General features: G+C 50.4%; 7 protein-coding genes across 9 annotated transcripts in view; 3 read left to right on the plus strand and 4 right to left on the minus strand.

Moving 5' to 3' along the window:
• Window positions 1-10,139: 10,139 nt before the first annotated feature.
• ZNF683 (zinc finger protein 683) lies at window positions 10,140-17,319 on the plus strand (the record flags this gene model as incomplete). Its single annotated transcript, XM_082672724.1, is given in 9 exon segments — window positions 10,140-10,253; window positions 10,894-11,098; window positions 12,488-13,182; window positions 14,287-14,415; window positions 15,432-15,466; window positions 15,468-15,724; window positions 15,727-15,759; window positions 17,005-17,105; window positions 17,197-17,319. Coding segments are annotated over 9 exon segments (1,692 nt in total).
• A 10,980-nt stretch (window positions 17,320-28,299) lies between these two features.
• CRYBG2 (crystallin beta-gamma domain containing 2) lies at window positions 28,300-45,400 on the plus strand (the record flags this gene model as incomplete). The annotated part of the gene is made up of 19 exons (XM_082668554.1): window positions 28,300-31,032; window positions 31,444-31,491; window positions 31,577-31,689; window positions 31,860-31,989; window positions 33,872-34,011; window positions 34,836-34,962; window positions 35,203-35,238; window positions 35,592-35,728; window positions 35,889-36,015; window positions 36,295-36,434; window positions 36,532-36,658; window positions 36,907-36,939; window positions 37,068-37,180; window positions 40,263-40,392; window positions 41,665-41,804; window positions 42,160-42,283; window positions 43,815-43,973; window positions 44,973-45,132; window positions 45,227-45,400. 19 exons carry the CDS (start codon window positions 28,300-28,302, stop codon window positions 45,313-45,315), a joined length of 4,806 nt encoding a protein of 1,601 aa, XP_082524680.1. The 3' UTR covers window positions 45,316-45,400.
• Window positions 45,401-46,794: 1,394 nt separating this feature from the next.
• On the minus strand, window positions 46,795-48,436 carry CD52 (CD52 molecule). The gene is made up of 2 exons (XM_082665540.1): window positions 48,301-48,436; window positions 46,795-47,164 (listed from the first exon to the last, which is right to left on the minus strand). Exons 1-2 carry the CDS (start codon window positions 48,352-48,354, stop codon window positions 47,027-47,029), a joined length of 192 nt encoding a protein of 63 aa, XP_082521666.1. The 5' UTR covers window positions 48,355-48,436; the 3' UTR covers window positions 46,795-47,026.
• Window positions 48,437-61,160: 12,724 nt separating this feature from the next.
• Window positions 61,161-79,046, plus strand: UBXN11 (UBX domain protein 11; the record flags this gene model as incomplete). The annotated part of the gene is made up of 14 exons (XM_082672798.1): window positions 61,161-61,231; window positions 61,977-62,005; window positions 62,579-62,677; window positions 65,120-65,220; window positions 65,663-65,717; window positions 66,184-66,260; window positions 68,150-68,258; window positions 75,431-75,645; window positions 75,941-76,018; window positions 76,951-77,068; window positions 77,193-77,296; window positions 78,521-78,594; window positions 78,669-78,809; window positions 78,890-79,046. The coding sequence occupies 14 exons, from the start codon at window positions 61,161-61,163 to the stop codon at window positions 79,044-79,046; spliced, it is 1,428 nt and encodes a 475-aa protein (XP_082528924.1).
• Window positions 79,047-79,723: 677 nt separating this feature from the next.
• Window positions 79,724-81,220, minus strand: SH3BGRL3 (SH3 domain binding glutamate rich protein like 3). The gene is made up of 3 exons (XM_082674257.1): window positions 81,049-81,220; window positions 80,297-80,464; window positions 79,724-80,183 (listed from the first exon to the last, which is right to left on the minus strand). The coding sequence occupies exons 1-3, from the start codon at window positions 81,214-81,216 to the stop codon at window positions 80,118-80,120; spliced, it is 402 nt and encodes a 133-aa protein (XP_082530383.1). The 5' UTR covers window positions 81,217-81,220; the 3' UTR covers window positions 79,724-80,117.
• Window positions 81,221-82,477: 1,257 nt separating this feature from the next.
• On the minus strand, window positions 82,478-115,238 carry CEP85 (centrosomal protein 85). 3 transcript variants are annotated; one of them, XM_082680969.1, is made up of 14 exons: window positions 115,119-115,238; window positions 108,446-108,519; window positions 104,692-104,844; window positions 98,378-99,069; window positions 97,422-97,555; window positions 96,892-97,009; window positions 95,647-95,832; window positions 91,278-91,430; window positions 90,900-91,054; window positions 89,647-89,761; window positions 88,666-88,716; window positions 85,916-86,023; window positions 84,536-84,761; window positions 82,478-84,144 (listed from the first exon to the last, which is right to left on the minus strand). In XM_082680969.1, the coding sequence occupies exons 2-14, from the start codon at window positions 108,498-108,500 to the stop codon at window positions 83,984-83,986; spliced, it is 2,307 nt and encodes a 768-aa protein (XP_082537095.1). In that variant the 5' UTR covers window positions 108,501-108,519; window positions 115,119-115,238; the 3' UTR covers window positions 82,478-83,983. The 3 variants fall into 3 exon arrangements, with proteins under 3 accessions (XP_082537095.1, XP_082537096.1, XP_082537097.1); XM_082680970.1 differs by lacking the exons at window positions 104,692-104,844; window positions 108,446-108,519; window positions 115,119-115,238 and adding an exon at window positions 100,182-100,627; XM_082680971.1 differs by lacking the exons at window positions 104,692-104,844; window positions 108,446-108,519; window positions 115,119-115,238 and adding an exon at window positions 99,383-99,603.
• Window positions 115,239-135,026: 19,788 nt separating this feature from the next.
• CATSPER4 (cation channel sperm associated 4) overlaps window positions 135,027-140,317 on the minus strand; it is a gene marked incomplete at both ends in the record, with an annotated part of 14,621 nt that continues 9,330 nt past the window's right edge. The window contains 7 exons of the mRNA XM_082662811.1: window positions 135,027-135,080; window positions 135,702-135,867; window positions 136,413-136,624; window positions 137,385-137,559; window positions 138,839-138,972; window positions 139,166-139,286; window positions 139,456-139,553. Of these exons, the coding sequence (XP_082518937.1) occupies window positions 135,027-135,080; window positions 135,702-135,867; window positions 136,413-136,624; window positions 137,385-137,559; window positions 138,839-138,972; window positions 139,166-139,286; window positions 139,456-139,553 (960 nt within the window). The remainder of the gene's footprint in view (window positions 135,081-135,701; window positions 135,868-136,412; window positions 136,625-137,384; window positions 137,560-138,838; window positions 138,973-139,165; window positions 139,287-139,455; window positions 139,554-140,317) is intronic.

Below are 140,317 nucleotides of genomic sequence, written 5' to 3' on the forward strand. Positions count from 1 at the left end.
ACTATCCCATTGTATGAATATACCACATTTTGTTTATCCATTCATCAACTGATGGACATTTGGGTTGTTTCTTTTTTTTTTTAATTGAAGTATATTAGATTTATGTGTTGTTTCCACTTTTCAGCTATCGCAACTAAAGCTGTTATGAACATTCATATAAAAGTTTTTATATGAGCATATGTTTTCAATTCTCTGGAGTATATATTATCTAAGAATAGAATTGCTGAGTCATACGGTAACTGTTCAAATTTTTGAAGAACCACCAAATTATTTTCCACAGTGGCTGCAGCATTTTGCTTTCCTGCCCACAACGTATAAGGGTTCCAATTTCTCCATATTGTTACCAACACTTGTCTTTTATCATATTTTTAAAAAAATTATAACCATCCTAGTGGGTGTGAAATAGTAATTCATTGTGGTTTTGATTTGCATTTCTCTAATGACTTCTAATGTTGAGCTTTTTTTGCTTTTGTTGAGAATTTTTATGTTTATTGTCCATTTATATGTCTTCTTTGGAGAAATGTCTGTTCATACCCTTTGCCAATTTTTTGATTTGGTTATTTGTTCTTTATTATTGAGTTGTAAGAGTTGTTTATATATTCTGGATACAAGTTCCTTATCAGATAAATGCTTTGAAAATATTTTCTCCCATTCTGCGAGTTGTTTTTTCACTTTCTTCTTTAAAAAATAATTTATTAAGGTAAAATTCACGTAACATAAAATTAACCTTTTTTTTTTTTTTTGCCGTATGCGGGCCTCTCACTGCTGTGGCCTCTCCTGTTGCGGAGCACAGGCTCCAGACACGCAGGCCCAGCGGCCATGGCTCACAGGCTTAGCCGCTCCGCGGCATGTGGGATATTCCCGGACCGGGGCACGAACCCGTGTCCCCTGCATCAGCAGGCAGACTCTCAACCACTGCACCACCAGGGAAGCCCAAAATTAACCATTTTAAAGTGAACAATTCACTGTCACCAGAACGCTGTACAACCACCACCTGTATCTAGTTCCAAAAGACTTCCATAACTCCCAAGTAAAATCCCTTACCCTTTAAGCAATTTCTCTTCATTCCCTCTTCCCCTCAGCCCCTGGCAATGACCAATCTGCTATCTCTATGAATTTATCTATTCTAGACATTCATATAAATGGAATCATATAATATGTGACCTTTTGTGTCTGATTTCTTTCACTTAGCATAGTGGTTTGGAGGTTCATCCACATTGTATAATATTCCATTGCATATATATATATAATATATATATATATATAATTTATTTATCCATTCATCTGTTGATGGACATTTGGACTATTTCTACCTTTTAGCTACCATTAACAGTGCTACTATGAACATGCGTGTACATGTACTTGCTTGAATACCTGTTTTCAATTCTTTTGGTATATGGCTAGGAGTGAGATTCCCGGCTCATATGGTAATTCTGTAACTTTTTGAGGAATTACGAAACTGTTTTCCACAGCAGCTGAACCATTTTGTATCCCTATCAACAATGGATGAGTGTTCCAATTTCTCTACAACTTTGCCAACACTTCTTTTTTTAAATTACAGCCATCCTAGCCTTTTCATTTCTTGATGGAATCCTTTAAAGCACACAAGTTTTAAAGTCTAATTTACCTTTCTTTCCCATTTTTTGGCCTATGTTTTTGATGTTGTATCTAAGAAGGCTTTGACTAACCAAGGTCGCGAAGATTTGTTCCTAGATTTTCTTCCAAGAATTTTATGGTTTTAGCTCTTATCTTTAGGTCTATAACTCATTCTGAGTCAGTTTTGTACACAGTGTGAGAATTTTGTGTGCACACAGATATCCAGTTTTCTCAGCACCATTGGTTGATCTTGTGTCCTGCAACCTTGCTGAACTCATTTACTAATTCCAATACGTTTTTGTGGATTCCTTAGGATTTTCTATATATAAGATCATGTCATGTGTGTATAGAAATAGTTTTACTTTTTCTTTCTAATCTGGATGACTTTTACTTCTTTTTCTTGCCTAAAATTGCCCTGGCTAGGGCCTCCAGGACAATGTTGAATAGAAGTCGTGAGAGTAGACATCCTTGTCTTGTTCCTGATCTGAGAGGGAAAGCAACAAGACTTTCACCATTAAGTGTAATGTCGGTCACTTGCTTTTTGTAGGCGTTCTTTGTTGGGATGGGGAAGTCCCTTATTCCTAGTTGAGTGAGTGTTTTTATCATGAAAGAGTGTTGGATTTTGTCAAGTGCTTTCTTTGCGTCTACTGAGATGATTGTGTGGTTTTTATCCTTTATTTTATCGATATAGTGTGTTACATTAATCAATTTTTGGATGTCAAACCACTTCTGGTATAAATCTTACTTGGTCATGGTGTACAATCATTCTCTTGTGGTGCTGGATTCTGTTTGCTTATATTTTGTTGTGATGTTTGCATATATATCCATAAGAGATATTTCTCTGTAGTTGCGATGTCTTTGGTTTTGGTATCAGGGTAATATTAGCCTCATACAACGAGTTGGGAAGTGTTCCCTCCTTTTCTATTTTTTAGGAGATTTTGTCAAGAATTGATATTCTTTGAATGTTTGATGGAATGTGGGTCATATCCTTTGGAGACAGGAAAGAGCTAGGGCTCTGGGACCTTGGACAGAGGCAGCTGAATCTGACACACAGATCTGTTCTGATTGGTGGGCCCATTATTTTAAAACACTTGAACCAACTTTTAAAAAAAAATCTAGAGATTTCACATAAGAATCCTGATTTTCAGATTCTCTAGAGAAGTCAGAGCCTTTGGCAGCACTGGCCTCTAATATGCTGAGTCATGATGAATGGCCTAAGCTCTCTGGTTTACCTCAGTCTCCACCTTTCCTTGTTAATCCTGACACCAAGGCTGTGTGTCAGGTACCATTTGCATCATACTTATTCCTGGACCACTCTTTGTTAACTGCATGGCCACTGTAGGTATTTGAGTGGATGCTACCTGGTTTACCCTTGTTGAATCTTTGTTTGCTTGTCTATAAAATGGAGACATTAGAGTTCTTACCTTGGAAGATTTCAAGGAGGATTAAATGAGATGACTATAAAGAGGTTTACCACACAGGAGGCACTTAGTAGATTTACCCTTTGCTTTTTGCTGGCTGCATAGTATTCCATTGAATGTATGTACATAATAGGTACAATTCTTCTAATGGTGGGCATATAGGTAGACTTCAATTTTTCTCTGTTTCACACAAGGCTGGATAGGACATCCGTGTATATGGTAGGCAGTGCTATATGGTGGTTAAGAGTATATTAGCGCTACTGGATTTGAATCTCAGCTGTGTGACCTCTTTTTGTCTCCTATCCTCTTGAAATGGTTGAGATAAGGGGATGGGTGGGATGATCTCAGATGTCATTTGAAGATATATCTACAGTTTTGTCCACAGAAGGACTGAAAGTTTACGGGTGGGTGCAGGGGAAGATGCAAGAATCTCGAGGCCCTTTCTGCAAATGTGAGAGCTGACGAGCCCTATCTCAGGATCTCCCCGCCCTGGGGTGTGAAGCCAAAGGCCAACTCGTTGCATCTGACTGACAGCTGGGCTGTCTCGGGAGATGAGATAAGTGGGTGTCAGGCAGAGGGAGGGAGGTGTCAACAACAGAGCGGGGGCAGGTGAGTGCACTGTGGACTGGGCTGAGCTCTCCACCCTCAACCCTGTCAGAGTCACAGAGCTGCTTAACCCTCTGAAGCAATGATGGTCCCACACCCCCCTCCTGACCTGGCTGATCTGGTGCCCCCTCAAAATTATGCATGCAACAGAGTTCCAGGACCCTGGCACTGAGCCAGCCAGGAGCTCAGCTGACTGACCTCAAGGTGGGAGGTGGCAGTGGTTATGGACTGAAGAAGTTTTTGAGGATTTTGAAGAGGAAGTGGGGCTTTTGCTTGTGGTTCCACTGTGTTTCTCTTTGTACTGCACAAGCTAGCCCAACACTCCTGGCTCTACTTTGCTTCCCAAACTGTTTAATGATAATAAGCTTTGACAGTTGCATACAACTTTTTATTTCAGCAACATCCTGCAAGCCTTCTGATAAGTGGGCTGTAAATTGCAAGGTCTGTGTCATGTTCCTATGGGCTTTATTCCCAGCAACTAGTCCAATGCCTGATACATAGTTCACAGTTAATAAATATGTGAATGAATATGTGAGTGAATGAATGAATGACAGGTTCTTGGGGAACTTGCACAGTGCCAGATGCTAATTCTGCAGCACACTTCCCCAGTCCTTTACTTGGGTCTCTATCCATCTTTACTTTTCCGAGGGTCCTTTGGCCTCTGGAGGGAATCCAGACTCTACTGCACCACATTTGTGGCCCTTTTTGTCTGTTCACAGGTGCCCCTGAATTGCCCCAGGAATTCTTCCCTGAGGTCTCCTTCTCTTCTGGGACATCGCAGCCCCAACTTGGGTCACGTGATCTTGGGCCAGTCACTTTCCTTCTCTGAGTTTCAGTTTTCTTGTCTGTAAAACAGAAATAATAGCATGCATCTTACCATTGTGTTGATGGAGTTAGATAAAGCTGGTCAAAGTGCTCTGCAGGGTTCCTGGCACATGGGGAGGGCTCGAATGCCAGGAGCTACTGTTGCTGTGGTATGTGGACTGGTGTGAGGGCAAGACTGCATTGGAGGAGAGCAATGGTCTCCAACCAGGGCTTAATGAATAAAGCAATAAAACTGAATGTAGTTCATGTCTCCAAGTGTGCTGCCCAAATTCTGGTCTTCCGAAGTGAGCCAGGAACATTCATCATCAGCTTTTAGGAAGCTGACTTGCAGATACTTGCCTAACTAGGCAAAGATTGATATACAATATTAACAGTAACCCACATTTGTCAAGTGCTTGCATTGGGCCCGGCACTGTCCTCAGGACTTTACATAAATTATCTTGAGGAATCATTGAAAGAACGCTGTGAGGCAAGTGCTATTATTATCCCCATTTGACAGATGAGGAAAGAGGGACAGAGGTTAAGTGACTTGCCCTAACGTCACAGAGCTGGGATTAAATCCAGCAGAGTTAACATTCTTTAAAAAAAAAAAATATATATATATATATATATATATTCCAATTCTTTTCCATTGTAGGTTATTACAAGATACTGAATACAGTTCCCTGTGCTATATGGTAAATCCTTGTTTATCTATTTGATATATAGTGGTGTGTATCTTTTAATCCTATACTCCTAATTTATCCCTCCCCCTCCTCTTTCACGTTTCCTAACCGTAAGTTTGTTTTCTATGTCTGTGAGTCTGTTTCTGTTTTGTAAATAAGTTCGTTTGTATTATTTTTAGATTCCACATATAAGTGATATCATATAATATTTGTTTTTCTGTGTCTGAGAGCTAATATTCTTAAACACTCTGCATATTACCTCTGCATGGAGATCCTTTCCAGCCTTGTGTGGAACAGGGAAAAATTGGAGTGCACCAACAGAGAAATGCTACATATTATGTCCATCAGAGGACATATAGGTGGTCCTCTGCAATGGAACACTATACGGTCAGGAAAAAAACAGGAGGCAAATGATGTGTACATTCTGGCATGAAATGATGGCCACAGTAGGTTGTTGATAGACAGAGCTTCAGAACAGTACTATCATATAATTCATTTGTGTATAAAAACAAAATTTTAAAGTCCATTTACTTATTTGTAGGTTCATGGATAAATGTCTGGAAGGATGAACACCAAACAATTCACACTCACCACTGGGAAACCATGAAGGAGGGGAGCTTCCATTTTTTGTCTTTATATTCTATGTTGCTTGAATCGTTGACCACTCATCTGTATTATTTTGTAATTAACAGAAAGAAGAAGAAAGCAACTGCACAGTGAGCCAGGAGCCTGAAGACCCCTGTCCACCCCTCCCGCCTTTCTGCTCCAGACGCTGATTCTTTTCTGAGGCCTCCCTGGTGTTTTCCGCTCAGCACTGAAGGCTCCTCAACCCTGCTTCCCCTCCACGATCATTTCTCAAGCCCCCTCTGGTCTCCAAGGACTTGCCTTGGCCTGGGTCTCTCATCTGGGTCCAGGCATTGGTCCAGGTTTCCCAGGAGGCCATGGTCCTACCCCTTGTGCTACCCCTCAGGGAGATGTGGGACATGGTGACATCACAGTTAAGCTGGTGACATCACAGTGGACCTGGAGGCTCACAAGACAGAGGACCTGGCAAGGCCCAAGAGAAAGGAGCAAGGAAGGGATTGGCAGGTAGAGGCTGTTTCCAGTGGGAACTTGAGGGATTGTGTCCCCAGCCCTCCTCCTGGGACACTCCTAACCAGGTCTTTCAGGGATTGGAGATCTGGAAATCTCCAAGGCCATTTTCCTTTTTGTTCCTAACCAAGAGGTTGTACACTTTTCTGTGAGCTGGAAGCAGAGTGTGATGCCAGGAGGGGGCGGAGTTGGCAGATGGAAGCCAAAGGTGTGTGTGAATCCGCCTTCGAGATGTGGGTGGGGCCTTCCACAGGTACCCAGTGAGGCTTTTGCACCCTTAGATTCCAGGCAAGGCTGGAGGGGAGGCAGGCTGTGTCCTGGGAGGCTGGGAGGGCTCCAGCTTTGGGGAGTGGAGTTCTGGTTGACCAAGATGGCAAGGAGTGCCATGGGAAGGGCTGCCCGCTAATCTGAAGGATGCTGAGAGGGCAACTGGTATGTGCAGGGTTGGTTGGGGGAGAGGATGGGGAGGGTGGTCTGGGCCTTGGGAATGGCACTTCGGAAGAGAGTATGGGGGGCACAAATGAAGCAGTGGGGGTGGCACTGGGGGTGGGCTGACATTGCCAAGAGACAGTGGAATCTGAGGGTTGGCACTAGAGAGCTCTTGGCTATTTGCTGTGTGACTCTGAGTGAGTTGCTTACTCTCTCTGAGCTTCTGTTCCGTCATCATGGGGATAATAAAACCAACTGCACAGGCTTATTGTGAAGATTAAATAAGATAATGTTTACGAAGCCCCTAGCACAGTGCCAGGCACATAGTAACCGTAAAGGTAGCTATCTACTCTAACCCTCGGAGTATTCCAACCTGAGCCTGGTGCTTCATCTATTCTGGACATGTATAGTGCAGGATTCTTGGTTGTAACCTACAGAAACCATTTCAGGAGGATTTAAGGAGAGAAGGAGGGAATTCCCTGTTGGTCCAGTAGTTAGGATTCTGTGCTCTCACTGCTGAGAGCCCAGGTTCAATCCCTGGTCAAGGAACACAAACCACGCAGTGTGGGCAAAGGAAAAAAAAAAGAAGAAGAGAGAGTGAAAGGAAGAATTCACTTAAAAGATGCTGGGGGGGCTTCCCTGGTGGTGCAGTGGTTGAGAGTCCGCCTGTCGATGCAGGGGACACGGGTTCGTGCCCCGGTATGGGATGATCCCACATGCTGCGGAGCGGCTGGGCCCATGAGCCATGGCCGCTGAGCCTGCGCGTGCGGAGCCTGTGCTCCGCAACGGGAGAGGCCACAGCAGTGAGAGGCCCGCGTACCGCAAAAGAAAAAAAGATGCTGGGGAAGCTCAGAGAAGGTTTGGGAAGGCTGCAGAGCCAGGCTTGGAAAGCAGGGCCAGGACCACACCCCCAGTACCAGCCCTGAGAGGACTGGTGACACCCTCTGAACCCCTTTCTTCCCTCTGCTGTCCTGGAGGCTGGGGCATCACCATCTACGTACAGAGTGGGCTCCACCGACCTGCCACCTCAAGGCCACTGGCTTCTTTTCCTTTTTCTTTAATTAAAACAAATTTTTTTATTTATTTAGTTTATTTTTGGCTGCACTGGGTCTTTGTTGCTGCGCGCGGGCTTTCTCTAGTTGCGGCGAGTGGGGGCTACTCTTCGTTGCGGTGCGCGGGCTTCCCATTGCAGTGGCTTCTCTTGTTGCAGAGCACGGGCTCTAGGCGGGCGGGCTTCAGTAGTTGTGGCACACAGGCTCAGTAGTCGTGGCTTGCAGGCTCTAGAGCGTAGGCTCAGTAGTTGTGGTGCTCGGGCTTAGTTGCTCCACGGCATGTGGGATCTTCTCTGACCAGGGCTCGAACTCATGTCCCCTGCATTGGCAGGCGGATTCTTAACCACTGCACCAGCAGGGAAGCCCCAGGGCCACTGGCTTCTGATCACAGTCTGGATGGGCACATCTGGTCGGTCTGGTCCATGCCATGTGCCCGCACCACGCGCTGGAGCAAGGAGGTAGGAATTCAGCATGCGGCCATTTTGGCTTTTATAGTGGAATGTGCCTTCTGCCTCCCTCCAGACTCATGTGGGAGAAAGTTCCAGATGCTGGGCATCCAAAAAACCTGGCAAATATCTACATGGGAAACAAGAATGAGTAAAGAGTGGTCCCTGACCTTGAGATACACACAGACACGTAGGGGTCAGTTTTATGGGCAAATGATTATGACAGGAAGCGACGGGGGCCAGAGTGGAAGTGAATACTGACCAGGGGCTGAGCTGGCAGAGTAATATGTCCCTTGCCTACAATGGAGAGTTCCAGATGTCCCTGTGCATTCCATGCCACCTGGGTGGCATGGCCAGGTGGAGTTTGAGGCCTGGATGGGGCTGCCACACTGGGCCAGACACTGCGGACACACCAACCGGGCAGAATTTGTGTGAGGCCGGGGGGTGATGCACCTTCTGCTCACAGGAACGATGAAATTGCTCAGCCTAAAGCTGTTTCTGGCCTAAAGGGTCTCCCTTTTGATATCTAGTCATGCCTTACAAGCATTTTGCTGTGTCTTTGAATTATCTCTTGCCGGTGGGGGCGGGGCCCTCAGCATTCTATCTAAATTAGAGAAAGGATTCCCCAGAACCGAGAAATCAGAGATGGGACAAAGAGGAGGAAGATGTACTCGTTGCCTCCTAGGCGCCTGCTGTGTGAGATCGGATTCCTGCTTTCTCCCCTGCCTCACCCTACGTTGCCTGCTCTTGTCTCTGCCTGTTTCTGTCCCTGCCACCACCGTCACTGTCTTCCCTCTCAACATCATTGCCCGTCTCTGTCCCCGTTGGGCCTGCATCCCTGGAAGGACCCCAGCTCCAGCCTCTGAGCCCTGCTCTGTCCCCCTCCTGCTCAGCCATCTGAGTTCTCTGAGAACCAGAGTTAACCACACCCCACTCCATCCCAGCCCGCACACTGAAATCCCAGTAGCTCCAGTTTACTGTGGCCCCAAGCTCTGGCAGTGTTGTCTCAGGTAGGTAAAGGCAGGTGGGCGGCTCGCCCTTGTCAGGTCCCATAGGGCCCCCGCCTGCCTGCCTGCCCCCCCTTCCTATTTGTGGCAACTTCAAATGTAGCGCCTTCCTGTCACCTCTCACACCCACGGGGGCTGCAAACACAGACAGAGGCTGGCGGCCCACCTGCCCACCTGCTTCCTTCCCCAGCCAGAGGGGACTTCTGCCGAGCCAGGTGAAGAGCCTCACCCAGGCCGCCTCTCCTTCTAGGGTGTTCTGAGACCCGGGGCAGGTTGGGAGGAGTCAGGGAAGAGGGAGAGGAGACCGGGTTTTGGAGGAATGAGACACCCGCGTGAGGGTGCCAGGCTCCGAGGGGCACTGGGGGTTAAGGAGGGTTACGGGGGGGGGAAGGGAAGGGCCTCGGGACACTTGCCGAGCTGCATGGTCCCTGGGCTGCGCGGGCCTCAGTGAAAGCAGCAGAGAAGTGAGGCGCTAGCCGAGTGACAGGACATTGGGGCTTCCTCAGAGGCCCAGAAAAGTTGTGTGGATGAGCTGGGGGACAGGGGCGCCCCTCAGTGAGGAGCCTGTGTTTGGTAGAGTCTTGGAATAGCTTCTCAATTCCCTGTGGCCCTGAGGAGGTCTGGAATGTTTCCTCAGATCTCTGAGCTTACCTGGAAGTACCTCCATGAGGACCTTCCTCTCTCCTCTCTTCCCCAGGGATGGGATTCAGGCCAGCTGTGCTCTTTGCCTCTGATTGGCCAGTCTCCATTCAATCCTCTTCTTGCCCCTACCAGGAAAGCATCATTGGCTTTCATGTCATCGCTGAGACAGTCCTTTCACATCAGCCAGTCCAACCCTCCCAGTTTGCAGATGGGGAAACTGAGGCCAGGAGGGGCAGTGACTGACTCAAGGTCACACAGTGGTTTCCTGGGAGAGCCAGTCCTCGAAGACAGGCTCTTATTTGGAGGACCTTCACTGCTCACCTGTGACTGACCTGTCTTCCCAGCAGGTAGTGGGGGCATGAAGGGGGAACCCGCTCCAGAGTTGGGTTGTTGCCACAAGACTAAGCCCCTGGGGAGCACAGGAGACTCCCTGTCCCCCCACTCGGACTCCCAGCTCTGCCAAGGCGATCAGGTAAGATGCGGTCCCATCCCCAATTTTGAGGCCAGGCTGCTTCTGGAAGGAGGGGATGTTAGGAAGAAGTAGGGGGAAAATCTGAAGGGACCTAGATTCCCCTGGTCCTGAGCACCCGCACCCCGGCACATCATGGGAATGTGCCTTTGGAAGCGCCAGAGACCCTCTCCCGTGCCCCAGGGGCCCAACTCTCCTGTGAGGCATGAGAAGGGACAGGGCCATGCAGGAAGCTTGGCTGTGTGACCGTGGCCTGGGCCTTAGAGGGAGGAAGCTCAGGGCCCTCCTGCGGGGTACACAGTCTTTGATGAGGATTTTCTCTAAGTTCACCTTGGCTCCATCCAGGTAGTTAGTCTGAGGGTGGTCAGGAAGGAAGGGGAGGAGGAAGAGCAGGGCTGAGTGAGAGGTTCTGGGGCAGGGGGAGGGTAACCCTGGGGGTGGACATGTGAGTCCCTTGGGAACGCGGATGAGGGAAGGGGAAGCCATTTGAGTGACAGACAGGGTGGAGGCAGGTGTAGGTTGGGGGTTGGTCTTAGCTTCTCCTCCCCCTTTGGAACCCAAACTAGGGGTGGAACCATCCCAAGGGACTACCCCAGGGGGCTCCCAGTCCCTGGCCCCCAAGCCCCTTCCCCCTGCCTTCCAGGTCTTGCCAGGCTCCAGGCCACTTCCAGACACAGTGGATGCCCATGGCCCGTCCTGTGCCAGCTGGCTGTACCCCTTGCCACTGGCACTGGCCAGGTCTTCCCTGCTGGCCTGCCCTCAGGGCCCGGACGTATACCTGTGCACCCTGAAGTCGGCACCCCCGGGCACAGCCCCGCAGGGTCTCAGAGAGGATGCCTCGAGCACAAGTAAGCCCAGGGCACGGGGCTGCACCTTGGTGGAGGCTGGAGGTGGGAAGCACTGTTAGGTTTGGGGATGAGAGACATTGCGGACCCAGTGTCACTCGTGAGGACAGTGCCTCAAGCACGTGTTACTGCCACATTCTGAGCTGGAGCTCTGCCTGGGGGTGCGAGGGGCTCTCAGGTGGTGACACGTGAGCAGAGGTGAGCAGAGGAAGTGGCCAGTGGTTCTCTCAGGCGTGGGTATGGGATCTGGTGTAGGCGTAGCTATTCCCGGCGGTTGAGAGTGGCGCTTTGTCTGCCTAGAGTGTTTGAGCTAGAGGGGCCTATTTTATAAGACAGGAGCCCTGACTGGGAGTCAGGGAGTCGTGGGTGGAGTCCTGGTTCTGCCCTTTCTGGCTCTATGACATCATGGAGGCCAGTTTCTTCTTCCACAAAAGTACAATCTCACTAACCTATGTTCTACGTTTATTGCTTACGATACCCCATTTCCTTATGCAACTCGACCTGGAGGGCAGGGACCATGCTGCTGTGTCCTTTATTTCCCCAGCACAGAGTAAAGCAGCTCAGTAAAGCTGGTTGAGTGAATAAATGAGGATCCAAGCAGACAATCTACTTTTTAATCTTTATACATATTTAATAGTTTACTTTCTATCACTCCCAGTTTAACTCCTACCTCACTGGCTGTTGCACCTCAGTCTCCCTTGCTTGCTCTCCATCACGTACCTCCTAAGTCTCCCCCTGCTCAGGAACTCAGTCCAGAGCCGCCGCCTCATCCCTCCCCTCCCCTCTCCTCCCATGTTCCCATCTCCTCTCTTCTCCTCTCCTCTCTCTTCTTTCCCCCCTTCTCTCCTGTTCTCTTTATCTAGAGTAGCAGTTTGATAGAACTTCCTGCAGTAATGGAAATGTTCTGTACTTGTGCTGTCTGATACCATACCTACTGAGCCTTTTAAGTGTGGCTAGTGCAAGTGAGGAACTGAAGTTTTTACTGTACTTACTTTAATCAATTTAAATGTGCCTGGTGGCTACCACTTTGGACACAGCAGATCTAGGACCACCTTTTATGGGATCTCATTTGGGCCCATGGCACCCAGATTTATGTCTCCAGCTCGGGCTGCTCTGTTAATCTCCAAACCAATGCACCCAACTGCCCACTTGACTTCTCCACCTGTACGTCTAATAGGTTTCTTGAATCGCTTTCACTCTCTGAAATTATTATGCGCTGCACAAATTCTAGCCTCTTTTATTGGCAAGGGCAATTGCAGACCAGGAAAGCCCAGAGAGGGGAGGCGCCGCGCAGGCTAGAGCCCTCTCTCAGCTCTGAGCCAGGCAGGTTGATGAAGAGCAGAACTTTACCCAAGTCTGTGCGGCCCTGACCGTCTTCCCTTTCCTGCTCAGGGCACCAGCCACCAAGGCGGCCCGCCGGCTCCTCCAATGGCGAGAAACTCACAGCCAAGTACCCTCTGAGCAGGGACAAGATGGGAAGCCAGCGGGAAAGAGCTGGCGAGGGGTCCCCCAGCCCATCCTTCTCTCCTCACAACAGCTCTTTCCCAAACCCGTGGCAAGACAAAAAGAGCCCCAGCCCCTTGGCTTTCTGCTCCTGGCCCCCACCCACCCCCATTTCCAAAGAACTCCCATCCCACCTCTGCCCGTTCTATCCTGTGTACCCACTTCTCCTGCCCTCACCTTACCTGGTCACATGTGGGGGCCTACCTTCTGTGCAGTGTCCCCCCCTCTTCCTGCTGCACCAGAACACCTCCTGCACCACCATGGCTGTGCCCACCTTGCTGATGAATGTCTATGAGGCCGGGCACTCCAGCACTCAGGGGGAGACCCTGCACCCCTACGCAGGGGCCTCTCAAGCCTCTGGCCAAACCCAACCCTCCCAGGCCCGGAATCCAGGCTCTGCAGCTGCCAGGACCGACTCCACAGGGCTGGAGCATGCTGGCCGGGTGGTTCCAGCAAAGTCGGCCCCACCGGGCTCCCAGGCGGGCTCTTCGGCGCTGCCTTATCCGCTGAAGAAAAAGAATGGCAAAATCCTGTACGAGTGCAACGTGTGCAGCAAGAGCTTTGGGCAGCTCTCCAACCTCAAGGTATCTGCCTCTGGGCTCCGTGGCTCCCCTCGGCATCCTTCAATGACCCCCCTCCCATCCTGCTTCTAGAATCAAGGACCTTACAGCCAGAAGGAACTCCTGGGCAACCTCTAGGGCCTATGACCTTGGCTGGTTCATTTGGCCCCTCAGTTTCACATCCGTAGAGAGGAGTCCTCTCCACACTAAAAGACTGTCTATGAGATCGTCTCATTTAAGTTAAAAATAGGGAAACTGAGAAAAGATTTGCCCAAGGTTGCCTTGATTTCATGGTGCAGTCAGGTCTTGATCTCAGTCTCTCAACATCTAGGGCAAAGCCCTTTCTGGAACAACCATCCTCTCTGATTCCCAGTTAAGCCTCCTCTTGTTTACTTATTTGAAGTTCAGGTGGGGGAACAGGTAGATTTTAGTGAGTCTAGACCACAGACCTGACAACCAGCCTTTTTCATGTGGGATCCTGCACATCAGCGCCGTGCTGTAAGCATCATTATAGGCATCGTCCAGCAGGGGGCAACCATGGGCACATCTCTGTGTATCAGCAAAGACCGGAAGCTAGGCGCCAGTTGGCACCTGCTGAAGTTGAGGAAAAGTTACGGTTATTGGAGAACAGCCCTTCTGCATCCTCTAGGGCATGAATTCTTAAACTTTAACGAGCCTCAAACCATCTGGAGAGCTAGTAAACATGCATATTCCTAGGCTCAGCCCCAGAGATTTTAATTCAGCTGGTCTGGGGTGGGGCCTGAGAATCTGCATTTCTAACACCCTCCCAGGTGATGCTGATGCTGCGGGACAATACTTCGAGAAGCACTGCACAAGATACACACACACACACACACACACACACACACACACACACACACACGGGGTACCCCTCACCTGGCCAGCTAACCACAGCCATCTCCCCTCTTGCAGGGCAGCAGAGAGAGAGAGGGGATCCTGGGGAATGGTAGATTGGCCTTCAGGGAGGTGATACAGATGCAGGGGGATTGAGAGGCCTTGATGCCAAAAGGGGGCCCTATGGGGATGTGGGTAGAGATTTGAAGAGGATCCCCGGCTCTGCTGGAGGGCTCTGGGCAGTTGGCAGCATTTCTCCCACACCTGGCTCAGGTCCATCTGCGTGTGCACAGCGGGGAGCGCCCGTTCCAGTGTGCCCTGTGCCAGAAGAGCTTCACCCAGCTCGCCCACCTGCAGAAGCACCACCTGGTGCATACTGGGAAGCGGCCCCACAAGTGCCCGGTGAGACCATCCTCCCCCTCCCCTGTACTCCTGCAGGCTGCGGAAGAATTCTAGGCCCCTGGGGGATGGCACCCGTGGCCTCCATTCCCCAACCATCCTGAGCAAGTGGAGACAGGACAGGAGGCAAGGGTTGGGGGAAAGAGGGAGGTGGAAGGGAAGGGCCAGGACGTGATATTGGAGGTCACCTCCTGGGCCTGGAGGGGAGAAAAGAGATGTATGTCTGTGGGGGGAGAAGAATGAAGTTAGGAGTCCTGGGGATACCCATTGCCTACTTCCCAGTATAGTTGGAGGAGTTAATGCTATAGTGTGTGCAAAGTATATAAACACTACTTATAACATCAGCTCAATGTTAGCTCCCTCCCTCTTTGAGCCTCACCATGTCCCTTGGGAGGTCAGAAGGGCCCAGACTCTTTCCCTGTTTTAAAGAGGCAGAAATAAAAGCAGCATAGTGGTTATAGTCCGGGCTACCTGGGTTCAAATCCTAGCTCTGCCTCCAACTTGCTTTGTGAGCTTTGGCTAGTGGCTTCACTTCTCTGAGCCTCTGCGTTTTCACTGTAATATAGGAGTAGTACTTAGTCCTGCTTCTCCAGAGTCCTGGAGAAGACTAGTACACGAGACCAGTTCCTGGCATGTAGCAGCTCCCAGTAAATGTTAATTACGCCCACTGAAGCTGCAGCCCCACGCATAAGGGTTCTATGTGATTATCTCATTCAGTCCACCATACCTATGAGGTTAGGTATTAATACTCTCATGTTACCAATAAGGAGAGCAAGGATCAGAGAGGGGAAGTCACCTATACAAGGTCATGCAGGGAGTAAAAGAACCAAGATACCAACCCAGTCTGACTGGCTACAATCTGCCAGACACTGTGGGTCCCAGGGAGGAATCATGGGGGGAAAGCTTCCAGGCTTGCATTACAGGGAGGTGGTAGGGGGTATTTTCAAGATGGGGAGAGGGAGCAGAGATCCTGGGTCAACCAGGTGGGCAGAGCTGACGCCAGTGCCCATTCCCATCAGATGTGCCACAAACGCTTCAGCAGCTCCAGCAACCTCGACTCACCTGCGCCTGCACTCAGGGGCCCGGCCCTTCCAGTGCAGTGTCTGCCCAAGTCGCTTCACGCAGCACGTTCACCTGAAGCTGCACCATCGGCTGCACGCACCACGGCCCTGCAGCCTTGCTCACACCCACCTGCCCCTGGCGTCTCTTGCCTGCCTTGCCCGATGGCTCCAGGGGGCACTAGATCTTGTGGTGGCCCCATCAGAGAGGCAGATAGACTGGGACGTGGACAAGGTCAAGGTGTCCTCAGCATCCCGGGGAAAGCAAGGGCAGCCAGCCTGAGCAGTGGTGCCAGGACTGCCCTGGGGAGGGGGCAGGGGCAGAGCAATTAAAGGATTTTCTCTATGATGAGTTGAGGCCTCCTGAGCTTCAATAGTGGAGGGGGAGGTCACCATGTATTTGCCAGACTTCACACCCCACTCCACCTGGCAGTTCAGGGAACACAGCCAGGAAGAGACTATGCTGCCCACCGCGTGGGGTGGGTGCCTGCGGCCATCTACTCTGGCTGGGTTTGAGTTCCACTCTGTTTGGGACCTATCTGGGACCAGCCCCACCATCTCAGCTCGCCGATGGACAGTCCAGCCTTCCAGGTCGCTGCAAGGTGCAGACCGTGCTGCCAAGCACAGGACACACTGCCCTCTTTTCTGAACAGATGTTTCAGCACCTGCCCAGATGCCTGTCTGCTGCTTGCCGCAACATTCTTGTCTCACAGTTCCTACGTGCTCCCTCAGCTGGTACTCCCTGCCGTGGTCAGGTGCAGCGTACTCCTCCCTCTGTACATGCCAGGATCTGAGCTCCCTGTGGGAGAGGCAGGAACACAAGGATATCAGTGTCCACTCATGACCCACAAGCAAGATGTCCCCCTGTGTGTCAGGACCAGTCATCACAGAGGACAAATGGCTAAGGAGGCACCAAGCTCGGTGAAGGGGTGGAGGTCCTACAAGGACTGCCGGCAGGGAAGAACTGGCAGAGAGCCTGGGGAACTGGGACCCTCTGATGGTCTTTCTTCCTGCAGTCCCAGAGGATCCCCCAATGTGCAAGGTACCCCCCCCCGAGAGTTAAGAGAGGTAGCATCAGGTGGGAAAGGGTACTGCCCTTTGGGGGTACAGGAGGCCCAGGTTATAGTCACAACAGTAGTAGTATTAGTAAATCATAATAGTTGGCCAACTTCCAGCAGGAGTCGCCGTTCCCATCCCTGTGGATTTCGGATAGGCTTCCCCACCAGGGGAAGATTCCCCCACAGGCGAGATTCCCGCTGTGTCATAGGGTCTCCAGGACCGAGAGAGAGAACTCTCATAAGGGCCCACCATGGCAGGGTAAGGGCAGGGTCGGCGTCGGTCCCCACCAGTATCGAAGTCTAGGTTCCAAGCCCACCCTGTCACCCTTTTGGCTCCGCCCAACATGCCAACCAATCAGGCTAGCCCCCAATCACGCCCATTCCCGCCCCTGGCTCCGCCCCTGCGTTCTAGCCCCTCCTTCTCCGGGGGGGCGGGAAAGACGCTTGGCTCAGTCCAGCCTCTCGGCCCCTTCTAGCCCCAGGACCCTCCTCTCCGCCCTACTTTGTGCAGGCCCAGCTTGAAGGCTTCCAGCACCGGGACCCGGTGGGCCCCTGGCGCTTCCGGGGGCCTAAAGAAGTAGCGCAGACAGGGCCGAGAGCTGGACCGGGGCGGGGGTGGGGTGGGGGAAGCGGGGAGGGTGTGGCCCGGGTGGGGACGACCCCTGCAGAGCGCACCCCCTGCCCTGGGGCTTGGGCAGCATCTGGATCGGTCCTCACCCCGCGCCCGCACTGCGGGCCGGGCGCTGTTTGCTCAGGGGGGCGGGCCGGAGGAGGCGTTTCTCTGCAAATGAGCTGGATCCGGGAGGTCCCCGCGGCCCGGGACCGGTCAGGTGTTCTGACGCCCCGAGCCTGGAATCTTGCCCTTGCCATCGCCGAGCGGCGCGGGGTCCTGGGGGCCCGCCTGGCTCGCCGCCTGGCCGGGCTAGGGGTCCGGAGGGAGTGCAAGGGGAAGCCGATCCCGGAGGAGGCCAGATCCCGGGATAGGTGAGGGGTTTGGAGGAGGGCCGCTTGGGGCGCCCCTGGGCCCAAGGGTGTGGGTGTGCGTCTTGGAGTGTACCTGATGTTCAAATAAGCCTGTATGAGTGTCTGGGAGCATAAAAATATACCTGTCGGTGTACCACGATTTTGGTTATGTGGACTTTATATTATAAAGTTCCTGTGCTTTTATAAAACTTTACAACAAATTTGCAATTTCCTAAGCCTGGCAGGTGGCATGCCAGGGATCTCCTGATTTTTCTCTCCAGAGATAGTTGAAAGGCAAATATGGGGATAGGCAGTCCTCCTGCCCCTGTGGACTTTGATTCTCTCATCACAGGACAGTTTAGCTCTGGTCTTCACGTCCCTTTGTCATGAGTATGACAGGTTCCTGAGTCGGCTTAGACTGCACTGCATTCGCCCTTAAATGCCATGGAGAGGTTTCCCCCTGTCATCTCAGATTGTAATAACATTAAACTTTTATTTGTCACTTGCTTGGTGCTGTACCTGGATTATCTCATTTAATCCTCACAGCAGCCAGACAAGGTGGGTATTTTGTGTGAGTCAGATAAGGAAATGGAGGTCCAGAGAGGTGAAGTCACCGCCCCAGTCACACAGCTGGGAAGTGGTGGGGCTGGGACACAGGCTTAAGCAGTCTGACTCCAGGGCCCGCGTCCTGAAGCACTGGGCTGCTCTGTTTCTGGAGAGATTTCGGGACTGCAAGCCAGGGGGCCGGAGCTCTGTCCTAACCCTAGATGCCTCTGGCCACGTGACCCTGAACAAATTGCTACATGTCTCCCAGCTGGTTCACTCTTACCTGATGTCTGAGAGAAAGGGAAAAGGCTCTGTGGGTGGCCAGGCTGAATGGCTGGGACGGGCATAGCGAAGAGGACCCCAGTAGCTCACAGGCCCTATATCTGCAAAGAACATGGCGTGTGCTCTCAGGCACGGGGTGTTTGTGTCTCTGTGCAGTGACTGGGCACTTTGTTCTGATCTTATCATGACAGGGCTGTCTCCAGCCTACCCTGGGAGGAGTGGAGGCGGTCGTGGTGGGGCCAGAGTGAGGGGAGGAGTTTGTGCTGCTCTCTCACACCAAAGAGAGAAGGGAGGGGAGGGCCTAGTCACCCTATACCTGGAAGCCTGGGTGGCCGCCGGGGGTGCCCACACCCTGCCAGTGCCCTCTCTGGAAGTCACATCCCCTCCCTTTACCCTGTCTGGCAGGAACCTGCCCTATAGGCCCAGATGGAACTGCTCCTCCCTTTCTTTCCCCACTTGAGAGGAGGCAGGGCTGCGGGTGAGTCAGGGACAGGAAGGGCAGGGTAGGGACTTCACATGCTCCTGGGCCAGCGTGATGATATATCCCATGTGTGCACTTGGACTTGGTTCTCACTGGCTGTGGGAATGGGACTCTGGCCCTGAGGCACAGGCCTCCGCTCCCTGCTGATTGCCTGGGTGGGGGGCAGAGTGTACGGAGAGGGCAGCCAAGGCACTTCCTCATCTTGCCCCCATTAGCGTGGTGATGCCCAACCAACCTTTGGAGTGATACCATCCTAGTGTCTTAACTCCAAGGCTCACTAGCTGTGTGACTCCAGGCAAGTCACTTTACCACTCTGGACCTCAGTTCCTTACCTGAAAAATGAGGACAATAATATCTACCTTTTAGGATTATTTGTGAGGCTTAAAGGAGATTATGTAGGCCTGATACCTAGTGCTAAACCTGGCATAGGGTGGGCCTCAGCAAATGGCAAGCTTTTGAATTATTAGGGTACTGTCCTTTTTCTGTATTCTGGCCCTGATACAGGCCTAGTCCCCATTTTGGTCCCAGGCCCATCCCATCCCTGTCTCTCTGTCTCTGGAGGTGGAGTGGACAGCTGGGGGAGGGAGCAGAGAGGAGTCTGCTGCATAGACCTCCCCTGCCCCGGCCCCCCGCCCCCCAAGATTTCAGGTGCTCATCCTGCCTGTGTGGGCCCTGAGAGAAGAGGGGGGAGAGCCACCAGGTCCAGTCTGGGGGTGGGAGAGGAGGAGGCTACTTCATTCCTTTCCCTGTGCTTCCTTCCCAGGCCCTGGGGTGGCCAGAGCTGCCCTGACCTGGCCCAGGGCCAGGGCAGCACCAGCAGAGTCAGCCTCAAGGTAGGAGAGAATACAAGGGTGGGGGAGTGTAGGGGAGCAGAAGCTCTGGGAGGGGCTGGGCCGGCCCTGAGAACCCTGACTTACAAGTTAGGCAACTGGAGTTCTCTCATCCCTCCTCTGCCACGGATTCACTGTGTGACCCTGAGCAGATCACTTCCCACTTCTGAACCTCAGCTTCCCCATCTGCAAAATGGGAACAGTAATGCCTCTTAGGGCTGTTGTGAGAAATAACGTCACAGACGTAGAACCTCCAGTGCAGGGCCTAGATGCTCAGAAAACAGCTTCCTAATGTCGGGGCCCCTGGGGGAGGCATGTAGGGGCAGTACCTGTTCTCAGGACCCCTTTCCACACTCCCTCCTTTAGCTTGACCTTCCCCATCTTTGACCCCTTTTCCCCACTTCCTGGCATTGCCCCCAGGGGTGACGCTGGGCCAGTGCCTTAACCTTCTGCCTGCAGTTTCCCCATCATCAGTGGGGACCTGAGCCATGGATTGGACAGAGACAAGGTCCCCCACTCCCCACCCCCTGGAGGAGCAGACGGCTTCCTCTGGAGGTGGCTCAAGCAGCCATGTGTCTCTCTGTGATCCTGAATGCTATCGATCGTTACTAGCATTTAACTGAGCACTGCTGGTACTCTGCATGGATTATCTCATACAATCTTCACAGCACTCCCAGGAAGCAATAGTTTTATTATCACGCCCATTTACACATGGGGAAACTAAGATGCAAGAGGTATTGCAGCTAGAAAGTAACAGAGCTGAGAATCAAGCCCAGCTTGCCTTGCTCCGGGCCCCCAGATGAATCATCCAACCCTCCTGTTTCTTGAGATGTTCAGCCTCTGGGGAGTGAGAGGCTGCATCGATTTCATAGATGAGTAAATGAAGGCATTTGGGATCAAGGGCCCCTGCTAGGAGGAATTTGACCCCAGACTTGCCTCCTCTGTTGCCAGGGACACAAACCCATCCCTGAAAACTGGTGTTTTGGATGGCAGTGTCCATTTGGGTCTGTGGTCCTGAACCCTCTCCCCTCACACACACAGCTAGGCTGGGCCCCAGGGGAAGACAGTGGACAGAAGTCAGTGTTGCCCCACTTAGGCAAAACCTCTTTCCAGGCTCGCTCTTGTCCCAAGAACATCTCTATGCCCAAGTACCTCCTCCCAAGTGTGTTTGGGAATCTTGGGCTGGGAGGGTACTGGGGAGTTGGCTGCAGGCTCTCTGGAAGCCAGGAGCGGGCAGAGGCCACAGGCATTTGTGGCAGGCATGCCCACAATGCCCTTAAGGCCCAGGGCAGCTGGTGCCAAAGGGCTGGAGGCCAGAGGATTCCTGGGAAATCAGCAGTTGGCCTGAGAATCAGGAGCCCTCACTGTGTGACTTAAGTCATGTCAGTGTCCACTCTGGGCCTCACTTTCCTCGTGTGTAGAATGGGAAGGGGTGAGTTAAATGCTGAAGGGCCTTTCCAGAGCTCTGCCTCTTGGTCCAGATCTTGTGGCTTAAGAGGCAGTCTCTCCTTAAGGCAGCTCTGCTTGGTGTCAGAGCTCTGCTCAGCTTCTTCTGTGACCAGGAGGGCAGCCGGGGTGTCAGGGGTACCCAGAAGGCAGGGGAGTGATGCTGTCACCCGGTCTCTGCCTCTGCTTTCCCTCAGGCCCAAGCCCAGAGCCTCTCAGAGTTGGACCTTTGGGCAGGGAGCCGTGGCTCCTGGCTTTGGAAGCGACGACACAGCTCAGGGCGGTCTGCTGAGCCACCGGGGCGCCTACAGAGGCCAGCAGTGGGCAGCGCCTCTGACCTGGCCAACTCTGCCTCTGTGGGGCCAGAGAGCCTGGCACTGGCGGTGACCTCAGCAGAGCCTGCTGGGACCAGGTGTCCCTCATGCCCACCACCAGCTCCTGGATGTTTGGAACAAGGATCTCCAGGCTGCACCTGCCTGCAACCCCCGTACACAGCCCAGGAGATTCCTCTGAGGCCTGAGCCACCCAGCAACCCGGAAGACGTGCGGCCCCGCCCAGCATCCTCCCCCAGGGCAGAGGGGGCAAAAGGGTGAGCCTACCAGCGCAGGGCCAGCCCTGCCCGAGCCAGCCCAGACTCTACGTGAGTGTCCCTCTGCTACCACATCACCAGCACCCTGCAGGGGCGTGGGCAAGCACCTGGGGAGGAGACTCAGGAGCCCAAACTGGCCCAACCAGCTCCCCACGCCTGCAGCCCTGAGGAATCCAGGGGCTGGCAGGAGCCTCCCCAGGGCCCCCGCCCCATCACAGGGTGCCTGGTGGACCTGCCTCAGGAGCCCCGGCTGAGAGCCCCACCACATCAGGGGAGCACGGCCCAGCGGCAGGAGCTCCAGGCTGGCCAGATGCCTGGGTCTCCGCATAGATGGTGAGTCCGACTTCGCCCCACGTGAGGCAACGCGGGGAGGGGAAACCGGCCTGGCTGACCCCTCTTGGGTCTCTATCTTGTCTCCGGGCTTCTCCAACTCAAGGCCCATTCATTCAGTTCCCTGGGGGTGAGCTGACTCTGCCATCCCCTCCCCCTCCCAATTCTGCCCTCCTTTCCCTCCCCTCATCCAAAGGCTACATCCTGGGGCCCAGTGCTTCCCTATTCCTCTGTCCGACTGAGGAGGGGGATATCCTGTCATGGAGAGGATGGGGGAGGGGTCACCTTATCCTCAGCAACACACCCTCATTCCCTCGTTCTGTTCCGGAGACCACATTCCCGGCCTGAGAAGAGGCTCTCAGCCAAAGTGCTGTATGTCCTGGGGCAAGTTGCTTAACTTCTCTGGGCCTTGAGTTGTCAGGTAGATTTGGTAGCTGGAGATGAGGAAGGAGGAGGTGGTTACAGGAAAATACTTTGAACTCTAGAGAGTTGGGCTGCTGAAATAGCACGGATGATTTTTTTTTATAAATTTATTTACTTATTTATTTTTGGTTGCTTTGGGTCTTTGTTGCTGCACGCGGACTTTCTCTAGTTGTGGCGAGCGGGGGCTACTCTTCATTGCGGTGCGCGGGCTTCTCACTGTCGTGGCTTCTCTTGTTGCGGAGCACGGGCTCTAGGAGCGCAGGCTTCAGTAATTGTGGCATGTGGGCTCAGTAGTTGTGGCTTGCAGGCTCTAGAGCTCAGGCTCAGTAGTTGTGGCGCACGGGCTTAGTTGCTCCGCGGCATGTGGGATCTTCCCGGGCCAGGGCTCGAACCTGTGTCCCTTGCATTGGCAGGCAGATTCTTAACCACTTCGCCACCAGGGAAGCTCAGGGCTGCTTATTAATAAAGCTTCAGTCGCAGCAATAATTACCCCACATGGTTCTGTGTTGGCAGCCACGGAAACAGGCACTGAGTTTCCCAAGCCTCCGTTTTTAATTTGTGTTGAAATTACTCTCCTGAATCTGCCTGGTGGGCTCAGAGGTGGAAGGATGTGTCCCCTAAAACTCACTGAAGAGGGGATGAACATGGGATCTCTCTAGAACCACCAGGAAGGGCACTGGGCCTCAAACAGGGCTCTGAAAATTTCCTAACGATGATGGTGGCGGCTGTCACTTATGGTTCGTTTTCTAAGCATAATTCTGTTTAATCCTCACAACAGCCCCATGAAGTTGGACTAATCCTGCTCTCCACCTTTCCGCCCCAATTACAATAGGGAAACTAAGGCTCAGAGAGGTTTCATCACCTGCTCAAAGTCAACTAGAAAGTGAAGGGGCCAGAATTTGAACCCGGGTACCTGTGTTCTAACTACTTCTCTCTCCTGCCTCTAACGGAGGCCTCAGTGGCCCTGTGCAAGCAGTGGAGTGTTGAGTGTGGACTGCAGAGCTTTCTGTAACCTCGTGGAGCAGATTTGGCAGTACTGTGTCAGCAGAGGCAGCATCAGGGATGACCAGGCCTCTGGGCAGGAGTCAGGGTAATGATTCTGTGACAAGGAAGAGGGACATGTGCGACCCAGGCTGGCTCAGAGACCTGCTGCCGGGGGAGGTTGTGCTCCAGCTGGGGGAGAAGGGCTGCAGAGAGAGGGAGGGTGAGTGGGAGGGGCAGTCCTTGGAGAGGGGAAAGGAAGGAGCAGGCGGTTCATCTGGGGGACTTGGGCTCCATCTTCTACTCCGACTATTTTGGGCACAGGTGGATAATGACAGACTCGCAGGAGGCAAGCGCTCACTTAGAAAGGAAGGAAGAGGACCTCCAGGGCTGTCATCCTTCTCTGTTCCCTTTCTGGGGGAGGGTTCTCTGGGCCAGGATTGGCAAATGTGGGGGGTGGGGAGGCACAACGCAGTTGGGTCTGGAAATGTAAGATGTGTATGCATCCAAGTGTGTGCATCTGTTCAAATAAGGGTGAATTTCAAGGGGAGGAGGGCTGGGGGCTGTGAATAGACTCTGTGTGTGTGTGTGTGTGTGTGTGTGTGTGTACTGTTAATGTGTGTGCATGTGTCACTGTGTTTGTGTGTTTCTGTGTATGTCTTGTGTGTCTGCTGTGTCCCTGTGTGTGTATCCCCGAGTGTCTGTGACTGACTCTGTTTGTGTGTCTGACTGCGTACGTTGGGGTAAGCATCTATGTGCGTTTTTGTGCCTGTGTGACTCTGTGCGTCTGTGCCGTGTGTGTCTGTGTGTGACGCAGCACGAGCTTGTACGCCTGTGGGCTGGTTTGACCTAGTTTGTGGGTGACTCACAGGTAAGCAGGGAGAATCCAGGACGTGTCGGGTTAGATGAGGCTCTTTCCCACACTCCCCTCGCCCCCTCCTCAGCCTCTCCCTTTCCCAGCCCCACACACCTGATTTGGAAGGCACAGGTTAACCTGTGACAAATCCACCTATGGTCCTGGGCCCTGAAGAAGAGAGGGCTCTGGAAATGGGCATCTCTGCTGGCCTGGGAGAGGCATCCTGGGTCATTGGGGTGTGTCTTCAGAGGAAGGACAATATGGGGGAGGGCTATAGGCAGGCAGATTCCTGCATAGTTTGAAGAACATTCTAGCCATCACAACTATTCAGGGATGGGACAGGTCAGCTGTCAAATTGCGACCTCCCTGTCACTGGCTAGAGGTATGCAAGCAGAAACAAATGATCACATGCTTGTGGAATGAATGACTATCGGGGGTGTTGTCCAGGGGTTGGGTTGAGAGAAGCATAGAATCATAGGTCACTGATATATCTGATCTGATTACCAGTGGCTTCCTCTGAAGCTGCTCTCCTGTTGCTTTGCCAAAGCCTATGGAGGCTTTCCAAATGTGGTTCCTGTTTTTATGTCTAATTCTTTGACTTCTGGACTCCTAGGATACCACCTCCAAGAGAAAATTGGCTTTGGATGAACCTAACCAGGGCCTAGCGCATCACGTGTCACGATTAGTGCTGAATGAATGAATGAATAAATGACTTAGAACCCAGGCTTTGACCCTTACTATCTGCCGTCACGGACAGGGAATCTCAGCGAATGGTAGTTGTTATTGTTCTTCAGAAATGGAGATTAGACTTGGGACAGGGGCTCGTCAAGGGGTGAAGCTCCATGTGCGGGGGAGTCTCAGCAAGGAGGACAGGGGAGAGGGTCAGGCCTCAGGGAAGGGCTGCAATTCAGGGCCTCAGGTGTCTGAGTGTGTCGCTCTCAGGAATTCTGGCCCGGGGAAAGGATTGGGCATCCATCTCAGCCCCTCACCTCCCCCATACACAAGGCTTTTCTGGGGCCACTCAGACCCCGTCCTGGGCCAGGCCACATGTTGTCACGGCCACCAGTGGTCCCCAAGTCAGGTCAGGCTTCCCTGGGCCTCATCCCCATTCATCTCTGCCCATCATAAAACCTGAGTCACTGCTGGGGCCACAAGACAGGGCCAAAGTTCTGGGTTCTACCAGCCTCTCAGGAGGGAGGAAAATAGAGAGAGAGGAGGGAAGTTGGGGGCATGGGTCCATTTCTGGCCTTAACTGCCCTTATAATGGTCTGGGGGCTGCCTCACAGAAAGGAGGAGCTGAAGACAGGCTGGTACTGAGGCTGATGTGGAACAAGCTGACCTTTTGGGTCCTTGAGGCCTGAGAATAGGATTGCCCTGCTCAGTGCAGCCTGGAAGTCTTAGTAGCTGACTGGCCCCTCCAGTCACTGTATGGCCTCCTTTAAAAGTAAACCCCCAGCGGCTTCCCTGTGGCGCAGTGGTTGAGAGTCCGCCTGCCGATGCAGGGGACACGGGTTTGTGCCCCGATCCGGGAGGATCCCACATGCCACGGAGCAGCTGGGCCCGTGGGTCATGGTCGCTGAGCCTGGGCATCCGGAGCCTATGCTCCGCAACAGGAGAGGCCACAACAGTGAGAGGCCTGTGTACTGCAAAAAAAAAAAAAACAGGTGAAATAAAAGTAAACCCCCAAACCACAGAGTCTAAGTTTACCAGATACATCAGGGAATTTGATTTGGTGGTTAAGCACTTAGGATTGGGTTTAACTCTTGCCTCTGCTACTGTGTGACTCTGGGCAAGTTTCCTAACCTCTCTGAGCCTTCCCCCCTTCATGTGCAAAGTGGGAATGTTTGTTTATAACTTTTTAAATTATTTATTTATTTGGCTGCGCTGGGTCTTAGTTGTGGCACGTGGGATCTTTTAGTTGCAGCATGCACATGGGATCTTGTTCCCTGACCAGGGATCAAATCCAGGCCCCTGGAATTGGGAGCACAGAGTCTTAACCACCAGACCACCAGGGAAGTCCCTTGTTTATAATTTATAAATAATTTATTCTGTTTTTTTAAATTGAAGTGTAGTTAATTAATAACAATTTATAATTGTTAGTTTCAGGTGTACAGCAAAGTGATTCAGTTATATGTATCTTCAGATTATTTTCCACTATAGGTTATTACAAGATATTGAATATAGTTCCCTTTGCTATACAGTAAATCTTTGTTGCTTATCTATTTTTTTTTTTTTTTTGCTTATCTATTTTATATATAGTAGTTTGTATCTGTTAATACCATACTCCTAATTTATCCCCTCCCCTTCCCCTTTGGTAACCATAAGTTTGTTTTCGATGTATGTGAGTCTGTTTTGCATATAGAGTCATTTGTATTATTTATTTATTTATGTATTTATTTATGGCTGCATTGGACCTTCGTTGCTGTGCGCGGGCTTTCTCTAGTGGCGAGCAGGGGCTACTCTCCATTGCGGTGTGTGGGCTTCTCATTGCGGTGGCTTCTCTTGTTGCGGAGCACAGGCTCTAGGCGCGTGGGCTTCAGTAGTTGTGGCTCATGGGCTCAGTAGTTGTGGCACACGGGCTTAGTTGCTCCGCGGCATGTGGGATCTTCCCCGGCCAGGGCTTGAACCTGTGTCCCCTGCATTGGCAGGCGGATTCTTAACCCCTGTGCCACCAGGGAAGCCCCTGTATTATTTTTTAGATTTCATATTCAAGTGATATCATATAATGTTTGTCTTTCTCTGTCTGACTTACTTCACTAAGTATAATACTCCATGTTGCTGCAAATGGCAATATTTCATTCTTTTTTACGGTTGAGTAATATTCCATTGTATTTACATACCACATCTTCTTAAGCCAGTCATCTGTTGCTAGGCAATTGGGTTGCTTCCATGTCTTGGCTATCGTTAAGAGTGCTGCTATGAACATTGGGATGCATGTATCTTTTTGAATTAGAGTTTTCGTCTTTTCTGAGTGGGATTGCTGGATCATATGGTAGCTCTATTTTTAGTTTTTTAAGAAACCTCCATACTGTTTTCCATAGTGAATAATTTGTTCTTTATGAGGAAACTTATGAGCCAGTGTTTTAGTTTATAAAGTGAGTTTTTTTCTTTTAACATCCATTTCTTTTTTTAAAATTTTAATTGGGGTATAGTTGCTTTACAATGTTGTGACAGTTTCTGCTGTACAACAAAGTGAATCAGCTATATGTATACATATATCCCCTCCTTCTTAGACCTCCGTCCCTGCCATCCCACCCATCTAGGTCACCACAGAGCACTGAGCTGAGCTCCCTGTGCTATATAGCAGTTTCCCACTAGCTATCTATTTTACACTCGGCAGTGTATATATGTCAATCCCAATCTCCCAATTCATCCCACTTCCCCTTCCCCCCTCCACCGTGTCCACACGTCCGTTCTCTACGTCTGTGTCTCTATTCTTGCCCTGCAAATAGGTTCATCTGTACCATTTTTCTAGATTCCACATATATGCGTTAATATACGATATCTGTTTTTCTCATAGAGTGAGTTTTTATTCTTTCTCTCTTACTGGATGCTGACAATAACCCTGTGAACCCAGCACATACTCTTGTTATTCCAGTTTTGTGGCTGGGGGCCCTGAAGCTTGCCGGAGAGAAGTGGCTGCCCAAGGTCATCCTGCTAGTGAGTGACAGGGCCAGGGGGAACCCAACTTTGCTGGAGGCCAAAGCTGTCTTTCCTTACCTTCCTTCCTTTCCTTCCTTACCTTTCCTTACCTACCTTCCTTTATAGTGATCAGAAACACGGTCAGACGTCACTTGCCTAATTCTCAGTTTTTCGGTTTTCTAGTTTTCAGCTCCTGGAGGACTAGCCCCAGGGCTCCTTGGGCAGAGTCCCAGCCCCATCCACAGACCAGTGGGTCAGACCCATATGCCTTTCTGCTCTCTCCCTTCTCTCTCCTTCTAGGCTTAGCCCTTAGCTTCACCCCTTGAAGGACCCTGGCAAAGGAGAACACCTGAAAGTAGGGAGAGGGGTGGGAGATCTGAGAGTATCGTGCCCGGTTTACAGATGAAGAAACAAAGGCTCCAAAGCTCACATGATTTGCCTGCGGTTACTCAGCCTGACCTTGGCAGGGGGAGTGATTCTGCACTGCAGACAGCCACCCTGACCACGCCCGACCCTGTCTCTCCTCTTCCCGGCACCCTCTGCAGTGAGCTGGACCACAGTGAGCCAAGGACACCTCAGGATCCGTTGCTGGGGCCCAACAAGGAGGAGGCCAGTGGGCCCCCAGCTCGGGCCAAGGCCCGAGTGGTGAGTACCACACTGACATGGCGGCAGCGGCCCCCTGCCCAGGAAGAGAGCAAACACCGTTTTCACAAGGTGTCCCTGGTATCAGGGCCCCAGCTGGAAGTCCGCCAGGAGGAGATGTCTGAGTATGGCCACCGTCGGGAGGAAGTCAATGGCTTTGCTGCGCTGGAAGAAGAGACTATGAATCACCGGGGTCCCGGGGACGGGGTTGGCTCCAAAAGCCTCCAGAGCCATGGGCCCATCTTTTCCAAAAAGTACACGCTGCCCCCCAAGGAGAAAAGGCCAGTGGGAAGGCCAAAGGAGGCTGTGGACCAGGGTGATGGCAGTCCCCAGGACCCCAGGACTGAGCCACTGAGCCCAGGAGCCACGGCCAAGACTGAGTTTTTGGCGCCGGTGCATGGGCCCCATGAGCCCAGGCCCAGCCCGGGTGTGAGTCTCACCGGCGGGAGCTCCCGGAGCCTCGAGGAACGGCAGGTGACACGCACTGTGCGGGCTACCATGGTGGTGGGAGGACACGTGCACCGACAGGTGAACAGCTCTGTGACGAACTCTGTGGGGCCAACGCTCCCGAGCAAGGCCCTGCCCAGGGGCCGCAATGCTGCCCGCGTGGTGCAGGCAGCGGTGGTGAGCCCCCGAGCCGAGGACTCACCCAGCCGCAGCCAGGCCCTGGAGCTGCTAAGTAGCCTTGTGCCTGCTGGGTGGAGCCCACCCGCCAGCCGGCTTCCCAGGCCCCTGGCTGCTGTGACAAGGAGTCCAGGTCTGGGCAGCACAGAGGGTGCAGCCCCGGGGCAGCCGCCTGAGACGGGGACAGCAGAGCCAGAGGACGGATCTGTCCTGGCTCCCGCAGGCTTCCCGGACTACGCCCACCCGCCTCAGAACCAGGATGTCCCTGCAACCCACCCGGACCGAGACCAGGACAAAGCCCCAGATGCCAGGGTCCATGAGGTCCCAAGCGTGCAGAGAGCGTCCAGCCCCACCCAGCTCCCTCTCCAGACCTCTCAGGGTCACACACCAGTACCCTCTTCTCCCAGACTCCAGACCCAAACCCCCTCCCTGGGCCTAGGTCACCCCCCAGAGCAGCCAGAAGTACCTACTCATGCTAGGGCCCAGCTGACTCTCGAGCCCAGGGGACCCCAGGCCTGGCCCTCCGTCGAAAGGGAAGGGCATCCAGATCCCCCTGCTGCCACCAGCCTGCCCACGGTGAAGCCTGAGGTTCTTATAGTCCCTGGACAATCTCTTGCTCCATCCTCTACAAGAAGGAAGGCTGTCACCAGCCCAGGAGGTCTTTCTGCTCCATCCTCCCCAAGGAATAATGTTGTTCAGGACTCTGAAAATGTCCCTGTCTTCTCCCTTACCCAGAAAGAGGTAGTGCAGAGCCCTGGGGTTCCTGCTGACTCATCCCCTAAAGCAACCAAGGTTGCCCAGGCCCCAGAAGGCAGCCCTAGCACCCAAAGAGAGGTTGTCCAGAGTACTGAAGGCAGCCTTGCCCTTCCTCTCACCAAGGAGGAGGCTGGTCAAGGCCTGACAGCTCCTGCTGTCCCACCCCCGAAAGAGGAAGGGGAGGTTCAGGAATCTGAGGAGAGCCCCATCTCATCTCCTACCCAAAAAGAGGTTGTCCAGGGCCCTGGTGCTTCTACTGTCCCATATTCCACCCAGAAAGCAGTTGTCCAGGGCCCTACTGCTTTCATTGCCCCCTCCTCCTCAGGGGGCAAGGTATCCCTCAGCCCAGGAGGCCCCCCTGCCCCAAGGCTGATAGGAGCAGAGGCCAGCCTGGAGTCCCAGCTTGTCCCTGACTCCACCGAGGGCAAGACGTTCCCGGAGCCATCAAGGGAGGAGGAGGAGGTGGCCCTGACCGCTGACCTGGAGATTTTCCTGGACACCCTGCGGAGTATGGAGCCCCCCGAGATCCTCCGCACTCACCGGCTGCCACGATCCCCCCGCTCCTCCTCCCTGGCCATATACGCCACGCTGCCTGCCATCGAGGAGGACCAGCCTGGGCCGTGGGTGCTGGGACCCAGCCCCCAGGGGGTGCCCGCACTGGAAGCAAATGAAGAGGAAAAGGGAGAGGAGGAGGAGGAGGAACCACAGAACCCCTACCTGAGCGACAGTGAAAATCTCCAGCGCAGGCAGGAGAAAGCCAGGTCCGGCCCCTCCTGGGACTCCCACCCTGCCCGACCCCCCCAGGTCTCTTGCTCTCTTCTGGAGATGATGAAGAAGCACACAGCAAGTGCCAAGGACGCCCACCCAGAAGTCGGGCCAGAGTGGCAGGCAGGCAGCCGGCCCACTTCCCGTCTTGGAGGCAGCCTTCTCTTTGGGGGCCTGGTGCCTGCCCTCAAGGAGGCCCCCACTTTGGAACCACTGGACACAAAACCACCTGCTCTACCATCCCACAGGGCACCAGGGCTCAAGAAGGTGCCAGGACAGCTGCCCCTGCTCTACAGGGAAAGGCCACCTCCAGAGAAGCCCGCATGTGCCCAGTCCCCGGAGGGGTGGGTAAGTGAGGCCTTGGGTGGGCAATGGAGGGGGCCTGGCCTCATCTGGGCCAGGGTTTGGATGGTGTGAAGACCATGATACTGGGGGCAGAGTCTCCAGGGGCCAGGGGCATGGGTCTGAGGTCTAGTTCAGTGTGACCACATTTCTCTGGGCCTCCGTCTCCCTATCCAAACAGCAGATTTGCACTGTAGATTCCAAAGGGCTTGATATCTTGGAAGCTGGGGAAGGGGACAGCTTCCAGGGACAGAGTGATGAAGGCACCTGGGGGTTGGGAGCAAGTGTAGCATCCTTTGTGGGCCAGCTCTTTGGGGGTGGAGGGCCATAGAGAGGATGTGGGGTTCCTGGAATGGCAGGTTGGGGGAGACAGTAAGGAGGCAACCCCATAAGATCTATCACCGCTCTCCATTCCAGAGCTCAGCATTGAAGACCCAGGGCAAACTGAACACCAGGCCTGGAAAGGTAGGGAGTGGGGGGCAAATGGGTGGGGCAGCAGGAGGTGGGGGATCTGTGGACAGGGCCTGAGGACCCCCTCTGTGCCTTCCAGATGACGCTCTTCTCGGAGCCTGGCTGCCAAGGCAGCAGCAGGGAGGTTTGGGAAGACACTGCTGATGCTTCCGGCTGGGCCCGCGTGGCTTCCATACGGGTGGTACGAGGCTGGTGAGTCCGGAGTTCCTGGCGGGGTCCTGCGTGTGAACCTGGGGGATGTGAGGGCAGTGGGAAGTGCCCAGTGAGAAGTGCCTGGCAGAAACCCCCTCAGCTACCCAGAGACCCTGTCTCGTGGGTACATCGTCTCCCCACTCAGTGACCCTAGGTCTTTGTGCCCGCAGCTGGGTGCTATACGAAGAGCCGGCATTCCGGGGCCAGAAGCTGGTCCTGCCTGAAGGAGATGTGGAACTTGGAGCTCTGGGGCCAGCATGGAGTACCCAAGGCATTGGCTCCCTGAGGAGGGTTGTCCGGGTGAGTGGCTGGGTGTGGGGGACCAGGTTTTGCCCATCTACCCTAAGCCCCAGGCCCTGAGGAGGGAGACAGCCTCAGGTACCTAGAGTTGGAATTTCTGGGAGAGATCATATGGGATCGGTGCCTGGACAGGGTTTATCATGTTCTCCCCTGTAAAGTCCCGACCTCGGAGCCAGTGGGGAAGAAAAGGATTCTGGGTGTGCTCAGCCTGGCTTGGGGAGGCAGGGGCCAGGCAGAGGCCAAGCTCCAGTAGCTCCAGCTAGTGCTGGAGAAGGATTCAGTTAGAGCAACAGAAATGGGTAGGGGTGAGCACTCACCTCCCCACCCCGGGCCCAAGCTTTCAAGCCCATGGCCAGAACCAAGGTGCCATGGATGTATGTTGATTCATGTGCTCACAGATGCTCTTTCATGTCAGCTGTGTGCCCGGCACCGCGCCAGGCAATGAGTAGGTTGGGAGATCTGCTCTCTGCCCTGTAGGACTCACGGTCAAGCTAGGGTATGAGGGCTGGGTTTGAAGCAGAAAAGCCATATAAACAGATTAGAGATTTAGAAACATCCCTCTGGTTGCCAGGAGGAGAAAAGACAGGGATTCTGGAGACAGGAAGACCAGGAAGGGCTGTGATTTCCAGCCAAGGGGAGCCTCTGAATTTTGAGGGAGGGGTATGTGGTTTGAAAAGACATAGTCTTATTATAGTTACACATCTGTAAAGTGGGGAAAAATAATATTGTTTTCATAACACAAATTTACAAACTGCTAAAATTAAGCTTGACAAAGCCGTCCTGGCCACTAGGGAGACCCAGATGAGAACACAAAGATCTAAAAGCAGGGCCTAGCCGACGTTTTGGTTTTTTTTTTTTAATTTGTTTTTTTTGTTGTTGTTTTTAATGGAAGGACAAATAACCCTGAGTTCAGAGCTGTTGAAATCCTCCCGGTAAGAGAGGATGAGAATCTTAACTAGGGCAGTGGCCCAGCCACACAAAGGAGGGGACAAGAATTTTCAGAGCCTCTCCAGAAACACACAAATATTTGTGGACAATTTACTGTGGGCTTCTCACAATAAAGTCATCTTCACGTGGGAGGTAATGAGGTACAAGAGAAAAACAAGGGCTTTGAAGTCCAGTGGACCTGGGTTCCTTTGATTCATTCAGCACTGATTGGGTGCCTAGTGTGTATCAGGCACCTGGGACGTGCTGGGTTGCAACGGTGAAGAAAAACTGCAGTGCTCTGTTTTTGGTCTTGCTACTTACAGGCTGTGTGCCCTGGGGCGGCCCACTTAACTTCACTGAGCCTCACTTTCCTAGCCTGCGAATGGCGCGTAATAACTCTCGTTGGGAAGACCAAATGAGAAGGAGTAGGACAGCCCCTTATATATATGCCTTGCACCCAGTAGGTGCTTCATAAACATTTGATGGAGTGAGTGAATGAAAATGGCCCTAGTGAGGAAGAAACACCCAGAATGCTGAGAGGACCTGCAGCTTCCTGGGATGAGGTGCAGCTTCCTGGGTTAAGGAGGCCAGTCTGGACAGGCATAGAGATTTGTATGCAGTCTGGAATTGTATACAAAAGAAGGGTCAAAGTGAGACCTCAGGAAGTGGCTGTCTATCCCGCCCCTCCCGCCACCATTGCCTTTCAAGGCAAAGGGCATGGCACTTGGCAGGCTCCTACTGGGAATTTTGGCCTCAGGTCCCAAAGGGCCAATGCGGGACCAGTGAGGGCTTTGGTCCCAGGCTTGTCTGGCTGACCTTCAGAGAACACTCTAGTCATTTCTGGCTTCTGGGGAGAAGTCCCCAGCTGGACAGACTTGGGAAGAAGGTGTGGGTGTGGCTGGTCTCTGAGGACTGTTGTTTTATACTTCACTTTTGCACCCCTTTCCTTCCGTAGGACTACATTACCCCAGAGATCAGCCTGTACTCTGAGGAGGGCCTCAAGGGGGAGCAAGTGAAGCTAAGCAAGGCCTTGGAGGACCCCCAGGGCCTGGAGAGGCCTCTGCAGGTGGCATCTGTCACTGTCTCCGCAGGACTGTGAGTCTGGGCTGTTCTGGGAACCCTACATTTAACATTCACTGTGTTGGATGCTGGGGACACAGAGGTGATAGGACATGGTTCCTGCCCTCAAGAAGTGCTCAGTCTACTGGTGGGGCCAGGCAAGCAAGCAGACAGTGGCAATCCAGAGTTCCAGGATGGAGAGACACGGGGCTGTGGGAGTACAGAACAGCACCAAACCGGCCTGAGGTCAGAGAAGCCTTCCTGGAGGAGGAGACTCCTCAGCTGGGACGAGTCAGCCCCAGAAGAATCTAAGCTCCATGAGGGCAGGGACTTTGTATGTTTTGTTCACTACTGTATCTCTGATGCCTGAAACAGGGCCTGGCATGGGGTAGATGCCCCTAAATATTTGTTAATTGAATGAATGGGGAAAAGAGTATACTAGCACCTGCAAAGGCCCAGAAGTGAGAGACTGACTTTGAAAGTTCACTCTGGCCAAAGAAAGCAGCAAGTGGGGAGACGTGAGGTCCAGGAGGAAGGCAGGGGGACAGGACAAAAGGCCTCTTTGTGTAGCTGGACTGTATTGTGAGGCTAATGGGGAATTACCAGGAGTTTTTAAGCAGGTCCGGCTGCTGGAAAGAACTCTCAGCCGCTGTGTGCAATTAGAGAGGGCCAGGTCGGAGGAGGGGAGATCAATGGAGTGGCTGCTGCAGGAAATTATGGGGGCCTGAAATGTCCTCCAGAGTCCCCTTGATGGGGGCCTCTCCCCCAAAACTTCTTTCCCCCCTCTACCCCTTCCACCCCATCCACTAATCTGTGTTCCCAGGAGTCTGGGGTGCAGCTGCCTCTCTGCCTCCCCTCAGGTGGCTTCTATACCCCAAGCCCTTCTTTGAAGACACTCCCTGCATCCTGGAGCCTGGAGAGTACCCCACCCCAGAGGCCTGGGGTGCATCAGATCCCAGTGTGGGCTCCCTGAAGCCCATGAGATTGGTAAGGAGCAGGTGGTCCCAAACAGGCTTGTCCTGTAGTCTGGGTGAAGAGGCTGGGCCTGGGAGCTCCTATTGGGAATGGGATTGGAGGAGAGGGAGGATTCGTCCAAGGGTTGGGGGAGAGGGAGGACATGGGGTTGGCCATTTTTAGGGGCTCCAGGAACAAGTAAACCCTAGGTCACCAGCCCCATCTGTCTTCCCGCACCTCTGGGCTGGTGTCTCAGCTCTGTCTCCTCTGCAGGGATGCCCAAGTGTGGAGAAGCCAGGGGAGCCCAAGGTAGGCATCTGGGCCTCAGGGTCAAAGAGGACCTTTGGGTGGGGTGTTTGTATGTGTGTGGCTATCACGGCCTGGACTAGAAGGTGGGAGAGGTGGGAGCTGGGGGCTAGAGGCTGGGCTGGGGAGGGGCGGGGTGGAAACCCGATGGGCTAACTGGGAACTGGCTTTTGATGTGTAAGGACCAGGTCAGAGGTCAGAGAAGAGACAGGAGTTAGGTAAGGGCTTGGGGCTCAGTGAGGGAGTGGGAGGGCTTAGCTCTGGGTTGATGCTGGGTAGAGTCATCCTGGGGTGGCTGGGTGGGTCTGGGTCCAGATCACTCCCCACCAACCTCACACAGCCCCTCTCCCCCGCAGGCTGTAGTGTATGAGGCCCCAGGCTTTCAGGGCCAGAGCTGGGAAGTGAGCCGAGACATCTACAACCTGCAGCAGCCAGAGGACGGCCAGAGCCCCAGCTTGGCCTCTGTGGGGTCCCTGCAAGTTCTTGGGGGCTGGTGAGGACTCAGGACCCTTCCTTCTACCTCATCCTCCCCACTAGCCTCTACCCTCCGGGATGGGAAGTGACCTGGTCTGCCTAGGGGTGGGGTCAGCTCTCTTACACATCCATGGGCTTCCTGTAACTGAGTCTGTTTGTCTGCCTCCCCCTTCCCCCAGCTGGGTGGGCTACGAGAAGGAGGGTTTCCGGGGTCACCAGTATCTGCTGGAGGAGGGAAAATACGCTGATTGGTCACATTGGGGAGGCTATAACAAGGCGCTGACCTCCCTGCGAGTCATCCGGACGGTAAGCAAGAGCAACTGGGACATCCCTCTGCCTCTGGCCGCAGCCATACTTACCCCAGCACAATCTGTTGAGGGAAGAATTTGCGCCTCCTCTCCCTGTTCTCGAGAGCACCTGGAAGTGTTCCCTGAGGTCTAGCCTCTCTCCCTCCTAATGCCTTTCCCGAGCCCACACTGATCACCTCACCGCAAAGTCCCTTGGTGGACTGCGTCCTTGGGGTCTGGGCACTCCCAGGGGTTTCCGTCGGTGGGCGGGAGCAACCTGACTGTCCCTGGGGCCCAGGACTTCGGGGACCCGGAGGTGGTGCTGTTTGAGGCCATGGACTTTGAGGGGCATGGCGTGGAGGTGAGCGAGGCATTGCCGGATGTGCAGCTGGCGGGACACGGCCCCAGAACGCAGGCCATCCACGTGCTCAGCGGCGTGTGAGTGACGGAAGCTCCGGGAGCTGGGCCGGCCGGGGGCGGTTCCAGCAGAGGTACTGGCTCCTCCACGCTGACCCGCGCCCCGCCCTTCCTGCAGGTGGGTGGCCTATGAGGAAGTGGGTTTCTCCGGGGAGCAGTACGTGCTGGAGAAAGGCGTGTACCGCAACTGCGACGACTGGGGCGCAAGCAACAGCGCCCTCGCCTCTCTGCAGCCGGTCCTGCAGGTGTGTGCCCGCCGCAGGAGCGGGGCCTCTTAGAGGGGAGGGGCTTGGCGTTCCCCAGCAGCGGTGGGCGGGACTGGAACAACAGGGCTTGGAGCTCCTGGGGGCGGGGCCTCCTGGAAGGGGCGGGGCTAATACGGACCTGGAGGGTGAGGGACCTGCGGAAAGGGTCGGGAATACTGAAACCAGAGGAATTGAGGCTGGGGGCTAGCACACCCCTTAAATCTCGAAACTTCGGTCCCTCCTTTCAGGTCGGGGAGCACAGTCTGCACTTTGTCTCAAAGGTAAGGAGCTGGTGGGGGGGCCTATGTCTCCTCTTCCCTCATTTCAAATCTCTCCCCCACTTCTCCATTCTCTCTGTCCCACTCCATCACCCTCCTTCACTCTCATCTCTTTCCGTGTCTGCCGCCAGATTCAGCTTTTCTCCGGTCCGGACTTCCTGGGCGACCACATCTCCTTTGAGGATGACCAGACCTCTCTTCCCCCTTCCTTCCAGCCCCAATCTTGCCGGGTCCACGGCGGCAGGTGAGAAAGTGGGGAAGGGGAGACGGGGGCGGGAGGGGGGCGGGGGGCACCTGCACAGAAGCACTTAGCTCAGCTTGGAAATCGAGGCTGTAATTAGAGGTCTTTGTTGCAAATGATTTCCTTCCTTTGGCTTTCTTGAGATTAGCTATTCTATCCCAAATCATTCAATCTTAAAGCAAACAAAGCAAAATAAAGTTTTAGTAGAAAATGTAAAAACTGTAGACAGTATAGTGTAAATTAACAATAATTTATTATTACCTAATACCCAGTCCATGTTCGAATTCCTCCCGTTATCTCAAAAAATGCCTTTGTGAAATTGGTTTGTTTTTCTCAGGATCTAGACAAGGTCCACACATTGCATGTGGTCCATTTGATCTATAATGTGTAACAGTACCTTTCCCTTCTTTTTATTTTATACCATTTACTCGTTTAAAGAACCCAATAATTTGCCCTGTAAGTTTCCCATCTTCTGTATTTACCTGATTGCTTCCTGGTGGTGTTTTAATTTTGTTCCTCTGTGCCCCATACTTCCTGTAAACTGGTAGTTAGATCTAGAGGCTTGATGAGATCCAGGGTTTTTTGTTTTGTTTTGCTGGCAAGAAGACTATGAGAGGTGGTATGTATACTTCCCACTGCATCACATCAGGAGGCGCATGTCTAGCTGTCCCATTTTTAATGATATGAAGATCCCTACATTATAAGATTCCTCTCTGACCTTTCACCTAAAGATTTTTAGCATCCATTGATGATAATTGCCTAGACCCATTATTTCTTTAGAGGTTACAAAATGATTTTCTAAGTTTTGTTATTCCCTATACATATATTGGCTGGAATACTTCTATAAAGAAGAACTTTCCCTTTTCAACTATTTGTTTACCTGAAATAGTTTATACAAAAAAGGCCGTTTGATCTTTTCCCAAGAATCAGTGTTTGCCCCTTTCTATCAATTTTCAGAATAATTTCTGAATTGGTGCCCTAGCAACCTCCAGAGCTGACCAATGAAGATTTTTTAAAGTATTGTTATGAACTCACGGGTTTTTTATGTATATGAAATGCTCCAGGCCCTTGGAGTCACTTGTTCTTTTGTGTACTCAAATTGTTTCATCTTTGGCAAATGGGAGCACCTCCAAATTGCTTCCTGGGTATTTTTTATATGACCCCAATAGTTTTTTTTATAACTTCCTTGTTTTTCTGGTGCAGTAAGATGTTCCAGGATCATTTTGTACATTTTTTGCCTCAAACCGGGAATCATTTCCCAAAGAATCCTGGTTGCTTTTAATGCATAATGCTCTTTGGAGACCAAAATCTGCACGCTAGGTGTTTCAAAATTATAATACTGATATTACTACTAACAGTAAAAACCAGTGAAAGCTGTTTGAGGTCTCTCTGTTGTTCTTTTTGTCCTCAGAACATTCACCTACATCCCATTAGGTATGTACAGTTCAAACTATTGTGTTTTTAAGACATTTGAAATAATACTTTTTTTCTGTGCAGTTATGCCACCAACCTGATACACAGTTAGGTTCATTTATTTTGTTTATTTTAATTTTTATGAATACTTCTCATTTTTACTTAATTCTGTTTTCTAATTACATAAAATATTTGTAGTGTTCCTGTCTTAGTCAGCTTGAGCTACTGTAACAAAATATCATACATTGGGTGGCTTAAACAACAGGAATTTATTTTCTCACAGATCTGGAGGCTGGAAGTCCAAGATCAAGGTGTTGGTTGATTTGGTTCCCTGGTGAGGGCTCTCTTCCTGGCTGGCAGATGGCCGCCTCCTTGCTGTGTCCTCACATGGCTAAGAAAGAAAGCTCCTATCTCTTCCTCTTCCTATAAGGACACTAATCCCATCATGGGGTCTCTAACCTTTTGATCTCATCTAAACCTAATTACCTCCCAAAGACCATCACATTGGAGGTTAGGACTTCAACATTGGAATTCTGGGGAGATAAAAACATTCAGTCCATAATATTTCCAAAGTCAAGACTTAAAAAAACAATAGCTTTCATCTCTGTCCCTGCTACCTTTTCCACTCCCTTCCCCTATAGGTAATCTTTTGTGCGTGTGTGTGTGTGTATGTGTGTGTGTGTGTGTGTGTTTAGTTTATTCATCCATTGTTTCTTTTTGAAGATATGAGCGAATATGCACTCATAAATTTACATATAATTATAGAAACCAAATATGTTTGGTTTTCCTCCTCCTCCATTTTCTTACACAAAAAGAAGCATACTACAACCTGGTAAATATACTAAAGACCACTGAATTGTACACTTTAAAAGAGTGAATTTTATGGTTTGTGAATTATATCTCAATTTTTTTAAAAGGAAGCATACTGTAAACACTGTTATGCACCTTGATTTTTTTTTTTTTTTTGCGGTATGTGGGCCTCTCACCACTGTGGCCTCTCCCGCTGCAGAGCACAGGCTCCGGATGCACAAGCTCAGTGGCCACGACCCACGGGCCCAGCCACTCCGCGGCACGTGGGATCCTCCCGGACCGGGGCACGAACCCGCGTCCCCCACACTGGCAGGCGGACCCTCACCCACTGCACCACCAGGGAAGCCCCACCTTGATTTTTTTACTTAACAGTTTGGATATCACTTTATATCCCTTTAAGAACTCTTCCTCATTCTTTTTGACTGCTGTGGTACACTCCAGATTCTTAGTTTATTCAACTAATCCCCAATTGATGGACATGTGGCTGCTCCCACTCTGCCACTGCAAACAGTGTGTAATCAATAGCCTTATGTATGTGTCATTTCATGTTTTTGAAGGGTTAGATTCTGACCCTTGGGATAGATTCTGAGAAATGGGATTGCTGAGTAATTGTGCATGGAGTTTTGCTTGATGTTGCCAAATTTCCCCCGAAGGGCGGGATGATTTCATTCAGTCCTTTTTTAAGTCTGACCTTAGTCCCTGCTGCTGCAATGCCCATTTATCCTTGGCCTCCCCTGGACCGGGGGATCCCCGTCAAGTCTGCATCCACTCTGCTGTATCTCAGGGGGGCCTGGGCAGGCCAAGGAGAGGGTGGGCTCAAATATCTACTCACATCCCCCCACTCTTCCCCTTCCTTCCCCAGCTGGATCCTGTTTGATGAGAAAAACTTTGAGGGTGAGCAGCACATTCTCTCTGAGGGCGAGTTCCCCACTCTCACAGCCATGGGCTGCCTGGCCTCCACGGTCCTGGGCTCTCTCCAGAAGGTGCCCCTGGTAAGTGCCCTGCTCCAGTTCCAGGCACCCCTGAGGCAGGGGTTGCTGCTGGGGGAGCCCACACACAGAGCCTCTTCTCCCTGCTGAGTGGGCTTTGGGGCTTAAACCCAGTCTTCAGAACCACCCCAGGTCCCCTTGACCCCAGGGCTTCAAAGCCAGGTCAGCTTACTAGGGATTTATTGAGCCCTTGCTGAGATAGGTCCTGGAGCCCTGCAATATATCAGACATAGCCCTGCCTTCAAGGAACCCAGAAAGATTACAGCTCAGAGTGCTGTGTCCTGAAACTGAGGTGGGACAGGGCCAGGAAGGACTAGCACTCAGGGGTGGGCTGGGAGCAGGGGCGACCGATGAGGTGGTGATTCTGGGCAGGGAGGAGTGGAACAGCAAGGTGGCTTTGCTGCGTGGGGGGAACGGTGGGCGGGAGGAAGGCAGTGGGGCTGCTGCTACAGTGATCCAGGACAAATGATGATGTGCTGGACTAGGAAGATGTGGAGAGAAGTGACATGGGCTGATGAAGGACCTGGAGTCTGTAGGACTTGGTTATGGACTGGGTGGCCAGTGGGAGTGACACAAGCAGAACAGCTGGTGTTTGCTGTACCATGCTCCGGGCAGTGTGTAAAAGGCTTCCCATGCACTAAGGCATTTAATCCTCACCACAGCCCTATGAGCCATATAACTATTATCTTCTCCCTTTTTCTGACGTGAAAACTGAGGCACAGAGAGGTCACGTGACTTGCTTCAGGTCACGCAGCTGATAATAGACAGAGCCAGGTTCTGTACAACTACATGCTGGGCTCTGAAGACAAACAGACCTGGTTCTGAAGCCTGGCCTTAGGGCCTTGAGCAAGTGATTTACCTTCTCTAGCCTCAGTTTCCCTCTAAGTGGGGATAATAATATCACCTGTTTATAGGGCAGTTGAGAAGTTATAATAAGATCAGGTAAAGCACTTGGCACAGAACCTAGCGTGTAGTAAGCCCTGAATACATGAGAACTGCTATAATGACCAGTATTATTCTTGGCACTCATCTTAGAAGCGCCATTTGCTGGGGAGGAGGTTTGAGGGGCAATGAGGTTTCTATCTGGCACATGCTACATCTGAGAACCCGGGGGCCACCCAGCTGGAGGCATCCAGGAGTCAGGGGCCCTGTGGGGTGGAGCTCAGGAGGGAAGAGAACCTGAAAGACCATTCTGGGAGTTGGGGTGTCTGGAACTAGAGGGACTGAGTCGGGGACTCTCGTGGCCTCACCCCTTCTCTGTGCCCCCGGCCGCAGCACTTTTCAGAGCCATCCATTTTCCTGTATGGCCTGGAGTGCTTCGAGGGGAAGGAGATCGAGCTCAGTGGGGAGCTGCGGAGCCTGCAAGCCGAGGGCTTCAACAACCACGTGCTGTCTGTACGGATCAAGGGGGGCTTGTGAGTGTGCCGCGGGGATGCAGGGGCTGCGAGGGAGGGAGGGAGGTCGGGGGCCTCCAGGTCTTCCCCCACTTCTACTGCACTCCCCTCCACGCCAGGAGGGAGAGGGGGGAAGGGTCACAGGGCTTGGACCCCAGCCCGAGGTGCTCTCCAGGACCCTCCTCTGCCCTGCAAACCCCAGAGTTCCCTCCCAGCCTCCCTCTCTACCCCCTTCCGGGACCTGAACCCCAGGCAGAGGAGTCCGGGCATGAGAGAGGAGGAGGTGGAGAATGTTCTGACGGCTGCTACTCCTCTTCTGCCTGCCTGTCTGCCTGTCTGTCTTCCTCGCTGTGTCTGCGGCACTTGCGGGGCCCAGCTGGGTGCTGTGCCAGCACAGTGACTTCCGGGGCCGCCAGTGGCTGGTGGGCAGCTGCGAGATCACCAACTGGCTGACGTACAGTGGGACCCAGAGGGTGGGCTCCCTCTACCCCATCAAGCAGGTAGGTAGCATGTCGGGTTGAGCACGTCTGGGCCAGTCTGTCTGGCTGTTTGTCTGTCTGTGCGTTTCTCATGTTTCCCAGACTCAGCCTTTGTGTACTTTTGTCACAATTTTTGTCACACCATCATTCCTTCTGAACCATTGTCTCCTTAATATTTTCCTCTAAACCAACTCACTTTTTTTTTTTACTTTATCCTACCCTAAGGAGTCATGTCTATAAGATCATGGGTTTGATGTGTATGTATGATTTTTCCTTAATAGACATTGTGATAAATTCATTACCGTTAAATTTTTAACAATAAGGCTTATCCACATAAGCCTGAAAATTATCTCCTGTACCACCCACCAGTGGTAAGCACACTTCACTTTGAAACACTGTGTCTGTACTTGTGTTTCCGTATGTCTGTGAGTGCATGTCTGGACATGTGTCTCATTTATGTGCATGTGCATTTATGTGGAGGCATGGCCACAGAGGGGGGTGTGTGTGTGTGCGCGCGCACACGCGTGCCCATCTGAGGGCGTTTCTGCGTCTGTGATATCACTTGTATGCATGTGTCCTCTGGAGGTGATCTGTGGGGGGATGTTTGTCATCCCCTCACCCTGTACATCTGTGAGAGTATATTTATGACTGCACGTGCCTGTACTTGTGACACCGTTGAAAGTGTGTGTCTTTGTGTGAGGAAACTTGTGTGGTCCCTATTTCAGACTCTTATAACATCATTGCTAGAAGGAATCTTGGAGATTATCTCCAACCTTCACAGTTTACAGATGGGGAAATAAAGGCCCAGAGAAGTGGACAAGAATTTGCTCTGCAATCTTCACAAGTATTTTACCTCCATGGGCCTCAGTTTCCTCATCTTTAAAATGCGGGTGCTGTGTATGATAGAGGTGTTTAGAGGATTGAAGATAATAATGATGTAAAGCCCTTAGAACAGTGCTTGAATGGTTAGGCACTCAACAAACGTTAGCCGTGATTATTATTATTACTATTATTACTGTCACCACCATCCGAGACCCCCAGGTGATTTGGGGCCGAGCCAGGTCTGATGTCTGACAGCCCAGTGTCCGCCCTGCTGTGGTACCTCTTCAGCACGGGTAGTGCGTGCATTTCTCTCTGTAAGTGTGTGTGCACATCTGTATTCCTATACACATCCAAACTTTTGGCAAACATAAGCGCCTGGCATGGAGTCGGCTGGGGGAGCAAATAGTGTGAGCGTACATTTCGATGTGTATCCATGTGTTTGTATCTGCGGCACTCTTGTACAACCATGCGGATCTTGGGTGTATCTGCCAGTGTTTCTGTGTGTCTCTCTACAGATGTGGAACTGTGTGCATGTGCACTGTGCATGTGCCCCCGGCATATGTGTGAGAAAGAAGGGGTGACTTAGAAGCAGGGTCGAGGATGGTTTGGGGCAGGAGGGAGAGCTTGGGAGCTTGGGATACTGGAGGGTCCAGAGTTGAGGGCATTGGGGGCCCAAGTGGGAGCATCCCTGCCCAGAGACCCCTGACTCTCAGCTCCCCCCACTCACCAGCGCCGGGCTTATTTCCACCTCTGGAATGCGGCCCTGGGGGGATTCCTGGCAGTGCCGGACCACGTGGAGGACATGAAGGCGGGCCGCGTGGTGGTCTCTGAGCCCCAAGCTGGAGACAGCTGTATCTGGTACTACGAGGATGGGCTGCTGAAGAACCAGGTACCAGTTTAGGGACTGGGACGGGGTCACCAGGGCCCCAGACCCTCACAAGCTTACCTTTGGGACTCCCAGCCTGTTCCCAGTCAGGAACAGGCCCCAGCCTTTGGCCAGAGAGACAGAGAGATACACAAACACCAGGACCCTGGTGGAGGTGGAGAATGCAGGCTGTGTACCCCTGGGCACTTTGGGCTCTTCTCTGGGCCTGTCTCCCGTCTGCAAAACAAGAGCGTTGAACCAGATGCTTCTAAGGGACCACTCAGCTCTGATATCCTGTGACAGATTTGGATCCTATTAATAATGATAGATCTACTCCACAAGCATTTCCTGAGCACCTGCTACGTGCCAGGCCCTGTTCTAGGTGCTGGGAATATAACAGTGAGAAGACAGAAACAACTCCTGCCCTCCTGAAGCTTGCATCCTAGTGGGGAGAGAAAGAAACACATGAGTAAAATATCTTAGTACCTTAGGTGTTAAAAAATGCAATAGAGGAAAAATACAATAAGAAAGGAGAATAGGAAGTATCAGTAGCTCTGACAAGGGGAGCCCTTCCCGAGAAGGTGGCATTGGAGGGAGGCACCTTGCAGGTTTCTTCATGTGAATGCCTCATGTAATCCCTAGAGGGCACTAGGGAGCAAGTTCTATTATACTTCCCATTTTATAGGTGAGGAAACGAGCACAGAGAAGTTAAGTAACTGGCTGAAAGTCACATAGCCAGTAAGTATGTGGAAGCTTGTCTGCTGCTAAAGCCTGTGCTTCAGGAGTCAGTCATGGAAGACTTCCTGGAGGAGCTCATATTTTTCCAGCCCCTTTATGGTTTCTCACATTAAACCCTCACAACAGCCGTCCCCAAGGAAACCAGTGCTCAGAAGGATTAGGAGATTTGCCCAGAGTCACAGTCCATACAAGCCAGGGTTCAAAGCTGGGTGTGTCAATGGTGTCTTGGGTTTGGTGGAGTCTCTGTGGGGAAGGCCAGTGCCTGACGACCTCCTGGGGCCTCAGGTGGCCCCCACCATGAGCCTGCAGGTGATTGGCACCCCCAGCACCGGCTCCAAGGTAGTGCTGTGGGCTGAGAGCCGCCTTCCCCGCCAGACGTGGAGCATCAGTGAATCAGGCCATATCTGCAGCCAGATGTTTGAAGGCCGGATCCTAGATGTGAAGGGTAAGTTGGGCATGTGTGTGGGAGAAGGCCCCTGCAGGCAGCAGAGTCCCCAGCTCTCTCTGACCATCTCCCCATCTCTTACCCCCTCCCCCAGGTGGCAAGGGCTACGACCGGGACCACGCAGTGCTGTGGGAGCTGGCCAAGGACAGGGCGTCCCAGATCTGGACTGTCCGTGTGCTTTGAACCTCCCCCCAACCCCCAGCCCTGGAGGCTCTCCCTGGGATGAAATGTTTTTATAGGGTTTTTTGTTGTAACATAAACTTTTATAATATGCTCCCAGGTGTCCTCATCTCTGTGCGCCTTGGTATTTGGGGGTGGGAGTGAGGATTTGTTCACCTGCCTTCTTACTTGCCTGCACTCAGGTGGGCTTCTTCCCTCCCAGCTCCAGTTCTGGGGCCCAGGTAAGGCCCCCGTCTGCCACAGAGGGAACAGTGGGACCAGGCTAACCGCTGAGTGTGGTCTTGTATGCAGTCACCCCAAATGATGTGTTCTCAGGTCCTGCTCTGAGCCAGGTTTGGCACTGGGCTGTGGGGACACAAATATGAACCAAGCCCCTTGGTCCCCACCCTCAAGCCACTCAGAGTCCAGTGGAGGATCCCGATGGGAACAGTGATACACTCAGTGACTGGGTGAGAATGGAAGTGGAGGGATGCACAGGGGAGGAACCTAAACCTTTTAGGGGCACAGGGCAGGGAACACTGCTCGAAGGAGGGAACCCTCAGCTAAGATGTGGAGGATGAGAAGGAGTCAGCCAGGCTAGAGGGTGGCAGAGGGATGCAGACAAGTCCAGGGGTGGAAACTGGGAAGTGCAGTGCGGTGGGGACTCAGTGGGCGGGGTGGGAAAGGCAAGTGGGAGCCACAGCTCAAAGGGCCTTGCCCACCCGGGCTCCTCTCAATTTCCCCAACTCTGGTCTCAAGTCCTAAAGGTTTGGCCCCCAAGAAGCCAGAACAGGGGGTCTTGGTCCCTAACCCAGCTCAGAGAGGGCAGGACATAGTCTTTCAATCTGGTAGACACTTGTCCCCTTGGCCAACGCCCTCCAGGAAGAGGCAGATGGTCGAGGCCCTTGGGGGCTTCTCCAGAGTTCCCTTCCTACTCTTCAGCTCCCAGTTCCACTAGCCCGCACCCAGGAGGGTTGTCCTTCCTGCCTTCCCAGCCCATGGGTAGGCAGGGAAGAAATGGACAGTGGCCTCTTCGTCTTTTTCAGTCCCCAGTGGTTGGGGACTTGAAGACAGGAGGATGGCTGTGAGGCTGGGAACCCCTATAGGCTGGTGGTGGTGGGGGGGCTTCTCTCTGAATCTGTCATTCTGAGGACACCGAGGCAGTGGAGTGGGGGGCTCTCTGAGCCTCCGCAACTGGGGATGTCCAGGGTCTGGGAGGGGGTGGGGGTGGGGTCCTGTGGGACCATCATTCCCAAACTCGCAGGGACAGGTAAGCAAATGCAACTAAAGGGAGGGTGAAGATGGCAGGTTCTGCGTCGTGTCCCTGCAAGGGGATTCGAAGGGGAAGGGCCTCCGCATTTGGACTTTGGCGCAAGGCAGGTGAGGTGCGAGCTCGCTGGTGCCACCTCGCCTGCTGATGGGGCTATAGGTGGCCCCTTGGTGCTGCTGCAGACCTGGCTCTTTGGGCCTGGTGACGTCCAGTGACCACACACGGGACCCCACTCCAAGTACATGACAAGTTTATTGAACCCCGGCTGGGTGGTGCTTGCCCCTCCATGTCAGTGTCTCGCTGTGTCGGCCATGGCCCCCCAGGCTCTACGTGTCAGTTCCCACAACCTGCTCATCTCTAGCATCAGCCCCTCCCAAGGATGGGGCAGGGAGGGGCTTCTCTTGCTAGTGATGGTGGCAGCTGTCCTGGGGGCACGGGGCTAGGGCTGGGCTGGGGCATGTCACCTCATCTGAGGTGGAAGAGCTGGATGACGATGTTAGTCAAGAAGACAAGGGTGCTGCCGCCGCCCAGGCTGCCGAGGGCTGGGGCCCCATTCCTGGGTTTCTGGGGGGTGGTCTGGTTTCCCAAGACTCCAGTTTGTATCTGCAAGAGAAGTGTGGCAAGCTCATGGGGGGTTGAAGTTCGTGTTCGTTGTTTAGAGACAGTGCCCCCACCCCAAGTAGTTCTCAGTTCCCTGCCCCAGTGACCACAACTTCTACCACAAGGTCCTGTGAGGATGGTTGGCTGCTTCCTGCCTCAACACAGGCAGGGTCAGAGGCGGTTACTGGTCCACGTCCCACAGAACCTTCCTTTCACGTCCACCAGACCACCAGCTCCTCCAGCATGTAGGAGATAGGGGAGCCTGTGCCCCCAGCCCTTGACCGTCCAGGGCCTGAGCCTCCCTGAACCTCAGTTTCTTCATCGTGCGAATGGGGAGAAGAGCCCGTCACAGTCATGGGGGTCACATGAGACAGGGCTGGCGAGAAGGCACCTGGCAAAGTGTAGGTGGGTGGGGAGGGTGTGGCTTCTCCCCTGAGGAGGTAGCAGATGGTGATCAAGCTGTTCTCAATGCTTGATCAGGCTGCAACCAGAACTGCCCCTCATGGAGATTAAGCTGTTCTCGACGCTTGATCAGGCTGTTCCTGATCGAAAACTGGATGGTTCCCATGCCCCGCACCGACTAACGTGTGAGATGCCGCCAAGCTGCCTCTTGGAATAGCAGTTGGTCTCGAGCCTCTACCTGTTTCCGGAGTGGGAGATTTCTATCTTAGCATTGCCGAACGCGCGGGCTCCTCTCCCGGGGGGTTTCCTGCCACCTCCAGAACCGGATCAGGCTCCATTTGAACATTTCCCGGCCCCCTCCCATAGAACCATTTCCCCAGGTTCCCTGTGGGTTGATGCCATCCTCTCTTAGGGCCGTCCTCCCAAGCCTCTTAATCCCCTGTTATTCCATAGCACCCCTTGGGTGCCTCAGTATGCCTGGCACCCTGTAAGTGCTCCCCAGCCTCGGGTACAGAAGACAGTCCTGCTCAGGGGCAGCCCTCAAACGGGCTGCTCCCAACCAGAAGGATTGGAAGGCTGGGAGTCAGGCCCCCTGAGCCCATGGTTCCCCTGCTGGAGCCTCTGCTCCCGTGGAAGAAGGCTGGGTGCCCAGGAGCCTGCATGCCTTCTCCCCCATGCCGGGCAGATCTGGGGAGTCCTGGGTGATGGTGCCGGGGGCTCTGGGGTGCTGCTCTTACCTGAATCATAATCAAGAGGCTGACGGTGAATAGGAGGAAGAGGAAGCCTTTCATCTTGGGAGTCTCTCAATGGCCCTCTTTGTAGCAGCTTTTGGAGATGAACGCAGGGCTGTCTGCAGGCCTCTTCTGGCTTGGCTGCTTTTGAACGAGAAGGAGGCAGGGAGGCGGGGTGGAGGGAGAGGAAGGAGGGCCTACAGGGTGGGGTGGGGTGCTACTGCTTTTCTACAGACCTTGGGGTGGAGCGTGCCAGGCCCTAGGTTCTACAGCCCTGGCAGATGGTGGGTTCTGGAGAGGGACTGAGGCACATCCCAGGGGATGGGAGGTAGGCATCCACGAGGCACCTGTGGGGCAGTAAATAGAACCCTGGGCTTGGAGTCATGCATAGCGGGGATTGAATCTTGGTTTAATCACATATCAACTCCGAGACCCTGGGCCAGAAACTGTCCGTCTCTGAGCCTTTAACGAAAGAGCTGCCAGAGAATTAAATACAGTATAATTAAAAGGAGATTGGGGCAGGGGATAGGCGCTGAAAGAGGAAAGGCTGGGATAAATCTAGGTTTCAGGATAAGGTTGTAGACTGTTCCACAGGTTCAGAATGAAGGCTTGGGGAGCATGAAAATTTGGGGTGGTGGGGGAGGAGAGTCCTGTGAAAACAAAGGAGCACTGTGTTAGGAATCCAGAAACCTAGCTTCTAGGTAAGCCCATTCCCCCTGGGCCTCAGGTTTCTCATTTCAAGTGAGAAGACTGAAGCGGATTATTTCTGAAGTTTATTAAGACCTAGCATCTTGTGATTTGGATGAAGAAAATAACAGATTGTGTATGTCAATCTCAGATGGATAGGAGGAGGGCTAGTGGAGGGTCGAGAAGTTAATAAACTGCTGGGGAAGACGTTTGGGGTGGGGTGGCTGTGAAGTTCTAGCCAGGGGTGGGAGATGAGGTGAATCACAAAGGTGCCTGGACAGTGCTCCATTCTTTATACATTTTATTCTCTCAGTGGGGTTCTGCAGTAGGTTTCATAATTATCCCCATTTTCCTGATGAAGAAACTGAGGCTTGGATATTAAGTGACTTGTCCAAGGTAATAAAAGGTGGAGCCAGTTTCATGTGTAATTGAATCCAGGTATGTCTGAAGCTGCAGCCATGTATGTAACCTCTGGGGCTTTCCTAGAAGTCACCAATTAAATCTTGGTTCCCTGACTGGCTCCCTCCTGGAGGACCCAGGGATTGGCTCTACAGCCCAGCTCCAGCCCCACTTACTCTCCCTTCCTTAGTCTATTCTATGTCTCATTTGCATGCCAGATAGTGAAAAAAATAAAACCTTTCACTTCCCTTCTATGCTTTTGTGTCTCATGTATCAAGCCTCAGAAAAACCTGTGTGGGCCTTTAGGGCCTCCAGCCCCGGCTAAAAAGAAACAGAAAAGAACTGAAAGTCAAGGCTGGAGAGAGAAAGCCAGGAAATGGGGAGAGAGAGGGGTAGGAATCTCGCCCCGGGGAGGTGGGTAGGGAAGGAAGTGGGTGGAGCCCTCAACTACCTGTCACTGCCCACCCCCATCAGCTCCTTCACCAGAGGCCTTTCCTGACCCTCTGTTCAAGTCTCAGCTGCCTTTGGTGCACCTGTTGGGGTGGGTGATTCTGGGGGTTCATGAGAGTCTGTGAGGCAGGGATACCAGAAGGGCACTGGCCCAGGAGACAAGAGGCCCATGTTGAAGTCCAAGATTGCTCTGCTGAAAATTGACGCCATCATACTGGGCAGTCTTCTCCCTTCTGACAAAGAGGCAGGTAAGGTGGGCTAAACCCTGGGGCCAGCCAGGATGCCCTTTCTCCAGGCTGTGGATTCTTGTGAGGATACTTAAATGCCAAGCTCATATTTGCAAAAATATTCTTAGAAACCTGAGAAATTTCTTTTCCACGTCCTGGGTCTCTGCTGTCATTTGAGCTTGAGCTGCTAGTCGTGGGGGGATCTGGGTGCTGGAAGGGTTTTTAAGGTCATCAGGACTTGGGGCATGAAGGGATATCTGGAGTCTGTCAGTACCTGAGAGGAGTGGGGCTTCAAACCTTTTCCTCTCCTGCCCTCTGAGCAGTTTGATTCTGTCTTGACACCATCTGGATAGACAGAACCCTGGTCGCAAAGCTTAAAGAGCTTAGAGAGACCCCCATTTTACAGATGGGAAAGTTGAGGGCCCAAGAAGGGCAGGTTAATGGCAGAGCTGGAGATAGAACCTAGTCTATTTCTTGACTTCCCTGTCCTACTGTACACCTTCTCCAAACCTGACTTGATGGGAAATCTCAATCCACACCCCCTCAACGCCTTCAAAGAGAGGGAGTTCCTCAGTGTTCCAAGAGCTCCTTCTCTTCGTCACTGCACTAAAGGTTGTGCCTGCTAAGAATATGGTCTAGTAGTTTGACCCAACACCAGGTCCCTCTAGGTCTCATCACCTCTTTAACTCAGCAGAAAACAGAATATGGGACTTCCCTGGTGGTGTGGTGGTTAAGGATCCGCCTGCCAATGCAGGGAACACGGGTTCGAGCCCTGGTCTGGGAAGATCCCACATGCCGCCGAGCAACTAAGCCCGTGCGCCACAACTACTGAGCCTGCACTCTAGAGCCCACGAGCCACAACTACTGAACCCGCATGGCACAGCTACTGAAGCCCGTGCGCCTAGAGCCCATGCTTGGCACGAGAGAGAAGCCACCACAATGAGAAGCCCGCGCACCTCAACGAAGAGTAGCCCCCACTCACTGCAACTAAAGAAAGTCCAACACAGCCAAAAATAGATAAATAAATGAATAAAACAAAACAAAAAAACAGAATATGGCAGTTAGGCTAGCTGAATGAATGGGTGAATATAAGGTGATCACTCCCACCTCCAAGCCGTACATACCTGTATTCATGCAGTCAATAAATGCTTATTATGGGCCAATAGCAGACTAAGTACTGGGGAGTTACCAACGAAGAAAAGAATTAAGGGGAACAAAGAGGTGAGCCCTTTGGGGCTGCTTTTCCCCTAAAAGTATTTGCCACTTCCAGAAGAGACAGCTGAGAAACTGAGCAGAGCTTTCTACAGATTTATGGGGCTGGGGGAGAAAAACTGTAGTTCAAGACCTACTAAGAAATGGGGGCCCTGGTAAACTCCCCCACCCTCCACTAGGCTTTGGGTTGGGACCATGAAAGGTTACACCTGAGGAGTAAGAGTAAACAGGAAACAACAGCCCAGCCCGTCATAGAAACTGAAGACAACGTGATCAAAAAACAAAAAACACCTCGAAAAAAACAAAGAGGAACAACAGATAATAGAAACAATTACACAGAAGATCCAGATAATGGCATTATCAACCAAACTTTTATATAACAATGCTTAGTGTATTCAAAGACATATAAGACAAGACCACAAACTAGAAATTATAGAAAAGAACCAAATGGAGGGGCTTCCCTGGTGGCGCAGTGGTTGAGAATCCGCCTGCCAATGCAGGGGACACGGGTTCAATCCCTGGTCTGGGAAGATTCCCACATGCCACGGAGCAACTAAGCCCGTGCTTAACTATTGAGCCTGTGCTCTAGAGCCCGTGAGCCACAACTACTGAGCCCGCGTGCCACAACTACTGAAGCCCACACACCTAGACCCCGTGCTCCACAATGAGAAGCCACAGCAATGAGAAGCCTGTGCACTGCAACGAAGAGTAGCCCCCACTCACCGCAACTAGAGAAAGCCCACACGCAGCAATGAAGACCCAACACAGCCAAAAATAAATAAAATAAATTTATTTAAAAAAAAAGAACCAAATGGAAATTCTAGAACTTAAAAATACAATAATAGAGGGCTTCCCTGGTGGCGCAGTGGTTGAGAATCTGCCTGCTAATGCAAGGGAAACGGGTTCGAGCCCTGGTCTGGGAGGATCCCACATGCCACGGAGCGGCTGGGCCCGTGAGCCACAACTACTGAGCCTGCGCATCTGGAGCCTGTGCTCCACAACAAGAGAGGCTGCGATAGTGAGAGGCCCGCGCACCGCGATGAAGAGTGGCCCCCACTTGCCACAACTAGAGAAAGCCCTCGCACAGAAACAAAGACCCAACACAGCCAAAAATAAATTAATAAATTTTAAAAGATACAATAATAGAAATTAAGAACTCAGTGGATAGTTTTAACATCAGATTAGACACAAATGAAGAGAGAGTTAGAGAAGTAGAAAATGATACTAAAATATTACAGCATAATATAGTTGTTAAGTATGTGCTGTGTGCCAGGTACTGCACACACTGGGGCTACAGAAGTGAAAAAAAAGGACATAGTCCCTGTTATTATGGAACTGACATTTGAATGGGGGAAAACATTAAAGATTATGGTAATTTAAGATTTCAGTAAATGCTGTGAGGAAGTCAAAAGGGTGGTGTGAGAAAAGAGAAATGGGAAGAGGACATATTATAGGTTAGTGTTCAGGGAAGACCACTCAAAGGGAATGTTTGTGCAGAACGAGAGGGACCTGGGTGAGCAAAACACCTCAGGCCACTCCCTGTCCCAGTTTCACAGTGTTCTTTAATGACTGTTCCCAGGGCCTTGCACAGTCTCACACTGGGCAAGTGCTCAATATGTACTTGAGCTCAGTGACAGAACGGAACACAGCAAGGATGGGAAGAAAGGAAGGGGGTTGCAGCACATATTACAGTATGATCTGCCCTGAGGCTTTCACCCCCACTGAGAGAGGGCTGTGATCCAACAGCACCACAGAACATTCCAAGGGAAATCTTCATCTGTTTGTTCATCCATCCATCCATCCATCCATTCATTTCAGACAATTTATTGACACCTACTGTGTATCAGGTAAGATGAATTCCCTTGAGGAGTTCATAGTCCAAGAAGGAGACACATACAGAAAAAAATCACAAAAAGGATAAGGAATGTTATAATGGCAGCAGGCCTACTAGAATGTAGAGTGTAATTCCATTTGGGGGGAGTGGGGTATTCATGGAGGAGGGGACATTTGAACTAATTCTTGAAGGATGGAGGGGGATTTTCCCAGGGTGAAAAGGCAAAGGAGGATGTTCCCATTGGAAGGAGAGGCCTCAACATAGGAGAGAACATGATAGTTTCTGGAACACTGAGAAGGGTGAAGGGCAGGACACATAATATGAAGGTCCTAAATGTCAACAGGATATAGGGAGGGCTTGACCCAAGGCGCCTGTGATGTGGGTGGAGAAGAGGGGGAAGGTGGGAGAGATAGCCAGGTTTTTATTCTGAAGGAATGCTTGGACTGAGAGGACCTCTTTCTCCATTATTATTTACCTCTCCCTCCTGAGCTGCTAGGAGTTGATAAACTCTTTAGCCCCAAAGGGGTCATAACTGATAAGGGTTTTTCAGGAAATGACCTAGAAGCAAAGTGGACTCTATTCTCAAGAACAGAGGCCTCCAGAACCCTCTAACACTCTAACCCTGTAACCCTCTACTTCCTCATCCCACAGGTGAGGAGCAGACCCAGAAAGAGCCTCCCTCCTCCCATTCCAGGGCCTTTGCACCATTGTCAGGCAATGAGCATCCACCCCAGGATGGAATCAAGAAGAGGCCAAGTGGCCCCCACCCCAGAAGTCCAGAGGGAGTCCTGGGTGAGCTTGGAAGCTGGACAAATTGTCCTCCAATGTCCTTCTAACATTAAATCTTTTTTTTTTTTTTTTGGCTGCACTGGGCAGCACGCGGGATCTTAGTTCCCTGACCAGGGATCAAACCCGTGCCCCCTCTAGTACAAGCGCAGTCTTAACCACTGGACGGCCAGGGAAGTCCCTAACACTCAAATCTTATGTAAGTCTGGAGACCTTGGAAAGATTTCCAGAACCATCTAAGATGGGAGATAGAAAAATATAAGTCAGAAAAATAACTATTAGGCGAGCTTAGACTCTTGTTTCATTTTCATAACTTTGTTTTTGGAAAACATCTTTTTAAAAACAATATGACAATATTATGAGAAATTTAATTTGCATGATAAGGGTTATCATGCAAGGTGGGTTCTATTAGAATCTCTATTTTCCAGATATGGAAACTGAGGCTCAGTGGAGTAGCTGGAGCAGAAACAGCCAGCTAATAAGTGACAGAGCCCAGCCCCATAGACTTGTTAAGTATTGGTGGCCCATAATATTTCCTCAATAAATGATGGCCATCACTATTTTCCAAGTTTCTATGATGAAAATGTATACTTTTATAATAAGGCCCTGACTTCCCCCAATAAATGTTTTTTAAAAAATAATAAATTGGGGACTTCCCTGGTAGTGCAGTGGTTAAGAATGTGCCTGCCAATGCAGGGGACACAGGTTCGATCCCTGGTCCGGGAAGATCCCACATGCCGTGGAGCAACTAAGCCCATGCGCCACAACTATTGAGCCCATGTGCCGCAACTAACAAAGCCCGTGTGCTCTGGGATCCGTGTGCCGCAACTACTGAGCCTGCGTGCTGCAACTGCCGAAGCCCAGGCACCTAGATCCCGTGCTCCACAGCAAGAGAAGCCACTGCAATGAGAAGCCCACATACCGCAACGAAGAGTAGCCCCCGTTTGCCGCAACTAGAGAAAGCCTGTGCTCAGCAATGAAGACCCAACGCAGCCCAAATAAAATATATATATATATATATATATATATATATACATACATATAATAATAATAAACTGCCCGCCAGGTTAGAGGGCTCCCACCTCCCTCACAGGAACGGGATATTTGCTGAATGTCTGCCTACTGCAGAGTCTCAGGCCATGCTTCCGGCCCTGGGTAGGAGGGAGGTATGTTGTAAACTCTGATGCTTGGGTAAATGCCAGTTCACTCCCCAGTCTTGCTGAGGTGGGAGGCAGCGGGCACACCAGGACCCATGAGGCCAGAGCCCCCTGCCTCCCATTGCTGTTGGTCCTTGCTTATCTTTAAGAGCAGAAGGAACATGAGCAAGGTGACAGTAAAAGGTTGCTAGTCCCCTGACTATGGCTCCAACCCCCCAAAACACTTGGCCCCAGCATGACCTCGAACTTTCTCATCTATCTCAAGCCTCTGAGAACTTTCTGGGAGCAGCTTAGTGGCAAGAGAGCTCTCCCACCTCCAACTTCCAGTCGCACTTTCCACCTGAACCCTTCGCTTGGCCATAGACCTGTACCACCTGCACCTTGGCTTACATTTGCCTGCCTGTTTTACTAAAGTGGGAGCTTCTGGAAAGAGCACAGATTCTGGAGGCAGACAGTTCTGGGTTTGAATCCACTTTTCTGCTTTCTCCTGCATAGTCTTGAGTAAGTCACTTTACTTCTCTGAGCTTCAGTTTTCTCATCTGTAAAGCTCACAATTTTGGCATCTGGCACTTGCAAGACACTCATTAATTGGTAGCTTCCTTCAGTCTTCAATTGGTGCGTAAAGAATGCCTCAAGGAGCCTGCCCTCCCCTAAATGCAGAGGAGAAGGTCAAATGGAAAATATTAGTAAGTGCAGTTTGAGACACGCAGAGAAAGGGCTTTGGTGGTTAAGCCAAGGCATAAGGAAGTGGGTGCCAGAAATCATAGACACCCAGATCACAGCTGGAAGACTGAGATAATGATAATGCTAGTTAAAAGCAGGAAATGTTTTGAAAACTTATTCTGTATGGGTATTGTGACAGGTACTCTGTATGCATTATCTCATTTAATTCTCATGGCAACTCTGTGGGGGTGGGTATTATCCCCATTTTACAGAAGAAGAAATTAAGGTGAGGAACTTGCCCAAGGACACACAAGTCAGGATCCACGACTCCAGAGGCCTAAGTCCATGCTCTTAACTAAACTATCTCTAGTTTTGTTTGTTTGTTTTCGGTACGCAGGCCTCTCACTGTTGTGGCTTCTCCGGTTGCGGAGCAGAGGCTCGGAACGCGCAGGCTCAGCGGCCATGGCTCACGGGCCCAGCCGTTCTGCGACACGTGGGATCTTCCCAGACCAGGGCATGAACCCGTGTCCCCTGCATCGGCAGGCGGACTCTCAACCACTGCGCCACCAGGGAAGCCCACTCTACTTGCTTTAATCCAACACCTTATTTTTTCATGTGAGGCTCAGGAGGGGAAATGTTTCACCCAAAATCACACAAAGTGTCTTATCCAAAGGCAGGGGGAGTCTCACCCATATTTTAACACAAAGGAAATAGAATATGAGCGTCCCTTCAGGGCGCCGTTTGGTCAGAAGTTAGCAGAGAAATTCAGATTTAAGAAACATTTATTAAGTACTTGCATCATTTCCACTCATGCTTAAAAGAACTGCCCCCTTAGTACTGTACTGATCAGATGAAAAAACAGGCTCAGAGGGATAAATGTAATTTCTCCCAAAATCATTGGGAGGATTGGCATTGTCGGGATTACACATTCAGGTCCAGAGGCTTCCAGCAGCTTCGTGAATCTTATCCCAGGTTCTCCGCTTTCTGTGCCTTGGGTTGACATGAACGGGCCCTCCATTTCTCCAGACCCCGAGTCCGCTCAGAGCGGTGGATTCTGGGACTTGCAGTATCCAGCGATGAATTGAGACTCCGTGGGCCAATAGAATTCGAGCACAGACGGCTGTACCCGCCTCCGCTGCCTGCTGGTTGCTCAGGGACACCCCTCGAATTAGCCAATGAGAAGCGCACGGGTCCTGGTCGCCTGGGAAACCGTGTAACAACAAGATGGCGGCGCCGCAGGCGGCTCTGCAACCCTGTGTGGTGAGTCACGGCCCTAGACCTTTCTGCCCATGGAACCACACACACAGGCTGGGGCCCTCACCCCGAGAACCTCGAGGACATGCGAGACCCGCGGCCCGGCTCCCCCAGCAGACCCCCCCGCGCCCTGGGAGCAGATTCGGGCCCCCGCCTACCGTGGCTACGCGTGGAGGCAGGGGGGCGGTGACGCGGCTCCTAGGGCGGGACTGGTGGTAGAAGTCACGTGGTGAGCGCTTCCAGCTGGGGATTTAGGGGTTGAAGGTGTACAGCCTGCTGGTCCTTGTCGGCGCTGGAGAGCACTGGGACCTGTGGGGGGATAAATCTGACTCCCAAAGATGTAGAGGCATAAGACAGAACTTTCCTTTCAAAACTTGAGTCTGAAGGGGCAGACAGCCTTTTAGCCGCCTCCGGCTTGAGGCGGAAGACACAGTCCTCCCAGGAGGACCCCAAAGTGAGGGGAGTAGACGTGGCTTTGTCCTCAGGGTCCCCGGTCTGAGGGAGGAGACACAGCCCTGCGCTCAGGAGTCCCCAGGCTGATAGGAAGATACAATCGTCGTCCTCACGGACGACGATAATCCTATAATCCATGGGAAAATGGATCTGGAGACAGTGTGTTGGATTGGCCTGGAGTGAGACTGGAATGGGGAAGTCGGTTTGGGGCCATTGTGACAGCCCCAAAGAAGGGCAGTGAGAGTCCCACTAGGATGGCCAACAATGGTCATGGAGAGGAGGAGCTATGTGTGAGAGACTTGCAGAGTTTAACCTGCAGGATTTAGTAACTGATGGGATTAAGAGGGAAAGAAGGAGGGAAAATTTTTGTGTTTGGATGACGGGGTCCCATTAAGAAGGGGGAAGTGGGAGGAGCTTATTTTGAGGGAAGATGTTGGTTTTGGTTTGGAGACCAGGTCCTTTTCTTTCCTGTGATAGCTTTATTGAGATAAAATTCATATACTATATACTTCACCCCTTTAAAATGTAAATTTCAATTGTTTTTAGTATTCATAGAGTTGTGCAGCCCTCACCACAATCAGTTTTAGAACATTTTCATCAGCCCAAAAGGAAACGCTATACCCTTTAGCAGTCCACCCACACCCTCCCCGTCTCCCTTTAGCACCTCCTACCCTAGGCAACCACTAACCTACTTTGTCTCTATGGATTTGACCATTCTGGACATTTCATATAAATGGAATCATAACAATTGGTGGTCTTTTGTGACTGACTTCTTTCCCTTGGCATAATGTTTTCAAGGTCCATTCACATTGTAGTATGTATTTCATTCCTTTTTTGTTGCCAAATAATATTCCATTGTAAGGATATACCACATTCGTTTATCCATTCACTGGTTGATGAACACTTGGGTTGTTTCCATTTTTTGGCTATTATGAGTAATGCTGCTTATGAACAGATATACAAACTTTTGTGTGGATGTAAGTTTTCATTTCTCTTGGGTATATAAGTAGGCATGGAGGCCATAAGATAACTCTGTTTAACCTTTAGAGGTACTGCTAGACTGTTTTCTACAGCAGCTGCACCATTTTACATTCCAGCAAAGGTTCCAGTTTCCCCTCATCCTTGCCAATGCTTATTAATTTCTGTCTTTTTGACCAGTTTCTTTTGAGGGGTCATTATGGTGATGAGAATTTGGAGAAAGGAGGAATAATCAGGTCTGGTGGGAGTTCATGCAGGGTAGTTTTCACTACTAAAGGCACAGTGCCTGGGGCTTTTTAGTGTGATGAAAATGTTCCAAAACTGATTGTGATGGTGGTTTCATAACTCTGAATTTATGAATATACTAAGAACCAGTGAATTGTGTACTTTAAAAGAGTTAAGTGTGTGAATTATACTTCAATAAAGCTGTATTTTTTTTAAAAAAAGGTCACATGCTATTTGATTCCATTTATATAACATTCTTGAAGTAAGAAAATTATAGAGATGGGAAACAGAGTAGTGGTTGCCAGGGGTTAGGGACAGTGGTGAGGAAGAGGATGAGTGTGATGCTAAAGGAGTAGCACAAGGGAGATCTTTGTGGTGATGGAATAGTTCTGTACATATCGTTTTTTAATATAAATTTATTTATTTTTGGCTGCGTTGGGTCTTTGTTGCTGTGCGTGGGCTTTCTCTAGTTGCGGCGAGTGGGGGCTACTCTTTGTTGCGGCACGTGGGCTTCTCATTGCCGTGGCTTCTCTTTGTTGCGGAGCATGGGCTCTAGGCACGCAGGCTTCAGTAGTTGTGGCACGTGGGCTCAGTAGTTGTGGCTCACGGGCTCTAGAGCACAGGCTCAGTAGTTGTGGTGCATGGGCTTACTTGTTTCACAGCATGTGGGATCTTCCCGGACCAGGGCTTGAACCTGTGTCCCCTGTATTGGCAGGCAGATTCTTAACCACTGCACCACCAGGGAAGTCCTCTGTACATATATTGATTGCAGTGGTGGTTACACAGAGTCTGTACAGGGGATGAAATGGCATAGAGTGACATACACAGATTATACAATGTCAATTTCCTGATTTTGATACTGTGTACAATAGTCATGTAAAATGTGACTATTGGGGGAAACTGTGAAGGATACACCAGACCTCTCTACTATTGTCCTGATTTCCTGTGAATCTATAATAATTTTAAAGTAAAAAGTTAAAATATAACTAAATAAAAGCAAAAAAAAAGAAAAAGAAAAAGAAAAGGAGTTAGCCAGCCAAGGGAAGGGTGTGGGTAGGAGTAGGGAGACCATTTTGGGGGATCGGGTTCCAGGCCTGAGGAGCCATGTGTGCAAAGAAAGCCCTGGTGCATTTCAGGGCCGACAGTTCAGAGTGGCTCAAGTGGAGGGTGGGATGCGGGGGGACCGTGGGTGATGATGGGTGAGGTCCAGAGACACAGGCAGCGACCAGATCATCCATGATTTTTTTTTCTGTGGGTGAGAAGGAGCCACTGGGAGTATTGAGCAGGGAAGTGACATGTCAGCTTTGGGTTTAAGAAGATTCCTCTGGCAGTGTGTGGAGACTGGTGAAGGGAGCCACAGGGGCCGTCACACTTGGCCACACATACCCTGAGGATGCCCGGACAAGACGGCAGGAACCAGGCAGGCTGGGGGCAGGTTTGGAGGCTGGATGCCGGATGATGGAGATCAGGAAACTCTGGACCTTGTCCTTGGAGGGCACCTCTGAGAAAGGGGCGGGGCATGAGTCCCAAACTCCAGAATTAAGACCAAGGGAGCTGCCTCCTGGTGATGCAGGTCCCCTTGCTGGGCAGATTCAGGGGCTGGTGGAGGCCAGTGCCACACATCTCCAAAGTGGAACGGAAGACTTGATTCAGGCCCTGATGGAGGTCGTTTGATTCTTCGATTTCTAGACATTAGCCACGTGATATTTAATTCACTGAATAGTGACCGTTAATTGCATCCCTGATGTTCATTCATCTTTCCAGAAGGAAGAGGAAAGGAAGGGAAATCAGCATTTATGAGGGTCTTCTGTGTGCCAATAACAGCGGCAGCCACAATTCACATTTTTGAGTAATTCCTTCGAGCGTTTCACTGGGCTAGGTGCTTTACGTGTGTTACCCCTACCTGGCTGGTACTATTACCATCCCCACTTCACGCTAAAGGAAACTGAGGCACAGGCTATACGGGAATGGCAGAACCTATCCAGGGTCTGGGCTCTTGACCTCCCTGCCATGCAGGTGGTGTCTTGGTAGAATCCTGCCCTGGGGTTGCCCCTCTCTGGCTCTGAGAAGTTGGAGGTGGCCCCTGGTTCTGGTAGGAGGGGAGGGGACACCTGGGCATGATGACCAGCTCCTTGGTAGATAGACAGAAGCCCCAGGCCTGCTGGGTAGTCTTGTGCCAGGCTTGAAGTCTGGGGAAGTCCCAGGCTTCCGGCCCACCTCTGCACCCCATCCTACCCCCATCGCCCTTTCCCAAGCACTGCTAGGCCAGAGACCTCCAAGAGCAGAGCAGAGAGCTGGATATCCAGCAGAGCAGGTGGACATCAAGCATAGGGATCCTGAGGCCAGGCCGCCTCCAGAAACTTCTGCAGAGGCAGTAGGAAGAAGTGAGGGGTGCCACTCCCTGGACAGTGCTCCCTCCTGGGAAAAGTAGCCAGGGCAGAGGAAGTTTCAGGCCACTCCCTGGTCCTGAGTGACTGTCCCCAAGGGCTAACTTCTTTCTTCTCAGGGAGTTCCTGACAGCTAGAGACTAGAAGTAGAATTATGAGCTCACCTTTGGCCTCCCTTGGCAAGACCCGGCGAGTGCCTCTGCATTCGGAGCCTGTGAATCCGGGGTAAGGAGCTGGCCTCGTGGGATCTTTGTGTCCATGCCCCTGCCTCCTCCCGGCTCCTCCCGTGGACTAGGAGATTGACTCCTAGTGTCCTGAGGAAAACGATAAGAAGTTATGTATCTCTCTCTGATCACCTTATCTTTCTCGAACCTTCTTCTGGGAGGCTCTCCATGTGTCTAAGCACACACTGGGCTGTGCCATTTAGCGAGGTGGCGGCATCCGTCTGTTTATTCACTGGTCATGAATTAGTTCTTCAAACACTGCTGGCCCACCTGTTCCAGGCCCCGCCGCATGCTGGGCTCTCAGTGAAGAGAATCCTGTTTGTTCATCTATCAGTTTCATCTTTTCAAAGCATTTTTTTACCTCTCTCCTTGCTCTTCTGAAGCCCACTTTGAGTCATTTGCATCATGGCCAAGGAAGTCCAGAGAGGTTAAGTGACAGGCCTGGGGTCCTGCAGCCATTTCAGAGCAGAGCTGAGGCTGGGCTCCTGGGCTTGGGGACTCTTGTAATCTTCTCTCCAAGGCTCTGCCCTTCAGCTCTTCACCATCCTTCTTTGTTGGGAGGAGTCGGACACCCTGAAGCCTGCCCCTTGGCTCACCCCTGGGCCGGGATGGGATTTGGGGGTGGATGTCCTCAGGAGACACCTTCTTTAGGATTGATGGGGGACCTGGTGCCAGAGCCTCCCCCGAGGGCAATCCAGGGGGTCCTAACTTGTCTGTCTTCCTTCTCCTTCCTGCCCCATTCCCAGGAGGCGAGATATAAAAATGTACGGAAATGGTAAGTGTGGGCTCTGCCCTCGTGTCCTCCTCATGTCCTTGCACTTGGGCAGATGGAGAGAAAGAGCGTGATGAGCTCCCGTCAGCCAGAGTGGCTGGCCAGCTGCAGTGCTATCTGCAGCTCTCGGATTTGGACACCCCACACCCTTAGTGGAGATGTCATCACTAACATTTGAACCCCTCCACTCACCGTGGGGTGGGCCATGAGGGGGGCAGACCCCAGCCCTCCTTCTCCGACAGCCACCTGCAGCCCATTACAGCCTTTTCTCCCTGAAGCCCAGTCCTCACGTTGCTGCCCTGCCTCCCGCAGGCTCAGACCTTTGCATCCCAGCCCTCCTTTAGCCCCCACCGTGGTGCTGGCATTGGCCACCCAGGTCCCCCCAGGGAGCCGGGTTGGGAGAACTCCAAGAAGAGGCCTGTTCTGGTTGGATCCTTGCTCTCCAGCGTCCCAAGTTTTCTATCCTCATATGCTGGGGGACAGAGAACAGGCTGCTTCATCTTGACCAGGGCCCAGGGCCCCCATTTCGCCTGGGCTTCAGCCCCAGAGCAGTGACCTGGGCATCCCTGTCTGCAGAAGATGAGGTGGACGTGCTGAATGACGCGCACGGCTCAGAAGAAAGGATCTCTGTTCCTTCCTGCTATGGTGGCATAGGTGCCCCTGTGAGTAGGCAAGGTGAGTGCAGAGGCCCGAAGGGGTCTGTGTCCCTGGCAGCAGGAGAGGCCCCGGGGAAAGGGAGGCCCTGAGAGGCATGGCACCTTCTCCCACCTGCTGGGTCAGAGGAGCTGCTTCTACTCCTGGCTGACTGTGGCCCTGGGCCTGCACCCCAGACCTGTTCAGGGCCTGGCTTGGCGTGAAGCCACACGCAGGTCCGGCCGTTAGCTCAGGAGGTCTGGCAAAGCCCCAGGGCGGGCTGTGGCTGGCACCTCTGGAGTACACCTGGCTGGAATCCCCATCAAGAGTGATGTCAGTGGCTCTAGGATTCAGGGTCCAAGAGGAATGAAGGGCCTGAGGGGGAAGCTCAGCCTCCGGGCATCTACTTCCTCCTTCCGCAGGGCTCTGGACAAGGCCCAAGTCCCCTAGACAGTCCCCCTAGCCTGACGCACACCATCCGCCAAGGGCTGTGGCAACACTGCAATCGTGGAGGTGCGCAAAGTAGGATGGGGCTCACTGGGGCGGCTTCCCAGAGGAGGTAGGACTGAGCAGTCCTGCGCACAGGGGACTCATGGGCTGGCAGGGTGAGCTGTGTGGTGCACTGGGCAGGGGCAGGGTCTGAGCTGGGAGTCTGGGGGAGCTGGGGATGAGGTGAGAGTTTTCCACTAGCTGTGATATCTTGGGTAAGCAGCTTCCTGTCTCTCTGTCTCCGTTTCTGTCTCTGATCCTCCACCGAATGCCCCCTCCCCTGTACAGGTAGGGAGGGGTTGAGGTGGAAAAGGAGACCGGAAGAGCCCGGCCCCACAGCCATTCGGTCACAAAGCCAGGATCTCCATCACCCCAGGGGGGATGCTTTCAACAGCAACCACAGAAACTGGCTGTTCCCCAGGTCTCTCTGCCTCTCCCCCGCCACCACCCCTCAGCCCGCTCTCAGCCAGGGGTTGCCCCTGCCAAGCTCACAGTCAAGGGCTTGCCTGTCCTGTCTCACTTCTCTGCAGGGAAACATTCCACACAGTTCCCTGATCCCTCTTCTCAGGACACCCCGGGCTCTTGGCCTCCATAACACGGCCTCCCTGCCATCCTCCTGCCTCCTAGGCTCTTCCCTCTCGGCTCCCTGCCAGCTCCAGCTTTTCCATGTGATGTTCCTCCTGCCTGGGATCTCCTCTCTCTCTCCACTCTGCCTCAAACATGTGCCGTCATCCGTGTGCTGACAGTTCCCAAATGTCTATATATCAGTTAAGAAGCTTTTGACTAAAGTCAACGAAAACCCTGATTCAACCAAGGAACATCAGGGGGCTTTATTATCCCACATACTAAGAAGTCCTAGGGAGACAACAGCTCAAAGACATTGTCAGAAGTTCAGGTTTCTCCAGCTTTGCACTGAACCATCCTTGGGCCTGTCAGCTCCACATGGTCACGTGGTTACAGCTACACTTCCGGCTTCACACAGAGAGAGACAACATCCAGGGGAAGAAGGGGGCCTGTTTCTTCCCATGTGTCTCTCTTGTTTTCTTTCACAAATGTTTTAATTTGAAAATTTGTCAGCAAACAGAAAAGTTGAAATAATAGTACAGCAAACACCCATACGTCCTCAGCCTAGGTTCAACAGTTAGTGACATCTTGCCATATTTGCTTTCTATCCATGTACACATATGTTATGAACACAAGTGTATTTTTTGGATGAGCCATTTAGAAATCAGTTGCAGATATCATGACATTTCAGCTCTAAATACTTCCCTTTGCATCTTCTAGGAGTAAGGAAGTACATAACCACGATGCTGTGATCTCACCTAAGAATATGAACAATCCAGTAACCCTCTCTAACATCCCAGTGTTCCAAAATATCTCTCATAGCTTCCCCCCCCGCCGCGATTTAGGTTCTGATTGAGGGTCATGCACTGCATTTGATTGTTATACTTCTTTAGAGCAGAATCCCTGCCTCTTTAAAAAAATGACACTTTTTTGAAGCGTCTGGGCTACTTGTCCCGCAGGATGTCCCCCATAGTGATTTGTCCGGTGCTGTTTAACTTGCTCCTCTATCCACCGTATTTCCTGTGAATTAGGGGCGAGATTAGAGGAGTGATTCAACTGAGAGTGAACATTTTTTTTTTTTAATATTTATTGGAGTATAGTTGCTCTAAGGGTGAACTTTTTGACAGCGTTTCAAGGTGATGTAACCCGTATGTTGTACCACTCCCTCGTATATACATCTTCGGTGCATTACAGAATCTCTGTGCCTCAGTTTCCTCAAACAGTTCATTTCCTCAGAAAAGCTGACATATGAAAAGTGTAGAACTGTCCCCATTATCTCGGTGGCAGCAGTTGTTACCACCCTTATTTCTGCTGCTGGGGAGCCCGCTACCTCTCCCCTCCCCTGGACCCCCCTTCCTCTCCCCTCCCCTGGACCCCCATACCTCAGCCTCAGCTCAAGGCCCAGGCTCTAGGACTTTGTCTGGTTGGCAGTCCCTGGGTACCACAACTCGGAGTTGATGGCCACCATGGCGAGGAAAGTGCAGGATCTGGAGCGGCAGGTGAAGGCCCAGGCGGATGAGATGCTCACCAAGGTGGGGCCCCAGGGGGGAGAGGGCCAGGGTCTGGTCTGAGGGGTGGAAGGGCCTGGGCTGGGGAGGCCAGTGAGGCTACTATTGCAATAGACCATGGTGGATGCGTTCTAGAACCATCTCCCTGAGCAAACCGCCCAACTCGAGGGCCAGGTCTGGCCCGGGACTGACCTGGGTCCCTGTGACCTGAGCAGAGAGGCTAGGGGTCTTCTCCACACCTGAGCAAGGCCCGTAGACCTCAGATTGGGTGGCAGCGGTGGCTGCTGAGTGCTGGGCACTTGGGGGTGCCCACCCCCTGCCCCCACCTCAGTGGGACCACAAGGGCCATCTGAGCACCGGAGCAGTGCCAGAGCGGGGCAGGGGCTTTAAGCCGGGTCTTCCCATCTGGAAGGGGCTCCCTTGGGCTCTGGGAACCACCAGGTCTGCTCCTGTCTCGTTGCTGCAGGATCAGAAGATACGGGCCTTAGAGGAGCTGGTGGAGACCCTCCAGGAGCACCAGGGTAAGAGGCCCTCTGTGGGCTGGTCAGCCCCCCTTTGTACCCCCTGGGCCGGCGACCTCTGGGTATCAGGGCTTCGAGAGCATCAAGCTGAGTCCTGTGGTGGAGTCTGGGCAATGGAGCCCAGAGAGGAGCAGTGACACCCAGGGCAGTGCCCTTCTGTGTGGGACTGAGTCCCCCGAGCGCAGCCCTAGCCCAGCCCTGAGCACAGGGCCTGCCAGCCAAAGCCTGGAGGAAAGGCAGCCCCGTCAGGAGCCTTGCTCGGTGGGCTGGTGGCCTCCCGAGAGTCAGGGCCTCCCCTCTCAAGGTCAGGGCGAGAGGCCAAGAGGTGCTTCTCCGGGGATCCCTCGAGTTCTCGTGGAGCAGCTTCTCCAGATGACCCTCAGGCCAAAGCTCTTGTCATGGCCAGAAGTGGCCTGGCAGCCTCCATGCGGGGGGCACAGGAACCCCTCCCCGTCTTTTCCTGAAGGCACGGTGACCCTGCAGCGGCAGGAGGAGCTGGAGACCACGTGCGCGCAGCTGCAGCGGCAGGTCGGGGAGATGGAGGTGAGGGAGGTGCCGGCCCAGGGCTGTCTGCCCCCAGGGACTGGGTCAGAGCCCACCTCTCTGGGGTCTCCTCACCGCACATCCCACACAGGGGCCCGGGGCACCCCCCATCCCATTTCAGGCTTGGGCTAGCCCCTCCCCCTTCCTCAGTGTCGGCTTGAACTACTCTCCCCTCCAGCCACGGGGACCTGCCTCTGCTTCTTTGACCACATCAAGCTCTTTCCCACCTCAGGACCTTGGTCCGTGTTGTTCCTTCCACCTGAAATTTCTTTTTCTACCTTCCCCTGGCGAGTTTTCACTGATCCTCAGTCTCAAGTCAAGGTGGGAGCCCTTTCCCAGGGCAGGTGCTCCACTCTCTCTTCCTCTGGGGACCGTGGACCCCACGAGGGAACGAGGGAGGGAGCACTTTTCTCCTGCTCGTTGCTGCACGCCCAGGACCTGGCAGGGGCCTGGCTGTGCGTGTTTACTGCATTGGTCATGGCCATTCCCTGCCTCTGGACGTGGCATCTCACTCACCCAGTGTCACCTTTGTTGCCATCGTTCACACAGCAAGGCTTGAGCTGGAGGGACCCCAGGCTCAAGGGAGGGTCCTAGGCATGCATACATCCTCAGGGCCCCCCACTGCCTCACCGGCCCCACCAGGGGTTCTAGCCTCCTGGGGTTCTAGCCTCTCCCTCTCCACACCGAGTTGCTTTCCAAAGCCCCAACCTAATTTAAGACCACAGACGCAAACCCCCAAGCAGCAGCTGCAGCTGAGGGCCCTTCCCACCCAGGCCTGTGCATACCCCAGGGCTGTGGGTAAACAGCTGCTCCCTGAGCGGCCTGCTAGGACTGCCGGCAGCCCGTGGGGCTTCTCTGAGCAGCTGCCACAGGAGTCAGGGCTGCCCCCTCAGGGCAGAGGGCATTGGGGCTCCCACGTTCACGTTGTTCACACGTTTATTGCTTCGTTAATTTAGCAAACTCAGACAAAGTACCTCCTGTGCGCCCGGCACCCTGCCAGACACTGGGATGCAGAGAGGGTCCCTGCCCTCATGGCACTGACAGTCTAGAGGGGACACACATAAACAAGTACACAGGAAGACACACAAGTATGGAATATGGTGAAATATTTAAAAGGGTAACACATTAGAGACTAGCTGGGACGTGGGCCACTCCCCGCCTTGGGAGGTGGGAGCAGGGAGGCATGACTGTTTGGGCCAAGTTCATTTTGAGGTGCCTGTTGGACATCTAAGTGTAGATGGCTAGAAATTTGAAACTGGAAAAGAAGAACATATGTTGCAAGAGATGAAGGCAGAAGTGTGCCCGCTGGGTTAGGCAGCAGGCAGGTTGCGGTGGCTGCTTGTTAGCCGTTGCAGTCAGTTGTGGAGATGGAAGCCGGGCTGGAGTGGGTTGAGGGAAGGAGTGGAGGTGAGGAAGCAGCAACAGGAAGCATAGACAACTCAGAAGTTTTCCTGTGGCAAAGGCGCTGGGCGGCCAGCCCTAGAGAGGCCACGTGTGGGACATGTGGGGGGACATGTCCTCTCAGACCTGCAGAGCAGGTGTCCCTTCCTCTCCTCCCACTCGGGCCAGACCCACATGGCTCCCCGCCGCCATAATGGCTGACTTACGCGAGTTCCTACTTGTGCCAGGCCCTGTGCTAAGGACATGACGTGAATTACCTTAGTGAGTCCTCACGAGCTTCATTTTACAAGGAGAAGCCTGAGGCTCTGGGAGGTGAGGTGGCTTCCCAAGGCCACAGCCAGGAAGTGGCCAAGACCCCCGGACCCATCGCCCCATCCAGTGGGCTGGGAGCGGAGGCCTGAGGCTGGGGGCTGGGCTGATGCCGCCTTTTCCCCTGGTAGGGGCTGAGCTGACAGTGCCCCCGACATCTCCCTCTTCTCTCCCCACAGCGGTTCCTCGGTGACTACGGCCTGCAGTGGGTGGGTGAGCCCATGCATGAGGAGGACTCGGAGGATGGCGAGAGGGACTGGATGACAGCCAAGAAGTTCTGGAAGCCAGGTAAAGTCGGGGTCCACCCTGGACCCTCCTGCAAAGGGAATTCCCCTACAGCTCCCGATGGCCCACAGCTGTCCAGAGGCCAGCTCATTCATGCCCCTTCTCCCAGCACAAGGTGCCCCAAGGCCTCCCACAGCTTGCCACTGACACGGGAGCAGGAGGGAAAGGCCTCAGCCTCCATCCCTGACCACCTAACCCTAGACTCTGCCTGCTCATCTTTCTAAGGCTCCAGGGACCCAGGGATACAAAACGTAACAAGACTTCATTTGTCTCAGGCACCATAGTTTACAAAATGTCACCCATTTAAAAGCTGTGGCCTTTAGAAGCAATCCCCCTGCTTTGGAAGCTGGCCCTCAGGCCAGGGGCTTGGTCCCCTCTGTGGACTCCCTTTCCAGGTTCATTTGTAGCAAACTATTGAAATCTACCTGCGTCTCTGGGCCTCCACCACGTTTTATTTTTAACTCAACTGCTAATATCCCGAGGGATGCACTCCAGAGATTTGGGGCCATAGAACTGGCTACTTCCTTTATATATATATATATATATATACTTTTTTTTTTTTGGCTGCATTGGGTCTTCGTTGCTGTGTGCGGGCTTTCTCTAGTTGCGTTGCGGCGAGTGGGGGCTACTCTTCGATGCGGTGCGTGGGCTTCTGATTGTGGTGGCTTCTCTTGTTGCAGAGCACGGGCTCTGTGGCGGGCGGGCTTCAGTAGTGGCTCGTGGGCTCAGTAGTTGTGGCTCGCAGATTTTAGAGCACAGGCTCAGTTGTGGCACATGGGCTTAGTTGCTCCGCGGCACGTGGGATCTTCCCAGACCAGGGATCGAACCCATGTCCTCTGCATTGGCAGGCAGATTCTTAACCACTGCGCCACCAGGGAAGTCCCAGAACTGGCCACTTCTGAAAGCTGGGTCCATTCCCTTCAAAGAATGGAGGTCATTGCCTGGAAGGTAGTTCTCCAGGCTCTGTTGGTCACACCTGGGTCCTGATCACCACCGCCTAACCCAGGTGTGACTTGGGTACTCAAGTTCCGTTCTCTGAGCCTTCAGTTCCTCGTCAGTAGATCAGTAGCTCCTCATCAGTGTATTCTTTCCCATGGAGTTACTACGAGTCAGTGGGTTGGACGCAACACCTAGCACTCACCTCGCATGTCATCAGCCCCGCAAGTGGGAGCTCTCATTGTTTTCCATGGTCAGAAGGCAGTGGCAGTCTCAGGGGAACATGAGCTTGGCTCCCAGGGGACTGTTTGGAAGACAACTGTACTTTCTTAATTTCATAAGTTTCCTGCTGGGTAAAAACCCAGACTGGAAACATGAGAGTCCCACCTGCTGCACATTGGCTAGCTCCCCCTAAATCTCAGGGGAAAACCCCCTCACCCTTGTTTCAAAAACATCACTTTCCATTTGCACCAAATTTACCACTTTTAAAGCATTTTCACAAATAGCCTTGGCACAGGCCAGGGGTTATTCCATTTTACAGATGGGGAAACTGAGGCACTTAAGCAGTCTGTTGAGTGAAGGGGGCAAGACTTAAGGCTGGGAGCCCACTGGGAGATGGTTACAGTCATCCAGGCCAAAGATGAGATGATGCCCAGCATAAGGGTGATACTGGTGGGGCTGGTGAGAAGGGGCAGAGCAGAGAAATTTAGGAGGGGAATCCATGGCCTTGGCGATTGCTCGAACATTGGGGGGGCGGTGGGAGGAACCTGGGATGACCCTGGGGAGCACAGCTGTCAGGGAAGATGTCCCATTTAGGACACGGCAAAGCTGGGGAGCTGTATGGCACCTGGGCCATGCCAGGAGCTGAACCCTGGGCTGAGTGCTATGGGAAGTTCTCCCTGGGTGAGAGGCGAGACCCTGCTAGGCAACTGCCAGAAGCTGTAAGGATGTCCCTTCCTGGGGTCCAGGGCCAGAGGCCTGCCAGCACTATGGACACACGCACGCACGCATGCACGCGCTCACACACACACACACTGCCCCTGTGCGGTGAGCTGGGCTCAGGCCTCATGTGGCCTTGCTGACTAGTTGGAGGGCAGACTTCCTTCTGGCCAGTGGGGGCCTCCCTGCTCCTTTGGGGAAGGGGTGAGACCAGACAGCTGGTTTCTGGACCTGGTTCTGTGGATTCCACCCCCTCCTCCCAAAAAGAGAGCAGCCCCCAACTGCTCTGTGGTGTTTGTTTTTGCTCAGAGTACGGCTGTTCTCAGGCCCCTTGTTCTGAAGCCTGGCCACAAGTTCCTGATTTGTGTCTTTTTCTTCTTTTGCCTTTTGATTCTTCAACATGGAGGGGGCTCAGTTTAGCTCTTCTGACAGATGAACAACATGTTTTTCATTTCTAGCAGCTTTTCCTCCTGGGACTGCTCGCCCCCCTTTCCTGGCTTTTTCCCTTCCTCTCCCTATGGCCTTGTCCCCACGTGCCAACCTGCCCCTGCCCCAAGGGCCCTTGGGTCCATGAAGCCAGCCTCTGGCTGACCCTGATGCTCTGGCTTGTTTCTCTGGATCTCCCTCTGTTGGGTACCACTCCCCACAGGCCCTGGGGCAGCAGGCCAGTGGGTTGGTGAGCTGGGGCATCTGTATTAGGCAGACTGGGGCTGATTCAAACATTCTAGAGCCTGGGACTCTTAGGGAGGAGGGTCAGTTGGGCCCATGAAGGGGCTCAGGGGAGAGGAAGCCTTGCAAGGGCTTGGCCTCAGGCCAGATCATTCACCCCTTCCCACCAGCATGTTGAGTAGCAAACAGGATGCCGTGCCAGGTGCTTCAGGGTATGCGGAGACATGAAAGGGACAGTTCCGGCTCTGGTCCTACCACCTTCGGGTCAGGTGTTGAGCCTCAGGGCTGAGAGCTCCAGCCAACTCTGAGCTCCCCCCACCCTTCACCTCTGAGCTCCTCACCCCCCCCACCCCTCATCAAGTCCCTGCCCTCTCTCTACATCTCCCCTTCCCACTCCCAGCGCCCACCTCCCCAACCCTTTTCCCCAAGCCCAGGCTCCGGCATCTGTGTGGGAGCCTCTTCCCTCCCCTGCTCAGGAAGCCAGGCTGACTCCTCCATGGGCTGTCCCTGGGCTGCCCTTGGGCCCCTGGAACTGGCCTGGCCTAGACCCCAGGCAGGCTGGACTCCTGCCACCCACCCTCCCACTAGCTCGGTCCTGTGCTGTGTCCCCCAAGTGCCTTGCCCCCTTTTCTCCCCTCCTGTGAAGCTCAGCTCAAACCCCACCTGCTCTAGCACATGTGCGTGGAGTGCCTGCTCGGCGCCAGGCACTGTGCCGCCCTGCAGCTGCCCCGGGCGCGTAGTTAGGGGCTCTGCGTTGCAGTGAAAGCCTTAAAGGCTCTGGCTGAAGAGGGGGGCCTGGGTCAGATCGTACCCTGTGTGGGGAACCTGCCTCACCTCTGAGTCCACATCCTCATCTGTGAGGTGAGGAGATGGTACGATTGACCCCTAGGCCCTGAACTGAGAGCACTGAATACCACAGTGTAGAGTACGTGGAGTGTTCTCTCAGGCGGACATGCGGTCGGTGAATGATGACCATGTCCATTTACTGCTCCGCCCCTGCTGCGCTCCAGAGTGCCAGCACAGGGCGCGACCCGAAGGCCAGGGCACGTGCACATGCAGGCGATTCGCAGGCATTGCCTGGGTGCCCTTGGCCTGGATGGTCAGAGCCCCCTGGGACGATCCTCTACAGGATGAGGTGGGGAAAAGCAGCGTGATGATCAAAGCAAGGGCCAGAGAAGTCAGCTCCTGCCGAGTCACAGGCTGGCTGTGGCCCTGGCGGTGACCAGACTCTCGGAGCCCGTTTTCTCCCCGCCGGCTCCTCTGAAGAGCAGAGTGAATGTAGGTGAAGTCCCCAGAGCAGGGCCCGGCGTGCAGGTGGGTGGAAATAGCAGGCCTGTTTCCTTTCAACAGCCTTCGCCTGCGGTGCTGGGACGGGCCAGCTGGGGCACGTCGGACACTGCCAGGATTTCACGGCAGCAGGTTGTCCTCCCGGTGAGGGTGCGAGGGGCCAGCCCAGGGCAGGCTCACCACTCAGCTGCGCTAGGGGCAGGGTCTGGCCCTCCTCTGGGCCCTGCAACCCCACAGTGGCACTTAACACATGCCACTGTCACTCTTTGTCACCCTGTCTCCTTCATTCAAGTATGAGCCTGAGGAGGGCAGGACTCTGGGCATGGGCGTGGCTATGCCGCTCAGAGCCTGGCAGGGCACGGGCGCTGCGGACGTACTTGCTGGATGGCGGGGTGGTGGGGTGGAGGGACGGATCCAGTGCGTCTTGAGCACCCACTGTGGGCCAGGCCCAGGGCTGGCTGCTCTTGCCTGTGTTCAAGGAGTGACCGGTGTAGCTGGAAAGACCAATAAGCAAACAAAATGACAGCAGCCTGTGATGAGGGCCAGGAGTGGGCCCAAGGGCTCCAGAAACCCAGGAGGAACAGAGGCCCAGGCTCAGGGGCAGGGGCTCCGGGCAAGGCTTCTCCACGGAGGTGGTGAGAGGGCACCTGAGCCCTGTGATGATCAAGAGGGTGGGGTGTTAGTGACAACAACAGCTCTGTCTGCCAGGCACTTCCTGTGAGCCTCACAGCAACCCTGTAAAGTGGGGCTGTTATTGTCTTCATTTTATAGAAGAGGAAGCTGAGGCCCAGAGATGTTAGCCCATGTGCCCGGGGTCACACAGCTTGGAAGTGGTAGCCCGGGCTGTATGGCTTCAGAGTGTGAGTGGGGGAGCTTGTTGAGGGCAGGCTGGGGAGCCAGGGCTCTGAGGGTCTTGGGAGTTGGGCCAAGGAGCTTGGACTTGATCTCCATGCCTGTTCACTCCCCTTTTAAATAAAATCATGGGCTCTCAAAAGTTGGATGAGGCCTCAGAGATGATCTCCCTGCACTGTACTCCTCCTTGGAAAGGAACCCCAGTGAGCAGTATCTGAAGAACCAACACTGAGAGGCAAGCCTGCGTGGTCACTGAGGACAGAGGCTTAGAGTCACCTGGGCCCTGCAAGCTGCGTGACCCGGGGCATGTCACCTTACAAGGCCCAGTTTCCTCATCTGTAAAATGGGAGAAGACGACCTGCCTCTTGGTGCTTGGCATAGTAAATGCTGAGTCATCATCACAGTCAGTTCACCCCTGGATCTTGCGGGCAGGATGAAGATTTCTGTTATCTACCCATTCCCTGGAAAAGAAAGCTGCAGCTCAGAGAGGAAATGCCTCACTTGACCTCTGACCTGCCTCATCCCATGTGACGTGGCTGCACGGGGCCAGGCTTCTGTTGAGCACTCCTGGCTGTGAGGTGGCGATGCCAGGCTCTTCCTGCCTTATTCTCTTAGCCCTGGTTTGTCCAGAGCGGCGGTTCCTTCTCCCGGGCCCCTTGTGTCACCTCCATTCTGCTGCATCTGATACCTGCCAGGCCCACCCTGCTTTCACTTCTCCACCCCCGAGCCCTGGCTGAGAGCCTTCCGGGCTGATTTTCTCCGCCAACTTTCCTTTTCTCTTTCATTGCTTCTTGGCATCCTCCCCTGGGTTTCCACCTGCCCCTTCCCCTGTCGACACCTCAGCTCCCTGAAAAGCCCAGTCCCCAGGAGGCAGCTGGATTAGCAGTCCGCGCGCCTCTGAGTCGTCCTGTTGGCCGTGCTGTGTGGCCTGCCTTGGCCGAGTCATGTGACTTTCTAGGCCTCACTTTCCCATCTGTAAGAATATAGCGATGGGGGCAGATGTTGACAGTGATGAGCTTTTCTGCTGTTATTTTCAGGTTTACCTGGGTGTTCTGAAAGTACTTAGTTAGCTGTTAAAGGAAAATAGTGTCTCGATATTGTTCTGGCTCATATCAGGGATATCCAGGATGTTCTGTGAGTTTTTCTTGGGACTCTCAGGGACTCCAGGGGACCCCAGGAAGAGGGGGGCGCAGGTGCAGCCCCTGCAGCAGTAGGAGATGTAGGGGAGAAGGGAAGGCCAGCTGGGGCCTACCGTTTCAGCAGCCACAAAGGCAACAGGAAACAGGGCCGCCCACATCTGTACTTCCCCGGTACGGCCATTGCACCACTGTGGGGAAAGGAATTGGGTCCCCAGAGTCCTGACCCACATCCTGCCTCAGCCTGGCTGTCCTGGTGAAAAACAGCTTCCAAGAAGGCCCAGAAAGTCACCAGTGTTTTATAGGGTTACACCCTAGTAGATGACTTAGTTCGGGGCAAGATCCCTTCAGGACTGAGAACAAGCTCCTGGCCTGTCCCCCGGCAGCACCCCACCTGCCCTGTATCCTTTCTGCTCTGGCATCTGTCTTGGCTGCCTCATCACCCCACCTGCACCCCGTGAACCTTATGAGCAGCTCTATGGACAACACATTTGTCAGAAGAGGAGGCCAAATACATGTGCAACCCAAGGTCTCCCATGTCCTGTCCAGCAGGTGTCCCGACCCTCACCTCTGTCTCCTGATGGTGCAGATGGGTGGAAAGAACAGACTCCAGGGTCAGTCCCCTCTTCTAACTTGCCAAGTGGCCTGAGGCAAATCATTTTTCATCTCTGTGGGCCTGTTTCCTCATGTATAAAATGGAGATAAATAACCCCTGCTGCGTGGCCTCTGGGTTGGCCTGAGGTCCATTTGTGCACAGTAGAGCTGGCAACAATAACTAACACAGACAGATGCTTGTTGGAATTCTTACGTGGTCATCTTGGACCCTCACAGCCATCCTGGTCCTATCATCGTCACCTTCTAGAAGAGAATGCTGTGGTGCGGAGCGTTAAATGACGTGACCAAAGTCACACAGGTAGAAGTGGAGGAGCTGGAATTTGAGCCCAGACCGCTGGGAACTCTGCACTGTGCCTTTCAGCTGCTAACACAGTGCCTGGCACATCTGATCTGGGATCTGATCCCGCTCTTGCCACTTACTGTGTGTGTCCCTAGGCCAGCCGTTAACCTCTAACCCTTAGTTTCCTAATATGGAAAATGGGGATGTTTATAGTCCCTACAGCATAGGGTTGGTATGAAGAAATGGGATAATAGATGTTAAAACCCTAGCACAAAGTAAGTGCTCACTAAAAGACAGCTATTATTATTATCTAGTGTTAGCTGTCCTTCCTCCTCCCCAGGTGGTCACTTAAAGAGATGCTAAGGCCCCTGCCCAGCATAGGAGGGGGCTGTGGAAGCCAGGGATCTGGAGCACACAGCAGCCATGAAGAGAGGCTCATGGGTGTCAATCCTCTTTGCCAGGAGACTCACTGGTACCCCCCGAGGTAGACTTTGACAGGCTGCTGGCTAGCCTGAAGGATCTCAGTGAGCTGGCGGTAGACAGTGACACCCAGCTGACACCAATGCCCAGCAGAGTGCCACACTGTGTCCTTGAGCCCATCCCACTGAAGCTCTACCGGAATGGCATCGTGATGTTCGATGGGCCCTTCCGGCCCTTCCATGATCCCTCCACACAGGTAGGAGTGATGGGGAGGAGAGACAGGCCTGTGCACCCTCAAGCCACTGTGGTGGCCCACCCCCTGCTCACCATTAGTTGGAGATGATGGGCCCAGCTCACCCCCAGCACCCAGGCTCATGCAGAACCTCCAGAACCGCCCCCCCCAACCATGTCCTGGGACTGTTTCCAGAGTCTGATCCAGAGAGTAATTGGCCCCACGATCCCGGGGCCCAGAGCCTGCCATCTAGACAGGAAGCAGGGTGTAGGGCACTGCACAGGGCCAGCCAGGCCTCACCCTACCTCTCCCCCTGCAGCGCTGCCTCCGAGACATATTGGATGGCTTCTTCCCGTCAGAGCTCCAGCGGCTGTACCCTGACGGGGTCCCCTTTAAGGTGATGGGCTCTCCTCAAACCACTCACTCCCAGTGTGGGGATTTTGGAGGGGGTGGGAATGCTTCCTCAGGCATCACCTAGGGGCACTGCCCCACCTCAGAGACCCCAGTCTGATGACCTCCAGAAGGAGGGTGAGCCTGAAACGGGGCTGGGAAGGGAGCGGGAAGGCTGCCGTAGCCATACTTGCTGCATCAGCAGTGGGGAAGGTATGTAGCTGAACAGCAGGCAGCGCCCCCTTCTGGCATCCTGAAAGCAGAGCCCTCAGCTGCGTGGCACCACTGCCCCTCCTCCCCAGCATTCAGGACACCTGGACAGCCTGGGGAACGTGAGGAGTCCACGTAAAACTGTCCTGGCTCCCCCCAGAGGCTCCTGGAGCCTCCTGGTTGGGGTGGAAGGTAGTGCCATTGGGGGGCAAACGTTGGGACTAAAGGACTTGAGATGGAGCCGGCCCCCTGCTGTGGGGGCAGTCGGCAGTGAGATGAGGGTGCTGTGATGGGAGCACATGAGGCTGTGTCCCAGAGGGTGGTGCGTTAGTTCCACAGTGAGAGCGTGTGAGGGGGAAAATAGCGTGAGTCACGACCAGGGGTGTTTGAGGTAGTTCATGCCAAGCAGGGCTTTGCCCTCTCCTAACACCCTCATCCCTCCCCTCCTGGTCTGCTCCCGAGAGGGACTCTGTGAGGAGGATGTCAGTACTGTGGCTGCAGCTGGAGTGATGAGGGGAGCTTGCAGGAAGAGCAGGGCTCAGGTGGGTGGGAGCAGCATGAACTGCAGCTCTCCTGCTCTTTCCCAGGGCCTCGGTTTCCTCATCTGTAAAATGGGGATTGCATCAGACCATCCCTTGGGCCTATTCCTCTGTTTGGGCAAGTAGGGGTGGGCATGGAGCTCAGGGCTGAAGAGCTGTGCCAGCCGCTGTTTCCCTTCCTTCTTGACAGGTGAGTGACCTGCGCAATCAGGTCTACCCAGAGAATGGGCTGGACCCGTTCCCTGGCGAGGGCCGAGTGGTAGGCTGGCAGAGGATTCGAAAGCCCTTGGACAGGATGGAGCACCCAGGTGAGCTCGGCCCTGAGGCTGAGCCAGGTGGTGGGGGCACTGTGCAGGACAAGCTCCAGGTAGCCTCCTCCACCATCACACACAGTCTCTGCCCCGGCCAAGGCTCCCAATGCCCTCTCTGCAGGCTCCAGGATGACCGCCGAGAAGTTTCTGAACAGGCTGCCCAAATTAGTGATCCGACAAGGCGAGGTGATTGACATTCGAGGCCCCATCCGGGACACCCTGAAGGTGAGTCCAGCCCTGGCTCCCCCAGCCTTATTGGCGGGGTAGGGGGGCGGGGGGGCGGCTTTACCATCAACCCTGGCCCAGCCTACCGGAGCAGCGGCTTACCTGGAGGCTCAGGCTTGAGGGCCCCTGAGGATGGCCTGGATGGAGAGATGAGTTCCTCAGAGCTGTTCCCCTGTCTCCTGGAAACGATGGAGCTGGTGAGCTCTCAAGACTGTCTCCTGGTCTCTCTGAGCTGGGACCAGAGAGCAACTGGCCAACGCAGGAGTGTGGCTGTAAGAGTGGGAAAGTCGGGAGTCTAGGTTGGGGGTGAGCCCAAGTTCAGGCCACCCTCTTGAGGTCCAGACCGAAATACACCTTCCTGGCCTTCACAGGTCTCATCATCCTCTCTCCTCACTCACTATCCTGCTACTCCTCCCTCGTCTCCACCTGTGAAAGATACCAAACCCCTTTCCCAGGACTCTGCCTTCACCACAGGTGGCCAAGTCCTGTCAGATCTGTCTATCCCCAGAACTGCTCCCGAATCCATCTCTTCTCTCCATTCCCCCCGCCCACCATCCTAGCCTAGGCCCCAGAGTGTCTCCCAGACAACTGCAGTGGCCCCTCACTGGCCTCCCACTTCCACTCCCGCCCTGCCAGCCATCCTCCCCCAGCAGCCTCTGTGCTCTTTTAAAAATGCAAATTGGATCCTGGCTCTTCCCTGTTGAAACCCTCCAGTGGTTCTTAGGTAAGGCCTGTCATTCCTTTCTGGTCCTCTTGCCACCTCTAACCTTTTCTTTTTTCCAGTCCAACCTGGTTTCCAGCTTCAGCCACATGAATGCTGACACTTTCTCAAATATATCACCTCTTCTCAGAAGTCTTCCCTGACCTATGCTCTCTGGAATATCCTTGCCCCCCATCCCATTTCTAAGGACTCCTCTTCATCCTTCAGTCACAGCTCAAGTGTCATTTCCCCAGGGAAGCCTTCCCTGGGGAAGCCTTCCTAGGTTAGGCACCCAGCCTGGTCACTGTGTGGGGTTCTGTCTCCCCCACTAGAATGAGGGAAGGGAACGATGGGGCTACCTCCCAAAGCTTCCCTTCTATTTCCTCTCCTTGGGCCCCCATTTACACAGAATACCCCCTCCTGCTTTGGCTCACTGGTCTCATCCATCCCTGGTCAGGAGAAGTCCCCTGTAGGGGTTGGGGGGAGAGTGTGACCGGCAGGGCCCAGGGCTCTGTCCACTCCATCGATGCTGCCCATTGTGTGTCCAGATCCAGGAGATCGTGGTGGAGACGCCTGCCTTGGCTGCTGAGCGTGAGAGGTGAGGGCAGAGTGGAGAGGTGAGGACCCTGGGACTGGGCTACCAGGGGGTATTGACGGCCTCTGGGTCCACAGGAGCCAGGAGTCTCCGGAGTCACCCGTGCCCGCGCTCTCCACGCTGCGCATCAAGTCTGAGAATGGCGAGCAGGCCTTCCTGCTGCTGATGCGGCCGGAGGACACAGTCGGTGATGTGCGCACCCTGCTTGCACAGGCCAGGTGGGCGCGGGGCTCAGCTGGCGTCCGCAGCGGGGCTCTGGCCCCACGACCCGGCCTGATTCGTTCTTCCCTGTCCCCAGGGCCGTGGAGGCCACCACCTTCGAGATCTTCAGTACGTTCCCGCCCACAGTCTACCACAATGACGCTCTCACGCTGCAGGCCGCGGGCCTGGTGCCCAACGCCACGCTGCTGCTTCGGGCGCGCCGGGCTCCGCTGCCCGCCCCCGGCCCCGAATAAAGCGCCCACCCCAACGCCGGCTGCTCTGCGAGGCTCTCTTGGCAGGGCAGCCCAGCAGCACTAGCTCCGCCGAGGAGGGCGCGGCGCCGCCCCTCTGTAACTCGAGCCCCAGCTGGCGGGCCTGGCCGCTGGGTCTTTGTCTTCTAGGTTCCTCTTTCTGCCCAGAAGGGCTAAGCTGCTCCAGGGGAGAGAGGGCCCGCCCCAGCCCAGCGCCTCTTGTACCAGTGTGCAGATCCCTGCGCACAGACACGCGCAGGGCCACAAGCACGTGGGGACACTTCAACACTATGCATCAAAGCCACTGCCCCAACGCTGACAGAACTGCATCTGGGCACCCACTTCCATGACACACCCACACCTAGCCGAGCTGTTGGGACACAGGCAGGTGGCCACGAGGCACAGCCGCGTTACTGACTGGCATGCAAACGTGCAGTATACACCAAGGTAATGGACACCATCACGTGCATGTGCACTGGAGGGTGACCCACCCACACTCTCTAGAAACCGTTGGTCCACACAGGTATGTGTGTGCTGGACATATATCCAAACACACGCACTGTCAATCGCACAGAGAGGTGCCACACGGGAGCACAGCCTCAGCACAATCACATCTACCAGACTTGCTCAGAGCAGGGACCCAGGATGTCCACGCCACACCAAAGACAGGATGCCAATGGAATGGAACATTTAATTGTTTCTGCGGTGCTCCCGGATGGGGATTGCGGGGCCTTTGGCAGAGCCCTGGCTAATGGAACCAAGAAAGGTGCCTATCAGCCAGTGCCAGGCAGGGTGGCAGCCTCAGGGCCAGGCTGAGGACAACCAGCACTTGGGCTGTTGCTTAAGACAATTTCTGAGACTAGTGGGTAAGGAATGTTGCCTTTGAGACTAGTGGGTAAGGAATGTTGCCTTTGAATAGAGAAGAGGGAGCTACAGTTAGGGGAGGCGGTAGGTCTTGGGTTGGGGGGAGGGGCTCCAAGGTCGGAAGGTTAGGAATAACGGAGTTGTCACAAGGTCCTTCATGGGTGATGGCTGGGGGGAACGTGGTGATGGAGTCCAGGGGGCTGACTCGGCTCAGGCCAGTTTCAGGAACTCCTGCAGTGTGTTTTGCTCCACAGCCTCCACGAAGAGCTCATAGTCCTGGGGGAGGGGACAAGAGGTGGTCACCTGAGTACTGGTGCTTTGTCTCAGGTCTGACTCTGGCTGGTATCCTCCTACAACACTCCCTCCATCCCCAACCCCCAGGCCCATACCCCACAGTACTGGTCCCCGTTGACAATCTGGGGTGGGGTGGCCTTGGGGTTGCCCGCCAGGGCTCGCATCTCATCCCGCAGGGCGTTGTCTTGGGAGATGTCCACTAGCTGGTACTGGATGCGCTTCCCATCCAGGATGCGGGTCACCTCGCTCTGCTGGGACTTGATCTGGGGGCAAAGGGCGGGCAGGGGTTAGTGAGCAGACTAGAGGGTTTATGGGGGGAACCCTGGGCAGAAAAAAAGAGAGTGTGGCCAGGAGCTTTTGTCCCCCTGTCGCGCTCCACGCCCTAGGGGAGGGTTCTGGCCACTAGGAGTTGGGAGGAGGAGTCAGGATTGTGGTGGTGTGGAAGGAGAGAGGGACCACCAACCATGAGGAGGGGAGTCAGAGTGAACATAAGAGATAAATTAAGGGTGGGGAGAGCCAGGAGCTCGGCAAAGAGAAAGCAGGGCAGGCCTGGGTGGAGACGGGTAAGGCGCCACCTCCGCCCCCAGGTACACACACACACACACACACAGTGGAGGAGAGGAAGGGCAAGATAAGGACATGGTCAAGGCTCAGCCTGATAGTGGGTGTGCAGACGACCCAGGATGCCCGAAGGTGGTGTTCAGGATGGGGCCGCGGAGCCTGCCCCCACCCAACTCAGGAGGCCGTGTCCAGCACCTCGCCGCCCCCGCCCTGGGGGCGGGTCCCAGGCGCCGGGTCCAGAGCAACAGGACCACCACCAGCGCTCTACCCCAGGGCGCGCACTCACTTCGCGGGAGCCGGTGACCGACGTGCTGTAAACGCGCAGGCCGCTCATGCTGCGGATGGGCCGACGGGCCGACAGGCAGACGGGGTAGTGGTGGCAGCAGCTGCACGGCCTGGAGACGAGGCCGCCGCGGTCGGGAGCGGTTTCCTTCCTGCTCAGCCCGCGAGTCATAGCTCTCGGGACCAATGGGCGGCACGGACAGGCGCGCGGCCGGGGCGGGGCCTGCGCGACCCCGCCCCACGCAGCGCCGGGCCCCCTCCCGCCCCCCTTGGGGACCGGGCGCACCGAGGACCCCTGTCCCACGCAGGGCCGCCCTTTTCAGCCCTCTGAGCTGGGGCTGACAGTGTGAGGCTGGGGAGCGAGCTGACGGCAGGAAGGGCCGGGGAGGGCGTGGGTGAGGGTTTGGCAGAGGCCTCCCCTTCAGCCTCGCGCGGGTTTGCTGCACCCAACTAACTACCCACCCCCGGTGCCACGACAGCGCTGCTCCGCTCCGGGCTTTGAAGTCTTGGGCTGTTTTCAAACCTAAAGTTCCCCCGCTAGGGAGCTTCGCTTCACGGGATGCCCCCCGACCCCAACACGCACACACTGCCCCAGGGGCCACCCACACGTAGCTAACCCCGCGGCACACCACAGCACGGAGGGGCTCTGATTAGAGATTTCCCCAAAGTTCATGTCCGCTCAGATCGGCAGGTTTAGACAAGTGAGGGTGGTGGCAGGAGACGGGGCCACACCCTCACAGAGCCAGATGGAGGCCAAGGTATGAAAGAGGTTTCTAGTTCTGGACTGGGTGGAGGTAGAGGTTGGTGTCAGGACTCCTGAGAGTCTGGGCCCTTGTTAAAGATACACTGCTGGTCTTGGGGTGGCCCCAGCCCCACCCCAACTCCTCGCAGAAGATGGCACAGGGTGCAGAGGAAGCAACCAGCCCAACATTGGACCCCCAGCCATCTGTCTGGGGTTGGACATGACACCCCTCATTAGTCCTCGCAGGTCCAGGGCTCCGAGAACAGCCCAGGAAGACAACCCTAGCTCCTGGAGGCAAACACAGAGTCCTGCCTTGCCCTGGGGAAGCCACTTCCTTACAGCAACCCACAGGCAAAGACTTCCTCCTCAGAGGATTACTGAAACTCAATGACAAACTTGCTCTGTGACTCAGGGCAGCTTCACCCAACAGAAAGTGCTGTGGGAAGAGATCTTATCTGTCCCCACAGAAAGACAGAGGAGCAGAAGTGGTAGAAATAGACTTGAGGCTGGACCTGCCAAAGTTCCCTCCTTGCTGCTGTTTGGAGAACTTGGCTAAACACCCAGGCTTTGGCTCCAACAAGCCAAAGTGAGGGGTGGAGTACGAGCTGATGGTGATGGAAAGCAATGGGAAACCGAGGAGTCTGTTAAATTTTTATTTTGTAATCAAAATAGGCAATACAAACCAGTTGACATAACAAGGATTCATATAAATAACTGCTTATAAACTTTATGAGGAAAAATACCCGTGAGCATGGTGGCTGGGCTGCCAATACAGGGTGGAGACCAACCAGGCAGCTCTGCCTTTAGGAGGCAGGAGCCCAGAGGCTGAGGGGATGGCTGGGTGGGGCTGCTCTGAATGGAAGGGATAAGTCACTCCATAAATAAAACACAAACTTGTAAAAACACTTATGAAGGAGTCTCATTCAGGCCAGGAGTGAGGTCCAGGATGCTGCCCTGCCAGCCCGAAGCTTAGCAAGAATCTCCCAATGGCTGGCTCTGGACTCCTGAACTACTCAGTGCTCCCCCTTCCCCACACACAGCCTGGCTTGGCCTGGCTCCAGATCTAGAGGAGGCGCGGGGCTGGCCCAACAACCAGATACAAACAACTACCAGATGCTCCCTCAATGAGGAGGCAAGAGAAACCAGAAAGCAGAGGGTCCAAAGGCCCCGGAGAAACAACGAAAAACACTGAAAGTTGTACCTTAAAGCTGACCTGTACTGGGTACTCTGAACTCTCAAGGAGCCCAGAGCAGGAAAGGGAAAGGACCCCCAATCCCAAACACAAGAGAGGCACAAATCAGAAGGCCAGGCACTGGCCCCAGCCCCGGGGGGAAGGGGGTGAGCAGCTTGATAGTTGCCCTGCGGTATCCTGGGGGAAAATCCTGCCCAAACCCAGAACCATAGAGGAGTGAGTTTGCACTCAAGGGGGCTACCTGGCCAGCCTGAGAACAAAGGAGAAAGGGCTGTGCTAACCACACGACCAGGGCCCCAAGGGCACAGGGCAACTAGAGTGGGGTCTCCTGTAAACGGGCATGGTAGCACAGATGAAGAAGCCCTGGTTATAATCCCTGGGCTCCCAATTCTAGTTAGTACTTTGCTAAGGAATAGATCACCCTGAGGCATCTATGAGAACAAGAGCCCTGAGGAAGAAGCAGTGGGACTGGGCCTAGGAAAACCCAGAGCCAGCTCAGGTCCCAGGAAGGCTGGCACATGGGGCCTGAGAATTCTCAAATGGCCATTGTTACTGGTACTCAGCCTTTCCTGGCCCCTCTAAGGAACTCTGGGCATCAGCACGACCAAGGTATGGAGTGGGAATGAATGTGGAGCCATCCCAAAGGATGGAGAAAGGAGGTAAGCGGCCTGCTTGCCTTTGACGTCAGCCAGCAACTGGGAACAGTCTGTGAGGACTTCCCAGTCTACCTGCAAAAGTTAATTATTAACTCACCCTCAAAGGGTGAATCAGGATGACAGGACAAATGCAATCCAACAAGGCAAAGCCAGAGTGGGGCAGGGCAAACAAAATTCTCTAATCAGCCCTTGGCCCCAGATGCAGCGCATACCTCCCCTCCATCCCTTCTCTCTGGGAATAGCAGCAGACAGGAGGCAAGAGATTGTCAGGGCAGGACCTGCTGGACCGGGCTCTCAGCAGACCAGATTCTCCCTTGGGGAATACAGCCTGTCCCACCCCCAGCATTCCTCACTGTGTGACACAGTTTTCTCCCATGTCCTGGGCGTATCTGTCTGACATGGTGGTCCTTAAGTCCTCGATGTCACGGCGTAGCTGTTGAACCTCTTCTAGTTTCCTCCTGATCACATCCGGCTTCTGAAAATCTAGCTGAGTCCCTGCGTGCTGTGTAGCTGGGGAGGAGAGCATTTCGAGAGATTATTAGTAAATCACTCAGGAGACACTTTCCTGTGGAAAGCGCAGTATGGATATGCAGTGCCATAAGGCCTGTGGTCTTGGAACATGGCACTTTTTAAAAAGCACCTAGGAATAATGGGCTGAAATCTTGCTGCCTAAGGGCCACGTTTGTGTTTGTCCTTCACCCAGGTACCCCATAAGGATGCCTGTTTCCAAAACAGATTTACTGAACGTCTACTTTGCAAAACACATAAACTCCCAGAGGGTGGTGACCAGGTCTACGGAGCCCAGTTCACACATTACCAGTAATGATGGGAAAGGTAGATAGGGGTGAGAGGAGAATGAAAGCCACTCTCTCCTGGGTCCCAGACTGGCCTGAGGACTCACAGTGAATGCCCAGGAGCAGGGAGAGACTGGGGTCATGCCCCTGGGCCCTCTGGGTCACAATGCTACAGACAGCCTGCAGATCTTGAAGGCAACGGGCCAACTCCTGATGCAGCTCAAATGCCAGCTGGGCCGTGTCTGATGAAGATGGGGACCCTGATTGGGCCTGGCGCAGGTGTTCTTGGAGCGTCAGATTCTTCTCAATGAGGTCCTGGTTCTGTACTGAAAGCTGAGCAGACAGAGAGGCGAGCACATTAACCCAGGCCCAGGGAAAAGCAGAGTATCTGTGCATGAGTGTGGATATATGTATATATGTGCGTGGAGGGGAAGCTATGAGTCAAAGGCGATGTCCCCCCTCCTTGCACTCCCCTCTTCCCCCTCAATATCAGGCCTAGTTTCTCCTGCAGGTAGGTTGGGCCCACAGGGCTGCAGCATTGGAGGGGAAACTGCACCCCAGCAGACTGAGTCAGCAGCCTCCAGGTTTCTGTTCAGGAACCAGAGAAGATACTCCCGCCCCTCGGAACTCTATCTGAAGCCAGTCCCTCAGCCAACTCTGTTAGCCAGGCTATCAGAGAAGGTTTAACGTGAACTGTGAAATCTGAGGAGACACTGGTTTCAATCTCTCCCTGCCACCCTGACAAAAGTGGCCACCAGCCAGCCGGATCAGAGTGTGTCAGAGGAATAAAGCAGGCAAGAAAGACAACAAGACAGCTAGTGGCCACTGGGTGGGTTGGGACGAGGCAGGGCTGAAGCAGCTGGGGACCTGGAGGACATAGTGCTGAAACGTGTCCTGCCTTTTCAATCCTTCACCTCAGTGGAGTCAGGCTTCACTACAGAGATCAGCTATTTACGTCTATCTGTGTCTCTTTCCCTCCCTTTCCCAGAACAGCTTAATGCACACTCCTTCCCTTCCTACCTCTATTCTGTTTTAAAGACACTGAATAGACTTTCTCCTCCAGTCCCCACCCTTCACCCACACTGGGCCATGTGACAATCCTAGTTCTGGGAGACTCCTTCCTCAGCACTTGGGCAGTGACCTTGGCCGCCCCCTGCCGACAACTCTGTTTACTCCATGAGGATCACCAAACCTTCAATCTTCTTGAACCCTTCATCCCCAACCCCACAAACGTGTGGCTGTGGGAATACAAAATAAGAGAGAGTGATCGTCCATATCCAAAAAGCATGCCTGGGTAATTATGGCCACTCAAAGGCTTAGGACCTCTAATATAAAGGATGATGCAATGTCCCTTCTTACTCCTCTGCCAAAAAAGCTTAGCAGGGACCTCCCAAACGTGGGGGCTCCGGTGGGAGAAGGGATCGGGAGGATACAGAGAAATCAGGTTTGTAAAGACAGTACCAAGAGGCCTAGCTGTTGCTGCTCACCTCTTTCACAGCTGTGCGCAGCTGCTGCAGGGCTGTCTCCCTCCTTTGGGCCTCCTCTTTCAGGGCCTGGCTTGTTCCTTCTTCTTGAGCCACTTCCTGCTCTAGGCTCTGCATCCCATGGCAAGGAGGGTGGGAGAACACATCAGGGGTAACAAGTCTACTTCAGACCATATCGCCTCTGGTCTGGACTATATACATAGTAAAGCTCCACCCTGCCCACACACTGCTGCTAAGAGATTATTTTACAACAGCCCTGGTCTGTGACTTCGCATCAAAACCCTTCTCTAGCCCTTGACCATGTAGCAATAGAGGCCAGCTCCTCAGCAGGGCATTCTAGGCCAGTCTGGCCCTTACTTACTTTTCTATCCTTATCTCTTTCTACCCTCCACACAGCCTCTACTCCAGTCACACTGAACGACTAACTGGCCTTCATCCCCAAAGGTTACAGTTCCAATACTGTTGCTCACTCCTCTTTCCCCTTTGCCCAGAATGCCCCTCTGCTCTGCCAGAACCTTCCTTAATCTGCAAATTAGCTCCAATTAATCCTAATATTGCCCTGCTACTCATACCTCCATCATGGCTCATGAGTACATTTGTTGGCTGTGCACATGATTCCTCCCTCCACTAGACCATAACTTTCTTGAGGGCAAGGAACGTCCATTGAGTTGAGTTCAATTATTTATCGGGCAATTACTGTTGACAGGCACTGGGGATACTAAAAAGAATACCAAACAATCCCTGTCTTTGAGGAGCTCACAGCCAAATGCCCTTGACAATACTGTATATTAAATGTTTTTGACAGAGATGAGAAGGGGTAGAGAGAGCACTCTCTCGGGCACCTAATCTAGTTATAATGCGTGCGTGCGTGCGTGCATGTGTAGGGGTAGTCAGGGTCAAGAGAGGGAGGTATTTATATTTGTTATCTTCTGCCTCTCATTCTGGTTCATTCCAATTTCCCCCCCGTTTTGAAACTGACTTGAACAAATAAAGTATAAATAATATTTCTGAACTTTTCCATTTTGTATTAATAAAAAATTTAGCAGCCAAGGAAAACGTCTCACCACTATGAAACACCCAAGGTGACCATTTTGAATCCACCTAATTCCACCAAAGTCTCATCATGGGTAAATATACTATTTTAAATGCTGTGGAACCTCAGAGTTCCAAGAAACATACTTTGAGATCCACTAAAAACTACTAAAATCCTGGGATTTTAAATGGATGTAGGGAATTCCCCGGCAGTCCAGTGGTTAGGACTCTTCACTTTCCCTGCCGAGGGCCTGGGTTCAATCCCTGATCGGGGAACTAAGATCCCGCAAGCCGAGCAGCGCAGCTAATCGTCATAATAATAATAATAAATGGATGTAAACACTCACTAGGCTTGACTATCTCCTTACAGGACTTGAAATATGTGAACTAAATAGACCCACATAATGACAAGGGTAGGACTGCAGCTTTCAGTTCTTCCTCAGTGGACGTGCATCTCTCCTGTTTGGTGTGAAAACCTCTATTAGAGTCCAAAGAGAATCTGTACCTAGGATTTCTTGGAGAACCCAATTAAGGACACTCCTACTCTGGCCCAAAATAGAAACCAGGAGTTGTCTTTTTCCTTATTCTTCAACCTCCTACATTCTATCAGTCACTGATTCCTCTCAATTTTACCTCCTAAAATTCATTTAAATTTGTCCCCTCACAACTCCTTCTTGCAATGCTGCCTTATGCATCATCCTTCATCATCTCTCACTAGGATTTCTGCTACAGTCCACTGGCCTCCAGCCTTGTAACTCTCCAAGTGCCAATATTCTTCCACACTCAAGCCTGAGTTGCAAACCTGACCACATCACGCCCCAATTAAATACTAGAGTAGATTCCCATCACCTACCTAAAGAATAAAAGCTAACTTGGTTGAACAGTCCCAGCCCTCCCATAGCCCAGTTCTCCATTTACCACCTTACTTCAACAATATCAAACTGCTTGCAGCTCCATGTGCAAACCCTGCTGTTTCATGCCTTCATGTTCCTACCCATGCTGTTCCTTCTATCAGGAAATACCATCCTATCCTGTGCCTCCTCATCGACTGGCTAACCCTTCCTCCTCCTTCAAGAAGGCTCATGAGTGCTTCCCTGGTGGCGCAGTGGTTAAGAATCCACCTGCCAATGCAGGGGACATGGGTTCAAGCCCTGGGCCGGGAAGATCCCACATGCCGCTGAGCAACTAAGTCCGTGCGCCACAACTACTGAGCCTGCGCTCCAGAGCCCACGAGCCACAACGACTGTGCCCACATACCACAATTACTAAGCCCGTGTGCTGCAACTACTGAAGCCCGCGTGCCTAGAGCCTGTGCTCCACAACAAGAGAAGTCACTGCAATGAGAAGCCTGCACACTGCAATGAAGAGTAGCCCCCGCTCACCCGAAGTAGAGAAAGCCCATGTGCAGCAACGAAGACCCAATGCAACCAAAAATTAATTAATTAATTTTAAAAAAAAAGAAGGCTCATGATCTCCAGAAACCCTTCCTTGACCTCTCTACTTCCACTGACTCTTCTACGCTCCCCCAGGATAATATGGATGCTCTAACAGTACTGTGCTAAAACCCCTTCCCAACAAGAATGTAGGCTAAAAGCACTGACTGGGTCTCATTCTTGTGCTCCTAACACCGAGTAAATTGCATGGCAGAGAATAGTGTTGGTTGAATTCTAGAAATTCCATCATTAAGTCCTGCCCACCATGTCCCGAGGACTCCAGCTCACCTGTACTTGTGAACGCAACTGATCAATCTTCTGCTGTTGCTTCTCCACAATCTGAAAGGCAAAGTTATCAAGGAAGGCTGTAAGCACATGCTGATAGTGAGGTCAGAGGGCAAGAGGCTGTACTAGGATCTGTGGTCTGGCTCTTAGCCCAACTGGCTATAGCCAGTCAATAGTGAGAACAGAGTGAAGACAAGTTAGCTCTACCTACAGAAAAATAACCCAGACTCCCTATCCTGGCTAACTAGCTTCACACTCCTGTGCTCTAGTCACAAAGAGATTTAAACAAAGAGGAATGTAGTGTGGACCTATGACCACCATGGGGAAGTCGGGTGGAGAGAGACACCCTCACCCTGATGATTGTAGGCCAGTAGAATCAACTTCATATACAGCCAGTGTATATTCTGGTTCTTTGGTAAAGGACATGACTGAAAATTCAGTTTAATGAAGCTTGTCCTATCCAGGGCTATGACAGTTATCATTACTTATAGCTTTGGTCACACTGACTGTTCGAGGAGAGAACCTGAACAGGACTAGTTTCCTGTCCTTTGAGACCTCAGGTACTCTCTGAACCATTTCTGGGTCTTCTTTTTTGCTGACCTTCAACCAGTCTCACTGCTAGGCCCCGAGCTCCTTCTTCTCTGCTGAATTAGAGCCCCCTCACTGGGTAGAACTTTGCCCAATGCAAGAGGTTCTGAATAGGGCCTGAGCCATGAATGAAGTGCACCAAGCTTCAGTGTACCATTTTGGAGCATATAAATTTGGATGTTCAGAGGCATGTCCTTCGCTAACGTTGCTTACCAGTCATAAGGATGAATATCTAAAATGCAAATTTATTATGCAGGGATGACTTCTCAGAAGGAGAGAAAAACTCTGGGCAGCAGATCCTAGAGCGTTCAGGGTCAGAAATTCATGGTTCCCTACCAATACCCAATCTTTTCTTTCCTAAGCCTACCCCGTTACAGCCTGGACACCCTCAGTCACCTTTCTAAGGGAATCACATTCCTTCTGCCAGGACTCCATTTCCACTTGGGGACCTTCTCCCCATTGAGCTGTATCTTCTCCACTGGCCGCCTCCACACACTGCTTATCTTGCAGGCTGAAAAACAGTGGCCTCTTAAAGAACTCTGAAGTTAGAGGGATGTGGCTTTGATTCCTGATTCCGCTATTTACTGTATGTTTGGGGGCAAGACATTTACACCCTTCCAAGCCATAGGTGGGGATAATGTCTTAGGTCTGTATAACGTAGGGAGTGCCACACAGAAGCTGCTTGCTCAGTCTATGCTAGTTCCATTCCCTAGAGGTCAGCATCTATACAATGTGCTACCAATTCTCTACCTGCCCAACGTTTTTTTATTCTTTGTTTTGATATTTAAAAGTAAACATTCATCACATGTATTTAAATTATAAAAGTCACATGTATACAATGCAGAAATTTTAGAAAATACCAAAAAAATCTTTTTTCTTTGCACATACAGTCTGGGGCAGACCCAGCTATGTCCCCTAACCTCGCTTCTGACTCCCACCAGTGGTCTCCTCCCATGGATCCCCACAATCACTTTCATCATGGCCCATCTGCTGAAATAAACAACAGGGTCACTGTGGTTGAATATGGGATGAGAAATCCAATCCATCCCATTAGCAGCTGGATTTGGTCCAAGAGGCTGCTGAAACACAGCCACTACATTTTCAGAAACTTCTATTAACATGGAGGAGGCTCCCAAGACACCCTGAGAGTACATTATGGCATCCTGTTTTGTTCTCAGAACCTGCTGTGGCAATCGAGAGCAATCCCTAGGGCTGAGGAGAAGAAACAGATGCTCCTGGTAGGCTTTACCTTGCAAGATTCAAAATGTGGATAACCTCCAGTCCTCAGCACCAGGATCTACTTTTGCAAATATAGAGATACTCATTTTCTAGTTTATGAAGTGCTCCCGTTCATTCAACACATACATATTCAAGGATTATTATCTAGTATTATTATGCCAGGTACTGGATTGGAGCCTTCCAAAGGATGCAGTGACAAATCCCACCCCACTACACCACTATACCCCCCACATTCCATCTCAAAGACATAGTCCTTGTCCATAAACAGCTTTCCTATTACTTACAATCCAAAGAAAATGAAGCTCAGAGAAGTGAAGTGATTTGCCCAAAGTCACACAGGTAATGAGTGGGGTAGCCAGGACCAGAACATAGCTCTCCACTCCTTTCCTCAACCCCACAGGGGTATTTACCTATGTCTAGTGGAGGAGAATTCTGCTTCCCTCTGTCTCAGGCTTTCCAGTTGAACCTCCTTCTCTCTGCAGGCTGCCTGGGTCTCCTCGAGCAAACTCTCCAGCTCAGTCACTCTCTCCTGCAGCTCTGTGCTCTTCAACTCAGAATCCTTAAGCTGAAAGACAGGATTCCATGCTTAGGTCAACAGGCCAAGGAAGACTCTGTCTGGGTATCTCAAAAAATTTGCAGTTCAGTTGTGATATGAGTGTGTGGACATGACTCCTTTGGGATCTTCCTTTCAGAAAGCCACAAGGTAACTGCATGCAGCAGAGGCTGAGAAAGCCCCCCTGCTTGGCCACTCCCTTCTTGCCCCAGGTATGCCCAGACATTGCTGCTACCTGCTGGCTCTGCTTCTGATGGTCTTCCAAAGTGGGCAGGTCAGCCAGGTAGCGTTCCAAGGTCTCAATACGCTGCTGCTTCTCCCGGTTCTGCTCTGATTCCTTCTGACATTTCTTTTTCAAATTATTGATATGTTTATCACGACCCTTGACCTGTTGGGAAGAAATGTCGAGAATCTGTCTCCATTGACTCCTCTACAACCCCGAACATCAACTTTTTTTGAAGTGATGTCTTTGCCCTTAGGGCTATGAATGTTTTCCAGTACAATGAATGCAGGAAGCTGATAAAATTTTGCCATTTGAGATTAGGGCATAAAATGCAGAGTTAACACACAAGAACTTTCTAATCAAGGGCAAGGAAGGGGGGCTCCTTTGGCAGTTTTCAAAAATTGGTAGCTCTACCATATAATAAGGAATCTGGGACTTCCCTGATAGGCCAGTGGTTAAGACTCCGTACTTCCACTGGAGGGGGCTTGGGTTCAATCCCTGGATCCCTGGTTGGGAAAATTCCACATGCTGCACAGTGCAGCCAAAAAAAATTTGTCTGGTCTTTGTCCAGCTTCCTGGGAGGTAACTTCTAAACTCTTAGAATATCCCAAATAATAGAAAAGGAGTATCTTTGTTTTTCTTAATGGACCAGAGCCCACCATAAATGCATTTATGCTAATGAGATGACCCAGAATGCAGACTGGTCACTATAAAGACCGATGGAGTTGAGCCCAACTCCCTGTGAAGAGGGGACAAAGACAGGAGATTGAGTTCAATCATGCCTACATAATAAAACCCCAATTAAAAATTCTGGACACCGAAGCTCAGTGGAGCTTCCTGGTTGGTGAACACATGGATGTGCTAGGAGGATGACATGCTCTGATTCCAAGGGAGAAAAGGTATAGAAGCCCTGCTTTGAGGACTTTCCCAGACCTCATCCTATTTGTCTCTTTATTTGGCTTGTCCTGATTTGTATTTTTATAATAAAGCTGTAATCCTAAGTAATCCTGAGTTCTGAGTTGCTCTGGTGAATTACTGAACCTGAAGGGGTCATGGGAACCCCTGGATTTATAGCCAGTTGGTCAGAAGTATATAGGCAGTCTAGGGAACCCAAAACTTGCAGCTGGCATCGGAAGTAACAAATAAGCATAGTCTTTTGGGGGACCATGCCCTTAAACCTGTGGAATCTGATGCTAACTCTAAGTGGTCTGCATCAGAACTGAATTGCAAAAGTAAATATAACTGTATATACAGTAGACATACAGCTGGTCTGGTCTGTTCTGTTGAGATAGGTAATGCATTATTCCCTAAGCACCACATAGGATATAAAGCTAAGCAATCATCTGGAAGGGCTAATGAGACTCTAAACTCCTTGAGAGGAGGGGCTGTGTCCATTTTGCTTACTATCATATCCCCAACACACAGCACAATGCTTGGCACTGAGCAGGCAATCAATTAAGATTTGTTGAATGGGGCTTCCCTCGTGGCACAGTAGTTAAGAATCCGCCTGCCAATGCAGGGGACACGGGTTCGAGCCCTGGTCTGGGAAGATCTCACATGCCGTGGAGCAACTAAGCCCATGTGCCACAACTACTGAGCCCGCGTGCCACAACTACTGAAGCCCACCGCCTAGAGCCCATGCTCTGCAACAAAAGAAGCCACTGCAATGAGAAGCCCGTGTACTGCAACGAAGAGTAGCCCCCCTTTCACCACAACTAGAGAAAGCCCGCACGCAGCAATGAAGACCCAACACAGCCAAAAATTAATAAATAAAACAAATTTAAAAAAAAAAGATTTGTTGAATGGAAACTTTTTCTTCACTATTATGGCTTTTTCTTTGGCTCATGAAAAAGGAAGCTGGAGGAAGTAAGAGAAAGCAGAGAAAAGGTAAGGCAGATCTACTGATGCCAAAGAGGCACAGGCCTAATTTAATCCAAAGATAACACAGTACTGAGAGGGATCCCTGAAAATCAGTCAAAACCTTTACCCCAGGTACAATCTTTAAGCTCCATGTGATTCTCCAGATTCTCACATTTTAATATGCATCAGAATCACCTGGGAAGCTTATTAAAAATGCTCATAACCAACTGTGAATTAAAAAAATGGTAGACTGGCCAGAGATGTTTATCTTTTCTCTCTTCCAAAACATCTCTAAACAACAGGAGAAAAATAAAGTACTGACTTTTAAAAGTCAAAAGAGGAGACAAAAGTATACAAGATATTTCAACATGTTTTCAGAAGATAAAAGTAATTGGGGGGATAAATGACTTGGAGCAAAGGAGTTATAATCTGCAGTAGGAGTTACAGACAACTTGGAAAACAATGTGCCCTTCACAACCAGCAAGAACCCCTGTACTTGAAGCACCAGATACCTGAGGGAGGTATGTATCAGCCATAGACCTGAAAAATAGGGGGATTCACTAGAAGTCTATATTCAGGTTAGCTGGATACCATTCTCAGCCTAGGTTTCCCCAAAAGGAGACTGGAGATTTATTTTCCGGAGAAAGCAACTGAGAGATAGTCAAGCTCAGGGATATCAGTCACAGCAGAGAGAGAGAGAGAGAGAGAGAGAGAGAGAGAGAAGCACTGTGTTGAAAATCAGTATAAGTAAAAATCTATGTATAGAACTGTGGGACTTTAAACCTAATCTCCTTCTCAGTGTTGAGAACCCAAAGGCCAAAATCATTCCTGTCCCCAGTCTCTCCACCAGGCAGCAGGCTGAAGATTCTTTCCTAGACAGAGTGAGATGAGACATTCAGATACTGATATTTGAGGGTTCCCAAGTGCAAAGGGCAGACTAACTCTGATCATCCCACAGGGAAGCCCACCGGGCAACTACCATGAACCCAGAGCTTCCACGCAGCTTTAAAATACTACTGATACGTTGTGGGGTTTTTTTTGTTTTTTTCTTTTCTGGCTGCAGCGCACGGCATGTGAGATCTTAGTTCCCCAACCAGGGATTGAACCTGTACCCCCTGTAGTGGAAGCGTGGAGTCTTAAGCACTGGACCGCCAGGGAAGTCTCTAAAATACTACATTCTTAAATATGAGCACTCTTTCGTTCAAGGATCACCAAGCCTCTAACATGAAAGACACCAAAATAAAAAGACCTGAAGGAAACAAGAAACAACACTATGAGCAGATGCAGATATCCCAAAAGGTATAATCAATATCATCAGAGAAAAGATATTGCATTCATGAAACAAAAACAGCAAAAAATTCAATAAAAGAATACTATTCAGGGCTTCCCTGGTGGCACAGTGGTTGAGAGTCCTCCTGCCGATGCAGGGGACACGGGTTCGTGCCCCAGTCCGAGAAGATCCCACATGCCGCGGAGCGGCTGGGCCCGTGAGCCATGGCCGCTGAGCCTGCGTGCCGCAACTGGAGAGGCCACAACAGTGAGAGGCAGTGAGAGGCCCACGTACCTCAAAAAAAAAAAAAAAAAAAAAAAAATACTACTATTCAGAAATATAGAGGTATATATCAGGAGAAAGAAAGAAAACAGTTGAGGACAGATAATTCTGTGGAGTGGGGCTGGGCACAGAACCACTAATTTTTACTATAAATATGTTGATATTTGATAACATGTTGGTTATTTAACTTAGATACATGTATTATTTTGATTAAAAGTTTCTTTTTTAACAAGCCTCTAAGTCTATGCTGTACCAATGGCACCAACATCACCTGGGAGCTTATTAGAAATGCAGGATCTCAGGGCCCCCTTCCCTCCCACAACTACTGAATCCGTATCTTTTTTTTTATCATGATCTCCAAATGATTCTTAAGCACATTAAAGTTTACGAAACACTGCTTTAGCTGACTTTGATGCAAGTGGTCCAGAACTAAACATTATTAAACTGGTCCCCCAAGAATGTCTGCATTAGTGCAACCTGTGAACAGAACCAAAAGATTTAGCTCCTTCTATGATAACCAATCTCACCCTAAGCAATTCTAAGAGCACTGGCAAAAATGTTAAAACTCCCAAAATATCTGCATATATGGGATTCTTCACCTACTTTTTAGGTAGAGTGCGGAGAAACCAGGCTGAATGATGTACCACAGGTACATCTTGCCACAGCACAATCTCGTATGACTGCCCAGGCTGATTTTCCACCCAGGCCAGCTGGTAGCCCATCACAACCTGGGACAGTGAGGGATTATACGGCTTTCCCTCTCTGTGGTAGTTTTGTGCAGATGAAGCAGAAAGGAGGGGTTCCATTTCTAACAGATCAATCCTGCATAAGAAGTCAATGTAGGGGGTTTCACCCAATTGGCTCCTCCAGGTTCCAAGAATAGGGGCCAGAAACAGCTTAGGGTCTGGCAGGAGAGGGCTGACTGCCAACTCCTTTGTGAATTAGAAAGCTATCAGCTCCTTAGCTCACCCTTTCTTCCTGTTTCTTCCCCTCCTCTGAATGCTTCTGCAATGCCACTTTGAGTGACTCTCTGATGAGCTGGACTTCAACTTCTGAAGCAGAGAGTTTCTTTTCAAGCTCCATCTTTTCTTTGCTCAAGGCTTCTGTCTTCTGTGCAAACTGTGCACGTAAGAAAGTGTTCTCTCGCTGCAATTCCTGCAGAGAGATTCTCAATATATAACTGTTCATTACCCTGACAGTCCCATACACGTTACTTATACCTAGTATACTTTGTGGTCAAATATCACCTTTCTCTAAGAATTTCTTTAAGCAGTGCTTCTCAAAGTGTGGTCCTAGAACTAACAGCTTCAGCATCACCTGGGAATTTGTTAGAAATGCAAATTCTTAAGCCCAACTCCCAGGCCCAGTGAATCAGAAACTCTGGGGATGGGTCTCAATAATCTGTGTTTTAACAAGCCCTCCAGGTGATTCAGATGCATACGCAAATTTCAGAACCACTGGCTTAAAGCAATACTTGATGAGTTGCAGTGTAACAAAGGAATACAGGACACTGTATCAGAAGACCTGGGCTCAAGGCCTGGTTCTCCTCCACTCATTCTCTGTATGACTTCAGGCAAATTCTTCCTCCTTCTCGGGCTTCAATTTTCTCATCAGTAAATTAGAGGACCGAACTAGATTTTATCTAACGGCCCTTCTCACACTAACATTCTGATTCTACAAGATGGAACACTATCTTAACAGGCCCACTAGGTGGCAAAGCCAGTACAGTACTATAATCTGTCTAACAGACATCACTCAAAAGCCCAAATTACAGAAGAAGCTTGGCCAACTTCTTTTAGGGCTACTGACCTAAGTGAGAGCATGGTTTCCTTCAGCTGCTCCTAGACATGGAAGAATAAAAGTGGGAATGGTTCTAAATCCTGCATTACCTCTGCTTCCCCCTCCATTTGGCCAGGGCTGGTATATTAAGACTTCTCAAAACATCACTCAGTACATTGCTCTGCCTTCCTTTTCTCCCAAGTATGTCCTGATACCAAGGCACCTGGACTTCCACTTGATCTACCCTCAAGCCTTTTCTGCCCCCACAAGGGCAGAACAGGAGATACTTTATAATTAAGATGTTTACTCTTTGAGGGCAGGGACACCTTATATCACTTGGTTCATTTTCTATCTCCTGGATGCCTAACAGTGCCAAGCACAGGGAAGATACTGGGTTATGACAAGCAGAATGCCATCCTGGCTGCCAAGGCTTACCTGCAGCCTCAGCAAGCAGACATCCCCAAAGGGGGCAGGGCGGCCCAAAAGAGCACTGTGGACTTGTAGTTCGCTCTCTCGCACTTTCTGCTCCAGCTGAGAGATATGTTTCCTCTGCCTGCAAAAGCCGGAATAGAATGAGGTCCAGGATCCTGACACAAATCCACTTGCAATATAAGCCCCCACTTCCCTTAGGTACAAACCACACTTTGTAAGCAAAGACCCTGGATTCTGGTCAGTGCTGTTTCCTGAAGGAGGAAGAGCAAATGAGAAAACTGACAGGGGAAATGAAGAAAGATCAGCTGCGAAGAGTCAGCTGCCTCCTTTAGGCACTCCCCACAGCCCCTGCAGAGATATGCAACTGGCCTATCACATTACTCACATACTGGACTAGGCTGCTTACTGACCTAGCTCTACCATGAGGCAAGGCAGGGTCCTAAACAGAGGAAGATGCACTGCCCTTGGGAAGACCTCCTTAGTGGGGGCTGGGACAGCAGAGGCTAGCCCTATGACACCCCTTGCCCCCTTACTTGTCAATAAGGAGCTCCTTTTCCTTCAGAAGGTTTTCATTACTGTTCAAGATGCTGATCCACTGTGCTGGGTCTAATGTGGGCAATGAAGGAGAAAAAGCAGCAGGATGGTGGCAGATGGCTCCATTCTGAAGCTGAAAGACAAGCAGGCCCAGAGCAGCTTAATCTTGACCTATAGGCACCTGAAAACACCTGAGCTACAGCTGGGTCTGCAGTCAAGGCTTACTTTGGCTCAGTCTGAGAAGGCCCACTGTTTATGAAATAATTTTAGCTCTGATGTATGACTGGAAAGAACCTGCTAGGGAGACTTCTGCCAGCTGGACACTCCCTGCTCAGAAAGGCTCCAGTTTCTAAGAAAAGGTCAGTTGTCTTTCATTATCTGGCAACAGAAGCTAAACAGGAGCTAAGATGTCCTCACCAACCAGGAAAGGAGAATGTGTCCTGCTTCCTTTCTTCCCATTCTTAAGCAGCACAAGGACTTTTTTTTTTTTAAACCCAAAAGTGTTATAGTGGAAAGAACCTGGGATTCAAAGATAGTTTTTGAACCCTAGAACTCTGCCACTCACCAGCTCTGTGACCCTGGACAGATTACTTATTCTAAGAAACTGGTAAATTTCTACATTTACCTCATCAGAGTGCTATAAGGATTAAATAAGATTCTGTATGTTAAAGTACCTAGCCTAGTGACTGGTACATAAATACATACACACACAGTCAGTGTTGGTGTCCTAACTCTGGGTTTCCCTTTATAACCCTCTGCTTTGGAGAAACTATCTGGTGTTTAATTAGACCACCAACAGATTTGATGACATTCACAAGACTTCATTTCCTATCTACAAACATCTTTCCTCCTTTTTACAAATGCTTTCTTTGGAGTCAAAACTTATAGGACAAAACCTATACAGTTCTATGATCAGCACAGAAACTGCAAAATCCAAGGGAAGAAGGGTCTCTACCTGCATTTGTTCCATCTGTAAACGGATCAAATCCAGCTGCTGCTGACAAGTGCTGAGCTCACAAGATCGCTCACGGGGATGCCAAGGGTCAGGATTCAGTTGCCACACCTGAGAAGGTAGAGGCTTGGAGAGCCCAGGAGCAGGCTGGAGTCCCAAAGGAAGAACCCCGCTGCCACTAGGGTGTGGTCCATTCCGCTCACATACCGCCCCACTGCCTGGTGCCTTCTTGGTCTCAGGCAACACTCTGTATAACTCCTTGTTTGTGTCGGTTCTTGGGTTGTGGAAGGAGGCTCGGTAGTGGGGATCTGAATAAAGCGTCTCCATCACTGCCGACTGATTGAGAGTAGACTCCATATTGGGAATATCAAACTTCCTTGCCTCTTCTTCTCTTTCATGGCCCACTGCTGGAAACCAGGACTGCTCAACTCCATTCTCTCCAGGAGCACCACAAAGATACATGAAATCTCTAGATAGGCCTGGAGAACGTTTCATTGCACCGAGGTCTCCATTTCTTGTCATCCCCACACTTTCAGTCAACCCTGACAAAGGAAGTTTGGAAGAAGAGGGTCCGGCAGGAGAATTTGGCTTGGCAGGAGAGGTCCCCAAAGTAGAAGGCATCACATGGGCTGTTGGAATGGTTACGTGGCTTTTGATGGGCTGGAAAGAAGGACTGCTACTCGAGCTGCAAAAATCTGCGGAGAGAACAGTCTTCCGTAAGTCAAAATAGAGGCAGCAAGCTTTCTTGACTTTGGCTGCTATGCCAGACATTCTCTGCTTGTCCTAAGACCACGCAGAAAGGGCACTGTCATCACAAGTATCAGGCAAAAAACACAGCAGCCTAAACAGGAGATGTGTGTTCTAGGACCTCAAATGCCATTCACAAGGCAAACCAACAAAAGGCAACACTGGCTTCACTTTTAACTTATACTCTGTCCTTTGTATTTGAATAAAAAATCCTGCCAGTCAACAAAGCTGAAAATGGAACTTAAAAAAAAAATCACTTACTTAAGGGAAATGGATTAGATCCTACTCTTCTAAGAGCTGGGTAACTCTAAGCTATAATCCAATCTAATAAAAATGTCTTTTCCAAGGGCTGCCAGAATCCTCTGTGATCTCCAAAAGCTCCCCTGTGAAGGTGAGCAATGAATCTAAACTATCCGAAAAATAAAGCGAACTGGATAGTGCTGCTTTGTATCTAGGGCAGGGAGCACAGCATCTGAATCAAGATTCTGTTCTCTCTCCCACACACCAGACCTGACTGCCGGGATATGTGAAGTTATTCTTAGTAACTCTCAGGTTTCATTCTAGCACAGTGAGCACTCTCAAGTGGTAAACAGTGAAATCCTCTTTTTTATATTTTGCCTTTTATTTACCCACTTGTTTGTATACAACTGTGATTTTTCACTTTCCTTCAGACTGGACTTATGTTTCCTTTAGCTCCTGCCTAGTCTTGGGAGACAACTCGCTGATTGGCCCTGCTGTAGAAGGTTCATATTTCTACATATTTCCAACTTTCAAGTGCTACTCTGAAGAGGACTACAAGGTCACAGAATTAACACAGGACAGTGGGCTGCAAGTGAAGAACAATACAGGAATATGAGGAAACACACACGTTACCTTCAGCAGGCAGAAAACTGAGTGAGGGGGACAAGGAATATAAACGTCTTCCTTTTTCAACTATGTCTAGTATTCTTTTCCAAACTAAGCATGTCTACCACGGAGAAGAGTAGACGTCCGATTTGTTTCTTTTCATTTTCCATCAACCAACACAGAACACACTCAGCTAATGAGGACAGACACTAACCTTTTCCAGAATTATATGAGTATAGATCAGCTATCATCTTCTCATATGGGTTTGTAAGCAGCTCTTTAAAAACACAGGCAAGAGCTTCCCTGGTGGCGCAGTGGCTGAGAGTCCGCCTGCCGATGCAGGGGACACGGGTTTGTGCCCCGGTCCAGGAGGATCCCACATGCCGCGGAGCGGGTGGGCCCGTGAGCCATGGCCGCTGAGCCTGTGCGTCCGGAGCCTGTGCTCCGCGACGGGAGAGGCCCGCATACCGCAAAAAAAAAAAAAAAAAAAAAAAAAAAAAACACACAGGCAAGCCAAATTATCCCTTATAATATATGCATAGTCTCTAATTTCCTCTACTCAGATGATCGTGCGATATATAAAATGCCATACTAAGAACAAACAAGAAACAAAACCACCAGTAATTTTTGATGACATGCATCAGTTTCTCAGGACCAAGAAAGGACATTTCAGAGTCAAAGGACACAGTTTTTGATGTCCCAAAACTTAAATACAGAACTAGTCAACAGGGTTAAGGTAGACTGGTGGTGATGAAGACTTCTAAGACTAGTAAGGTCTCTATTTGAAATCTTCCATAATGGCACCATAATATCCACTCTCACCAAGTGTCCCCACTCCCAAAATATAATTATGGAACAGAGGACAGTAAGACTGTGGTTGTGAGGGCTGCTACTATGCTGAACTCAGCAACACCTCCTTCCATTCTCCATCCACAGCCCCACTCTCTCTAAAGACTCACCAAATTGTTTTGAGCCCATAATGCCTAGCAGTAATGGCAAAAACAAAGCCAAGAAGAAAGGTACCAGCTGCCCAAGAGAATATGGTTTTTCTAATTTTCTGGTGAGTGTGGTCCACCTACGGATGATGAAGTGAGGTCTTTGGCAGCATTTGTCACTTATCTACTGGGTTTATCTATTTATATTAAGGAAACTGTAATCCTCAGAAAGTGCTATAAAATGTCAAGTTACATCACACTTGCTAAGTCTGGTTTGTGTTTTAGAGCATTCTGAAACGAAATAGCAACACATTTTCAAAAGGGTCACTATCATCTACAATTTTCAAAGGCTTTCCAAATTTAGTGTATGGGATACGTGATTTTTATGAGAAGTTTACAATTCCCCAAATCACTGGGTTTTTGCCACTTCAAGGATATATTTCTAAATCTCTCCTTTCCTCAAACACACTCCCTGCCCCTCAACCCCCATCCCCGCCTAAAGCAATTTGTTCTTTCTAGCAACCTCCCTTTCTTGGTAAGGGTAGACTTAGCTATTGCTAAATTTTGATCACTTCTGCCTACATCACTTACTGGTTTATGAAGTATGGTAGTCTGAATTAAGCCAGTGACAATTTCAGTCTTTATCAAAAAACTGAAAGCCTTCTGAGCTCTCCAGTACCCACCTCTATCCTGTCCCTTGAGAATCTTCAAGGTAAAACACCTTAGAGAAGGGTAGAATCAAAAGCCTAAATGGGTAATTCCCTGGTGGTCCAGTGGCTAGGACTTTGCACTTTCACTACCATGGACTGGGTTCAATTCCTGGTCAGGGAACTAAGATCCCACAAGCTGCACAGTGAAGCCAGAAAAAAAAAACCCCTAAATGTCCATTGACAAATGAATGGATAAAGAAGATGTGGTACATATACACAATGGATTATTACTCACCCATAAAAAGAATGCAATAATGCCATTTGCAGCAACATGGATGGACCTAGAGATTATAGTACTAAGCGAAGTAAGTCAGACAGAGAAAGACAAATATCATGTGATATCACTTATATGTGGAATCTAAAAAAATGTTACAAGTGAACTTATTTACGAAACAGAAAACAGACTCACAGACTTAGAAAACAAACTTATGGTTACCAAAAGGGAAAGGTGTGATGGGGAAGGGATAAATTAGGAGTTTGGCATTAACATATACACACTACTATAGATAATTAATGGGCTTCCCTGGTGGCGCAGTGGTTGAGAGTCCGCCTGCCGATGCAGGGGACACGGGTTCGTGTCCCGGTCCGGGAGGATCCCACATGCTGCGGAGCAGCTGGGCCCGTGAGCCATGGCCGCTGAACCTGCGCGTCCAGAGCCTGTGCTCCGCAGCGCGAGAGGCCACAGCAGTGAGAGGCCCGCGTACCGTAAAAAAAAAAAAAAAGAATGTACTATGCAATTAATATATATATTTCCCCAAAGGAATAAAAAGCACACATCGAGTCACACACAATCTGTGTAACAATTTGACTGAATGAGATATAGCCAGTCAATTCAATGGGGGGGAAAAATCTAGACCATTGTTTGATGTTTGTAAGTCCTATTATTTAGTCAGAATGAAAAAGGTCCCATGACTGCACATGTAGACAAAACCTTAACAAGTCACAACTACCTTGACAGTTAACACTTTTGATTACACAAGTGATGGAAAGAACAATACAGGTGGGAGATCTGAATCTGATAACTAGCTGTGTGACATCAGGCAAGTTACTTAACCCCTCAGGGAATTTTTGCTACTCACCTGCAAAAAACTGGATTAAGTGATTTTAAAGTTCTGTCTACCTTAAAGTCTATGATTCCATTAACTCAATATTTATTGACACTGGGCCCATATACACACAGCTGTCAAACTATTAAAATTAAATCCCAGGGACTTCCCTGGTAGTCCAGTGGTTAAGACTCCCCACTTCCACGGCAGGGGGCGTGGGTTCCATCCCTGGTCGGGGAACCCCGCATGCCACGTGGTGTGGCAAAAAAAAAAAAAAAAAAAAAAAAATTAAATGCCAGGTGTCCAGGAGTCAGTACTAGTAGTAGATGTAGTTGATGTGTTTGTTTTTCTCCTTTTCATTCTTCTTTTATTTTTTCCAAACATTTCTTTTTTTTTTTAAATGCTTTACTGAGATACAGTTCACATACTGTACAACTTTCACCCACTTGAAACATACAATTCAATGGTTTTTAGTACATTCACAGAATTATGTACCCATCACTATAATCAATTTTAGAACATTTTCATCACCCCCCAAAGAAATGTTTTTACCCTTTAGCAGTCATGCTGCATTTACTCTAACTTCCCTAGCCTTAGGCAACCACTAAATCTATTTTCTACCTCCCTACAGATTGGCCTATTATGGATATTTCACACAATATGTGGTCTTTCACGCCTGGCTTTTTTACTTAGCATAGATGTTTTTAAAGTTAATCCAGTTTGTGGGGGGTATTGGTACTTCATTTCTTTTTACGGCTAAATAATATTCTATCATATGGATATACCACATTTTACTCATCTGTTTGTCAACTGATAGACATGGGGTTGTTTCCAATTTTTGGCTATGAAGAATAACACTGCTACGAACATTTGTGTACAAGTTTTTGTGTGGATGTATGCTTTCATCAATTCTCTTGCGTATATATACCTAGATTTGCTGAGTCATAAGGCAACTCCATGTTTAACCTTTTAAGGAACTGCCAAACTGCTTTCCAAAGCAGCTACAACATTTTACATTCTCACCAGCAATGTACAAAGGTTCCAGTTTCTCTACATTCTCACCAACGATTGTTATTATCTTTTTGATTATAGCCATCCTAGTGGGTGTGACATCTTATCAGATGCACCAAGTACCAAGGTAACTAGTTTTGCGACTTTAATCAGCTCATTTAATCATTTTGAAATTCAGCTCTCTCATTTGTAGATTGGAAATAAAATATTTCATAGAGTTCTTAAAGGTATTAATGAAAAAATGTAGAAAAAAATTTAGCACAGTATGCATCATAAAGTATTTGATAAACAGTAATTAATTATTATCATTAGGTTTTCTGCCCTCCTAGGAACCCACCATCTAAATGAAGAAACAAAATACTCTTGTAAAGTACAGTCTGACAGTTAATACTTAAGTGCAAAAACAAGTGACAGAAAAAAATAAAGATATAAAATTGCAAAAAGGAAGATCAGTAATGGGAGGAAGAAATTGGAAAAGCTTTTTCATACGTGTCATTAAATCATAAGATAAGATAAGCATAGCTGGGAGGGGCAAGAGGAGATGAGAACAGCATAAAGGGGCCCAGATTAAAGAAGGAAAGAGCTCAAGTAACAACAACAAAAAAAGGTTCTGCACGTAGCATAGTTAAGACAACATACCTGGTGACAGTAAGAAATATGTTTGAATGGGATAGGGCCATATCACAGAATTGGGGACTCTGACCTTTATCCTCCAAGTAAAAGAAACAACTAAGGATTTGCAGGAAAGGGAAACTATGAAATCAGGCTTTTAGAAAGATTAATCTGGTAGGAGAGGGAAAGACCTGATGCCAAGAAACCTATTAGAAAGTTGTTTCAGACAGGACAAACAGTAGAAGTTGAGAGGAAGGGACCGGCTGTGAGGAGCATAGGATAAGAAGAATCAAGAAGACTCCTTGACTGAATGGATTGGCTTATGAATACTCTGGAAATGACAATGTACGTGGAATACAATTTGAAATTGACAACACATTTTGGTAATCAAATCATTAATCCAAACTTACCCTCCGCAATGTCTGAGCATGATGTGCCAATGGCTGTGTCCCCACTGTCGGCTATACTTGAACAGCGGCTGAAGCGGCTTCGAAAGGCCTCCGAGATAACTGGGGTCTGCCATTCAGTCCCCAAGGAACCACCCCTCTGAATCACATTGGAACCTGAAACAAGTGGCATTTCCCACCTTTAGTGTGAACCTGCTCAGGTAACCCCACAAAACTTTTTAAAAAATCGCTTAAACCTATTAGAGAATAGTGGCACCCCACACCTTTCTTTCTCCTGTGCCTATTTCAGCTACTCTGAATTAGTTAATTTTAGGGAGTTTTTTTTTTTTTTTAATAAATTTATTTATTTATTTATTTATGGCTGCATTGAGTCTTCGTTGCTGCGCACAGGCTTTTCTCTAGTTGCGGCGAGCAGGGACTACTCTTCACTGCAGTGCATGGGCTTCTCATTGCAGTGGCTTCTCTTGTTGCAGAGCACAGGCTCTAGGTGCACGGGCTTCCGTAGTTGTGGCAGGCAGGCTCAGTGGTTGTGGCTTGCGGCCTCTAGAGCGCAGGCTCAGTAGTTGTGGCGCACAGCCTTAATTGCTCTGCGGCATGTGAGATCTTCCTGGACCAAGGCTCGAACCCGTGTCCCCTGCATTGGCAGGCAGATTCTTAACTACTGTGCCACCAGGGAAGCCCAGTTAATTTTAAATGGAAATAGCATAAGAGGTAAGAATGTTCAAAGACAGAAATAAAAACTACCAAGAATCCAGGGGTACTGGGACAGTAATAGTTAATAGCAGCTCCATTCTTTGCAATCTAGAAGCCACAGCACTTTACAAACATGATCTCATCTACCTACTCACTGAAAAGTATTATAACCCCTGTTTTGCAGAGGACAGAGCTGAGATTTGAACCCAGGCTGTTCTGATTCCAATAACCACATTCTTTCCTACAGGATTTCCTACAGGTGCTTTTGGCATTCTGGGCCTGACAATTCTTCAATGTATAGTCTACATATTACAGGATGGTTAAGCATTCCTAGTCCCTCCCCGTCAACTAAATGCCAGCAGCAGCCCTCACTCCATCCCACCATCACTATAAAACCTGAAAACATCCCATATGTTCCCAAATGCTCTGCAAGGTAACAGGCAATCCAGTCCCCTGCTGAAAACCACTGCTTTGACTGCATCAGGATACCCTTGTGGTTAAGGTAAATCCAGATCAAGATGAGTCTTATAAGTTAATCTGAAGAGTTTGTGGGGCGGGGGCAATGCAAAGAAACTACTAAAGTTTCTGAGCAGGTAAGATGAAACAAGACTGATGAGATTTATTTGACTTTATCAGCTTGCTGTTTGAGGGCTGGTAGATACGAAGTGTTCAATAAATACTTGATTTACTAATATACTAGCAAAGAATTAAATTCAAATTATTTTTTAAAAACCACTGTAATTTTTCTAAACTTTATCTGATGATCCATGTAAACAAACAGGTAATGGTAGCTACTTATCCATTTAAAGCATCAGAGTTTGAGCTGAAATCAGAAAATGTGGTTCTACAGACTCTATGATTTAGCGGGAAGCAAATGATATTTGAATTTAGTGCTTCTCTCGTCTTTTTTTTTTTTTTTTTTTTGTGGTACGCGAGCCTCTCACTGTTGTGGCCTCTCCCATTGCGGAGCACAGGCTCCGGATGCGCAGGCTCAGCGGCCACGGCTCACGGGCCCAGCCACTCCGCGGCATGTGGGATCTTCCCAGACCGAGGCAAGAACCCGCGTCCCCTGTATCGGCAGGCGGACTCTCAACCACTGCACCACCAGGGAAGCCCTTCTCCCATCTTCTGAACCTACTTTCTTCTACAGTTGCTCCTTTTTTTTGCTACCCTTACTTCTGCTTTCTACTGAAGACAACCTCACTTTCCCCAAGAACTCCTTTTATTCTTTGGGTCTCAGTGGACTGCCTGATTTGAAAGAATCTATATACACACAGTAATTGGTAACAATTTCTTTTTTTTATTAAATTTTTTGGCTGTGCCGCGTGACATGTGGGATCACAGTTTCCCCACCAGGGATCGAACCCGCATCCCCAGCAATGGAAACCCGGAGTCTTAACAGGTGGACTGCCACGGAAGTCCCTGTAACAATCTTTAATAGAAAACACAGCCAAAAATCAGAGCATCTGATCAGCATAAGATTAGCCAGTGTTACTATACTAAATTAACATAATTCTAGCGAGAAGCAAAGAAATTTGACCTCCTGGTGAGTCTATATGGCATTATCTCTCTAGTCAGTGTACAATTTGTCAGGTCTTTTGAAATAGTGAAAATCAATGGAGGGTCTCGACTACCATGTTCCTGGCCTCCTACTGGAAATCACTCCCTGTTACTACTACTAATCTTCACCACTACCACTTCTCTGTTCACCCACTCCATACATCAATTCTAAAAGTGATATTTGCTAAAATAAAAATATGTTTTGGTGTAGTTATAGAGACTATGATTATTTCAAAATTCAAGTCTGAAAGCTGGTATCACGTCCTATCAGCAGCATCCTTATCAAATATTAAGACCATTATCAATCAAATGAGAGACTACTGGGCTTCCCTGGTGGTGCAGTGGTTGAGAGTCCGCCTGCCGATGCAGAGGACACGGGTTCGTGCCTGGTCCGGGAAGATCCCACATGCCGTGGAGCGGCTCGGCCCCTGAGCCATGGCCGCTGAGCCTGCGCGTCCGGAGCCCGTGCTCCGCAATGGGAGAGTCCACAACAGTCAGAGGCCCGCGTACCGCAAAAAAGAAAAAAAAAAAAAAGTAGGAAATGAGAGACTACTGAAAACAAAGCCATCAGAAAAGCAGTAAGCTTTGTTAGGAATTTCTACATTCCAAGAAGGTGCACTATACACATAAGTGTCATAAGAAATTGCATAATTCAATCCTAAGACAGTGCGTGGCACATAGCAATGTTCAATAAATATTTGCTGAATGAACCTTGAATTGATTCAACAAATGCTTTTACAAGTGCTTATTATATGCAAGGCAGTATGCCTAGGAGAACATATCTACCAAATGTCTGCTATAAGGCACTGTGGGATTTTTCAAGTTAAAGAAAACATACCATTAGTTCCATCAAATGTACTCTTTCTTCATAAATCCCCCCAAATTCAAAAGTTATTTTTCTAAAATGCTACTTCCTATTTGAATATACCATATCTACTTAATATTGTCTATTGAGTATATGTATATATTTACATGTTTTAATATATATTAAATACATACACAAACTTTTAACATATCAACTTAGGATATCTACTGAGCTTTCAAAACCCTGTAAATCCATTCTAGAGATAAATTCCTGAGTCTCTAGTGACAACACAAGTGAGACTGTTGGCATCCAAGAAGAATTCCAATCTTTGTGGGCTAACAGATGACTGACCCACCCACAGGACTACAAAGACAACATAGAACACAGTAATTTATGCTGTGTTTTTCTGATTTCAAATGGAACTATCTTCCAAAGTCACTTTGTTCCAATCCTTTATGTGTCCTCCTCTCCCAGTCAATCACGTGGTCTTGTTGGAAGCTACACAGGACCAGAGATAAATAGTTGTTCTCTCAGAGAGACCTATTTTTCTATTCAATGTAGCCCCATGTCATTTTTGTTCTTTAAGCGCCAGCCTTTCAGTGAATGCTTGTTTGTTCAGTATTTCCTTTTAAGGAAATTTCTGTTATAAAATAATAGAGCAAAGGTCATAATTTAACCCAGAAAACTCTGACTACTCACCTGGTGATGTGGCATGAGAGAACCGCTCACTTGGGTATTTCTCCTGCATGGCCATCAACAGTTATTTGAGCCAGCTGTAGAATGAAGGAACCAGTCAGATCTCGCCACTATCTTTTAATTCCCTGTAACTTGTTCTCATTCAGCTGAAACTGTCAAAAACACACAGAATATTCAAGTATTCTTCCACATGTTTTACTCCTGAGGATGTTTTTTTAAGGCAAAGCAACTCCCAATATTCCACTCTACTTCTCCTGAAGCAAGAAGAAAAAACCTAGAACCAAATAGAGATTCCCAATACTGATCCTATTAGGTCTAGAGCCCATCCAATCGTTGCAAAAATTTAAAATAATGTTACTTTTAATTAACAAACATTGCCATGGATCTACTTACCCATGGGAACAGGATGGAAGAGTGAGGTGGGAAAAAAACTAAATAACCAAACCAACAGTGAAGTATTATAACTTCAATTATGATTAACGTAAAATGAATTCCCCGATTCCTTCCAGTATTGAAAGTTAGTCATATGATGTACAAAGATAGATTTTTTGGTTATAAGCAGAACCTCAATACTCAGCTGGGATCATGAGGTTTTCTTCCCATTACCTCATTCCTTAAAACATTTATATTTATTCTAATGGTAGGTTCTGAGAATTCAGCATAAGTCTGATTACTATCTATGTAAACAAAAGCTTTAATTAACTGTAACTAATAATAGCAAATAATAATAATATCTTGTAAATGCACAGTAACTGAGAGGCAGTACAGAGTAAGAGAAGTGGTTCAGAGTATTGACTTTTTTTTAATTATAAATTTATTTATTTATTTATTGGCTGCTTTGGGTCTTCATTGCCGTGCGCGGGCTTTCTCTAGTTGTGGCGAGCAGGGGCTACTCTTTGTTGCAGTGTGTAGTCTTCTCATTGTGGTGGCTTCTCTTTGTTGTGGAGCACAGGCTGTAGGCATGCAGGCTGCAGTAGCTGTGGCATGCGGTCTCAGAAGTTGTGGCTCGCGGGCTGTAGAGCACAGGCTCAGTAGTTGTGGCACAAGGGCTTAGTTCCTCCGCAGCATGTGGGATCTTCCCGGACCAGGGCTTGAGCCCGTGTCCCCTGCGTTGGCAGGAGGATTCTTAACCACTGTGCCACCAGGGAAGTCCCCAGAGTATCGATTCTTGATCAGACAGTTCGGGTTTGAAGCCCGACACGAGCAACGTATTAGCTGTGTAACCTTGGGCAAATTTCTTAATATCTTTGTGCCTCAGTTCCTTCATATAAAAATGAGGATGGGGCTTCCCTGGTGGCGCACTGGTTGAGAATCTGCCTGCCAATGCAGGGGACACAGGTTTGAGCCCTGGTCTGGGAAGATCCCACATGCCGCAGAGCAACTGGGCCCGTGAGCCACAACTACTGAGCCTGCGCGTCTGGAGCCTGTGCTCTGCAACAAGAGAGGCCGCAGCAAGTGAGAGGCCCGCGCACCGCGATGAAGAGTGGCCCCTGCTCGCCGCAACTAGAGAAAGCCCTTGCACAGAAACGAAGACCCAACACAGTCAAATAAATAAATTAAATTTAAAAAAAAAAAAAAAATGAGGATAAAGCCAGGACCTAATTCATTCTAATTCATTTATAATTAACTTACAATGGTGCCTGACACATGTTAAGTGCTTAATTAATGTTTTTGTTATACTTGGCATATTAACAGTTTATGTTAATAAAAAGTGACACAGTACAGTCCTCAGAAGATGAAGTACGAATTTAGAAACTCTGAATTTATAAGAGCCCCAGAAGAGTTTGGGATAAACCCTGTCAACAGAACACAATTCTGAGAGGTGAAATTTAACTTTGGAGAGGTGGGGGGGGGGGGGACGGAAAAAAAAAGCTATATGGTACTATTTCTCTGATGTGCTTTACTGACCTCTATAGTCTCCTCTTAGTAACAACAACACAAACCCTCACTAATTCACTGTATCTACAACAGAAATTGTACCATCCCCTGAAATCCCAGGTCTCTACATACTGGGTAAGAGAAACTTTGTTCAGTTAAAAAAAGATTCCAGGGGCTTCCCTGGTGGCACAGTGGTTGAGAGTCCGCCTGCCGATGCAGGGGACACGGGTTCGTGCCCCGGTCCGGAAAGATCCCACATGCCGCGGAGGGGCTAGGCCTGTGAGCTATGGCCGCTGAGCCTGCGCATCCGGAGCCTGTGCTCCGCAACAGGAGAGGCCACAACGGTGAGAGGCCCACGTACCGCAAAAAAAAAAAAGATTCCATTTATGGCTAGTATTATTCAGTGTTTTATTCGTGACACAGAAGGATGCCCTACCTGCTAGTCATACCGAATCATCAATATCAAAATGCTTTTTTTAATCCCTTTCTGTTTTTTCTAAAGGGTTTTTTCCTCCAGATGTGATTAAATTAAGGATCTTTTATTTTATTTTGGTCTGGCTGCACCGTGCAGCATGTGGGATCTTAATTCCCCCACCAGGGATCGAACCCATGCCCCCTGCATTGGGAGCGCAGAGTCTTAACCACTGGACTACCAGGGAAGTCCCCCTTTCTTTAAAATATAACAAAATGGTAGGCGCATTGGATTCTGAGACCTTTCCAAGTTCAGAGGGGTTGAAAATGGGATGACGAACTCTCAGTTAAAGATGGAGTTGTCCTATGACTCTAGTTCCACTCCTGGGTATATATTCAAGAGAAATAAAAACATATGTCAACACAAAATCTTGTACATGAATCTTCATAGTAGCATTATTTATAATAGCCAAAAAATAGAAAGAACTCAAATGTCCATTAGCTGATAGATAAATAAAATGTGGTACATCCACACCATGGAATATTATTAGGCAACAAAAAGGAACGAAGTACTTAGGCAACAAAAAGGAATGAAGCACTGATACCTGCTACTGAAAACATTATAGTAAGTGAAGGAGGACAAACACCAAAGGCTACATGTTGTATAATTCCATTTATATGAAATGTCCAGAATTGGCATATTCATAGTGACAGCAGATTAGTGGTTCTCAGGGACTAAGAGGAGGGCAGGGAGAGGGGGAAATGGGGAGCAATTGCTAATGGTATGGGGTTTCTTACTAGGGTGATCAAAATGTTCTGAGATTAGATAGTGATGATGGCTTGTGAATATACTAAAACCTCTGAATTGGGCATACATAAAATTGAATTTTATGGTATGTGAATTATACCTTAATTTAAAAAAAAAGAACTCCAAGGAGTAAAACAGTACAGAATAAATAATTTTAAACTTCTTCCTCCTTAAGTTCAGAAGTAGATGGCCTACTGGCGGAAATTTTTAGGACCATTTGAAGGAGACAGACTTCTGGAGATAAAAGTGAGAGAAATGAATGTGTAAGAAGTAACACAGGGACTTCCCTGGAGGTCCAGTGGTTAACAATCCGCCTTCCAATGCAGGGGATGCAGGTTTGATCCCTGGGTGGGGGAACTAAGATTCCACATGCCGCGGGGCAACTAAGCCCACGTGCCACAACTAGAGAGCCCAAGTCACAACAAAATACCCCACAGGCCACAACGAAGATCCTGCATGCCCCAACTGATACCCGACGCAGCCACATAAATAAATTAATTTAAAATAAATAAATAAATAGCAGTAACACAAATAACCAATTATACAGCCAAGAAAGGTAAGAATAATGGAGGCAGACAGAAGAAAAGCACCCAACATTTGATAGTTTCCATTTTCAAAGCTGTTTAAACTACAGAACTATGCATTCAACGAATTTAACATGTATTAAGTCCAAGCATACATCTTTTTATTGAACTTCACTTTACTGAGCTTCACAGATTGCATTTTTTACAAACTGAAGATGTGCAGCAACCCTGTGTTAATCAAGTCTATGGGTGCCATTTTTTTCCTACAGCATTTGGTCACTTCGTCTCTGTGTCACGTTTTGGTAATTCTCGCAGTATTCCAAGCTTTTTCAACATTATTACATCTGTCATGGTGATCTGTGCTCTTTGATGTTACTACTGTAACTGCAGATGTGGTGGAAATAGCAAGAGGACTAAAATTAGAAGTGGAGCCTGAAGATGTGACTGAATGCTGCAATCTCATGATACAACTTTTAACAGATGAGGAGTTGCTTCTTATGGATGAGCAAGGGAAGTGGTTTCTTGAGATGGAACTACTTCCAGTGAAGATGCTGTCAAGACTGTCAAAATGACAACAGAGGATTTAGAATATTAAGTAACTCTGTTGATAAAGCAGCAGCAGGGTTTGAGACGACTGACTCCAATTTTGAAAGAAGTTCCACTGTGGGGAAAATAGTATCAAACAGCATTGCATGTTATAGAAAAATCGTCTGTGAAAAGAAAAGTCAATCAGGGCTTCCCTGGTGGCGCAGTGGTTGGCAGTCCGCCTGCCGATGCAGGGGACATGGGTTCATGCCCTGGTCCGGGAGGATCCCACATGCCGCGGAGCGGCTGGGCCCGTGGGCCATGGCCACTGGGCCTGCGCGTCCGGAGCCTGTGCTCCGCAACGGGGGAGGCCACGGCGGTGAGAGGCCCGCGTGCCGCAAAAAAAAAAAGAAAAGTCAATCAATGCAGCACACTTCACTGCTGTCTTGTTTGAAGACATTGCCACAGCCACCCCAGCCTTCAGAGGCCACCACCCCGTTCAGTCAGCAGCCGTCAGCATCGAGGCAGAATCCTCCACTAGCAAACTAGCAAAAAGATTACGAATCACTGAAGGCTCAGATGATGGTTAGCAATTTTTAGCAATAAAGTATTTTTTTAATAAAGTATTTTTTAATTAAGGTACGTAGATTTTTAAAAGACATAATGCTATTGTATACTTAACAAACTACAATATAGTGTAAACATAACTTACATATGCACTGGGAAACCAAAAAAATGTGTGTCTCACTTTATTACAGTGGTCTGGAATCCTATCCACAATATCTCTGAGGTATGCCTGTCCTTACTACCCATCAAGCATTGTGCTAAAGGCTCTCAAGTATCATGTGTTATGCTGAATGCTCATATCAAACCTATGAGGTAGTTACTACTATTACCTCATTTTATGGATGAGAAAATAAAGGATTAGAAAGGTGAAGACTGTACAGTTAGGAAGAGGTTTCAAAGCCAGGACTGTGCTCTAATGCTACAGAAGTCTAGTCAGCATTCTGGCTGTGACAAAAAGAAATAAAGGAAGTTACCAAGGCACCACAAGTTGGAGTTTCTATGCCTCAGACATAGCCAGAGCTGCAAGCCCTAAAGCAGTTAGGAGCAGGGGCAGCTCATGTAATTTCTTCACTCTGCCCCTGGTCACCACCCAGGCTCTATTTCCCAAGCTGCTACCCGAGAATTAGATTTTGGCTGTTATTAGTTCTCCCCTTGAAGAATTATAATCTTAATGGTGTGGAACACACTTGGCAGCTGTTGACAGAACCACATCAGGACAGGAGAGGATTTGAAGGGAAACACAGACAGCTGACACAGACACACTAAGAACCTCACACCATCACACTATTTTCATCACCTCGATCATTCATTAAACCAAACCTAAAGAAAGAGAAGCCAAATCCTTGCCAAGATGCTGCCTTTACAAAGAACAGGTCCTGAACACCACCACATAATAAAACAGACAAGGCCTAAGGGCAAGTAATGAAACATGGTTCTCTTAATCGTCCTTGTATCACTACTCCTCCCTTCCTAGCACACAGGAACTTCATCAACCAAAATTTACTGAGTGCCTGTTTGCCTGGCTCTGTGCCATATCGTGGAGGTAGACCGGTGTAAAAGACAAACAGGGCTCCGATCCTCCCGGTTTAATGTGATGAAGTAAGTTCTGAACAGCTTCTATTGCATACATAAGCTCTAACACACTTTCTGTTCATCCAGAGAACCAGCTCCTCCCTGTCTATAGCAGGGTGCCTCATGCTCGGTACTAACGACATTGGAAGTCGGGTAAGTCTTTGATGTGCGGTTGTCCTGTACACTGCAGGCTGTATAGCAGCACCCCTGACTTCCACCCAACAGATCCCAGGAGTAATCCCCGAGTTGTGAGAACCGAAAATGTCTCCAGACACTGTCAAATATCCCGTGGGGGGCAAAATCGCGCCGGCTGAGAAACTCCAGCCTAGCGCCTTCACACGGGCTCTCTGCCCCCCGACCTTCCTCCTCTATCTTTCTCCAAATCTCGGCTCAAACTTCACTTCCTCGGGGAGGGCTCCCCGCCCCCTCAGACTCCGTCGGCGCGTTGGGTTCCGCGTTCCCATACTTCTCCACCCTGCACTACTGAGTGCTGGCCGAGCAACCATCCGCGGGATGTCTACTCCTCTCCCGGGGCTGCGAGCTCCTGAAGGGCAAGAACTTCCCTCCCGCCGTGCCCTGGCGACCAGCACTGGGCCCGTCCATCGCAAAGGTCCCGCAACTGCTGCGGAGTGAGTGACGGGGAGAGAGCGAGGCGATGAGGACGGGAGGCCACTGAGACCGAAGGAGGCGAGCGGGGGGCATTATTTCAGAAAGCCGGGGCGTCAGAGACGCAAGGCGAACGGCTCAGTCGCTCTGCGCATGCTCTTCGCTCTCCCGCGGCCCTCCCCACCACGGCGGACGGTCGAGAGTGTCTGAGGCTCCGCCAAGGCTCTCTAGGCAGGGGACAGGGTCTGTCAGTCCGACGGGGGCCCCCGAAGGGAGGAGGACTTACGTGAGCTTGAAAGCGGGCAGCGAAATCCCTCACTCAGGGACACGAACCACTGCGACCACGTCGGCTGCGGACGGCGGTTCAGCGCCTCAGCTCGCCTAACGGCCGTTACACACCCGCCAGGCCGCGCGCCTCAGAGCGCGCACCGCCCTGGTCCCGCCCCTTTCTTCCCTCCTACGACCAATCAGAAGTCGGGCCGCGCGGGTGTCCCGCCCCTGCACGCCGCCCTCGGCGCAGAGAACCGACGGATCTCTCTGCGCATGAGCCCGCCGCCGCTCTCTGCTGTTGCCTCTACCCCTTGGCGGGTCTCGCCTCTGGGCGGAGCCCTGTTCACCCCGGCCTGAAGTGGCCTGCTTGGCCTGTGCAGATCGAGAAGCTGGCAGCCAGCGCAACTCATTCCGGGATCCCTCCTAACCTGCCCACCCTCCTCCCATTCCTCACCATCTATAGTACTCCCACTTGAAGCAGGGGGTGACGTTGTGACCAGGAGTTAGGGTGTGGCCAGAGTCACTGTCTTATCAGGGTCAGGGCTTGGTCTGGATTAGAGTCAGTGGTCAATCTGTGATCAGGACACAGGTTGAAGGGTAACGGATCAATCTTGCCTCCCTGCTCAAACTCGCTCCCTAGGAAAAGGAACTAAGTTTATTTGCATTAATACATACTTGAAAAATCAGACTGAAATTGTTTAAAAGGAGGAACAAAGCCATCAGCCAAAGTACAGTAAAATTCCAGGTATCTGGAAACTCGACTTGGGAGGGAGAGAGGCATTAAAAAGTTGTGTGATACAACATGATAAATATAATTAACGGTGCTGTATTTTATATATGAAAGAGTAAATTCTGAGTTATCACAAGGAAAATATATTCTTTTTTATTTCTTTACTTTTGCATCTGTATGAGATGATGGATGTTCACTAAACTTAATGTGATAATCATTTCATGATGTATAAGTCGTCATTATGCTGTACACTTTAAGCTTATACAGTGCTGTATGCCAATTATAACTCAACAAAAGAAAAATAAAAGTTGTGTGATTTCTTAACTTTGAAGAACCAGACATAAAGAGTTAATTACCGGACCAAATTCACTCTAAAGGAAGGGCTCTGGGGTTCTATTACTTGCCCTCTCTTATAGTGTTTTAAGGTAAGAATATAGATGGCAGAAAATAAGATTTAATTGATAATGAATCTGGGTATGATATGATAGATGAACTTAGGGAGTATTCTCTGAAATTAAGACCAGAAGTCTTTTATTAAAATATAAATGGTAAGGATAGGTGTGTAAATGAGTAAATTTGTGGGCTGGTGGGTGGTGGGAACACCCACTTGATGGCTTCTATTTCTTTGGTGAAAAGCAACTGTAAGGAGGGAGGGAACAGAGGCATGTAGAGGGCTGAGAAGAATGGGGAAGATTTGAAAAGCTGATGTGGAGAATGGAAGAAAAACCAGACTGGAAACAGTGGAACTGCTGAGATTTAAATTTACAATTGGCAAACAGTACATTTGTACAGTTTTCTCCAATGGGTATCTATATTTTAAAAGTAACTCCAGGGCTTCCCTGGTGGCGCAGTGGTGGAGAGTCTGCCTGCCGATACAGGGGACACAGGATCGTGCCCCGGTCCGGGAAGATCCCACATGCCGCGGAGCGGCTAGGCCCGTGAGCCATGGCCGCTGAGCCTGTGCGTCCGGAGCCTGTGCTCCCCAACGGGAGACCGCAACGGTGAGAGGCCCACGTACCACAAAAAAAAAAAAAAAAAAGTAACTCCATTATTATAATACCAATTTTCAAATGTGAATGACTCCTCATTTATATTTTAACGAAAAATTTTGGCACTAATTTCAGAGAACATTCACAATTTTTAGTTATGACATAGTAAATCTTCAGTTACTTTATTATTTTAAAACACTTGCTGCACACTATTTACAGTAGCCAGGTCATGAAAGCAACCTAAATGCCCATCGACAGACGAATGGATAAAGAAGATGTGGTACATATATACAATGGAATATTAGCCATAAAAAGGAACGAAATTGGGTCATTTGTAGAGACATGCATGGATCTAGAGACTGTCATACAGAGTGAAGTAAGTCAGAAAGAGAAAAACAAATATCGTGTATTAACACATATATGTGGAACCTAGAAAAATGGTACAGATGAACCAGTTTGCAGGGCAGAAATAGAGACACAGATGTAGAGAACAAACATATGGACACCAAGGGGGGAAAGTGGCAGCGGGGGGTGGGGGGTGATGAATTGGGAGATTGGGATTGACATAGACACACTAATATGTATAAAATGGATAACTAATAAGAACATGCTGTATAAAAAATAAATAAAATAAAATTCGAAAAAGAAAAAACACTTGCATATTTCAGTAAGATATATGAATGGAACTATCACCTGACATAACTGAAAAAAGACTAGAGTTGGCCAGTTATGTCCCACCCTAATTTAACCAAGAAAAGTGAGAAAATTAACTGCATCTTCGTAATCATGTAATTAGAGCTACTTTCACATGCATTAAGTGTTGTCTGGTGGATTATTTTATAAGCATCTATTGTTACACAGCACAGAGGCTTCTTTAACATGATCAACTAAATATAATTTAAGTTCAATAGCTTCCTTGTTAACTTCATTTTGTTTCATTCTATTTTCTTTTTGAGATATTTAAGCATAATATAGTAAATGATATTTTTCCCTTATCCTTTAGGATCTATTTTAAATACAGGCAAGGGTTAATGCCTTTGTCAAGAGGGATATTTAAACAGTTTCTACTCCAGACTTATAAAGTGAATATGAATTCCCAATGAAATGTAATTAATTGTACTGATTTAATAAGTGTGTGATTTTTATGTACATGAAAAAATAATATGGATTAATCATTTGACTTAATTTTTTCTGGAGCTATTAAACCATTAAATGACAAGAAGAGATTTTGTAAATTAAATGTTGAGACTGTTGAATTTAATATTTATTTTGTTGCTTGGAACAACATATTTTCCCAAGAAATTAATTTCTAAATGATCATAGATATCAATAAAAGTAGTATTTCAAAAATGAAACAACAAAAAGAGGCACAGGGCCTTCTTGTGATTTTGTGAAAGTGCCACCTCTGTCAACTTCTAAAGCCTGTCCTGCTTCCCAATCCACACCACCTGCTTCCTGAACTCAACTGTCCTCTCTGTAAGGTCCAAGCCTGTGTCTTGTGTAATATTGAATCTCCAGGGCCTAACATAGTAGATTCCAACCTGTTTCTGAATGAATTAATGATAGCATACTGTTGCCTGTATCCACCCTTTATTAGGAAACAGGAGTTAATGAAGTTGGAAATAATTAATGGTCAGAACAATATTATATGGACACATTTAATCCTAATTCTGAAATTAAATAGCTCTTGCCCATTCTGCAGAAGAAAGGAGATTTGGAACCAGTTGGCCAAGGCCCAACAACTTACCCTAAAATGAGAGTCATGGAGTCCCCATGTTGAAGCAGAGATCATCTGGTCAAATTCTTTCGTTTTACAAATGGGGGAACTGAGACCCATAGAGAACAAAGCAACTTCTCACATGCACACATGCACACACACACACACACACACACACACACACACACACACACACACCCCGTTTCTCATAAAGCCTTGAAGCTTTGTGGTCTGATAACACAGAAAAGGAGTCAGACAAAGTAGGAAAGTTCCCTGCTGTTTATTGGCCATACCCTCTGCCCTGCCCCTTATCATATTGAGCTGCCCAGTCCCACCATTGGAAGAGTTCCAGAGATGGGAAGGGAAGGTGGGATGAGGAAGCACTGCCCAAGGCTCAGTGGTCCCACTCCTAACCAGACAGTAGTTGGGTCACACATGGATTCCATCTTCACCCTCAACCTCTCTGGTCCCTAACAAGAGGACAGACTACTTGTCTCTCCCTAAATCTTCCTCCACCCTACCTTTGCCTCAGGCAACTAAACTAAAGGCTAAGGACTAGAGTTGGGGCAGGTATCTGGGCAGGATTTTATCCTAGCATCCAGCCTATTGCCATCAGAAGAAAGATGGGCATCCAGGATCCTGCAGGAAAGAAAGAAATGATTATAAAGCAGAATTAGGTGGCTTTGAGAGCCTGGGAAACTTTTTAGGCTTAGATACTCCACTTCGGGGATTGTTTTGTAAGTCATTCATGCATTTTTTCAACAAAGCCTTCCTGGGACTCACCATGTGCCAGTTCCTCTGTTAGACTGGGGGGGAGGTGGTTGGAGACACAGAGATGAACTCTCTATCTCGGTGTGGACCCCACTCAACCCCTCTCACTTGTTGTTATCTTCATGGCCCTCTATCTTGAAATCTCAACCCCTACCCTAAATCATTTCTGGAAAGCCTCAGGTTCTGATGAGGGATAAAAGTCTAACTATGACTACCAACAACCTCACAAATGACAACTCTACCATGTACAGCTGAGGAAGCTGAGACTTAGGGTAACTGACCTCTCCCAAGTCACATACTGTTAAGCAGGGACGAGATCCAAGACCAGCACCCTCCAGAAGCCAGTGTGCACCCCCAGACCCTGGCACAGTCATCAGAACTTTATCACAGCAATCGCTGTGTACCAACCTGCCAAACTCCTGCTACTGGAGGCACTGGGCTGTGAAACCACAAAGGAAGAAAGATTAAGCTTAAGGAGGCATCCTGATAGTACCAGGTCAGCACACTCCCATCATTGAAAGATTGGGCAAAAAGAACCCTTTGTTGAAGCAGGGACTCAGAAAGGTGTGATGATGAACCTTCTGCCTCTAAAGAATGGAATTACTAAGAAGATAGGCTTTCCCGCAAGGGTCAGAGCTTTGGAAGGTTGTCAGGGAATAGAGAGAAAGGAGAGATGGTTTCAGACCAGCAAGGAGGATTTACAAAGAGCATACTGGCACAAGGGACAAACAGACTGGTAGAAGATTGGTCTGGTGTGGCAGGAAAGATGAGAATGGGAGGAGAGAAGCTTAATGAGTGAGACTGGAACCGGGACCGGGTGAGGGGAGGAGACCTCTCCAGAGCAAAGGAGGAGCCAAGGAGGATATGGGCTTGGGGAGGACATGGACTAGAATTGAGGGAGGAGTCTGAGGACACACAGGTAGAAGGAGGCTCAGTGAAGGGTCGGGGTCTCAGAGCAGGTCAGTGGGAAAAACTGGAAGAGGAGTCAAGGAGGCCCCCCATATGATCCAGTTACCACTTGATCTGATGGGCCCGAACACCATCCAGCCAGCGCCGCTCTCCAGACCCTCCCGAGCTGAGATCTCCCAGGCTCGATTCCTCCCAGGCGGACTCTTCTGACTACAGGTCTGCAGGGACACAACAGAAGGGTAGCGAGGTCTCTTCCCGCCCCAGCCTGGGCGGGCCTTTGTCCGAGACCCCCAGGTAGCCCCAGTGAGGTCTCCAAAATCTTGCCCTTTATGTCAATCCACAGGCCCCTCGCCCTCGGCCCCGCCTTCAGCCCCGCCTCCGGAGGGATAGGCCAATCCCCAGCACCGCCGCCCTCCAGGCCCCTCCTTAGTCAGGCCCTTATTGGTCCCCCTCTCCTTAGTCCCTGCAGGCCCCTCCTTAGTCCCTACCCGACTGCATTGCTTGGAGTCCGGCTCCTCAGCTAGCCACCTGGAGCTGCGGCCGGCGGAGGCTGCAGCGACTGCCCGGAGCCTCTAGGGCTGCCTGTCTGCTCACCGGCGGACACGGGCGTCCCGCCCGCTTGTCACACAGGGTCACTTGGCTCTGCAGGTAGAGCGTATCGCTAGTCGAGAAGCGGAACAGGTTGAAGGCCAGCGTCAGCTCCAGGGAGGCCCCGTTGGCCCGCAGGCCCCACGAGCAGCCTGTTGCTGACTGGGCAGCTGTGGGGAGAGGCAGCGTCACCCACTGCTAGGAGCCCCGGCAAACACTGATTTCCCATTTTTTGCTTGTCCTGTGGGTGTAGATGCTGGGTCTCATAATGAAAATTTGCATGCATTATTTCATTTCATCCTCACATCAGTGCTAGCAGGAAGACAGTTTTGCCCCCGTCCTCTTTCTTCCTTTCTTCCTTCCTCCCTCCCTCTCTCTCCCTTCCTTCCTTCCTTCCTTTCTTTCTCTCCCTTCCTTCCCTCTTTCCCTCTTTCCTTCCCTCTCTCTCCCTCTCTTTTTTCTTTTTCTCTTTCCTTCCTTCCTTTTTCTTTCCCTAACACATTTTCTCTCCCTCTGTCTTTTCCTTTCTTCTCCTTCCCCTCTTCTATTATTATTTTGATGGTGTGGTGGTAGTAAATCATGACAAGATGACCTTTAATTTTCTTGTTTGTTTGTTTTTCTAAGACTCTCCCCTTCGATAAAGTTTGCTTCTTGACTGGGCATAGCTTATCAGTGATCACTTATTAGCAGTAACTTCTCCACATTAGAAAAGGAAACTTTAGTTACTGGTGGCAAACTCTGGTAGACATAGAAAATTCTGAGCTAAGAGATTCGGAGGTAGGCTTGAACTGTTCACGTTATTGTCATGGTGACTTTTTTTGAGGTAACAATAACCTAGATGTAACCCTTTCACTATAACTGGTAGTGTTTGGATAGACCTGTGGTGTAGAGTCCATGGGCAGAAAGAAAGTCTATTATACATAGGCCCTGTTCTAGGTGCTTGGGAGAATTAGAAAACTGAGTGAACAAAACAGACCAAACCTCCTATTCTCTTGTGGGTGAGGGGAGACAGACAATAAATAATAAAAAAAAATAAATGATCTCATGTAATGTAGTATGAAAGGAGGTGATAAGTAGATAGAAGAAAGAAATAGGGATCTAGACTGGATGAGTGCAGGGTAGTTGCAATTTTACATAGCATGGACAGGGTAGGTTTCATTGAAATGGTACCATTTTAGCAAAGACTAAGGAGATGAGAATTTGCCATATGGGTATCAGGGAGTTGAGGGTTCCAGGAAGAGAAAACATCCAATGCAAAAGCCTAAGGGACAGCAAATTATCTTCCCACTGAGTTACCAGCCACACAGACGCTACCTCCTGTGGGCATTAGGGAGTCACCTCTGAACTCTGTCTCTTGTGCTTCCTGAAGCCCATTTAGTCTTTTTTACCCTGTGATCTTTATTCCAGGAATCAAACTCACCATCAATAAGTCCATTCTAGTTTCCCCCCTTGATGGTCTTTTTATTTTTTAAAGATGAGGAAACTGAGGCTCAGAGAAGTTAAGTAGGTTGTCCAAGTTTCTTCAGGTAGCAACCTGGCTGCAGTGCCCTCCCATACCCTTAATCACTAGGTTCTCTTTCCTCCTGACAAAGGAAGAATTGCACGCTAGGACTGTTTTTGAGGTATTTCAGAACCAGGACTCTGGAGCATGAGTAGACCAGCATTATGTCCTTGGTCTAGTCATTAAACTCTGTACCCTCTCTAATCCCCTCATCTTTAAAGTGGGGGAAATAATACTTCACAGTGTTGTTTTCAGGTATAAATGAGGTAATGAATGATTCACTGTGTTCTGCGAAGACTTGTTAATATTAATGAAATACAACCAGAAGACAGGAGACACAGCTCCTTCCCTAGACCATGAGCTGTTGAGGGTAAGGACTTGGCCCAGAACTTAGCAAGATCTCCTACTTCGAGTTGTGAAGTTTCTCTATCTATAAAATGGGAACAAAAATATACCTATCTCGTAGAGTGTGTTGTGAGGCTTAAGTGGGTTAATATATGTGAAGTGATTTGAACAGGGTCAGGCATGGAGTAAATGTCAAATATATTATGTAGTGTATAGCACCCTGAAATGTTAGTTTTGTTTTTGTTTTTTTACTTTTATCACTGTAGGTCCTCAGTAATTGTTTGAGGAAAGAATACAAGGAATGAGTATCATTAATTGGCTGTAATGTTGGACAGACCTTAATCTCCCAACGCCTTAATTTACTCATCTGAAAAATGGGAATGGTAATAATACTTGAATATTTTTCAACAAACATTCACCCAGCACTTACTTTCTCCCACTGTCTATGTACCAGTGATACAGAGAAGAGTGACAGGATCTGTGCTCATAGGTACAAAACCATCCAGCACAAGCTACAGTCCAAGAGCTAGTGTGGCACTGAAAAGAGGTTACCAGAGTCCAACAGGTACTTACCTCTCCTTCACAAAGTAGTAGGTGGCCTTAACAGCACCTGTCCTGGAGAAGCTGGTGCTGGTAAAGACCTCATTGGCCACCAGGGCAAATCTGTCTGGGCCACTACTTGTGGCTCTGAGGACCACGTAGAGAGGCTTGCCAAGGGAAACTGGTTTGTTCTCAAGTGGAGATGAGAGCTGAGGGTCTGTGAAGATGCCCAGGATGACAATGGTGTTCCCAGTGCCCATAATACGGATAGTGATATATCTGGAGAGGGACGGGAATGAGACCCTCACCACAAAACCCTAGAGGTAGGGGCATCACTCGCATTCTGCCTTGCACCCTAGGTCACTGAGCACTGGTAGCCATAGAGAACTAGGGGAGGGAAGGAGCAAAACTTCCAACTTTCCTCCTGGACCTCCTAAAAAGTGAGGGGCCACATCACAGATCCCCAGACCCCAGGACCCTTGAAGCCATCTGAGCCATCCTACCTCAAGGTAATTTACATAAACAACCCATAATGCATTACTTCACAGAACATCTTTTTCTTCCAGTAATACTCCGAGTCTCAATCTAAGAGGTACCTATGATGGGTGGGCATGGCGGGGCAACATCCTGAGGGTGTTGACTCCTTTTGCCTGGATTATAGGTAGCAGTGGGAACTCGAGAGCCTCCACAGGGTCCAGCCCAAGAGGCAGCTGACAGAAAAGAACTCACAGGAAAAAGACCACCGGGTAGGTGTGGGTCTGGCTGACATTTACCACCAGAGGGTACGTGCAGCTGAAGTTGAGCATTGTGGAACCAGCATTGGTATAGTCAGGGTGAACCTGCAGAAGCTGCGCCTCCAGAGAATAAAGGGCATGGCTGTTGTTGGTCTAGAAGACACAGGGAGGCAGCCATTACTCTCAGATCTCCAGGGGAATCACTTTCTTCCATCATCATTTGCTTCAAGTTGTTGATTTAAATAAGAGTAATGACTAAAGTTTACTGAGCGTGGGTTGTATTCCAGGCACTGTGGCCTGACCACTACTCTCTGAGGAGGGTTCTGTTATTAGTCCCATTTTACAGAAGAGTAAACTGAAGTTTGTTTTTTTTTTTTTGGCCGTGCCATGCGGCTTGCGGGATCTTAGTTCCCCGACCAGGGATTGAACCTGGGCCCTCAGCAGTGAAAGCGCAGAGTCCTAACCACTGGACCGCCATGGTATTCCCTGAACAGTAAACTGAGGCTTAGAAAGTTAAAAGATTTGCCCAAAGCAACTAACAAAGCCAGAATTCAACATCTCTCTGATCCCAGAGCCCATGTTCTTAAACTCCGTGCCAGTGGTTCTCAAATTTCAATGTGCATTTTAGAATCTCTTGGAAAAAAATAAAAGAATCACTGTGGGGCTTGTTAAAATTGCCAAGTCCTGGTCCTTATCCCAAGATTCAGATATCTTTTTGGTATTTCATTGTTTCCATAGGATTTTAAAAAAGGAATCAAAATGATTTGTTTTATTGCTATAAATCAAGCAGTTTATTAAAAAAAGAACACTGATAGAGAATTCTAGGGGCAGAGCCAAAGACTTAGCTATTACATGTTGAAACTACCGATTCTGTTCTATGACTTAGGCAAGAGAAACCATGACTCTGTGGGTGGCAGAACAAGACACTGGAGGAACTAAATCACCCACCCCACCCTGCCGTTAGAATGAACTCTAGTTTTCAAAGTGAGCCTGGGGAGCTCCAGAGCCTCTTTGAAGGGGCATTAAAGCCCACCTATGTGCTAGGGGGAAGCTGACCCAGCAGGGCACTCTTCCTCCCACTCCATTCAATCAGACCTGCCCTGCTTTTATATATTTATTTTTATATTTGGCTTTTATGTAAGATCCCTTCCAAGGAAAGGAAGTGACAGCACAGTGAGCAGTTAGGAGCACAAACCTGCTCTGTTAATAACTAGCTGTGTGACTTGGGAAAATCCCTCAACTTCTCTGAGCCTTAGATTGCTCATCTGTAAAATGGGAACCTCACAGGATTATTGTGAAGATTTAGTGAGATAGTGCACGTAAAAAAGAATTTGACCCACAGCACATGGTACACGGTAAGAAATTTATAAATATTGGTTGTGGTTGCGGTAGTTATTATTTTAAAGGATTATTTTATTAGTAGTTATTATTTTAAAGGATTATTTTAAAGGATTCTGTGGCTGACAAGTTTGGAAACCGATTTCCCAGTCCATCAATCATGGCACCATTTATAAAGGCATTCCCAATCTGATGGGGGACAACGTGGTCTCTTCCCCAAAAAGACTGGTCTGACTGCCAAGACTGGACTCCATTCCAGATAATTATTCTTCGGTTAAATGGAAATAAAGTCACAACTGGTGCCCAATCATTCATTTCCCAGTCCCACCCCCAAAACACACATACAGCCCAACTTCCTATCAGAGGGCCCCTCCCAGATTGCTCACAGAAAGGCGGAGTCCACAGGTACCCTCCTTCTTCTCCATTGTGAAGACCTGGACACTAAGACCCTCCTCTGTCTTACTGACACTGGAGGATCCTGAAAAGGCACCTTCTTCCAGGATCCAGTGGCGAGTCTTCAGGAAGCAGCTGCTCAGGACCACCTCAATTTCCTGCAGCTGGCAGCGCAGGGCCACCAACACCCTGGATAGTTCTGCAGGAGGACAAGAGCCAGGGCAGAGGCCTCCTGAGGCTCCTGGGATGACGCCATGGGCAAGGGTACGCATTCTAATCTGGGTGGAGGAAACACTGTGGGGATATTAGCCCAACCCATAACAACTCGCTTAAACGAAGACTCTCCCCAGCGGGAGGTGAGACCCCTCTGCCATGATTGCACTGGGGGACCCTGATTCCTGGACTTAGCTGATCCACTCAGAACCACTTTCCCAGGAACTGAGCCTGAAAGGAGGCGGTATAAAGCTTGAGAGTTGTGAGGCAGCCCTTTTCTGCCACGTGGGCTGAGAGGCAGGACAAGCCAGTGTGTGGAGAAGGGAACAAAGCAGGTACAGGTGCAGAAGGGGAGAAGCAAGATTGAGAGAAGAGAGAGGCAACGCCCTGGGTTCCACCACATGCATGGTTCCAAGTCCCTGGAGACCCTGGTTGGAGGCTACCCTTGGGCTCCATGAGATGCCCTTGTAATAAGTTCTCCTGTTTCCCCTTCTCCAGCCCCGTTGGTTTCTGTTACTTGCCTGGCAGATTATTTTTGGAGATATTAATTTGTTTTGTTCTTTGATTTCCTTCTCATTCCAGCAGGTAACCTGGGCCTTAGGGGTTTTTGAGGGACCTAAACTGTCTGAAATCAATGGCTCGCTCTGTCTTATAAAAGCCTGAACTCCCAAAGAGACATTACTGAGGGAGGAGAGGGAGGGAGTGCCTTTGAGAGCCATGAGGGAGAGTCTTCAAGTCCTTTTTAGGATTTCTTAGTTTCATGAGGCAACAAATTTTGTTTTATTTTGTTTAATGCTTTCAATTTTTATAATTAATTAATTTTCCTCAGGCCAGTTAGTGTTGATTTTCTGCCCCTGGCACCACATGGTGCCCTGATACATGTCAGGCACCAGTGGTTTCGGGTGATGAAGGAGAAGCTAATATCAATATTTAACCCTTCCCTCTTTCTATGTCTGCTCTTTCCACACTTGCTGTTGAATTTGGGATGAAATGCTTATAGTTAGTCATTAAAAAGTAAAATGTTATGGAAATACTAAATATTTCTGGACTTGTTTTATTACTTTGAATTTAAAGATTTTGTTTTCCTTTCCGTTTTTTTAAAAGCTCACTGATTCTATCTTGGAAGGCATGTTTGGTCAGAGGGATGGGCTGCAATATAAGAGCAGGTGCTTTGGGAGTTCCCTGGTGGCCTAGTGGTTAGGATTCCAGGCTTTCACTGCTGTGGCCCGGGTTCAATCCCTGGTGGGGGAAGTTTCCCCCCCCCCAAAAAAAAGAGCAGATGTTTTGTACCAACCTGAGTTGGTGGAAGGGGAGCAGTATAAGTCAGTCACATAACTTTCTGCTATTGCAATCAATAGTATATTGTGATATGGAATGCCAAATAATAATATCAGTAATAGCTAACACTCAAAAACTGATGCCCGGAAGTTAATGTGATCATATTATCTCCAGCAGAAGAAAATGAGTCATGATTCAAACCCAGACAGTCTATCTTGCAGAGTCCATGTTCTTACTCACAGGGAAGAAAGTTAACACGAAAAGAAAAGGTGTCTCATTCTCAGTGTGTGAAAACACAATGATATACTTCCTATATTCTGTGGAGGGACACATGTTGCATTGTACAAGTGGGTACATAACCCTGGTCTCCCCAGGAGAGTTTGTTGAGATGGGGACAAACCTCTAATGAGCCAGAGTTTGACTAAAGCCCCCCTGGGTCAGACTTGTCATCCTGGTCACTTCTACCTTGCCCAGCCTGCTCAACTTCATCTGAACTCCCTCGTTGGCAACAGGGTATATTCCAAGGTACTGCTTAAATGTTCCTAAGAATGAGGTTTCTGGGGACACTCTTGGAAAATGCATGCCATAATCTGTTTTAAAAATCTGACTTTGAAAGGAGTCACAGTAAACAGTGGAATACTAAATATTAAAGGCTCTGAAAAGTCCTGCAGTCAAAAAACAGTTTTGTTTAATCCAGTATTTCCAAAATATACTTGACAATACAACCCTTTTGTTTTAGTGTAATGTCTATTGAAATCCCATAGCATTGGTGTCCCACAAAATACATTTTGGAAAATACTGGCCCATAAGTTAAGCACCGCCTAGTTTTAAATGTAATAGGAGCTTCATCCTAAGGCTGGATTATCCAACAGACCAAAGCAGGAATGCCAAGGAAATATTTTTTGAAGAAATTTGATATTTTAAAAAGCAGGGTAGGACTTCCCTAGTGGTGCAGTGGTTAAGAATCCGCCTGCCAATGCAGGGGAGACAGGTTCGATCCCTGGTCCAGGAAGATCCCACATGCCACAGAGGAACTAAGCCCATGCGCCGCAACTACTGAGCCTGTGCTCTAGAGCCCACCAGCCACAAGTAGTGAAGCCTGTGCTCCGCAACAAGAGAAGCTACTGCATTGAGAAGCCTGCACGCAGCAACGAAGAGTAGCCCCCGCTTGCTGCAACTAGAGAAAACCCATGCAGCAACAAAGACCCAACACAGCCAAAAGAAGAAAAAAAAAACAAACAGGCTAGTCATTTTAGGAAAATCAGAATTTTGCTAACTTGAAATTTTTGGGGGGTTAGATTTATTTCAACTGTAGGAGGCATATGTGTGGGGGACACCATCATCTTTTTCGGTTCCCAGGACCCAGCTTCTGCCCTGCCAGAGGGTGAGCCTGGGAGTTAGTTGTACTGCTACTAACACAGGGAGACCCTGTGAACCCAGCCACACTGGTCTTGCCTCAACAAGATTTTTGCCTCCGTTTCCCTGTCTAGCCCTCCAGGCCTGTGTTGGGGCTACAGCCTTTTTCTTTGGTGGATCATCATCTACTCCCCCCAGGAAGGCTTAATCTCTAGTCAGTAATTAGAATCCTGGGGGCTGGGGGTTGATGAATTGTCCGTTCTACCTCTGCTATATACTGAATATTTGCACACACCCCCACCCCAAATCCATATGTTAAATCCTAATGTCCAATGTGACAGTATTAGGAGGTGGGGCCTTTGGGAGGTGATTAGGTCATGAGGGTGGAGCCCTTAAGAATGGGATTAGTGCCCTTATAAAAGAGACCCCAGAGAGCTCCCTTGGCCCTTCCATCATGTGAGGACACAGCAAGAGGACAGCTCTCTATGAACCAGGACATGGGCCCTCACCTAATAGCAAACCTACCGGTGCCTTGATCTTGAACTTCCAGCCTCCAGAAATGTGAGAAATGTTTCTGCTGTTCATAAGCCACCCAGTGCATGGTATTTTGTTATAGCAGCCTGAATTGACTAAGACAAATTCATATGCTCAGCTACCTTTCCTCTCACTAGAAATCACCTCTGCCCAGATGGACTCTTTAGATGTCAATGTCTGACCAAACCTCACTGGCCCTCCCACACCCTTTGGACATGTGTTCATCTGGGCCTTCAGATGTGAAGAGAGTTGTGAAGAGTTCTTTGCTGTACTGACATGAGTTCCTCAGACTTACCTGATGGGCATAGTAGCTGTTATTGCACATACAAACTCTCCTGTCCGCCGGGTATTCATCTGAAGTACAGACTCCTGCTCCAGGACTACTGTTCTTGGTGTGTTTAGGGGAGGCTTGACTGGCTCCAGTGCTGGCAGCAGATTTTGTCATCCCCGAGGAGCTGGGAATAAGGGTTGTTGAATGAGCAGCTGTTGTCTCAGGTGACTGGGCCATTGCAGTGCCAGCACTGGGGGCTGATTCCACTGGATGGGAAGGTGCTTGTGTGATGGTGTTGTGATGTCTTCTGGACAGCATGCTCATCGTGGGGGCTGTTATTGGGGTTGGGGGTACAGCGGTAGTTACCCCTGCCTGAGTGCCAGGCATGTCTGTCCCCAGGTGGTCATGGTTAGCGAAGCGGTATAACTGCACTGCTTGTCACAGGTAAAGATTCTTTCACATCAGTGATTTCGTCCAATGTTGCGGGGGATAGCGTTGTAGCTGACTTCTCAGAGACAGTGGTTCTCATGGACCCCGACGATGTGACGTCATTGCCTGGTGTGTTTAAGGCCGTTGGAGCTGTGATCGTGGCTGACCTTTGGAGAGTCAGCGACCACTGATGACTCCAATCCATTGGCTCCGGAGCTTGATGCGAATGGGGATGCAGCTGGAGCACACTGGTTCTGTTTTGAGGGGTTTGCTGAGGTGGCCATGCTGGATGAGGCTGTGCTTCTGGTTGTCCCTCCCTGGTCCTTCAATGTAGAAGTCACCATGGAATTTGGCAGCGTTGTGCCCTCAGAGGTTGTGGTGATAACTGTACTTAATCTCTCCTCTTGAGTCTCATGTGCTGGGGTTGTCTGCTCAGTGGACCCAGCAGAGCTGCTGGCTGGTAGTGAAACTGGAGGAGCAGTTGATGTGATATGCTGCTGGGACTCAGACGGTTCTGTTCTGCCAGTTGTTGGTGAGGTGTTAGGTGGAACTGCAGGGCCATTGTCTCTCCCATTGTTGGATGGAGATGAAATTGTTGAGGAACACTCTATAGTTCCCACAGTTCCATAGTCTTTAGTGGAAGATGTTGTAGCTGACCCCAGGTTGTCATAATGCCTGTAAAACAAACAAAAAGAAACCTATATACCCATTCCCTCCACCAATCCAGAGTTCTTCTCAGATGTTCTCACTTTATCAAATATCCTTATTGGAAGATTAAAAAAAATGATATCAACACCAACTACATGGGACTTCCCTGGTGACGCAGAGGTTAAGAAACCACCTGCCAATGCAGGGGATACGGGTTTGAGCCCTGGTCTGGGAAGATCCCACATGATGTGGAGCAACTAAGCCTGTGAGCCACAACTACTGAGCCTGCGCTCTAGAGCCTGCGAGCCACAACTACTGAACCCACGTGCCACAACTGCTGAAGCCTGCGCGTCTAGAGCCCGTGCTCCACAAGAGAAGCCACTGCAATGAGAAGCCCGTGCACCGCAATGAAGAGTAGCCCCCATTCACTGCAATTAGAGACAGCCTGCGTACAGCAACAAAGACCCAACGCAGCCAAAAACAAAAACAAAAAACAAAACACCAACTACATTATTACTGGCGCGCATTCATTTATGTGCCAGCTCTGTGCTAATAGATCTCAGCTGATGCATGCCAGGGAGAGCGAATTTAACTAAATCAGGCAACTATGTCTCATTCCACTCAAGAATTATTACAGAGACAGAGTCAGAAAAAGATGGAAATCTATCATCACACTTGATCTTTGATTTCTCGATGGCTTTTTTGATGTGTTTCCTACTGCATTGAACATGATTCTAATATTTAAAGATACACAATTTTTTTTTTTACAACGTGACCCCTCATCAAAAGCCAAGTGCTTCATTTAGTGCAATAGCAGTCAAAGATAATTTTGACAACCTTTGGTTTTTCACCTTGTCTGAGTAAGGTGCTGTTCCAATGTGCAAGTGTTGGTGCACTGAATCCTCACATCCACCCTGAAGTAAGGAAAATTATTTCTATTTATCAGATGAAGAAACTGAGGCTCAGACAGGTGAAGGCATCTGTTCAAGGTCACACAGCCAGGAAGTGGTGGCACTGGATTTGAAATCAGATCCATCAGATCCCAGAGCCCAATGTCTTCCCTACCACGCTGCACTGCCTCACAAAGACATTGCTTCATTCTCATGTCCAAGCCAGCCACTCTCTCTAGAGAAAAAGGCCCAAATCAGCTACACTGAGCTGGATCCCTTGAAAACCTTCCTCTTCCCCCTGGGCAATGGGCAGAAATAGGCGCATCACCTGATGCCCTGTCATTGCAACCTTGGTCTTTGTCAAAGGACTAGTTTAGAAAACTGGAGGTGATGGGCTTGTCCTTCCTACAACCTAGCTCCAAAGAGGCACTGATCCTTCTCCCTGACCCCGCCCCCATCTGGCATCTGCTCCTTCCGCCTCCCACTTTCTTCTAGCCCTGAATAGAGCTAAGGGGTCACAATAGAGCAGGAGTGCTGGCCAGGACGCACGGAAAGAGTGGGGGATCTAGGCTCTAGACCTGGCTCTGTTACTGACTTGCTGTGTAGTCTTGGGGAAGACCCCCCCACACTCTCAGTGCTTCTACATCCCCCTCAGCACAGTGAGGGACTTGGGCTTAATATCGCAAGAGTCCTCTAAACTCTAGTGATCCGTGGGTCTGTTTGCAACAAAATTCCAGGCTGAAATGAACAGATGTCTTGCTACGGGAGTCTCGAGTTTTTATGTGCGGGAAGAGATGTTTCCACTGGATCTGATTTTATGTTTTTTCCATGTGGTTAACCAGTTGTCCCTGCCCCCTTATGGAAAAATCCATCCTTTTCCCACTGATCAATTTGTGATGCTACCTGTTATTACGCATCCAGACTGATTTCCCTGCTCTTTTATTCCATTGGTTTGCTTGTCTATTGTTGCAACACCACCACATGATCTTACTTTAATGTAAGTCTTAGTATCTGGTAGAGTGAGTCTCCCATCTTGCTCTTCAAAGTTATCTTGGCTGTTGCTGGCCTTTTGTTCTCCCTTATGTGTATTAGAATCCGCGTATCAACTTCTACAAAAAACCCTGTTAGGATTTTGATTGGAAGTGTGTCACAATTAAAGATTTGGTAAGAACTGACATTTATGTGATATTGAAGTTTCCTGCCGACAGCAGCTCCTTTGAGAAGCAATGGAATGTGGCCTGAACTCTAAAGTCAGACCTGGGACAGACTCCCAGCTCTGATGAGGGGACAAATCACTTTATGTCTCTGAGTCTCGGTTTCCTTAACTGTAAGACAGCAGTGAAAACAATACCTACCTCACTGGTGGTCATGAGGATTAAATGAGATAATGCACGTAAAGCACTTAGCACAGTACTTAGCATACAGTAGGTGCTCAATAAGTAGAAACTGCTATTGATAATAATTATCCCCTTCTGTGCCTCTCACCAAAACTGCTATCTGCTTCCTGGGTGTTTTGCCAAGGATACTCCTGGCCTTGGAAAAAGTCATGACTCATGGGATTGCTAAGACATGCAATTTCCTGCCACCTCCCAACATGTTCCCCTATATTGTCCTAGGAGCTCAGGATCCAGGGCTGCACTCCTCCATCGGACTCAGTGAGGCATTGGGGGTGGCGGCTGACCTTTGATGGAGTAGGGCAGGGGAGGGCAGCAGGGGTCCAAGCCCCTGGGCCCTCAGTTCTGGGCCAGATTGAGAGGGAACTAGCCTACTGAAACCCCAAGCTATTGGCCCAGCCCAGATGGAAAGGACAGACAGAAAAGGGGAGACAGCTGAGATGACAGACAGAATGGAGGGAATAGACAGACAAATACAGCATCCTGGATGAGGATGGATGGGCAAAGCCAGAAGCTCTTTGGAGGTCATCCCATCATGTTCCTTCCCCCGAGCTCATTGGTGCCCCAAGCCTTTCAGACAATTTAGGGGTGGGTTGGGGAATGGCTGTGCTCACATGAGATCTTCCTGGGGATACTACTTGATCTTCCACCACCTTCTTCCCCTCCCTGGTGAGCCAGAAGAAGGCTGTGAGAGCCCCCAGAGAAGGATGGATGGAAAGGGTGTATGTGGCTACTCACCAGGCAGATTGAGGGCTCCATTCCCCATAAATAGCAGCAGAAGCAGCAAAAGCCACTGGCTGCCCATCGTTCTGCTGGTTGATGGTCCTGGAGTCTTGGCCCAAACAGGGGAACAGATAGCACTCCAAGACAGTGAAGCACTGCTGGGGTGCCACCTCTCACCTGCCTGCTGAGTGCACCACCCCTGCCCCAGTTGTCCAGACTTCTTCCCAGCAGGCCCCAGGGGGCTTTTCAGGGCTGGAAGCAATGCCAGTGGGAGGGGATGAAGGGTGGAGTTTCCCGTCACCTGCAATCAGTGGGCCTCTGGGGATTCCCATTCCAACTGGTGAATATCCCCAAGGCCCCTAGTTGTCAGTCTTTGCTGAACAGCTGGGCAGAACTCTCACACAACATCTCTTCCAGCCTTCCCTTCGCACAACATCAGGGAACCTGAGTCTCAACCGTACAGCTGATCTCATCAGTCTCCCAGTTCTGGGGCTGAGTGCTGGCCGTTTGATTTTAGAGCTAGTGCTCAATCTTATCCTCTCCCGATTGCACAGATGGGGAAAATGAGGCCCAGTGATTTGCCCAAGGATGAGAATCCACCGAGGCAGCTCTTCATAGTGCCCACGACTGCCACAGCTTTCTCAGACTCTGCATTGCCTAGCTCAGGACCTGCTGTGGCTCTCGATGGTCTTTGTATGAAGCTCCCAAAGAGGTCTCACAGGTCCCAAGTTCTCCACCGGACTTCATCCACCTGACCCTCAAATTCCTCCTGATGCCTTCCAGGAAGCTTCAGTGCTCTTCTTCCCCAGAGAGCCTGCCAGGACCCACACTTCGCCCAGCCATTCTCCATTGATCCAGGATAGAGCTTCCTGTACCTGCATGACTTGGTCGATGGTGACCCCATCAGACTAGAACTCCCCAGAATGAGGACCAGTCTCCTACACCTTCAGACACAGAGAGAGGGTAGGGCGTCTCCTTCATAAGAGAGGCACTCCCAACTGTGAGGAACTGTGAGGACCAGATTTTCACCCCCAGAATTTAGGACCCTGAGGGCAGGGATTACATCTCTACCGTTAAGTCAAAAATTTTCAGGGTGTGGATTTTCTCTCCCATTAGACTGGAAGCTCTGGAGGACAGCCAGTGACTCTCCCATTGGACAAACAGGCTCTTGAGGGGCAAGGCTGCCTCAAGGGTTTGGAGATCCACCAGTCAGACACATTGGTCCCAACACAAAAGTTTATTGCTGATACAGATACCTGGCCCCACTGGCCTCACCTTTCTTCTCTTGGTGCTTGGGCCCACTTAGACTCCATCTAGTTCTGGTCTAGCGGGATACCAGGGATGCCCATCCTTAGGGCAAATCCTGGCTGCCTTGGCCAGCACCCCCTTCTGTGCTCATCCTGTGGTAGGGCTCCCACTCTCATCCAGCATCCTTCTCCATCCCGGCTCCTCTGGACCTGGGGCTCCCAGGCACAAGCCCTAGAGATGCTGCCCCCTTCCATCCCCAGGCATCTGCCCGGGGGGTAAGGGAGAGGATGGGTTCAGGCCAGGATGTGCCAAGTCATGCTAGTGACGCAGAAGATGCAGTGGCTGGGTGTGTGTGCTCATGCCCGTTGGCTACCGTCCTGCCCTCTCAGCGGCTCAACTTGTGTTTGTTAAGGAGTACATTTGTGTTGGATTCCTGAACCTGCAAACCAAGAGGTCTTCTTGTCAATGCCCCCACCCTGACATGGCAGATGCCCCCTTACTCCCCTCCTTCAGCTCAACAGCTGTTCATCCAGGCCTGGCAGGAAGTCCTTCACGTCTAACTCTAGCCTGCCGAGTCTGCTCTCTGACTGTGGGAGCTCAGGCCGTGGACATTCACAAGGTTCCCAGTCTGATGGTGTGGGAAGCAGAAAGAAACTAAATAATGTGGGAGTGTGACTTTTTCTCCATAGAATCTTCCTCCCTCAGGAGGCTGCTCCTCTTATGCACCCTAGACAGGACCTGGGGGTCCTATGCCCCCAGTGGGCCTGAGTATCTGCCACTAAGCAGGAACTGAACCGCTCAAGTCTCACTAAGAAAGGGTAGGTTTGACGGTGCTGAAGACCAAGATGGCTCAGTGGTTGGAGCCCTATGGGAGGGGCGGGGCCTCCCGAAGAAGTAAAAGTTGGAACCTAACCAGATTGGCGGTGACTGCTGGGGTGCTTGGGAGTCTAGGGGGCGGACCAGATCTTGGAATAGACAGAGGCCTTGACTAATGGGGTTGAGGCTGAGCTGGGTGGCGTGGCGAGCTGAGTACCCATTGGGTAGGGGAAGGAAGCTGCACCTTTTCCCTGTTGACGAGCGCAGTGATCAAGTCTTGCTGGCAAGTCATCTCACGGGTGGCTATGGAGGACCCGCTTGCCCTCGACGGGCTCCACGACAAGTGCCTGTGCATCAGCTCCTCCTCCTGTTCCTGGTTGAAGCGGATGGAGCGTACTTCGTCCACTATCCTGAGGGCGGAGAGGTGAGTGCGTTCCGAGGGTGAGGGCTGGAAGGCTGCCCTCCCATCTTTTCCCTGGTGTCCAGCCCCCTTCGCCCTCTCCCTTTACTCTGAGAGAGACCCAGGCCGAGGCTTAAGGCTCTTGTGAGATGCGAGGAACCGGGAGGTCTGGATTCCAGTTCCCTCACCGACAGGCTGGGGAAACCTGGACAATTCACTTAACCTCTCTGGGCCCCAGGGTCCGCATGATAAAATGGTGAGGGCGTGGGCTTCCCTGGTGGCACAGTGGTTGAGAGTCCGCCTGCCGCTGCAGGGGACGCGGGTTCGTGCCCCGGTCCGGGAAGATCCCACATGCCACGGAGCGGCTAGGCCCGTGAGCCATGGCCGCTGAACCTGCGCGTCAGGAGCCTGTGCTCCGCAACGGGAGGCCGCAACAGTGAGAGGCCCGCGTACCGCAAAGGAAAAAAAATGGTGAGGGCGTGAGGCCAGAAGAATCTGAGGCTCCACTCAGCCCTGACTCACGAGACTCGAGGGTACCCCCAGTACCCGCCCTACGTGTTGAGCTCATCTCGGATCTCCTTGTACTGCATCAGGTTCTCCTGTATTGCCTCGAGCACCAAGCAGAAGTTGTCGAATGTGTTTTCTGAGAGGTTCGTCGGGAGGCCCCCCATAAACGGCTCCTGGGGGACGCCAGATGTCTCCAAACGGGCGACCACACAGTGCACCAGCGGCAGCTCGTTATTCCCATTTCCCTCCTCGCTGCCTGTCTGGGGAGGGGGAAATGGAGAGGGAAGGACAGCTCAGCCGGCACCCCCTCCCCTTGCCCCTTCCTGCTTGGCTTCAGGGAGGATGAGTCTCAGGTCACCAGGGTTCTAACGCCCCTTGTTTCAGCTCTAACCAATCTTAGGCTCTCTCCTTTGCTGTGGGAGCTTAACTTGAAATGCGCGAGCCCATCCCTCACCTTTTTGGAAATTCTCACCCCTTTTCAAAACCTAGTGCTTCCCCCACCATTTCACTCCTGATAAATCCTACCCAGCAAACTTCTGAAACCCTATCTACTCTCAAGTCACAGCCCACAGCCCTCAACACTTTAGGCAATACTCCACCCTACACTCTCCAGCCTTTCGGAAGCTCTACCCCTGAATGAATAACACTATAGCTAATATTTATTGAGTTCTTAGTATGTGCCAAGTACTGTTCGTTTACCCATGAAATTATCATAATAGCCCTATGAAGTACTATAATTATTTTCATTTTACAGGAAAAGAAATTGAGGCTTAGATTGGTTAAACGCCCTAAGGTCACTCAGCTGCTTAGATTTTAGTTGCCATAGAACAAGACACCTAGGAACTCCACACTCCTCAGAAGCCCCCGTTGGTGAGTTGGCCGTGGGCAATGCTGCCTCCGCATCTCAGGCTTGGCTTTCTTCAGGCCCTCGAGTGTGCGCGCGCGCACAAACACACACGCTCAATTCAGCACTCATATACACTCTGCCTCACCCCCCTCTGCCCTCCCCATCTCACTCACCTCACTGAAGACTATTTGATGCTGTTGCCCCTGTTCGCCTGCCTTTATCATTTGCTCCAGATTGGTGGTGACCACGACGACCAACAGGTTGATGCCAATGAAGGCACTGATGGTGATGAAGATGGCAAAGTAGATGGCGCCCCCAATCTCCACTGCGTACTCCCTTGTCTCCATCCTGGAGATGGCAGTCAGGGGCCCTATCACCTCCCTGGCCCTTTGAGCCTCAGTTTCCTCATCTATGAGATGGGGAAATTATCTCAAGGCCCGCTGGGACTTCTGCTGCCTCACTGCTGTTGTGGAGCTCTAATGCCTTACTCCTAATTGTTCCCGCAGCTGCTCTTTACTGAGCGCCAGCTGTACTGCCAGACAGTGGGCGGTCCTCAAGCCAGCCCTGCAAGGTGGGGATTTGTACGTCAGCATTACCGAGTTTAATCTATTGGTTATATTCTTTAGTCGTGTCGTTCTTATTATAAAAAGTAATTCAAGCTCATTGTAGAAAGATCAGAAGGAAAATATACAGGAAAAAAATCCCACCTACTGTTAATACCTATTATAAATCTCCCATAAAATATTTTCCCAAATAATAGTTTTCTCTCTCCTGCTATGCGTGTGTGTGCATGTGCATGCACACAGTGCCAGTCTCTACTAATTCTCACAGCAATCCATGACATGGTTAATAATGTATTTTAATCCCCAGTTGACAGATGAGGAAACGGAGGCTCAGACGGCTGCATGGCTAGTGCAGTGGAGCAGACTCAGAACCCCAGGCCACCTTTATTGCACACTCCATGATTTTTCTACTGCCTACATCATAATGGGTAATGAGTGCAGAAGCCCCTTTACCAGCTGGGCTTCTACTCTCACACGAAGGAGATAAAAAGAAAATCAGTCAGGGGGACCCACTCCCTGGAGGGGACTGGAAACAAATAGAGTTTAGGCTTAATGGGAAAGAGGTAAAGAACAGAACCCAGGCAGCCATCTGTGGCCAATAATGACCCTGGGCAGTGGGTCTCAGAATGAATAAATGAGACCCTAAGTTCTCAGGAGTGCAGTCAGTTTGGTGGGCTCCAGTGTGGGCTGGGAGGCTGCCTTGGAGCGCTAGATGCAACCACAGACCTGCTCCCTTGCCCAAGGCCTAGCTGCCCAGCTGCTGAGCATAATGGGAGAAATCTCCCTGAATAGCCTGCAGTGGGACCTTGAATGGGTGGAGTTTCATTGGGAATGACTCTTCAAGTAGACTACAAACCCAGAGCCCTCAGCTCCAGGGAGCCTGCTTTTCTCCAGTTTAAAGCCCCAGGCATCCTCCTCCTGCTGTGCCATCCTCATCCCAAGCCCTGGAGCAGCACGTCTCCCTCCCCAGTCAGTTTTTTGCCCCTGGGAGCCCAGCCCCTCCCTGGCTAGCTTGCCTGGACTGGGCCCCACCCCCCTCCCCTGGAAGCCCCATGGGCACTCACTGAAAGTTACTGTAGATGTCCACCCAGCCATCCTGGGTGATGCAGATGAAGAGGGTATACAGGGCAACCTGCATGTTCCGGAAATGCATGGGCACGAATGCACCAAAGAGAGTGACCCCGAATACTGAGAACACCTGCCAGAGAGACCAGAGACCGGCCCGGACTTCACCAGAGGGCCTTAGGGACAGGCCATGCAAATGAGCTGCCAGGGGAGTCACAGGGCTTCAGGCCCATAGCCTCTCCTCTTCTCCAGACACCCTGTATCCCCAGGGACCTAGGGGCCTGTTCAGGGAAGGGGAGTAGCCGGGGGCAGGGGAGGGCACTGACCAGCATGAAGAAGAGGATGAGCGCCATGATGTAGGCCATGTCGGGCACTGACTGCAGGATGACACGGATGATCCGGGCCAGGGGCTCCACTGCCATGCACACGTGCACCAGACGAAGTGCCCTGTGGCAGAGCCTCTCAGGGGTGCCCCTCGGCCCTTCCCAGACCCCTCCTCCTCACCATCCCCCCACCTGCCCAGAAAGGCAGAGCTGATCCCCACCTGGTAAAAACCCCTTCCTCTCTTTCCCAGGGTCCAGACAGGTCCCTCCTTTTCTCAGAGTTCCCAGCTTACCTGAGGGTGTAGGTGATAGAGATGGCACTGAGTTCATTCACGAAGAACCCCAGGAGCAAGATAAAGATGATAAGGAAGTTGAGGATGTTCCAGCCGTCCTGGGGGGTGGGCCAGCCCCAGCAGGGTCTGTCAGGCCCAGCCCATGGGTTCATCCTGGGTCTGCCCTCCGTACACCCCAAGGATGGGGGACTCAGTGGTCCTCTCGAAGCAGGGCCAGTCATCTGCCATCCACTGCTGTTACTCATCCTGCTGTCGCCCCAAACACGCCACAGAACATGCATGCGCTCGCTGTCTCATACATGTGTCAATAGCCAAGTGCAGTGTCTGAAGCACACAGTGGAGTCTCTCATATATACACAGCCAGTTCCTAAGCTGAGCGCCCACCTTGGCTACTGCGCTGCTGACAATGGCCTTGCCCTGCAGTTAGGTGACCTGAGAGTGTTTGGATGCTCCAGCTTTGTGTGACACACACTACAATTAACAATAAAATGAAAATAAATACTGATTAAAACATTAAGGAACAGTGCTTCAATAGCCAGGTCAGAGGTGAACTAACTCTCACTGCAGAAGAAAGGCACATTTTGCAAGCCCTTTGTCCAATATGGCACAAACTCTTTTAGAATGGGGATGGAGGAAGGAAGCTCATGTGTATGACAAATTTGAGCACAACCACTACAGAGGAGAATTTGCTCTAATAAACAATCCGCATTTACCTTTGACCAGTGATCCCACTTCTCGAAATCCGACCCACACAAACTCTAGTACAAGTACAAAATGGCATTTGTAGAAGGCTGAAAATAACCAAAGTGTTCAGCAATTGGGACACTGGTTGAATAAACTACTGCACATTCAGTGGAGTATA

Source organism: Grampus griseus (assembly GCF_964374135.1).
Source record: "Grampus griseus genome assembly, chromosome: 1".
NCBI lineage: Eukaryota > Metazoa > Chordata > Mammalia > Artiodactyla > Delphinidae > Grampus > Grampus griseus.

Excerpts from the sequence above, each read along its gene's own strand:
- CD52 (XM_082665540.1), bottom strand. The coding sequence starts at position 48,354 with ATGAAAGGCTTCCTCTTCCTCCTATTCACCGTCAGCCTCTTGATTATG. Across the intron at positions 47,165-48,300 it reads GCCTCTTGATTATGATTCAG|ATACAAACTGGAGTCTTGGG; the intron begins GTAAGAGCAGCA and ends CTTCTCTTGCAG.
- SH3BGRL3 (XM_082674257.1), bottom strand. The coding sequence starts at position 81,216 with ATGACTCGCGGGCTGAGCAGGAAGGAAACCGCTCCCGACCGCGGCGGC. Across the intron at positions 80,465-81,048 it reads CGGTCACCGGCTCCCGCGAA|ATCAAGTCCCAGCAGAGCGA; the intron begins GTGAGTGCGCGC and ends CTTTGCCCCCAG. Across the intron at positions 80,184-80,296 it reads ACGGGGACCAGTACTGTGGG|GACTATGAGCTCTTCGTGGA; the intron begins GTATGGGCCTGG and ends CCCCTCCCCCAG.
- CEP85 (XM_082680969.1), bottom strand. The coding sequence starts at position 108,500 with ATGGCCATGCAGGAGAAATACCCAAGTGAGCGGTTCTCTCATGCCACA. Across the intron at positions 97,556-98,377 it reads TACAGATGGAACAAATGCAG|CTTCAGAATGGAGCCATCTG; the intron begins GTAGAGACCCTT and ends CTTGTCTTTCAG. Across the intron at positions 84,145-84,535 it reads CCTGCTCCTGGGCATTCACT|CTACACAGCACGCAGGGACT; the intron begins GTGAGTCCTCAG and ends TCTCCTCCCCAG.